The following is a 144,179-nucleotide window of genomic DNA, read 5'->3' as shown; positions in this document are numbered from 1 at the left end:
TTCTCCCATACTGAGTAATATGGAGTATATTTATATGTTTAGGCAACATTCAGATTTCTTCTGTCACCTATAGATGATTGAACCAAGATTTGCAGTCAGGAAACTTGTATGTGTTGGATCCCAACACAGGAAAGAAACAAAAAGGAGGGATGAGTCAGGTACCTGACTTGATATAGATCATGTGACAAAGACCCAAGAGTCTGCTAAGTTATACATTAAGTCTGCTAAGTTAATACATTAAGCCTGGCATGGTGGTACATGCTAAAATCCCAGTTACTGAGAAGGCTGAGGCAGGAGGATCACAAATTCAAGTCCAGCCTTGGCACTTTAGCAAGACCTTATTTCAAAATAAAAATTAAAAAGGGGTGGGGGTGGAGCTCAGTGGTAGGGCACCCCGGATTCAAGCCCCAGTACTGCAAACAAAATAAAACAAAAAGTATAATGCATTAAAAATCTAAAACAATAAACTTACAGCATCCAGATTAAGGAACTTGATAGTTCACAGTTTTTTCTTCATCATAATTTATTTGGAGTATTCTATTCAGTATTATATATTTTTTTATTCTTTTTTTTTTAAGAGAGAGGGGGGGAGAGAGAGAGAGAGAGAGAGAGAGAATTTTAATATTTATTTTTTAGTTCTCGGCGGACACAACATCTTTGTTTGTATGTGGTGCTGAGGATCGAACCCAGGCCGCACGCATGCCACGCGAGCCTGCTACCGCTTGAGCCACATCCCCAGCCCCTCAGTATTATATTTTAAAATTGCATTTTAAATAATGTGGTTATTTTTCTATTGCTGCCATAGTATTATTATAGACCTTGTGTCTTAAAAGTATACAAATTTTTTATCTTTCAGTTCTGTAGGACAGAAATCCAACATGGGTCTCACTGGGTTGAAATCAAAGTCTTATCAGGCTATGTTCCTTTCTGGAGGTTCTAGAGGAAAATCTGTTTCCTTGCCTTTTTAGCTTTCAGAGGTCACCTGTATTCCTCAGATTGTGGTTCTCCTCCTCCATCTTCAAAGCCAGCAAGAGAAAGAGCTAGTGAATCCTTTACCTCCCTGACCACAGCTGGAAAGGGTTTACTGCCTTTACAGGATTCATGTGATTAGGTTGGACCCATCTGGATAATTGCCCCCTCTCAAAGTTCTTAACCTTAACCACATCTACAAAGTCCCTTTTGCTATGTAACATAGTATATTCATAGACTCCAATGATTAGAACGTGGACATTTTTGCAGGAAAGTCATGGCAGAGGATCACCAGGATACTGAAGGAGTCCAATTGTATACAGAGTATTAGACTAAAAATTGAAGATGATCCCAGAATGTATTGCCTGTGAGAGAATAAGAATGTTTATAAAGTGATTAGTGCAGTGAGTACATTATGAATTGTTCCTACTTCAAAGGGTAATGGTACAAATTACAGACACATAGTAGCTCAGAAGAGAAAGAAGCTTAGAGAAGTGAAAGGGGAAAAAAAAAAGAAGTGAAAGGGAATGAAGCAGCATGACATTTTTATCTTGCAAAGAACAGAATTTGGGATCCAAGTTTCTCACTTTACATTAGATCAGCAGGTGGTTTGAATGTCAGAAAGTGCTTAACTTTGCCAAGAATTTTGCATTGTTTCTCTCACTAGCAAAAGAATTGGAGTATGGAGATGAAGGAGGGAAATGGAATACGAGCAATTTTCTGGCCTCTTTTTGTCAGGCTGCACAATATATAGATCCTGAGGAAGAAGAGGGGGACCTTTTGTAAAAGGAGGACAGCAAAGTAACTATAGCTTACAAGACCATCCTTTCTTTCTTTCTTTCTTTTTTTTTTTTTAAGCCCCAGGAACATATGGAAAAGAAATCCACTCTGAAAGTAAAGCTCAGTCATCAGAAATGATAAGATTTTTCAGGCTTTCCCTGTAATCTTCCTTAAGTTTGTCTCTTTAAACACATTTAACTTGACCTTTGAGAAGTTGCTGATAAGCAGTTATGGAGCAGGAGTTGACTTAACAAACCCTCCCACCTTGCTTGTTGGGTGGTAGCTTCCAAGGCCACTGTCAATGCGTATCAGTGTGAACCTGATCCAGAAACTGCCAGGAAGAGGACAAAGTTTAGTCCGTGAGGAAATAGTTGGCTGCTGGTTATTTCATGCTGTTTGTCCAGACTTCAGCTTGGTGTAAGTAGTTTTTAAAATTTATTATAACATTATAATATAAAAAGGATTGTAAGAATAATTTCTGTGAGAGTAAATCAAGTTCCTGCTTGGCTCTTAATCTTGTGTACTAGACCTGCTGAAAGTTTCAGCATTGCACAAGTAGTTTTATTTTTAAAATGAAAAGGAAAGCCATGGAGTGTTTCAGCAAGTGTTCTGCTAAGGCAGGTCCTGCTAGCAGAAAATGATTTTTAATGTCTTGTCTTATGTTGAGTGAAGGTGTTTACAGTTAGAAAATAGAAAGGAGTGAATATATGTCTGTTGTCCAGAGATTGATTTCTTTGTAAATGCCGTTTGGCTTTCTCTCCACATCCCTTCCAGTTGCTTTTCCTTTAGGTTCATGCTATGAATTCGTGTTAGCAAATGTTACTCAGGGGTAATTAAACTGGAGGGTTTATGATCAAAGAAAGTAAATGAATGGGAACAAAGTAGAACTAAAAATGTTGTGACAAAATGTTAGGATCCTAGATTTCAGAGTAGCAGAATGTATTTTCAAAGAGGAAGAACTTTGTGAAATGGATGGAAGTGGGAACAGCCTAAGAAATTTCATGCAACTTTGGAAAAAAGTTTTTGTTTTTTTTTTGGTAAGATTTTGATATTTGTATTGATTTCCCAGATGAAATTCCCAGTATTTTAGTATGTAAAATAAGTTTCATGTGATAGTAGAGTTTCTGTGTTTCAGCTGCTCTCATTCTAATTTGCGATTAGGAGTCCAGGAACTGCACATTGTTTCACAAACATATTGACTTTATTGAGTGCAAATATGAGAATGTTAAGGTCATATTTGATGTTGCAAAGATTAATGTTTTGTTTCCCTCTTACCATAAAATATTAAAAAGAAAAAAAAACTCCTGGTGCATGACAAATGACTTTGGATATGGAAATAAAGTTTGATGTAGTTAATATATAAAAGTTGTAAAAACTGGCTGTTAGCCAGTAACCTTTCAAATCAGTGGGAGAGTCCTAAAGAGAGAAACTGTTTATGTAGAAGTTCACTGAGTTTCCCCTTTCCTCTAATGTCATTTCAGATCCTAGGGACATGGAGTCTATTTCTCTAACCTGTTTCTCATTCCTGATGTATCATGTGGGTATAGAGACCATAGTATTGGGCTTCAGGAAGCCCAGGACACACTGTTCTAAGCAGGTATTAGGTCTGTAACGGAAATGAAAACCTTTGCACACTGTTTAGGTTGCTGAATCTCAAATCTTGGTGATTCCAGGTTCCTGGGCTGATTAACTTCGCCAAGTCAATAACCTCTTCTGGGCCTGGTTACTTATTTAGTTGTTGGTTCATGAGGCAAGAATAGGGAGTGGGTAGAGGTATCTTGGGAAAAGATGCATGAGCCACTTTTACCAAGGAAGCAGCTTTTTCCTGACTGGGTTTGAAATATTTTAGTCATTTACCTGGAAGACCATAGGTATATATTGGCTGAATCTTAACCATGCCCCTTTGGGAATTTTTTTAAGCGTCCAATGGCTGCCTATAACATCTAAACCATTGCCCATGCCCTACAAAGCCTATGAAAACTGGCTTCTGAGCATATGTTTTACATCATTGTTTACCATTGTTTTCTTTACTCAGTTTGCTGTTTCTTGAACACATCTTGCCTTAGGGCTTTTGCTGTCTAGAAAGCTTTCCCCCCTCAGCCACCCTATTGTTTCAGAAATTCAGATATCTATTCACATACCTCCTCCCAGACTACCCTAGACAAACTAGCACCACTACACCTCTTCCACCACATCACTCCTTTTTTCCTTTTTTAAAAAATAGCTACTGGGCATTATTTAATTTATATTATAAATATTATAAAGTTTTGGGTGTATGATATATGTATCATATATTTATATATATGTATCATTTATTTATATAAATTTGTATATCGATACATATATTTTGGGGGTCTTTCCTTCTAAAATATAAGTTCCAAAGGGGCAAGAACTTTGTCTTGTTCAGTGCTATATTACCAGTGCCTAGCATAGTGTCTAGTTAATATGGAGTAAGCACTTGATAAATAGTTGAATGAATAGATTAGTGTCAATTGTTGTAATTAAAATATATTTCTAAGTATAGGAATTTTTGAATAAATGATATAGTCCTATGGTTCCAAGACTAAAATGTAGGTATACACTTAAAAATCTTCTCACCCCAGCCAGTCTCCTGTGCATTTAATTTCCATTCAGGGCCCCTAAACTATGCTATTATTTTTCCATGTATCCTTGTAAAACTTCTTAACATATATGCAAGAATTTATAAAAGTATAAATAGATTCTTAACCCCCCCTTTTTTACACATTATATTTTACATACTGTTCCAAATTTTTTTCACTTGTAACATATGTTTACTATCTTCCCCCATCAGTACATAGTGAGTGTTCTCATTTTTAAGTAGCTATATATATTCCACTATAAGGATACACCATAATTTATATACCCCGTCACATAGCAGTGGGCATTTGGTATATACAGTGTCTTCCTATTATAAATAATGCTGAAGTTCATAGCCTTGTGTATATATCATTTCACACATATGTACAGTGTATCTGTATGATTGAATTCCCCATGTAGAATTGCTGGATCAAACAGAATCAAAGATATTGCCTAATTGCTTTCCATAGGGATTATACCAATTTGTACTTTTCTAGTAACATAAAAGGGTACTGTTTCCCATATTTTGACCAATTGAGAGTGTTATCAGACTTGGAGTTTTGTCAATCTGATAGGTTAAAGACAGTTTCAGCATAGCTCTTGGTTTTTTAGAATTTATAATGAAATTTGTGTTAAAGTTTTTTAAAAAATTATTTTTCATTAAGATTTGAAAACATGAAATTTACCATCTAAAACCATTTTTAAAAATAATTATTTTTTAGCTATATTTGGACACAATACCTTTATTTTATTTATTTACATGTGGTGCTAAGGATCAAACCCAGGGCCTTGTACATGCTAGGGAGCACTTTATCACTAAGCCACAACCTCAAGCCCTGAAAACCATTTTTTAAGTGTACAGTTCAGTAGTGTTAAGTGGATTCACACTGTTGTGCAAAAGAACTCCAGAACTTTTCCATAATGCAAAACTGAAACATATAGTTCCACTAAATAAAACTTCCTATTTCCTCTGCCTCCCAGTCCCTGATGACTACCATTACTTTAGTACCCATTGAACCTTTCTGAGCCTCATATTCTAACCGTTGTGTTAGTTGTCTTTCTGTTACTATTACAAAATACCTTTATAACCAACTTACAAAGTGAAAATGTTTTGTTTTGACTTACAATTTTGGAAGTGTTAGTTCATGCATAGGCAAATCTATTACCTGGGGGAGTAGGGATAGCACATCATGGTGGGAGCGCATGGCATAGCAGTAGTCGTCCCCTCATGGATGCTTGTGAAATACAGAGGAAGAAACCAGGGTCCCCCAGTTCCCTCTGTGGCATGCCCTCAGTGCCCAGAAGACCTTCTACTAGGCCCCACCTCTTCCCAGTTGCACCAAGATAACTTAAATCTTTAGCTCTTGGCCCCCCAGGGACATTTAAGATCCAAATTGTAGCATCTATTAATTAGAAATAACACTGGTTTGTTATAAAGATTAAATGAGGTAATGTATATTAAATGCTTAGTACAGGGCTAGTACAACAAGGCCAAAATAAATAAATAAAAGGCCTAAATTTCAGAAATGAAGTAAAATTGTCATTATTCATACATGATGTGACTGTGTACATAGGAAAACCCTGTAGAATCTATTTTTTTAAATTACTTGAATTAATTAATGAATTTAGCAAGGCCACAGGTTATAGTCAATATTATCCTTAGAAATATTTTGAACAGCTGAAGTTAGAAAATAAGTGAAAATATCACCATTAAAAATATCATATACATAGAAATTAGACCTTAAAAAAGAGCACAAAACATCTACACTGAAGACTACAAAATATTCTATGAAAAATTTGAGAAGCCCAAAATAAAAAGTGTAATATATATACCATGATTATGGATTATAGAATTCAAAATTGGCTGGGCATGTTGGCATATACCTGTAATCCCAGCAATTTAGGAGGATGAGGCAGGAGGATTGCCTTAGCAAATTTGAAGATAGTATCAGCAACTTAGTGAGGCCTTGTCTCAAAATAAAAAAGGACTGGCAATGTAACTCGGTAGTAAAGCAACCCTGAGCTCAATCCCTAGTACCAAAACAAACAAACAAAAAAGCAAAAAACAAACAAAACCTCAAAAGACCCCAGACCTCAATGTTATTAAGATGCCAGTTCTCTCTATATGTAGATACAGTGCAATCCCTATTAAAATTCTAGTAGACGTTGAAATCAACAAGCTGATTCTAAAATAATCTTGAAAAGGAACAACAAGGTGGAATACCTGATTTCAGAACTTAAATATAAAGCTTCAAAAAGCTCATGTATTGCTATATATGGTCATATGTATCAGTGGAATAGAATAGTGTAACCAGAAATAGACATATACATATAAGGGTAATTGATTTTTTTAGTGGGGGGGGGGTTCCAGGAATTGATCACAGAGGTACTTGACCACTGAGCCACATTTCCAGCCCTATTTTGTATTTTATTTAGAGACAGGTTTCACTGTGTTGCTTAGCATCTTGCTTTTGCTGAGGCTGGCTTTGAACTCGTGATCCTCCTGCCTCAGCCTCCTGAGCCACTGGGATTACAGGCATACACCACCACACCAAGCTAGGTTAATTGATTTTTGACAAGGTGGTAAGTCCATTTAATGTGAAAAGGGTAGTCTTTTTAACATGTTGCTAAAACATGAATTTTCTTATGAAGGAGAAAAGGACTCCTTACACAAAAATAAATAGACATAGATCATAGAGCCAACCATAGAACTCAGAATCAGAAAGCTAGGGGAAAGAAATAAAGAAAATATTTCTGTAATTTTGAGTTATGCAAAAATTTCTTAAACAGGACATTAAAAGCACTAACTATAAAAGTAAATAGAATTTAATGAGCTTATGCACATATTGCAAGACTTTCCAGAACCTTTAACATGTTAATGTTTCTAATGAGAAGGTCATGTCACATTTCCTAAAATATTTGGTCACAGAATCCTTAAAAAAAAAAAATCGGGAGTATTGAGCTAAACTGCAGAAGTGAACAGAATATACTTGGAGAAGTATTGCTTTGGCTCTTTCCTGAAAGCATACTATTTTGGGGAGTTGTATTAAGTAATTATCAGTTTCTTCCTTTTGGGGGCAAATTAATGTAATTGGGTTCATTTCCTTTCAACAAGTAAAGAAAACCCTTTAGCCCAAAAAACTGTGATTATTGTCCATTCCATATTCACTGGTCAGCCAGTCAACTGTTGCAGGTGTGATTATTGGTAGGATTCTTGGCCATTGTAGCATTAGACTAGAATTTTCATAATAAGAGAAGGGGAAAAGTGACTGAGAGTACAAAGCATTTGTATTTCCCCTGCTATTTCTTCCATATACTTGTTAAGCCAACTTTGCCCTGCTCTCTTTTTGCCTATTGGTCCTCAGGTTGTTAACCCTTTGCTTTTCTGATTGCTCAACTCCTATAGCTCCAGTTCCTAATTGCTCAAAGGCCTTTAGACTGACAGTCTTTATTCCTTCTTGGTTTCGGTGGCATGCCTGGTCTCTGACTCATACTTCACTGACCTAATCATTACCCTCTACTTGCTGTTGTTGCCCATGAACTAAACTTTTATGGAATCTGAGTTGTTACAAAAGAAGTAAGAAAGGAACCAAAGAAAAAGTAGAAGGACCAACTTTCTCTTCTATTAGACGCAGAGTCTCTGGTCCACCATTTGACCCAGCTATTCCTCTTCTCGGTCTATACCCAAAGGACCTAAAAACAGCATACTACAGGGACACAGCCACATCAATGTTTATAGCAGCACAATTCACAATAGCTAAACCGTGGAGCCAACCTAGATGCCCTTCAATGGATGAATGGATAAAAAAATGTGGCATTTATACACAATGGAATATTACTCAGCACTAAAAAACAACAAGATCATGACATTTGCAGGGAAATGGATGGCATTAGAGCAGATTATGCTAAGTGAAGTTATCCAATCCCCCCAAAAAACAAATACTGAATGTCTTCTCTGATATAAGGGGAGTGACTCAAAATGGGGTAGGGAGGAAGAGCATGGGAAGAAGATTACCTCTAGATAGGGAAGAGAGGTAGGAGGGAAAGGGAGGGAGAAGGGGAATTGCATGGATGGTAGAAGGAGACCCTCATCGTTATACAAAATACATGTATGAAGATGTGAAAGAATAAAAAAGAATAGCGTTACCTTAGATTAGGTAGAGAGAAGTGATGGGAGGGAAGGGGAGGGGATGGGGGATAGGAAAGATAGTAGAATGAAACAGACTTTATTATTACTAAGTGTATATATGTGACTGTATGACCAATGTGATTCTGCAACCTGTACACTCAGAAAAATGAGAAATTATATCCCATCTGATTTAAATGTATGATATGTCAAGGTCATTGTACTGTCATGTGTAACTAATTAAAACAAATAAAAAAATTTAAAAGAAAAAGAAAAAGTAGAAGGAAACCTGAAGGCTCATCCTGTTCAGAAAAAGAGATGTTTGAAAGAAATTAAAATGGAATGTAATGCAAGAAGGAATGTAAAAAGAAAAGAAGGTTTAAGGAAGTGTCCTAATAATATCTGAGTTGTATTTAAAACTTGAACTATTCTAATAGATACTAATTTCTCCTAAATGTGGAAAGCTAATAACTAATGTCATCTATGCCATTTGAATAGAGCTTACTAGAGAGTATACATGACTAGAAAATAAGACTTTAATTTTAGATCTGCCACTAATTTGCTTTTTATAGTAAAATATAGTCTTTAAAAGAAAAAATTATTGTTTTCCCCCTTACTGCAAAAAATAGGTGTGTTTATGTATATGTGTATGTGTACACACACACACCAGGCTCTGTTCTAGACACTTTCTCATATGTTGTCTTATTTAATCATCTGTGTCCCAGATTCCTCCAAAACCTCATACTGCCTTCACAGAACAACCAATGTGACTATAACCAGATAACGTACTACTTTGATCATTGCTCTATAATTTAAAGAATAAATCTTGAATGCCGTGTTATGAAATGTGTATCAGTGGTTTCCTTAGCAAAATGATGAGATCAGTCCTATTAAAATTCATTTCAAAAACATTTGCAATACAAACTGAGCAGAACAACTTACACAGGATGTTTCACAGACATCAAAGACAATTATGGAACACCTGGAAAGTATAGACCAACCTTTTTTTCTACTTCTCAGTAAATGCAACACAAAGTAAATATACCCTGCATAGTACCTTATGACATACTTCATCAAAGAAAAATGGGCAGGAAAAATACTTAGGCAAATAAGTAGAGGCAAGATGGCCACAAAGTTGATAAGAATTTCACATTAGAACTTGAAAACCAAATTTTGACCTATATTAGGATAAGAGTTAGAAGAATGAGAAAGACTATAGGAGGGCATATAGAGGTTCCCAGGGGTCAAATGGTAAGATTCTTGTATAATTCTAATACTTATTAACGTGGATCTGAGAGCTGAGAGAAAAGTTGGTCTCTTTTTTAGCAATCCAATTCTTTATTAAATCCAATTGGAAAATTTAAGAACCACTGGAACCCACCTCTAGGCCCTCTTCCCCTTGACTTCTCAGCTTTCAGAACTTAATAATATGGTGGGAATGGGGAAGCACAATAGCTTCTAGGTATGTAGGAAGCTTTCCTCACTCAAGTTCCCTAAAATAACCAAGGAATCACAACTAGGGAACAAATTCATCAAGGAAAGACCATAAACAGTTACTAATTGAAAAATTGGAAAAAGGCTGTCTGTATAATCCATTATCCAGAATATGATTAGATAATAAGGGAACAGACATGTGAAACATGTAGCTTATATGGCTCCTTTGAGAAGCTGCAAAATAATAATAATAATTTTTCTGGAACTTTTTCCAGCTGAAAGGTTCAAGAATAAAGTATCAAATAGCATGCTTAAGAAATATTAAAAATGTGGGACTGGGGGTATAGCTCAATGGTAGAATTCACACATAGCATTTGTGAAGCCTCAGGTTCAATTTCTAGTACCAAAAACACAAAAGATAAAGAAATACAAAAGAATGCATTAGAAGCCATAAGTAGCAAATTGGAAATCACCAACATGTAGTTGGGTATTAATATCATTGGACAAAGAAAAAGATCAGAAAAACATGATGAAAACCATACAACTCATTACAGATGTTACTCTCATTCAGTAACATTCCCCTTATTCCTATGAAGTGAATTTTTCACTTTTGATAGTTATCATTAATAACATTTTTTCTTAATTCTTTTTTATACTTTAAATCTCTGTAGTCAAATTTCCCACTTCTTCATGCTTCCCATTTCTACTAGACGCTTTAACAGAGGGAGTTATTATGGTGGTAATTATAAGAATCCAAAGATAATTTAAAACTCTTAGAACTGTACACCAAAAACTGTCAGTTTTATTGTGTTCATTTACAAAAAAACCTTTCAAAACATTCTGTTTCAAAAAATAACAAGGTATAAAAGGGTTATAAGCATATAATAAGTAAACTATATGTAACAACAGCACAAAAGGCAGAAATGAAATGGTATAATATATATGAGATAGATATAAATTTATACTGTTGTCTTTGGAACAGTGGTTCTCAACATGTGTTCTGCAGACCAGCAGCATCAATATTGTCTGAGATCTTGTTAGAGATGAAATTCTTAGGCTGCACCCCAGACCTGCCTGAATCAAAAACTCTGGGGTTATAGCATAGTAACCTGTTTTGTGATCTTGATGCTTGGTAAAATTTAAGAATCACTGCTTTAGAGCAGGAGTTGGAAGCTTTTTGTATAGATAGCCACTATTAGTAAATATTAGTAAATATGGTCTCTGTACCAACTGCTTATTAACTCTGCTATGGTGGTACAGAAGCAGCCATGGACAATCTGTAAATGTTAAGAGAGGCTGTATTCTAATAAAGTGTCATTTAGAAAAACAAGTAACCTGTGAGCTATATAGTTTGCCTACTTTTGCTTCAGAGCAAACACACACACACACACACACACACAACTGAAACGATAAAAAGAAAATGAAATATTAAAAAACACAGATAATTCTCACTTTGCAATTGCATGGGACAGCAGAGATGATCATGTAAGCAGAAACTGTGCAAAACACTTTTAATAATCAATCAAAACATTTTTGGTGAAGGATGTGGGAAGGTATTTTATTGACTGGAGAGATACTCTAGGGAAATTTCTAGTGGCAATAGAAATGTTCTATCATTTTAGGTGGTGGTTACATGAGTGTATAGAATTGTCAACCTTATTTTACCGAGCACTGAAGATCATTCATTTCATGTAGGTAAATTATATATCAATTCAAGATTTTTTAAGTACAGAATAAGGGTCAGGAATCAAATTTGCAGTTCACATTCAGTGACATTTTTATTACAAATAAAACTTGACATAAATTATGCTATACCCTCCAAAATTCAAGGAAGAGGTGACAAGGCACTCTAGGGAAAAATAATAGCTAGGTCATGTACCTTCGTAGGTTGGGAGAAGAAACATTTCACTTTGATTAGAGCCTAGAGTAACTATTAGGGGAATGAGTATTAGATGAGGACAGACAAGTTGGTGGGGTCACATCAGGAATGGTTTTATGTGCCAAGTTAAGGAGTTTGTAATTTATCCTGTGGATAATGTTTTAGGGCTTAAATTTATGTCCTCATTTTAAAGGATACCACTCATTGGATTTAGAACTCACCCTATGCATTATGACCTTTAATTAGCTGAACTAATAACATCTACAAAGACCCTATTGGCAAATAAGATCCTCAGCTTTTTCTCATTGTGATAAAATACCTTAGATAATCAACTTAATAAGAGAAAAAGGTTATTTGGTCTCATGATATCAGAGGTTTCAATATATGGGTTGCTGCATTGCTTTGGGCCTGTGGTAGCACAACACATCATGGCAGAAGCATATGATAGAGTTGGCCTGTTCACCTCGCAGCCAGGATGTGAACGAGAGAGAAAATGGGCCAAGGTCCCAAGACCTCCTTCAAAAGCATACCCCTTCTACCAAAGATTCCACCACCTCCCACTTTATACTATAGGCTGAGAACCATGCCTGCCACCAAGGCCCTTTGCCTTGGGGACATTTAGGATGCAAATTACAGCAGTCACATTCTGAGGTTCTAAGAAGTTCTGAGTAGGTATGATTTATTCAGCTCACAACAATATTCAATAGTGTCCCCCCTGAAACTAATGTCCATCAGAACCTCAGAATGTGACTTTATCTGGAAATAGGGTCTTTGCAGATGTAATTAGTTAATATAATGTCAGACTGAGTAGGATGGACCCTAAATCCAATAAGAAGTATACTTATCAGAAGAGGAGAGGACACAGAGATACACACAGGGAAGAAGGCCATGTGAAGACAAAGGTAGAGATTGAAGTGAAACAGCCACAAGCCAGGACCACCAGCAATTTCTAGGATCATCAGAAGCTAGAATGAGCTGGGCAAGGCCTTCAGGGAGAGCCTGGGCCTACTAGCTCCTTGATTTTGGACTTATAGCCTCAGGAACTGTGAAAGAAAAAAAAAGAGTTCTGTTGTTTTAAGCCAACTGGTTTGTAGTAATTTATTATACCATCCTTAGGGGGGAAATGTATTGTTTAATACATATTCTACTTACTGTATTAAGCCCATAGTGTGGTGATTTTAATATATATAGTCTTTTATTTCTCCCTTCAGAAGGTAGAGCCTAATTTCTCTTCTTTTGAGTATAGGCTGGACCTAATGATTAGTTTCTAATGAATACAATAATGAAGAAGTGAGTTCATACAGCTTTGCACACCAAGTCAGGATTGGCTAACTATGATCCACAGGCTGGCTACCAGTTTTATAATAGTTTTATTGGAACCTGTCATGCCTATTCATTTCAGTATTGTATGTGACTATTTATAGTACAACAACCTAGGTGAGTAGCTATGCTACAGTCTATATGGAATGTGAGCCTAAAATAATTACTATCTGTCCGTTTAAGAAAAAGTTTGTCAGCCCTGAACTATGTTATAAAAAGCATTTCTGTTTTTTGCCTGCTATTGATAACTTACTCTCAGGAAGTTCACTGCCTTGTCATGAGGACATTGTGGAAAGACTCATGTGACAAGGAACCAAGGCCTCCTGTAAACAACCAGGTGAATGGACAGTCTTGGAAGTCTTCCTCTAGCCCCAGTCAAGTCTTCACTTGGCTGCATCCCTGATCAATAAGCTTGATGTAACATCTGAGAAATCCTGAGCCAGAACCACCCACCCAGATTCCTGACCCTCAGAAACTGTGAAATAAGAAATGTCTGTTGTTTTAAGCTGCTGAGTGTTGGGGCAGTTGGTTATGCTCAACCTACAACAAATATACTCATTCTCCCCTTCTACAGTTTTCCATGCTGTCTGTGAGCTTCTGTATGTGTCTTACCCATGCCACAAACTTTTGCTATTTTAAAAACATACTGGGAAATGGAATCTTTATATAAGATATAAACTCCAGGGTGACATAGACAAGATTTTTAGGAAACGGTGTTTGGAAGGTAGGGGCAATGTCTATATTTTTTTAAGTAATTCCCCTTACTATCTAATACAACATTATGTATGTTCATTGCTACTGATTTTAAGTTTATAACCCAGGCTTATTTGAGTCATCGGGCAGGATGTTTACTCTGTTACTCACTATTATTTATATAAAAAGGAGTAGTAGAGTATGCTATTATAATCTTTATTAGGTGTGCCTCAAGAGATTTAGATGCTTTCTGTAAACGTAAACCAAGTTGTCTCTAGTTGGGATGGTATCAAATTCTGTGGGTATATCAGTTTTCTATTATTGCATAACAGTATTATCACAAAGTTAGTGGCTTAAAACAACACACATTTATTACTTTGGTTATTGGGCATGGCCTATCTGTATCTTCTGCTTAGGGTCTAACATAAAGGCGTTGACTCAACTAGGGAACTCATAGTTGGTAACAATGTTCAGTGCCAGTGGTTGTGGATTGTGGTTGTCAGACTGAGAGCTTTTGTTTTTATTTTTTCGTTCTTGTTGTTTGGAGTCTTCCCTGAGCTCAGAGTCCACCTTTACTTCCCTGGACTGGCCACGTGCTTCTTCATAGATAGCATGCGAGAAAGAAACTCCAGACAGGTGCTGCAGATGTATATAACATTGTGACATAATGATGTGAATGTAATCATGTACATCCCAGCACCATCACTGTGTTCTGTTGATTACAGGAGCAAGTCCTTCTCACACTCAAGGGGAAAGGATCACACCAGCATATGAACAGGGGGAATTAAGAATATGCCTGCCATGTGGACTTGGAAATCATATAAATCCTGCTTGCAGGATGAATTTAATACCTTACTGAAGATGGTTTCTGTACCTAAAAAGTCAGTGTGTACATTCTCTTTATTCAACCCCCTCTGTGCTACAAATGGATGACTCCCAGCAGGATGTTTTTTAATGAGTAGGAATGGGATAATAAAAAGCTAGGGGTTAAATGATATACCTAACCCCCAAACACAGCTTTAAACTGAAATGTACTATAGCTAGAAACAGCTTGGCATGCAGCTGGTTAGACTGGCCTAAGCAAAGACTTCCTGCATGTAAGGATCCCAAGGTGCTGTTGCCAGTAGCATACAGGGAACACTTTTTTTTTTTTCAAGATCAAAGATATAGTGTAAAAAGCTCTGTTTTGTTTTTTTTTTTGAGTAAATGGGATAGATCCCACATTTACCCTAATGTGTACGTTCATTCACTTGTTTCATAATTGATACTGAATGCACCCCACGTGCAAGGCCTTTGCTAGGTGCTACTGTCTTTTGTGTATTCATAGTGGGAAAGAGTGCCACCATCCACTGCTATCCCTGCTGTGGGTGTGGGAAGGGGAGAAAAGGCACATTTGTCTAGTATTTAGTGTTTTTAACATAAAGTGTTTTTCAAAAAGTTTGGTGGAAAAAGACCAGAGAGTGAGTAGACAAGTTAGAAAGAAATTTTGAAAAAGAGAGACATAGCCAGGTACCATGGTGCACACATACAATCCTGGCAACTCAGGAGAAGTTTGAGACCAGCCTGGACAACTTAGTGAAATACTTCTCAAAAGAAAAAGGGCTGGGAATGTAATGCACCCCTGAGCTCCATCCCAGAATCCACCGCCCATACAGACATGCATGTGCCTTCTAGGCAAAGGAGAAGCCTAAACAATTAGTGACTGAAAATATGACATACTGATATGTGCCAGAATAATCTGTTATGTACTAGGTGCTCAGTTACATTAGTTGTCTTTCTGCTCTCTTTGTACAATCTCTCCTCTCCCTACCCACCATTGTCTAGGCTGACCTTAAACTCATGGACTCAAGTAATCTCACTCTTTTTTCTTAAACATGTATTATACTATTCTACTATGTGCCATACATAGCAATGCCATAGTATCATAGTAACCAAACTGAATACATCCCTCACCTGTTTCTCCTATGCCCCATTCAACTTGGAAACATGGTCATCCATTCAATTTCTTCCTCCAGACTCACATTCTCCACCCCTATCAACCTCTGGCTCCTCCTCTAACTGTGCCCAACACACCTCCCTAATCCTGATTTTGGCCACCATGTTGATCACTTTGTATCCACTGTAGGGTCCTCATGCTGATTGGTGGCCTTGAATTCATATTTATTGCTTTTTCCACAGTGGTTATTCAAACCCCTGCTGCTTCCCATAATCCCAACTCTATCCTTTCCTTTTGCCAGGTAACCATGCCTCCTCTAATATTATTGAAAATGGGATTTCTCAGCTTCCTTTTAACACACATAGACCTTCTGTCAAGGCTTTTTGTCCCAAACTCTTCCCCTCTCTTCAAATCTTATCCTAACCATGACCGTTATATTCTCTACTATAACTTAGGAAATTATAGAGTAATTTCCAGGCTATCTTCCTTAAGTTTGTTTTTGTTTTACCTTATATACTTATCATTTATTTATGGGAAGAACACTCAAAATTCTATTCTTAGAAATTTTCAAGTATACATTATATTGTATTTTGACACCATGCTGTACAACAACTCTCCTGAATTTATTCCTACTAACTTAACTTTTGTGTCTTTTGACCAACATCTTTCCAGTTTTCTCATAGAAAAATTTTTAAAAAGTTATAATAGCAGTAGATATTTATTACCTTAGCAACATTCCACACTTTTCCCAAAAGTAAATACATTTGTGCATTATAGATAATTTAGAAATTTAGATTAAAAGGGTAGAAAATAAAATCACATTGTCCCTACATTTAGAGATAACCAAAAATAATATATATGTTCCTCTCTCTCTCTCTCTCTCTCTCTCTCTCTCTATATATATATATATATATATATATATATATATATGTGTGTGTGTGTGTGTGTGTGTGTGTGTGTGTTTGTGTGTGTGTATGTGTGTGTGTCAGATCACATGATACATCTCTAGTCCTTTTACTTTTTTTGAAACAGGGTCTCCCTAAGTTGCTGAGTCTGGGCTTGAACTCGCAGCTCCCAAGTTGCTGAAATTACAGGCACGCACCACCATGCCTGGTTCCCATGTAAACCTTTAAAACAGGGTGGGGAGATCAAGGCTTCTCGAAAAGGGAAGAGAGAAAATTAGATATTGGGAGACAATGTGTACCACTATGCTTTTGGTTATGATTTTAAGTCTCCACAGCAATTTTAAATTTTCTGCTTATTGTGTTTTTTATCCAGTAAATAGACTGAAATCAGGGTTTGTGATTTATTTCTATTTGTATACCCAACAACATATGTTAAGGTATCTTAAACATAGCTCTTTTTTTATTTAGGTATTATGTTTTCAGGGTATCTAAGTATGCACTATGTTCAGCCTGTTTCCCTACCACTTTGCTCTGCTCTGTCTGCTTATTACTCATCTAGAGAATGTTACATGTAAAGCTTTTAATTCTCAGCCTAGTTGAGGAGCCAGGATTGGAACCTATAGAATAGTAAAATTAAAAAATATATTATAGATTGATTAATTTGAGATGTGTACTACTGGTAGGAAATCTGTCTTTTGTTTCTGTAGACAGTAATAAAGATAGGACTACCCTATTTGGGGTACTATTATTACATGTAATGGAAAACCAACAGCTTTTCAGTATGGCTTCATTATTTGATTTTAAGTGTATCACCTGGGTATAACATATAGGAATGAGTAAATGTTAAAATGAATTTTTTTTCTTGAAAGATTTTTTATTTCTTATTTGCTCCCTCCTTTAGTGTTAATGATGAAGATATGACTGAAATCTGAATGTGAATCTACACATTATAAGCTTGTTTAATCATCGTTGTATAAGGCTCATTTTTAAAACCAAGGCTACTGTCTACAGATTCAGTTCACATCTTATCCTCCCTAACTTGCAGTTCTTTTGCTGCTGTACTTATATTATGCACTATAATCTTACATTGGAATGAAAAAGTACGAGCATGAGCCTTCCAGTTTTGTAGTTGATATGGACTACCTTGGCAGAATTGTCCCTGCTTTGTCCTAGCTAGTTTCCCTAACTCCCTCCTCAGCAAGATACAGTTCCAGTCTACCTAATTATTGTAACTGACTTTAATCACCCAGCCCCAAATGATCATTCCATCAGAAATGAAAGAAAGACTTAATTCAGACCTTGGGTTAAAGGGCAGTAGTGCAAATCAGGAGTGGTAGAGCAAACTGTAGCGTTAGGACAGGGTGTGTTTGTGTAAGTACAAGCCTTTCTTCCCTCTACAAACATACCACCTTGCCAAAGACAAGCAAATCACAAGTACTGGCTATAATATGAACTTGGAAGATCAATTCACAGGCGTTCTTCAGCTTCATCCCCATTTCCAGAGCTCTTACTGAGGCTCAGTGGGAGGCATCTTTGTCTTTGTATATTTTTCTCCTAGGGATTTACATTTTTCTCTAAGGGGTACTAGCACATTTGTTTGCAAAGAGCCTGCTCTTACTTCTCTATGTCAACAGAGGGCAGCAAAGAGCACCACTCTGTAACCTAACCTGTAAGTCTTAAATTGGCTGTCTCTTGTCTCCCTGGTGTCTAGGGGGAAAGTGCATAGGGGGCACTTGTTAAACTGTGATAAGACTGGAGCAGTTATAGAAATGCTGGGTATGTACTAAGAATTTTGCTGTGTATAGGATAGTCCCATGCAAGAAGATTTTGCTCCAAATTTCAATTAATTTCCTTCTGACATTTTCTAACCTTAAGCAAAACATTGCTGTCTGCCCCATGACCATTTTGTGTAGTTACTCATCTCACCAAAGCTACTTGATACTAGAAACTGACTTTTTCATCATTGCATTGCCACTTTTTAAAATTCAACTTTAGGGTTGGGGCATAGTTCAGTGGTAGAGTGCTTTGTCTAGGAGGCCTTGGGTTTTACCTCCAGCACTGCAAAAATAAATAAACAAAAATAGTTTTTAATTTTTACTCATTGAATGATAGAAAACAGGTCTTTATGGAGGGAGGGAAAAGGGTCATGGATAGAATTTAAAAGTTTAGTAAATCTTTAATATGTTACAGAGTTTAGATAAAGCTAGAGTAGATGAATTAATCTCCCTGGGGCCTTGGGATTAGCTACAACTCTATTTTAAAGTACTTTATGAGCTGTAAATTATAGTACAAGAGTGTTTACAAAGAATGTCTAGGGGCTGGGGTTGTGGCTCAGTGGTAGAGACTTCACTTAGCATGTGCAAGGCCCCAGGTTCGATCCTCAGCACCACATAAAAATAAATAAATAAGGTATTGTGTCCAACTAAACTAAAAAATAATTTAAAAAAACCAGAATGTCTAGGACCATATTTGTTCCTAATTATTATTTCTGGAATTTCAAAATCTACAACTCAAAAAAGAGCACAATATAAAGAAGATAGTTTAGCATAAAAGGCATGTGTTTGTGTAAGTACAAGAATAGCAAAAAATAGATATGTGTTAAATGTGTATGTCATAGAATAGTAATTTTTTAACTTTTTGTACTGCTAGTTAGCTTTTCATTGCTACGGCAAATACCTGAGAAAAATAACTTAAAGGAGAAAAGATGTATTTGGGTCATGCCTTCAGAGATTTTAGTCCATGGTCAGCAGGTTCCATTGCATTAGGCCTGAGGCAAGGCAGAACATCATGAAGAAACAGCATGGCAGAGAAAAGCTGCTCAGCTCATGGTAGACAGAAAGCAGAGAGAGGGAGAAAGGAAAGGGACTGGGGATAACATATAGATATGCATTCTCAAGGGCACATCCCCACCGACCACTCCCTTTAACCAGGTCCCACTTCGCATAGCCTCTACTTCCTCCCAGCAGTCCATTCAGCCTCGGTGAATTAACCCATTGAAAATGTCAAAGTCTTCATGATCTAATCATTTTCCCAAAGCCTTACCTTTGAACATTGCTACCCTTGGGACCAAGCCTTCAATAATTATTGTATGTTTTCTGTCATAATACATTAGTCTGAACTTCCTAGAATCTTATGTAAACTGAATCGTAGAAGATGAGTTTTGTGTGTGTGTGTGTGTGTGTGTGTGTGTGTGTGTGTGTATGGTTCTGGGGATTGAACCCATGGCCTTGTACATGCAAGGCAAGCACTCTACCAATTGAGCTATGTTCCCAGCCCAAATGTACTCTTTTATGTGACTTCTTTCACTCAGTTTAACTACTCAGATTCGTCCCCATTGCAACATATATCAATAGTACATTTCTTTTTATTGCTGAATAGTATTTCCATTGTATGGATATACCATGGTTTATTTATTCACATGATGATGGACGTTTGAGTTGTTTTCATTTGGGAACTATTACAAATGAAGCTACTATAAATGCATGCAAGTCTTCATATGAAAAAAGAGCTGGAAGAGAAGAACTGTATCATCTGGAGGGGATATGTGTAACACTTTAAGAAACTCTGGCTTTATTTTAACAGTTTCTATGAATGAGAAGATAGAATAGCAGTTCTCTGAGAGGACCCACCATGCTAGTCATCTTCCTGGGCTACGTTTCTAGCACTCAGCTTGCTCTTACACGCTGTGGATCTAGAGTACCTCCCACTTTGGACACAATAACCTTTAATAATCTCATAATAATCTGTAAGATTATTATGTTTTAAAACCCAAGGCTAGATTAAGACCTCTGTAGTCCCAAACACTGAAAAAAATATTACCTCTTGCTGGGCACCGTGGTGCATGCCTGTAATCCCAGTAGCTCAGGAGGCTAAGAGGATTGTGAGTTCAAAGCCAGCCTCAGCAAAAGCAAGGCACTAAGCAACTCAGTGAGAACCTATCTCTAAATAAAATACAAAATAGGGCTGGGGATGTGGCTCAGGGGTTGAGTGCCCCAAGTTCAATCCCTGGTACAAAAAAAAAAAATAACCTCTTGCCTAAACATTAATTCAAAATCATTATGCAATGCTAAGAATATTTTATATTTATATATGCATATATAATAAAATTCTCATTTTCTCCCACAATAACAAGTTTGATTTTTAAAAACCAATATATCAAATATCTGATTTCATCAAAAGTAAATATTTCAGGTGCCTTTTTTTTCACTGGGGTTCTAAGCACACACATTAGTCTGCCTGGGTAGTCTTGAACAGCTTACTTCATGAAATAGGTTCTAACAGATTGGTTTTTCATTTGCCTGTTACCGTTCTTACTGCTATCACAGATGGAGCTGCCAGACACCCTTTATTGCTTATTCACAGACCTGTGGATCGTACTCTTAAAATGGACTTCTTCAATAATTACTGTAGCATAACATTTTAAATGGATAATTATACGTATTTCATCATATCCAATTGTTTGGATACTTCTAGTGTGAGACTCCTATTTAAATTCTTTTTTCTTACCAACAGATGAGCATAAGAAAATAGGTTCTGGAATCCATTGTGCTCTCTTTTTTTTCTTTAAACTGGCTTTGTTATTTCAAGTTATTTAACCTTTCTATGCCTTTAACCTTTCATCTTAAAATGGGATTAAAATACTATTTAAATCTTTGTCTGAATTAAATTAAATATTTATGTGGTACACTTAGTACAATGCTTGACATATAATAAAAATTGATAGTTTATAGGTATTATTATTGTACTCAACTATTATGCTTGTCTTTATAATGGAAGAGAGTATAATTCAAATTAGTAAATGATGAAATAATTTTTCACTTGGGTCAAAATGGTTTTTGGCAGATTTTTGGCCATTCAGTTTATATTTTGCTTGATCTTAAATTTCTTCAGCATACACAGACTGAAGATCATAGCAGGAGGAAAACCTTAAAGTGGACATTCAGACAAAGATAATTGACAATTGACTTTAAAATGAAAGCCAGGAAAAGGATAGATCAGAAGAAAAAATTGTTTTTTGTAACCTTTGATTAGACAGTAAACAATTTAAGAAATCCAAAGTTGTAGTCTGTCCATCTCAGAATAAGAATAACCAATAAGAAAATGCATGTAATTTAGAGATATAAGAGATAAGTTGAGTTATGGTTTTGGTTATAGGGTTATTGAGTTTGTAGCTAACATTGGTTACTATGATGAGGTACACTGTAATTGCCTCCATTTTTCAGTGAGGCACAGAACAGTTAAGTAACCTTACCTAGGATTTCCAAGTTAATTTATTTTAAAGGCTAAATTAATTTGAGATTAACAGTAGAAATGATTTTTGTGAAAGTCACTGACTTTAAAATATTAAAGATAATAGCCTGGCATGATGGCATGCACTTCTAATCCTAGTCAGGAGACCGAGGCAGGAGGATTGTTTGTTTGAGGCCAACCTGGTCAACATGGTGACCCTGGCTCAATATAAATGAATGAATGAATGAATGAATGAATGAATGAATGAATGAACAAATTAATAAAATCAAAGACAGAGCTTGTTATTTAGAAGAAATGTTTAGTCTTAAGAATGTTATACAAGGAGGATGACAAAGACAATTGCAAAGTGTAATCCCTCACTAAGTGAGAGAAGACAGAATTTGAAAGTTAATCTAGAAAGTATTAAAATTATTAGTGTCAGGAAAAGGAAAAGGAAATCTGATTTTAATTTGGCTTTGTGGAGTATGATGGAAGATAATGAATAAATGATGTTGTGTTAATAAGGCTTCTCTGTTGGCTGCAGTTTACAGAAACTTATAATAAACTGGTTTAAGTGAAAAAATAGGTGGCGGGGGAGGAGGACAGAATTGACTGCCTTACATATTTGAGAGGTCCAACAGAGTAAGTGGCTAAGTTAGTCTCTATTATCAGGAGTCTGTCTTCTTCCCTTTACTCCTCTGGGCTACTTTCCTCTGTCCTATATATGAACCAAGATGACAATCATTTGCTTATACAGTTCTTATAGCTAGTAACCTGATAAAACAAATGTTCATTTCTTCTCCAATAACTGTTGAAAACATCCTGGAGATGAGTCAGTTGATACTCATTGGCTGGTTTGGATCATGTGTCTATCCTTTCACTAACTAAGGAGATGAGTTTCAGCCTCGTGCCACCTTCTCACTCCTCCAGCCCTAGCTTCAAGTGGGGGAAGATACAGTTCCCTCAAATGGAGAAGGTATAGGTGTAAACTTAAAAAGGCCAACATCCATACTCTGATGTTTGGATCTTCATTATCTTGCCTGTGCTGTGAGGTTGAAGTAGAAATGGTTAAGAGGTTAAGATTTATTTTTCATGTGAGTGCTCAGAAAGTAAGTAGTTTCTCAGTCCCTCCACCTCTTTTTTTTTTTTTTTGGTGCTGGGACTTCAACCCAGGGCCTTAAGCATGCCAAGCACACACTGTACTACTGAGGTACACTCCCAGCCAAGAAAGTATTATGAATTTTATGTATAAGTATAATGTATGAAGTTTCATTTTACTCTTTCAATGTGTAAAATGCCTTTATAAATGCCAGATATTATTTTTAGTCCTACAAAGGTTTGGTATATGGCATCTTGCCATAATCTGCATATTATGGAACGGTGTATTTTGAGGATGTTAAATATTTTATTAATTGAGAAATCCATTTGCTTTTGATTTGCTTCAGTGCGTTTGCAGTATCGATAAAAGAATTCTTACATACCTCATTTATAGGCATCCTTTTGACAAGGATAATACATTAAAATGTCATTAAGCTGTTAAGATTTATTCTAAATGGCATATAAAATTTCAAGCAATTGCTTTTCTTCGGTTGACTAGATGTTTTATTATCCTTTGAAAAAACATATTAAAGAGTTCAAATCCAGTTAACTCATGATATTTTTCTAAGTTTGCCATCATTGTGTGTACTTTTAGTTTTCCTTTATCAGAAAGATGATTGTAGAATTTATCACAAGACTTATTTTTTAAAAAGTTAACAGATATGCATTTAGTATAAATATTTGTAGTCTATCTTTTCAAGAAGGATTTGAGGTGCTTATGAAGGATATATATATACAACAAGGTTAACAAAAGGGAAATCAAACTCAAAACAAGGAAGACAAAGTAAAAATGATAATCACAAAAGCATATATAGAGAATATAAAGTTAGCTCTGAGTTTCCCAGCAGCAGGGACAGAAAAAAATGGGGAATTCAGCAAATTACACCATTGTTCTATAAAAGGTGGACATCAAATAATTTTGCAAGAACAGAAAGCTCCCTGGTATTAAGTTGTAATATGAATTCCTTATGTGAATTTAACATTTAACATTCTAGGATGGAAGTAGAGAATTTTGACCAGTGTTCCCACCTAGTAGACGGATCACTTTCCATATTAGTTCATATCATTTTATAAAACTATATCTTTTTTAAAATATATTTTTTATTTGTCAATGAACCTTTATTTGATTTATTGATACTTGGTGCTGAGAATCAAACCCAGTGCCTCACAAGTTGACAATGCAAAAGCAATATGGCTCTTCCTTATAATAATTCTTCAAAAAAGTAAATCTGTAAGACTCAATGATATTGATTCTGCTGAGGGATACTAGATTAATTTAGAAAGCATGTAGCTTTTTGATTATTTCCTTTATATAGTGATAGATTTTAAGGATACTTATAAGAATGTTTTTCCTTAGATGTTTCTTAAGAATCACCTTTTCAGACAGGAATTTATTGAGAGCTGAACAGAAAAAAAATAGTCTGCTGAAATCTTTGAAATTCACTTGTTGACTAAGGATCCTAATATTTTGGATAGTAAACAGTAGGTTAACATTAACATTTAGGAGCTGGGGATGTGGCTCAAGCGGTAGCACGCTAGCCTGGCATGCGTGCAGCCTGGGTTCGATCCTCAGCACCACATACAAAAAAAAACAAAGATGTTGTGTCCTCCGAAAACTAAAAAATAAATATTAAAAAAAATTAACATTTAACATTCTAGGATGGAAGTAGTGAATTTTGACCAGTATTCCCACCTAGTAGACGGATCACTTTCCATATTAGTTCATATCATTTATAAAACTATATCTTTTTTTTAAAAAAAATATTTTTTAGTTGTCAATGAACCTTTATTTTATTTATTGATACGTGGTGCTGAGAATCGAACCCAGTGCCACACACATGCTAGGCAAGCACTTTGCCACTGAGCCACAACCGCAGCCCCAAAACTATATCTTTATGTAAAAATAAATATTTAGCTGCCTAAAAAAGAAAAAGAACAGACTTCTTGATCAGCTGGCTTAACTCCCTGAAGGTTTTTCTCCTTTGATTAAGAACCTGTGAGACAATTCCCCAATCTCTTTAAGGAAAATAATTTGGATTAGTTTTTCTTTGGAAGAAGTGTCCCTAATAGATATTTTTTTAAATATCCTGAAAGGGCCTGCTCAAGTTTTATTATAAACACACATAATTTTTTTTTGTATTATTCCATATAATTTTGATTCCTGGATCTGCACAACTGTTGAAATTTCCCTTGTTGAGTGAGTAGAAGAGTCATGGTATTTGGATAATAACAACAAACAAAATAGGTACTGTGTTATTTTTTTATCTTCTATATGCTTATACTGTACTAAACTTTTTATATATGTTACCTTATTGAATGTTCCAATAGTTTAGTCTATTTTTATCCCCATATAACTAAGGCAAAAATTGAAACTCAAGTCTTTCTGGAATTATATAACTAAGAAGTGGCAGAAACAGCATGTGAACCCACATCTTTTAACCAGCTTTTATCACTACATTCTGATGCCTGTGAAGGAAATCTGAGTCTTCATGCATTAGCATTTGAGGTCACTATACTCTTTATTTTCCCTAGTATTTTTGACAAAAGTTGCCACTGAGTCATGAGACTTTCAACTTCTCTTAAATTCTAGCTTAAATGGGTCATTTTCCTTTATTAAGAATACAATTTCCTCAAAAAACAAAAACTAGAATTGTTCATATTTTTATGACAGAACAGTTGTACCTTAATTTCTTTCTATACTTAGATTTTTATCTAGAAATGAGTTTTTAATATCTCTTCGGTAAGGAGACCATCATCATCTTCCAGTCATTATTGAAATTTGAAGAGGTTCATTTGGTTCTTAAAAGAACTTATTCATCTCGATAATGGCTTTGTAGTTCTCCATGCTCAGCATGCCCACATGCTGAAATAAAAATTTACTTGTGATCAGTGCCACATACCTGTAATCCTGGCTACTTGGAAGGCTGAGCCAGAAGGTTCATTTGAACCCAGGAGTTAGGGACCAGCCCTGGCCAAATAGAACCTATCTCCAAAAAAAATTACTTATGATTTGCTATTTCTATATGTAAACTGTCCCATATGGTAGCTACCAACACATGACTATTTTAAAATTAATATTTAATAAAGTTAAAAATTCAACTCCTCAAGCACACTAAGCACATTCAAATGCTCAGTAACCATATGTGGCTGTGATATTAGTGCAAGTTATTGAACATTTCCATCACCACAGGAAGTTCTCTTGGGCAGTGCTGTTCTAGTGGTTACATTTTTCATGCCTCCTCCACCTTCCTCTGTTCCCCAAACAATAATGGCTTCCTTCAAGAATTACTTCTACAGCTTCCATAGCTTATCTTCCCAATGGTTTTGCATGATATTTTACATGGAGGAGTCTTTGTTGGTTCAGTTATTTCTGTGGTACAGTGAAGTATGCTAACCCAGACCAAGTTTATCTTACTAAAGTGGCAAGGCCATAAAGTCAGCTAGTTTTCATTTGCCAGATTATATATTGAACCAACAATTTTGGGTAACTGTTACAAGAAGCACTTATAGACCTGTTTTGTTGAATTACTGCAGAGACTACCCCCACCCTTTGTTGACTTATAAGTAGTAATGATGCTACTACTGAACCTTACAAATGTGTTAGCTTTTATAACAATTTTGGCTCTGTTTTTTAAAATCATTTTTATTTGTTCTTTTTAGTTATACATGACAGTAGAATGTATATCATGAATACATGGAGTATAACTTCCCATTCTTGTGGTTGTACAAGAAGTGAAGTTACACTGGTCACGTATTCATATATGAACATAGGAAAGTTATGTCTGATTCATTCTACTGTCTTTCCCATTCCCGTCCTTCCTCCCTCCCCCTCAATTCTCCTCTGTTTACCTGCAAATGCCATAATTTCATTCTTCTTTATGGATGAGTAATGGTCCATTGTGTATATGTACCACATTTTTTATCCTTTTGTCTATTGAAGGGCACCTAGGTTGGTTCCATAGCTTAGCTATTGTTAATTGAGCTGCTATGAACATTGATGTGACTGTGTCACTACCACATGCTGATTTTAAATCCCTTGGGTATATGCCAAGGAGTGGGATATCTGGGTCAAATGGTGGTTCCATTTCAGGTTTTCTGAGGACTCTCCATACTGCTTTCCAGAGTGGTTGTACCAATTTGCAGTCCCACCAGCAATATATGAGTGTACCTTTTCTCCCACATTCTCACCAACATTTATTGTTGCTTGTATTCTTTTTTTTTTTTTTTTTTTTTTTTGTGGTCCTGGGAATTGAACCTAGGGCCTCGTGCATGTGAGGCAAGTGTTCTACCAACTGAGTTATATCCCCAGCCCATTGCTTGTATTTTTGATAATTGCCATTCTGACTGGAGTGAAGTGAAATCTCAATGTAGTTTTAATTTCTCTACTTTCTAGTGATGTTGAACACTTTTTCATATATCTGTGGGCCATTCATGTTTCTTCTGTGAAATGTCTGTTCAGTCCTTTGCCTATTTATTGATTTTGGGGGGTATTAATTTTTTAGTTCTTCATATGTCCTGGAGATTAATGCTCTATCTGAGGTGCAGATGGCAAAGATTTTCTCCCTTTATGCAGGGTCTCTCTTCATGTTCTTGATTGTTTCCTTTGCTGTTAAGAATTTTTTTAGTTTGATATGATCTCATTTATTGATTCTTGATTTTACTTCTTACATTTTAAGAGTCTTGTTGAGGCATTTAGTTCCTAAACCAACATGATGGAGTTTTTTTTTGTTTGTTTGTTTGTTTGCATCAGGGATTGAACTCAGGGGCACTAGACCCCTGAGCCAGGTCCCCAGACCTGTTTTGTATTTTATTTAGAGATAGGGTCTCGCTGAATTGCTTAGCACCTTGCTGTTGCTGAGGCTGGTTTTGAACTCACAATCCTCCTGCCTCAGCTGCTGGGTTTACAGGCCTGCACCACTGCACTCTGCCATGATGGAGATTTGGGCCTACTTTTTCTTTTAGTAGGTAAGGGTCTCTGATCTAATGCCCATGTCCTGGATCTACTTTGTACCTTTATTTATTTTTAATGTGCTGCTGAGGATCAAACCCAGGGCCTCACACATGTCAGGCAAATGCTCTAATACTGAGCCACAACCCAGACCTCTTGATTCACTTTGAGTTGAGTTTTATGCAGGGTAAGAGATAGGGCTCTAATTTAATTTTATTACATATGGATTTCCAGTTTTCCCAGCACCATTTGTTGAAGAGGCTATCTTTTCTCCAATGTATGCTTGTGGCACCTTTGTCTAATAAGAGATAACTGTCTTTATGTGGGTTTATCTCTGGATCTTCTGTACCATTGGCCTTCATGTCTGTTTTGGTGACAATACCATGCCATTTTGGTTTCTATAGCTCTGTAGTATAATTTAAGGTCTGGTATTGTGATACCTCCTGCTTCACTTTTCTTGCTGAGAATTGCTTTGGCTATTCTGGGTCTCTTATTTCTCAAATGAGTTTCATGACTAATTTTTATATTTCTATGAAGAATGGCATTAGAATTTTAATGGGAACTGCATTAAATCTGTATAGCACTTTTGGTAGTATGGCCATTTTGACAATATTAATTCTGCCTATCCAAGAACATGAGAGATCTTTCTAACTTCTAAGGTCTTCTTCAAGTTCTTTCTTTAGTGTTCTATAGTTTTCATTGTAGAGGTCTTTCACCTCTTTTGTTAGATTGACTCCTAAGTATTTTATTTTAATTTTTGTAAGGCCATGGTGAATGGGATAGTTGTCCTATTTTCTCTTTAAGTTGATTCATCACTGATGTATAGGAACGTAATTGATTTATGGTGTTAATTTTGTATTCTGCTACTTAAGTTCTAGAAGTTTTCTGATGGTGTTTGTTGAGTCTTCTAAATATAGAATCATGTCATCAGCAAATAGGGATAGATTGAGTTCTTCTTTTTCTATTCTGAGTCCTTCAATTTCTTTCTTCTAATTGTTCTGGCTAGAGTTCCCAGGACTATATTGAATAGAAGTGGTGAAAGAGGGCATCCCTGTGTTCTAGTTCTTCAAGGGAATGCTTTCAGTTTTCTTCCTTTTAGAATGATGTTGGCCTTAGGCTTAGCATATATAGCTTTTACAATGTTGAGTTATGTTCCTACTATCCCTAGTTTTTCTAGTGTTTTGAACATGAATCGATGCTGTATTTTGTCATTGCTTTTTCTGCACCTATTGAGATGATCATGTGATTCTTGTCTTTAAGTCTATTGATGTGAAGAATTATGTTTATTGATTTATTACCAACCTTGCATCTCTGGGATGAATCCCACTTGATCATGGTGCACTATCTTTTTAATATGTTTTTGAATGCAATTTTGGCTGTATTTTTTTTAAAGTAGCTTTATTAAGGTATGATTGACATACAGAAAGCTGCAGATATTTAATGTATACAATTTGATGAGCTTGTTGACCATCAGATTGACATAGTTCACAATAGGACTATGCAGACTATTGATTCCTGTTATTAATGTACACGACTTGAGAAGAAAAAATGTTTTTTAAAGAACTCTTTTAATATATCCTGATTGGAGATATATATATATATCCTGGTGTGGTGGCACATTCTTGTAATCCCAGCTGCTTGGGAGGCTAAGGCAGGAGGATCACAAGTTCAAAACCAGCCTCAGCAACTTAGTAAAGTCCTAAGCAATTTAGTGAGACCCTGTCTCTAAAAAAAAAAAAAAAAAAAAAAAAATTTAAAAGGGCTGGGAATGTGACTGAATGGTTGAGAGCCCCTGGTTCAATCCCTTGTATATATAAAAAAACACACACACAAAAAAAAAAAAAAAAACAGAACATGCACATTCTTCATCATCTTTCCATTTATTGGTTCTAAAATAACCTTGGTACATGGATATATTAATATAAGCCCACATGTGGTACCCTCAGACCTACTGTTAATGTACCAATACTACATTGGCCTTGAGTACTCCTATTTTATATGGATAAACTTTTTTGGTACATCTTTTCTGCAGCGATGTTCCACAATAAACTCTTTTGGAGGAATTTATTGACTATGTTTTCAGTGATATTTTTGTGTTTGAGCATATAGTGCATATAGTACACACACCTTTGTTGTGTATAAAATAATCCTGGAAAGTGTCTTTTTCCAAATGAGTAAAGCAGTATGTAATACTTACTAGTGGTCAGGTTTGGACCCTCCAGAACTACATAAAGCAAGCAACTATGTTCCTTCTCTTGGCTGTGCAAATTATCTCAGAGAGAGAGAAAGCAGATGTCTGTGCAGAATGTTCTTGGTCACTAGACACCTAATAATTAAGGTCTTATATTGGCCACTATTGTTCTAGTTTTGAGGATTTGGGGACATTTCCCAAGTTCAAAAGAATCATGGTCAGTATTTGTAAAGTGTTGGTAACTGTGAAGTAAAATGATGGGGAATACAGTAATAAATTCTTTCTCTCTCTACTTTGGCATAACTTTTTAAGAATTTAAAGAGTAAAGAAATGCCATGGTACATGCCAGTAGGTCGGGAAGCTGAGGCAGGAGGATCACAAGTTCAAAGCCAGCCTCAGCAACTTAGTGAGGCCCCACGCCACTCAGTGAGACCCCGACTCAAAATATATAAAGGGCAGGGGATGTGGCTCAGTGGTTGAGTGCCCAGTACTAAAAATTTTTTTAAATTAAAAGAAATGCAAGAGCCCTTTGGGAGAATTTAATACAGTTGTTTTTTCTGATGATAATAATAAGACTTCCTACCAAAACCACAATTTGCTTGGATTTATTAAGAGTCCTTTTGGAGCCCTGTCTTAATTGAATGTCAGAAGTTGAGTAAAACAATGAAGGAATGCTGTACCTTATTGAAACATAGCAATAAATTACTCTTCCACACTCACTTTTGACACACCAAAAAAAAGTTAGTCACATGTTACTATTATACAAAGCAATTAGATTTATGTAATATTGTCTTATGTATTTATACTTCTTAGTCACTAGATTATTAATCTCATGCACTGTTTTGGTGTTACAAGTCATGTTGCCACTGTTCATCGGTTTTAAAAACTATTTCCCTGACTTTGATTTGTTTTTATCACGTCAGACATATTGCTGAACAGCAAGAAAAGGGTTAAAAAATAGCTCTAATGAATAAAAGATGTCTGCATGCATTTTTGTAGTATTGATCACACCATAATTCTATTTTGAGTCCCTCATTTAATAGCAATAATAATGTTTTCGTGACTATCACAGCTTCTCTCTCTCTCCCTCTCTCAGTCACACACACACACACACACACACACACACACACACACACACACACACACACACCTCAAGCTGCCAGTCTGTCTTAAGGCAGTGGCAGACGCCTGATTGGCAGGCTCTGTTTATTCTGTGACCAGATTCCTTCTAAAAGAAGGCTGGCCATGACTGCCTGAAGCCTATTGGCTGGGCATACTCAGGACCCTCCCCCTCCCCCCACCCCCGCCTTTTTTTTTTTTTTTTTCATGGCACACACCACAGCAAAGTCTGTGCGGAATCCTAAACCAGCCCAATTTACATCCATTCATGAATCTGTGACGTCAGCAAGCCTTTGAGCTCCTTTGCGGTGGGCTGGAGGATTGTGCGGGTGGAATCCCCCTCCCCTTTATTTTTCTAATTCTGCAAGTCTCTTTAATAACCTTCCATCTTTTAAAAGCAAGAAAATGGAACAGCATGTGTAGGAATTCTTCATTGTTGTAAGTATTGCACTCTATTTTTCTGTTTCATCACTATTTATCTCACAAGGACAGATGGAGAATGTATTTGTGATTTGGGGTGATTAGAAAATTGATATTATTGAGGGAGAGATGGTGAGAGAGACAGAGGCGGAGAGAAACCTGAAACCCGGTTACAGCTAGGAGCCGCTGAAACTGACAGCTGGTTTTCCTTTGCTTGTCTGCCTGCTAGACGTGGACATTTTTCATTTACGGATCTGCACGTTACCTCTAGATGCTGGCTTGGCTTTCCTTAAAGGGAGATTCATTTCTCTTTGAGATAATGTGGGTGGCATTAGAGGAAAAGCAGAGAACACTAGAAAGGTGCTGTGGAAAGTGGGGCTAGCAAGACAGAGCAGGTTCTATCCTGTGGAGCACTTGCCTTCCCTGCTGCGGTCCTTTCCATCCCTATTCACCCTTCACCTTGCCTTTGTTTCATAATTGTGTAACAATCAATAACTTGAGAGCCCACTTTGGGGAAGATGAATACTTCTTGCTAACCATTTTTCAGCAGCTTTCATGATGGGAGTTATAGGGTTATATTTATATGTATTTGGAGCTCTTCTTATGTCACTCCATATACTTTATTTATATCATCAAAGACCTAAAAACCTGCACCAGAAGCAAAAGAGAAATTGCCCTTAAATTCTAATTTTTTAAAATACCCCTAATGAAGTGATTTCCTGCTAAGCTCCAAAATTATATTGCATAGAAAAGAAGATGAATATTTTTCTAAGATGAACTTCCAACTTTAAATAGTTTATTACACTGTGTTTGGGAAATATGGAAAAGTTCTGTTGTGTGACGTGTATGAAGTTGATTTTATAGTTTGCTTGTAGATTTAACAAAAAGTATCTGTGATTGAATTTATTTTCCAAGCCTCTGTTTATTCTGGTGGAAGTTATGATACTAAAAAAGAGGGATGTGACATTGTGACATGTTCTGCCCCTGGGGCAACTCCTCAACCCAAATAATCTTGTAGCATTTTCCAACTATCTCACTTTGAGCATTTTATATGCTAGTCAGCAACATGCCCTTGTTTTTTCTTTCTAGTGAGAGAGACATCAAAATGCCAGTTATTATTATCTAGCCTTATGTTTACCTTGTGCAATCAATATAGTTTGAGACTTTCATATTATAATCTTTTCTCATGAGCAGTGCTTCTAAATTATGGCTCTAATGATATCTTTTGAATTGTTCTTAATGAATCTTTTAACTGTAAACTAATTTAATTTCAAAATTATCATACCTAAGGATGTAACACTTTCTTTTGTTTCTCAGATTGGCGTCTCACTTCCTGATTTTGTTTTTCTGAGTGTATTGAACTTGCTCAAGTTATGGAAGGGAAAACCTCTCCCTAATTTCATATCAAATCTTTGTCCTATACTCAGACTATTGTGGTTTATTTGCTGGGTTGAACAAACAAGATAATGTTTCAGACAAAATTCCCTATATTTGTAAACATCTTCACTTATTTCAGCATTTTCCTTTTTTGTGTGTGTACCTTTAGAGACTTTGAAAGTAGCAATTTAAAGCTTATTTTTAATTATTGATGTTTACCAGATCAAAGATCAAATTCTTGACATTTAAAAAATATTGTGTTTTTGGGCTGGAGGTATAGCTCAGTGGTAGTGCATGAGGCCCTGGGTTTAGTCCCTGGCACTGGAAAAAAAAAATATTGTGTCTATATAACTAAACTCATGTTAAAAAATGTTCACCAGGGGTTGGTGATGAAACTCCATGGTAGAATGCTTGCCTAGCATGCACAAGACCCTGAGTTCAATTCCCAGCATCCCCCACCAAAAAAAAAAAAGAAAGAAAGAAATGTTCACTAGACTCTTCTATGCACATCTTGCCAAAAGAGAGTATTACTTCCTTGAAAGAAATACAGTCTGCACTTGGATTTGTTAAAGTAAAACTGTCCCTTTAAGGCACAGGGTGGATGTAGAATCCCCTTTCTCCCTACTCCTAGTGGCTGTGTTCCAGATTATATTTATTTTCATGTATAGTGTACTTGTAGGAAAAAAAAACAATAACTCTTAAGTGTTTAATATCAAACAATAAAATCCTGTGTATCAGTGACTGTCAATAGATGGCTTTCTGTTTAAAAATTGAAACTACTCCAGAAGAAGGAATTAATTTATTTAGTAAACAAAGTCAGTCAAACCAGAACCATGTCCTGGGGAACTGTCAAAAGAATGGTTCCTAAGGGCCAGAGGCCACATACACTGGTATATGACAGAACAACCATACTTTGATGGTGGAACCGGTCAGTTTGGTTTGCTCTGTCTACCTGCCTTCTTTCTGTGTGCTACAGCTGAATTAATTGCTTGGGGAGCTCAAATGAATCAAGATAGCCAAGACAACAAATCTTCCAAGTGGCAACCTGACTCTTATAATTTTGATTAAAATGAAGATTCCCCAAGAATACTCTGCTGCTCCAAAACAAACAAAAAGTCATTCAAATATAACACGCTCCTATTCTGTGCTGGTTAGTATTCTGTAAAGATATGGAAGAGACAAAGATTTAGAAGATACAATCTTTACTCCCAAGGAATCTAGAAGGTGAGTTATCAGAAATAGGCTTTAACATTAGAATTACCTGTGGAACTTTTCCTCCCTCTCCCTCCCTCCCTCCCTCCCTTGCTCTTATTTTCACTACTCAGTAGTTTTCAGTATTCACAGAGTTGAGCAAACATCACCACAATCAACTCTAGAACATTTTCCTCATCACAAAAAGAAACCACATACCCATTAGCAGTCACTCCTCATTTCTCCTAACCCCCAGCCCTAGACAACCATGGAGCTACTTTTTCTATAAATAGATTTGCCTGTTCTGGACATTCCTATAAATGAAATCATATAATATGTGGTCTTTTGTGTTTAGTTTCTTTATCTTCTTAATGTAGTGTTTTCAAAGTTCATCCATGTTATAGCATGGATCAGTACTTTATATCTTTTTATTGCCAAATAATATTTTACTACTTACCTTTCATCTGTTGATGGACATTTGGATTGTCTGTGCTTTTTTTTGATATTAGTAATACATTCATGTACAAGTTTTGTATGAGCATGTTTTCATTTTGGGAGTGGAATTTCTGGGTCATATAATAACTATAGGCTTAACATTTTGAGGGGATACTGGTTTCCAAAGTGGCTGCAGCATTTTACATTTCCATCAGCAATGTATTAGGCTTCCAATTTCTCCACATCCTCTTGAGCATCTGTTAATGTCTATCTTTTTAAATAGAGCCATTTTAATGAATTTGAAGTGGTATTTCCTTGTGGTTTTGGTTTGTATTTCCCCAATAATTAATGATGTCGAGCATTTTTTGGGGGGGGGTACTGGATATTGAATTTAGGAGCACTTTACCACTGAGCTCCATCCCCAGCCCTATTTTGTATTTTATTTAGAGACAGGGTCTCACTGAATTGCTTAGTACCTCGAAGTGGCTGAGGCTAGCTTTTAACTCTCCATCCTCCTGCCTCAGCCTCCCGAGCTGCTGGGATTACAGGCATGCACCAAGCCCACTCAAGCATCTTTTTAATGTGCTTATTGCCTATCTGTGGATTTTTTTTTTAGAAATGTCTATTCAACCCTTTTTCTATGTTAAAAATTAAATAATTTATGTTTTTATTATTAAGAGTCCTTTCCATATGCTGGATACAAGCTCTTTATCAAATATATGATTTGCAGATATTTTCTCACTCTCTGAGGTGTCTTTTCACTTTCTTGATGATAGCATTTAAAATTTAGTTTATTATTTTTCCTTTTGTTATTTGTGATTTTTGGTGTCATATCAAAAGCAGTGTTGCCTAACTCAAGTTCATTAAGATGTTCTTTTATGTTTTCTTCTAAGCATTTATATTTTTAACTCTACATTTAGGTCTATAATCCATTTTGAGTTAATTTTTCATATGGTATAAGAAAGAGGTTTAACTTCATTCTTTTGAATGTGGCTATCCAGTTGTTCCAGTAATATTTATTTAAAAGACTGTTATTCCCCTTGTTGAAATATCTTGGCATCTTATCAGAAAATTAAAAGAAATTGATGATGCCATAATTACCCCTCTAGAGATTCATATTTAATTGGTCTGTGGTGGGGCCCAGTCATCTGTATTTCTTAAAAGCTCCTCTGATGATTCTAATGTGTATCCAGGGCTGAAAACTATTGGCATGGATACAGGGTTAGTCTTAGAAAAGAAGAGAGACACTTTCTGAATCAGGAGAGAGAATGAGCAAAAACATGGAGTTCTGACATGAAAGGGGGGAAGAAAGGAAAATTAAGAAGATTCATACCAGAAAGCATAGAATTTCTTGTTAATCGGGGAGTGAAGGTATCATTAGAGGTTTTGTGAAATATGTCAAATTAAAGGAAGATTGGGAGCTAATATTTATTAAGCACTTTCTACATGCCTTTAAAACTGCCTGGAGTTTTTACATATATAATTTTATTTAAAATATAATCCTCATGATATGAACTAGGTGCTTTTATCCCCATTTTCCCATTGAGGAAAAAGACTTAGAAAGGCTGCTGACTCAACCCGAGATACCAGGTCGTGAATGTTATACTCCATTTTCAAACGCAGCTCTAATTCTTAATCCTATTCTATTTCATCTGTATACCATGGAGTTTTGAGTATTGAATAGATTTAATATCTTCTCTAGCACTGCTAGGGGCTGGACAAAGATAAGTTGGAGGGTGGTGGTCATAAAAGGTTGAGGGTTGGTACAGCAGGTGCATCCATGGGGGAGATAAAATGATAGAAGTAAAGAGGATTATCATGTCACAGATAATTGCGGTGAGCCCCAACTGGCTTGAGGGTCTAAGGGCAACATAATGGCTGTGAAAGAATGATTGAAGAGGATGACAGGGAAACCATGAGGGGATAGACAATGAACCAAGTAGAACTGGCAACTGTAGAGGAGGTGGTATTCATTTTTTCATTCATTTAAGCAACACATTTGAGTATTTATTATGTGTTCTAGGTACATAGCAGTGAATAAGATGGACAAAAATTCTTGTTCTTTTGGGTTTATTTTATTCCAATGGAGGGACAGGAGCAGTAAATAAATAAATTATGTTTAGCAATAAATGTCAAAGAGAAAAATAAAGGTAGAAGGGGGTTAGAGATGCTGGAGGTAGGGTAAAGTGAAAAGGGACTTCTTCATTGTGTTGGCTATTTGCAGATATGGCTTCCTCAAAGAGATAAATGAACCATCAAACACAGCTGTCAGTGATTGACCAAATCAGGCATCTTGGAAGTATAAAGAGTCCTAAAACTCAAAGTGAATTTTTAGTATTAACTTATTATTCATTTATACCCAGTGCCTGGCACAGAATATACTCCATAAACATTTGTTTATTGTATAAATGCCTTTTCAGGGAGCTGGGAAACTAATGATTGTTCTACTAGGTGGAGGCCAGGGCAGGGGCACTGCTTAGAGAGCTCTTTCAAATTTTGCTTGCCACTCCATTGGGATAGATCCTAAATGTGTGTATGGATGTGGTGTACCCTTCCATCATGTCAACACTGACAATCACCACATGGTAGCCATAGTTAACAAGGGGGTATGTTCTGTTCTCAGATAAACTGCACAGAGAACCACCAGTGTAGGCAATGCTGGAGACACTTAAATTTGTTTTGCTTTTTACACTTTGCCAGGAGAATCATAAACACCACCTTGAACAAAGGGTGAGTTGAACCCTTGGTTTATAGTTAATAAAGCTTTATTATTTGACCACTCACCTGCCTTCTTCTTTATCTAGATAATTAATTGTATTAAAATAGATAAAAATCAACATTTGTTTAACCTGTTAAAAGGCACAACTATGCAATGGAAAAAGAGTTGAACTAAGCGAGTAAGGCCTCTAAGCCTCTCAGGTCATCCTTGGCAAGGCAGTTGCCCTCCGTGTTGTTACGTTTCTCCTCAGCTTTGGTTTTAACATATGAGATGAAGAAATTGTTCCTAATGATCCCAAATGTTTTTGTTTTTTTTTTTTAAACTCTGAAAATGTAGGATTCTGTTTGTTACTTGCCAACATCAAATAGGCAAGTGACAATTTCTAAGGCAGTCTGATGTAAATCTACTTTTATTCCAATTCTTTCACAGTACTTTTATAGAAGTTTAACCTCCATGGAATGTTGCTACTGCTAAGGAGGAGAAGAGTGTCAAAGGGTTTCAGATGGAGATATCTGGGCAAGACAGAAAGGTTAAATAACTTTCACATTTGCCCAGGGAGTTCTTTATGAGTAAGAAAGGGTCCTGAATGGATATGACCTTTCCATCTTTGGGTATGTCCATTATAAATGCCATTTATCTTAGTCATTGTTCTCTATAGTCAAAAGAGAGCCTTTGTTCGACTGGTGATTTGGGTGGTCTGGGCTATTAGGGATGTGCCAGAAGATAATCCAATAATCTCAGTTTGGTTGTGTGTTGTAGCCTTCCTTATGACCTTTATTAGTGTTCTTAAGTGCAATTCATCATATTGGCTGTTTCTGTCCATCCCTCATTTTTTTTTATTGTCTTTTAACTCAGGCTCAAGCTTGATAAAGGATGAAGACTGTATTAAATCAGAAAATGAAGACCACCTAAATCTATAAACAGTATAATGAGTCTTTATAAAAACAAGATTCTATTATTTTGTATAACAGTTGCTGGCTTTTGGAAACTATTTTCATAATTCCCCAAATAACAAGTTGTTGATGGATAAGTGTTTTGGATCTGGAGATTTGTCAAAGAAAAAAATTAAATTGCATTTAAAAATTAAATTTAAAAATTACAAAACAGAAAACCCCCTTTTCATTTTTATGTTCATTAGTCCAGAATTTTTCTTACATCTTTTTTCATTTGTGTAATTGTCAAGCAGAGAGATCCGATGCCTAGTCTTAACTGCTGTAATATTTTTATATAATGGTTCCATTTAGTAACAATACTTTATTTTGTGTGGCAGTGTGGTAAAAAAAAAAAAAACAAAACCAAAAAACAAAAAAAAATCTTGAAAAAAGCAATAGTGTATTGCAGGGAAACCCAAAGAGAATGTTCAGTAACTGCAATTTTAATTGTTTAAAATTTTTAAGGAAAGACAATGTAGGACTTTCTGCTGACAGATGGTGATTGTCTCCAATGTGCTAATTTGTATCGTGATTTCCTGGGCTAGGGGTAATGATAGAACTGAGCAGTTCTAAGAGAACATTTTAGTGAAATTCCGGATTCGAAAAAGGTCAGAGAAGTGAAAGAATGAGTTGATTGAGGGTGAAGGACTGAGGAAGGAGCCAAAGATGAAGGACTGAAGAAAGGTGATAGGACAAAAAAGAACAGAGCCCAGGGACAAGGTGCTGAGTGGATGAAGCAGGTGGCAGCCAGGACAGCAGTTTTCACCTTAAACTAAAGGGAGTGGATCTGGGACCCAGACTGAAAAAAGACTCTATTTTAGAGTCCTAAAGGGGGCTGTCACAGTTACTATTACTAAAGAGTGCTCAATTTGCAAAATAAGCCCACTGAGGCTTCTTATTACCCTGAGGCTCTGTGCCTGCATTTTTAGTAGCTGGCCCGCCTGCCTTTAATGGGACACATTAGGCTATCTGCAGGCGTGGATAACCATGGATAATTGAGACTAGTGAGATAAAGCTCACCAAAACACAAAGCCAGGATTGCATTTTCCTGAGAAAATAATCTCTCGGTGAAAGTGAGATTAAGCATTTTACTAATTACCAATTATTTTCTCTCACATAACAAATTTAAATACATATGCACACTAAGGAGAAACAGATGCAATGTACCTTTGGATATTTCCTGTCACTTCTTTTAGACTTAAATTATGGACTCACTTTAATCTTTGTTAGCATAGAAACTCCTGGGAAATATCCACCTGACAGTACAGCTGTTAGGGCTCAAGAGCCAATTTGAAAACAAATTTTACCACTTTGCTAGCCCCACACCCCCTTTCTGGCTATCTTTGAGCAGAATCCCTTCCATCTGTTTGTCTATAAAAAAAAATAACTGAACATTTGCTTTATACTGCTAGCATTAATTTTTGAAGCTATGCACTAATCTAATCTTAAAGTATTCTCAGGGACCTGGAGACCGGATTAGGTTTCTTGAAGAAAGAAAAACAATCACATAATCCTTTTTATTTTCTGCAATGATTTCTCCATGACACATTGAAACAGAACTTACCACTCAACATCATCTATTCTTCTTTGATCAGGCTATCTACATTACTCCCAATGTGTTACTCCAGGAAACTGAGGAACAGAAGGGTTGCTTGAGCTCAAAAGAGCTTGAAGCCAGCTTGGGTCTGAATGAATGAATAAATGAATGAATGAAGGGAGTATCTACATTGATAAGTATTTCTTTTAACTGAATCTTACACTTTTGTTACAGGCTTTTGTTAGAGTACAATCTTTTAAATTTAATTAATTCATTTATTTGTTCTAATTTGTTATACATGACAGCAGAATGCACTTCAATTCATATACACATATGAGCACAATTTTTCATTTCTCTGGTTGTATACAAAGTAAGAATCCAACTTCTTTTGCCACAAATTATTTTCTAAATAGGCTTTGCCTTCTCTCTGCCAACTGTTTAAAAAGCTGTGAAGCAGTTCATTGTAGCACACACATAATCCCAGAGATTTAAGAGGCTGAGGTAGGAGGATTGCAAGTTCAGAGCCAGCTTTAGCGACTCATCGAGGCTCTAAGCAACTCAGGGAGACCCTGTCTCAAAAAAAAAAAAAAAAAAAAAAAAAAAAAATATATATATATATATATATATATATATATATATATATATATAAAATGTTGGGGATGTGGCTCAGTGGTTAAGCATCCTGATTCAATCCCTGGTACCAATAAAAAAATAAATAAATTTTTTAAAAGGCCATGAAATGGTTTTGAAAGCAGTTACTGAAGTTCTAAAAGCCTTGGACCAACCCTTTTCTCCATGTTTCCCTTCTGCCATAATGGTACGAACGAATGCCCATGCTGACACCCTCAACGGTATCAACAAAGACGAAAAAAGAGGCAAATACCAAGTGCTTGTTAGGCCTTGCTCCAAAGTCATCATCTGATTTCTTCCTATAATGATGAAGCATGGTTACAATGGCAAATTTAAAATCACTGATGATCACAGAGCTGGGAAATTTGTTGTGAACCTTATAGGCAGGTTAAACAAGTGTGGCATGATCAGTTGAGATTTGTTGTTACTGAAAGATCTACAAAAGTGGCAGAACAGTCTGCTCCCATCCTGTCAGTTTGGCTCCATTCTACTGACTGCCTCAGCTGGCATCATGGACCAGGCTGAAGCAGGATGAAAACACACATGTGAAGGAAAGTCTTAGAATTCTTTTTCTAGGGTTGTATTACATTCATATAAATAAAAATGTTTCAGTGGGGAGGGAAAAAAATCCTTGGAACGGTCTAAAAAAATAAAGGGGAATGATAGGAGAACCTCGTTATTAGGGCAAGGCAAAGGGGATCACAGGGGAAGAAAAAGGAAGTCACTCCAGGGGAGTACCCAAACTGCTTTAATGCCTCACCAAGCTCACAAGCAGTATGAAATGGTAATTGTGATTTGCCTGATATGTGTACACCCTGTACCCAGAAGTTTCTTCATAGGTTTGACTTGTGACCAATTGTGTGATGGACTTGAGGTTTCCATGTGAAGAAACTATAGTCTTGCAATTTCTATCTTCTAAGAAATGGCCAGTTAATTCCTGAGTGGAGGCAGCCACGAATTTTCAGGAGACCAGGAAAGTAAACTCTGGGCCTTGTTTTGGACCTACACTTTCATTGCTATATATTATTTTTTATTATAAGAAATTGAAAAAGTAAGAAAAGTTTGAAACTTTACCAAGTAAATTCTTCAGATTCTCTTATTTTTGCATGCAATTCATAAAATATAACTATTCAATATGATTTTTTTAGTGACTTTAGTGATAGATTCTTTTATAGAGTATGCTTAAATAATAAATAGAAAAACACATTAAAATTTTTTTGTTGTTGTTTCTCAGTTAGACTCATCCATATTGGCCTACTCCTGCCAACCATGACTAGGGCCAACCATTTTGGTTGACTTGTCCCACCTCCACAAAGCCTGGCTCTATCCAGTGAGAAGGATTTGTTTTGATAAGCAATAAATCAGTTATTTCACCTCACCACCACAAAAGGTGAATTGGCAGTTTATAAACATTAATTCTACAAGATAATCTACCCGTGAATCAACCAAAGCAGTGCGCAGTGTGGCAGAGCATTAGCATCACCTGGGAATTTGTTAGAAATGCAAAATCTCAGGCCTCCTCCAGATTTCCTCAATCAGAAATGCTGGCAATGAGGTCTGGCCATCTGCGTTTTCACAGTCTGGCTAGTTGAAGATGATGCATTCCTAAGTTGGAGAATCCTTGATTATAGCAGAGCTTCTCAGACTTTAAAATGTGTATTAAAATTGCCTGGGGATTTTGTTAAAAACCTGATTCTGGTCACTTGGTCTGGGGTGATTTTGTCAAGTAACTCCCAGGTAATTGCTAATGCTGATGTTCTGGTTCTAGGACCACATTGTGTGAGTAGCAAGATATTTTATAGTTTGGATCTGGAATGTCCCCTGAAGGCCTGTGTGTTAAGGATTGGTTCCCAGTTTGCTGCTATTAGGAAGTGGTGGAACCTATAAGAGGTGGGACCTAGGCAACAGAGCCAACTGATCATGGACTTGAAACCTCCAAAACCAAGCCAAAATAAACCTTTTAAAAAATAAGTTGATTATTTCAAGTATTTATTTTAGTTATGGAAAGCCGATTAACCCATAAGGACTTAGAAAAACTGTCTTGAACTACACTAAGAACAACTGCAATCAGTATGCTCTATCAAAATTAAAACCCCACCTGTAGTTCCTGAGGAAATACTCCTAAAAGAAGAAGTTTTATGCATCAACATATTGATCGTAGCATTATTTTAATAGAAGGAAAAATAAATGGCTTAATTGTTCCCCATAGGAAATATATAGTCAATCCTTCTAACTCACAGATACCATATTTACACATTTACTTAATAGCTAAAATTTATTTTTTTTAACTCCAAAGGCTCCTGGTTTTATGCTCTTTTGCAGAGAAGCACAGAATAGCAAAAATTTGAGGCACCTGACATACTCCCAGCCTAGGTCAATTAAGGTGAGGCATTGCCTTCTTGTTTTGGCTCCCCTATTGTAAACAAATGTCTTTCTTGCGCTCTATTTAGTGCCCTGATTTTTGCAATTTTTGTTCTTGATGATGGTGATTTTGCTGTTTAAAATGGCCCCCAAGCATATTTCTAAAGTGCTGTCCAGTGTTCCTAAGTACAGAAGGCTGTGGTATGTTGTCTTAGACCTTTTCTGTTGCTATAACAGAATACCTGAGACTGGGAGATTTATAAAGAAAGAGGTTTCTTTTGGCTCACAGTTCTGAGAGTCTGGGAGAATAGTGCTGACATCTGCTCAGTTTCTGGTGAAGTCCACATGCATGGCAGAAAAGTGGAAGGGCAAACAGGTGCTTGCAGAAGAGGGAACAAAGGGGGCCAGATGCTTTATAACAACCCACTCTTGAGAAAACTAATGTATTTATGTCTTGGGAGAAAGACATTTATCCCTCTTAACAGTCCTACTTCCCAATACAAATACATTGACAACTAAATTTCAGCATGAGTTTTGATTGGGACAAACCACATTCAAATCAGCATGTGCCTTATAGAGAAAGTATAGGTGTTAAATACACTTCATTTAGGAAGGAGACAAATTTCCAAGTACAGTACCATTATAGTTATGTGTTATTTTTTTTCAAATAGAAAAATTGAAGGAAATATACCAAAAATTTTAGAGTGATGCAATTATTTTTCTTTCTCGATTTTTCTTATATTATTGTTATATTGATTCTAAATAATGTTACATTTTAAAATTTTGCATATTCTAGTTCTTTCAGAGATTCTGAGAGGCACTTCTTTTTCATTTCCTGAGCAGCAGAGGCAAGGTGTTCTCGTTAGGGAGTAGTCCTTCTTAGGAAAGACCTGTTTAATATGAGTATTAGAGAATATACTCTCTGTATTAAACCAGATAAGAGTTGCTCAAAGAGGCAACGGGAATATCCAAGAGTAACACCTTCTGGCAAAGGTAAAGTAGGTATTTAATAGGTACTACTGGAACCATGCTTTGTAAGTAATTAGCTTTGCTTAATCATAGCTTTCTGAATGTTTCTACATTTTCCAACTCTGTCAACATGGTTAACAGTTTAGCAGGTAAAATCAGATGTCTGAGAGTGGAATCCTATTGTTTCCATTTAGTAGCTATATGCTTTGGGTAAATTACTTAATGGTCTTTAAGTTTCTCCTATATAATATATAATAGAGATCATTATAGACCCAAGTGAGGGTTAATAAGATAACAATATGTAAAGATTAAGCACTATGCACAGTCTATACTAAGCCCTGAATTTATGGCAATTACTAATATGTGTTAACTTCCTTCCCTTTATTGATTGTTTACCATGTAAAAAGTCTGTAAGAAATTTAAAACTAGAGGAAATAAAAGAAAAAGGAAAAAAAAAGAGATTATTTCTATCCCAAGAGCTCACAGTCACTTGGAGAGATCAACACATACACTGTAATTGGACAGCAGTTCTCTTTTTGGTCTCAGGATTAAATATATATATTTTTTTTAAAAAATTATTTTAAAAAAACAATTCTTGTTTATATTGGTTGTATGTTCTACATTTACTGGGTTAGAAATTAAAACTGAAGAGACTGGGGGAAGGAGGAGGGAAGGGAAAGGGGAAATACTGAGGAATGATATTGGCTAAATTATATTGTTATATGGTGTGCATAAATCCCATGATTATGTACAACTATAATGCACCAATAAAAAAATGTGGAATAAAGAGATTAAAACTGAGGAACTTTAAAATATTAATTAATTTTAAAACTAATAAACTCATTACACAGTAATATAAAGAATATTTCCTTTAATGAAAAAGAACTGTATTTTCCAAACCTTCAAAAAATTTTTTTGCAAGGAGAGTGGCAATGTGAAAAGAGAATTTTGCAAATCTCTTTAATGGCTGACATAACAGATGATAGCTGGATTCTCATCTTTGCTTCTGCTTTTTACCTGTGGTAATATCAAATGGCACATAGTGGCCACTGGGAAATTTCACTGCTACATGTGAGAGAATGTGAATGAAAAAGGAAAAGAATATCATATTATTATTAAATCAATCTGAGCTCACAACCCCCCTAAAAGTTCACAGTGGTACACAGGAATCCCCAGAGTGTAAAGAGCAAGGACAGCAGCTAAATCTGCACTGTGTTCACTGCATGCCACATGCTGTTCACGGTGTTTTACATATTTAAACCTTATGCCAACTCAGCGAGCTAGGTGCTGTTACCATTGCTCCTAGTTTCTAGTGGAAAACAACACAATGAAGGTGAATTCATCGAGGTGGAGCCAACATTCAGTTTCAGACATTCTGGCTCCAAGGTCCCATCTCTCCATGTCACTGAAATGCTTCCCTCCTTGGGCTATGAGTAAAACTTCGCAGAGACAACATTTCTCTAAAAGACTACACAAGTACGAGGGTCTTAAACACAATCTTAAGAAAACATTTCATTGTTACTAAACACAGAGCAGCATTTTTTTTTCTTATGCTTTCAACCTTTAACTTTATCTGATGAGTTTCTTCTAAATTTACATTTAGAATCCTTTCCTGTCTTGCCCCTGCATCAATAACACTGGCCTATACATCCTAATCTGTCCAGGGTTCCTGTTAGTAACTGCCAGTTACTATAATTTCGAGGCAAAAGACAAGATTTGTCACACTTTCCTTTTTTAAAATTATGATTGAATAGATATAACAGTTACAACCTTATTGTTAAATGTACAGCTCATTGGTGTTAAGTATATTCATGTCATTGTGTAACCATCACCAGCATCCATTGCCAGAACATTTTCATACCCATTAGACACTAACTCCTCATTCCTGTCACCCCAGAGACCCCGGCAATCACCATTCTACTCTCTGTCTTTATGAGTGTGACTACTCTAAGTACTTTATATAAGGGAAGTCATACACTATTTTTCCTTTTGTGACTGGCTTATTTCACTAAGCATAATGTACTCAAACTTTACCCACATTGTACATTGTGCTAATTCAAATAATAAAGATGGATTTTGTTTGTTAAGAATAAATTATATATTTTTGGCCATTTTGTTTCTTCTTTTGAGAAATGTCTGTTTAGTTACTTTGCACATTTATTGATTGGGTTATTTGTGGATTTGTTTGTTTGTTTGTTTGTTTTGATATTAGGCTTTTGAGTTCTTCAAGACCTAAAGAAATATCAGTTATTTGTTTAATGAATGTAAAATACTATAGAATTTAAACAACATAAATGTATAATGTTCTGCTTCTGTACCTTATTTCTAAGTTACTATTTCAACAATTATCCTAAAACTCATAATATTGCTTGGGTCAATTTAAGAGGAATTCAGTAGAATATATATTTTTTTAAAAGAATAAGCAACAGACCCCCATCACATGTACTGTGGCTATTTCACTTAATTCTAGCCTTCCTTTCCCTTTCTCATGCTTTTTTCTGCTTCTCTTCTCTTTCCCCTGTTATAAAGTAAAACAAAACCCTCTTTCATCTCTCCCAGGAATGGTCATTTTATGGAACTGTTTACAATTAAAAAGCAGAGGGGTTCTATATTTAACTCTATAAAATAAAAACCTAAACAAGATGAAGCACATTCTATTTGAGTATAATTTGTACTTTTTTTATTTTTTGAAGGGGAACAATTGGGGTTCATGATATGAGTCATGGGTTCTTAAGAAATTTTTTTTTTTTTTGAGATGGGGTCTTGCTCTCTTGCCCAGGCCTGCCCCAAACTCCTCCCACTTCAGCCTCCTGGGTAGTGGGACTGTAAGCATGCACCACCACACCCAGCTGAGAAGAATTTTTATAGGAAAATTTCTCTTATCCTGGTACCCTGTGGAGAACTCAGCTTTCTGAATATGTTTTTGAATGAGTGCTGTATGCTGTGTCATGAACGGGGGATATAGTGCTTAGCAATGGCAGGTTTGGACATAAAACATAAAGTATTAAATATTATTTATTGGATTATACCTTAAGGAGTTCAAGGACTTACCCTAAATTATACAGCTGCTGAAGACCTGCCCTCATAGAGCTTACAGACTAGCAGAGAAGATCATTAAAGAGCAATTATAATATAGTGTAATATGTATTCTTTGGAAGGAGGGTAAAGTGGTGCAAGTACAGGCTGATTGAGGAGGACATAAGTAAAGAATCTAACACAGGCATGAGAGATCCAGTGGTAACAGAAATGAACCATAAAGAATAAGCAAGAATTAAGTGCTGAGAATCATAGGGTTTTTTTGCTTGCAAAGTGGCCCGCAAGTGCTCAATTCCGGAGGGAACAGAGAAGGCAGTGAATTTGGGGAACTGAAATGAATCTGACTGGTGAATTGCAGGGCAATATCAAGCAATGAGTCAAGAGAAGCCAAATATGCCTAGAGGGTTGCACTTTATCCTAGGAGCAGGAGATTTTACAAAGTTGGATGGTGTGTTCAGAATTACACACTAGAAAAAGCACTCTAACTAAGGAGAGAATGAAATAGGATAGAGAGACTAGAGACAAGGATGCAATTAGGAGACTGATAATATAATGATTTGTGCTGAAAGAGTTATTAGGATGTAAAAAGGTACATAAATTCAAGAGACATTTAGAATTTTAAAGGATAATTTTTTAAAGAGCAAAATATAGATTCATGCCCATTTAAAATGAACGTGTCTGTATTAGCCTGTTTTGTGTTGCGATAACAAAGCAGTTGAGGGTAGGTACTTTATAAAGAAAAAAGATTTATTTAACTCCCAGTTGTAGAAATTCAAGAGTATCACACTCAGCTCTGATGAGGACTTCATGGTAGATGGCATCACAATAATAGGAGTACATGCAAGAGCAATCACATGGCAAGGAAGGAAGCAAGAGATCATGAAGAGGTCAAGCTTGCTCTTTTATAACAACCCATTCTCTCAGGAACTAATCCAGTCCTACAAGACCAGCATTAATTCCTTCTAAGAATGGTACCCTCATGATCTAATTACCTTCCACTGGGTCCCAGCTTTTAAAGATTCTGTCACCTCAGTGCTGCCACACTGGAGACAAAAGCTTCCAATATATGACACTCAAACAATAGCAGTGTCAAAGAGATTACTTAACTCATATATTAATAAGGGAAATAGTAAGATGTTATAAGAAAAATTCAAACCCACACATATGTAGGCAATCCAATCAGGGATGCCAAAACGTTGAAAAAGAGTGTACAATTAGGGGTAAAACTGGTTAATATCCACAAGGCAATAATCATTTACATTTCACCCTACACAGTTCATTTGCATTTATATTGCAAAGATCAGCTGCATTTCAATCTATTTACTATAATCTTTAGAGTTGTAAATATCTTAGAAACAAGGATGAACTAGACATGGTGCCCCACATAGACTACATAATAGTCTTTTTGCTCATTTCATTATCTTTTCCCTTCAAGAAAATAACCACAAGATTTTGGTGATTAATTGAGTGTGCTGATGGTGACCAGGGTAGAAAAAAGAGAGAAAATCCAAATGTGATTATATATTCAAGGAGGTTAAGGCAACATTTAGCCAAGATTTTGAAGATGGAGCAAGAGAATGCAATGGCAAAATTTGGGGGGGAGAGGAGCTAGGGAGGTGGGGTCAGGGAAGAGGATGCACAGAGAAGTATAGGGATGAGACTGTAAACCAGAGGAGCTTACATCTTAGGCAGCAACAAAAAAAGAATAGGAATGTGATGGAAGGTGGGATTAGCTGGCCGAAACGTTTGAAGAATTATTCTAGTATTGCTCTGATTCATAGGTGTCAGGGGCCTCTCCTTTACAACAGTTTATTTATCCTGTGTCCCTCTGGGCATTTGTCTTTAGTGGTTATCTTCTTGTATACAGTATGTGTTGGTCAGCTTTCTGTTATTGGAACACATACCTGAGATAATCAATTTATACAGAGAAAAGGTTTATTTTGGCTCACAATTTTGGAGCGTTAGGTCCATAACCAATATGACCCATTGCTTTGGGCCTGTAGCAACATGGTACATCATGGCAGGAGCATGTGGTGGAGGAAGACCATTTACTTCATGACAGGGAAGCAAAAGAAAGAGAAAAGGGCTAGGGTCCCCATATCTCTCTGAAGGGCATACCCCAAGGACCTAACTTCTTCCCAAGAAGCTTCATCTTTTCAAGGTTCTATCATCTCCCAGGAGTGCCACAAATTGGGGTTCAAGCCTTTAATACATGGGCCTTTGGGAGACAGTTAAGAGCTAAACTATAGCAGAGTGCAAACCTAAAAGGATAATGTTGATTGAGAATGTAATTATTTTTAATTAATTAATTAATTTTACAGTAGGATGCATTTTGACATATAGTACACAAATGGAGCACAACTTCTCATTCCTCTGGCTGTCCATGGTGCAGAGTCACTCCAGAAGTGCAGTCAACCATGTGTATAGGGTAATAATGTCTGTCTCTTTCTACCGACCTTCCCATCCCCACAACCCCACCCCTCCCCTCACTTCCCTCTACACAAACCAAAGTTTCTTCATTCTTCCTATCCCCTCCACCTGGCCCGCTCCACTATGGATCAGCATCCGATTATCTGAGAAAACATTCGGCTTTTGTTTTTTCAGGATTGGCTTATTTCACTTAGCAAGATATTCTCTAATTTCATCCATTTACCTGCAAATGCCATAATTTCATTCTTCTTTAAGTCCGAGTTCCATTGTGTATATGTACCACATTTTCTTTATTCATTCAATTGTTGAGGGCATCTAGGTTGGTTCCATAGTTTAGCTATTGTGAATTGAGCTGCTATAAACATTGATATGGCTGCTTTACTGTAAAATGCTGATTTTAAGTCTTTGAGGTATAAACCAAAGAGTGGGATAACTGGGTCAAATGGTTGTTCCATTCCCAGTTTTCTGAAATCTCTATACTGTTTTCCATAGTGGTTGCACCAATTTACAGTCCCACCAACAATGTGTGAGTGTACCTTTTCCCCCACATTCTTGCCAACACTTATTATTGCTTTGTATTCTTAATAATTGCTGTTCTGACTGGAGTGAGATGAAATCTTAGAGTACTTTGGATTTGCATTTCTCTAATTGCTACAGATGACGAACATTTTTTCATGTTTGTTGAGCAATTGTTTCTTCTGTAAAGTGTCTGTTCAGTTCCTTAGCCCATTTGTTGATTGGGTTATTTGGTTTTTTGGTGTTAAGTTTTTTGAGTTCTTTATATATCCTGGAAGTTAGTGCTCTGTCTGAGGTGCATGTGGTAAAGATTTTTTCCCATTCTGTAGGTGCTCTTATCACATTATTGTTTCCTTTGCTGAGAAGAAGCTTTTTAGTTTGAATCCATCCCATTTATTGATTCTTAATTTTACTTCTAGTGCTTTAGGAATCTTGTACAGGAAGTCAGGTCCTAAGCCAACATGATGAAGATTTGGGCCTACCTGTAAAAAGTGATTTCCATTTAACTAAATTGATTTAATAAAAATAACCTCTGAGGGCAGAGAACTATGCCTTGCACATCTTTCCATTCCTGAGAAGCTTAGCATAACATCCAGGAGTTATATTTCATAAATATAAAAAATGGAAGACTAGTCTATTGGACATTGGCCTAAAGAGTTTGAGAACTTATCCCTTCTTACATAAGAATTTCACGATTCAAACCTAACTCTTATGACTAAGGCTCATGTCACTAGGATTAGTGAGTTAAATTACAACATCTCGTGCATTGTCAGCCATATGATTATTAGGAGTGACTTTATAAATATTTCTTTATTTATTTCTGTTTCTCATGTTGCCAAAAACTAAATATAACTGCAAAATCTACTTTTTCTAAAGAGAGTTAACTTTCTAGAAGAAACTAGTTTGAAATCAAATGAACCTAATAAACCATTTTCTAATTATGTAACCTTGGACAAGTTATTTAACCTCTCTGTACTTTGTTTCCCTCATCTATAAAATGATACTACTGAGCTCCATTAAGATTAAAAAGGTTAGCCTGGCATGGTGTCACATGCCTATAATCCCTGTGGCTTGGGAGGCTGAAGCAGGAGGATCACTAGTTCAAAGCCAGCCTCAGCAAAAGCCAGGTGCTAAGCAACTCAGTGAGACCCTGTTTCTAAATAATATATAAAATAGGGCTGGGGATGTGGTTTAGTGGTCAAGTGCCCCTGAGCTCAGTCCTCAGTATCCAACCCCCAAAAGATATAAAGATTAAATGAGGTGATGTATATAAAAAGTTTAAGCATAATAGGTACCTTAACAGGTATTGGCATTTTTCCCCTTAAGCTATAAAGCTTTATCGTGTGCACTTTATACTAAAATATGCCTCTATTTGAACGTGGGCTATATTTAGTTGTTAGTGCTTTTGCTTAATTCTGAATCAGGCTAGATTTAACTTTTCAATATAATTTCTGTAGAAAGATTCTTGTTTCTTGGTATATTTATCCCTTATTTTAAGTATTTTCTTCTTCTTTTCCTATTATATTGGCTTTTTTTTTCTTTCCAGTATTCTAAGCCTTACTATTACATGCTTCCAAAATGGCATTGTTAGATTGTAACTTAAATTGGGCTGGGTTTGTTGTAGTTTGCTTTGTCCTCCTTTTTATTTCTCAGATGCAACAACCATTACTAATTTAATGTGTATTTTAATTCAGCTTTTAAAAATATTACTTCATGATTGCTGTTGGTTTCCTTTTTTAAAAAAGCGTACTTCCTGAAATTCTATATCAATATTTTATTCCTCTGCTATTTCCTGAATACACATAAATATACCGAAATCATAAACAGATAAATATATCCTTCCAGACTTCTTGTGACAAAGGCATTTAAAGGAGTCAAAAGTGAAATATTAGGATTTAAACTGTTTATCTTTGAGGAAAGGGTACCTTACTAAACCTCACTAAGCCACAGTTTTTCTCAAAAAAGGAAAAATAATACCCATCTATCCACCTCACATGGATGTTATGTGGCTTAAATGAAATGAAAATATATGAAATTACTCTGGAAACCCAACTCAATATTACAAATATAAGATAACAGTAATTAGTATTATTTGCCATCATTTTGATATATATGTCCCAAGGACATAAACCAGTGGTGCACACCTGGTGTAGGGAGCTTCTATATACTCCAAACAAAAAGAGAGTTGATTATGATCCTCTTCCCTCTCTGCCTTAATTTTCTGACTGGTGATCAGTGGGTTTGTGTGATTAAACTCTAGGTGCTCAGTTTCGAATGACTGGAGGCATGTAGACCTTTTCATTGCTGGGTGCAGTGTTTGCAGAGTTATTTACACCTCCTAGTAACCAGGCCTAAGGCAAACAGTCCCCATTAGCCACACAGTGACTTGCTATACCTGTCATTGTTCTGTTAACATAACTTCAAACATTTACTGTACCTAGAGGAGGGCATTTCCTCCCTCACTTTTACTACTAAATTAATTTCATTCTTTAGTTGTTTTACATTCTTTAGAACTAATTAGAAAGATGAGAGAATCTTATTTGAAAGACACTGTAAAAGTCATTTGGGTAAATCCTCTTTACCAAAATAAGGGTCTTTTGTACAATTTTTCTGATGGATGTGTCCTACCATTGAATTTCCAGTGACAGGGAGCTTAGCAGTTGTGAGACAGTCTATTCCATTGTTGGATTGTTTTGATTTCTTATATTCACAGAATTTTTAAAAATTACTTTAAAAACCTTCAGGATCGTTCTAATTCAATTCCTTCAGTTTTCAGATGAGGAAATTGAAGCCTAGAGAGGTTAAGTAACTTGCCCAAGGCCTAACAATTTATTGACACAGCTGGGACTCCTGATTTGTGGAAATTTCTTTCCAAATCATTAAACTGCAAAATTGCTGAAGTCATAAATGTTGAATAGTATTAAATTCTGTTATGCAGCATATAAATGCTTTAGTATGCAGCATATTTTAGCATAGCAAGTATTTATGTTACACTGTAGATAAACTTATTTTGATTTCAATGAAGAAAAATCGAAATCTTTCCTGGTAGGGTTCAAAGAGCTCTTTAAAGCTTCCTGAGAAACTTCCTGCTTCCAACAGGACTGTTTTCTTCTTTGCTTTTCTTTAAAAGGTATAAGGGAGAAAGAAGTCATCAGTCTTGATACTTATCCTTATAAATATCTAAGAAGTCAAGTGGCCAGGGAAAAAAATGCAAATCACATTTCTCTGCCTGACATGAGGGTTGTGCCATGGCATTGGTCCCAGGCCTGTCAGTGGCAATGTGGATGAGACTGGAGTAGAGCCTGCCCATATGCCAGGGAGACTTTGTGAGGTTGCCTGGCCTCCCCTGTCACCTGGAAAGACTGCACTTAGAGGGAATCTGCGACCTTTTTGTTCTCTGAAATTACCTGCTGAAGGCTTTAAGATCACCCGAAATGGGAGTGGGGACCATCATGGGGAGAGCAGACATTGATTGGATGTGAGAGAAGACCCTGAGAGGGCTTTGAGGTATTTGGGTAGACTTGAGAGGATTAGGGGGAGGAGCAGTAGAAATGGTGTGAGGTAAAGAACTGAGAATGATGCTGTCTGTTCCGAGAAATAACCAAGAGCCTTAAAAAGTTAGTGATATAAAAATATTCATTTAAGCTTTATCAGATGCATCAGTAAGAAAGACACTCCCCACCCAGATTTCAAACTTTTGAGTTTGTATCCCTGTGGAGACAGATGGCCAGCCTCTTGCTCCCCAAAGGCAGAAAGATTAATCTTTTTCTTGCTTTATCTCACTGTACTTTGTACCTCTATTATAAGCTCTGCCTTCATTTAGAATGAACGTTTGCAGCTGTCTTCCCTTCTAGATACTGCTATCTCTCCACTAGGATAGACTTGAGTTCTGAAGAGCAGAGACCATTTCTTTTTTTGCTTGCTTGCTTGCTTTTTTAATTATGAAATATGTCAGGCATACAAAAAAATAAACAGGATGCTATCTTTATACCTTAACATCCCCATATGGCTTCTAAAAAGCACAGTACCTAGCATGTGGCAAGCACTTGGGAGAGATTTGTTGAATTGTGGTACTGACTTCCTTCTTACACTTCTACAGTCATCTTTTTTTCCCCTTTACAGATTATATGGAGTCAGAATCATTTTCTCTGGAAGCCTATGCTCTTAGGGTCAATGCACATATATTCTGATATTTGTGGAAGTAGTACTGCTCTGAAATGCCTTCAAGCAGCAATGCCCACTTTAGACAGTCCTAATTATTGATTATCATTAGAACTCAGAGGTGGTCATGCCTTCCATTCAGGAGGCTTAAAGCGTAAACAAAGCAGTAAAACAACAAGGGTATATCCAGCTGGCCTTTCGCATCTGTGGGTTCTGTACCTATGGATTCAACCAACAGCAATCAAAAATGTAGTTAGGCCTACAATGGTCTCATCTGTACCAAACATATACAGATTTTTTTCTTGGCATTCTTTCCCAAATAGTAAAGTATAGCAATTTATACTTATACTGCATTGGGTATCATAATCTAAGGGTGATTTAATATATGGGAAGGTGGCATAGGTTATATGCAAATATTATGTCATTTTCCAAATCCACATTCATGGAATTTTATATTTGTGTGGGATCCCTCAACAAATTCCCCATGGATACTGAGGGATAACTGTAAAGCTAATGGGAATATAGATTTTGCCTTTTACTATTAGAAGAGTTTGTTATCCATGTTCATTGTTTGCATGTTTTAGTCATCAGTGATTTATTAAGACCAAAGAATGGGTTATGGCTAACAGAGATTTTCCAAGAAAGGAATATTGTTGGGTTGAGGAAAGGGGAGGAGATTATTTGTGTGTGTCAATGTTAAGGAGAGGAGGAAAAAGAAACAAGAGAAATGATAAAATTACCCCAGAGAAAGAAATTACACTGATCACCAAGCTTTGGATAAATGAGCCCATAAAATTCATGTCTCCTGACCTGAGTATGTTATATGAAACTTTCCCCTTGTATTTGTCTTTCCAACAATATTTATAGTTCTTTGTCCCAGTTTCAGTTTAGCAACTTCCTGATAGTTCCAACTGCCCTTTCTGATAGAATATGTCAAAGTATAAACTCTTATTACCTGCTCACTGACATTCTGTACTGGCACCTCTTCTGGATTTTTTAGTGTTAGCATCTAGTCCTCAATGCCTGAAAACCCTCTCTCACCATCACATCCAACCAGTCCATATAATCTGCCAATTCTGTCTTCTAAATAGCCCTCATATTCTTTCCATTCCCTCTGAAGCAACTTGGTTTCCACACTCCATCCTCTCTCCCTCCATCTACTACCCTTAAGCAGAACATCTTTCAAATCTAATCATGTCTCCTCCCTTTACCTCTTCATAGTTATCTGCTCATAGGAGGAAAAAAGTCCTCTAGTCCACCTTTCCAGTCGTGTCTTCTACATCTTTCATCACCTCTCACCAGTCTTGCTGGTGTTTCTTCTCTCCCCAAATAACCATGTGATTCCTTTCACACCTCCATGCTTGCCTATCCCTCTGACTGATGTTCTCTGTTCATTCTGGATAGCAATTTCCCCTTCTTTGTACCTCAAAACCTTCGACCCATCTCTCTTAGAGAGCTTCTTGTATTAAATAGCAATTATTTATTTATTCGCTGGTTTCTCCTCTAGGAGACTCCTCTAGAGTAGGGGTCCACTGTGTGTTTATCTTTGCATCATTTTTATGGTAATGCCGGCAACATAGGTGATTCACAAACCAGTGAATGAATGAATAGAAAATCTGTGATAGTCACCACTTTCCTTACAGAAAAGGGAGTTTTATGGTGTGGTCTTATAATTCCAGTGTAAAATCTGAGGAGTAAAATCAGAGGGCTGTGGCAAGAACTGATATGGAGACATCTGTAAAAGCCCTTAAATGTTTTAGAAAACACAATGAATCTAAACTTTAAGTATTTAGGTGGCATTCCCAAAACAGCACCACACCACTTCTAATTGTATTCTTTTCCTAAAACTGATCTCAGGTGCCCCTCAAGGCTGAGTTTTCTCTCAACTTGTAATTTTCTGATGATTTGGATAAACTCAATTTTCTGTACTCTTACTATTTCCTTTTTATTGTCTTTTTTTTTTTTTTTTGTATTAAGAGATTGGGATTGAACCCAGGAACATTCTGCCTCTGAGCCATATCCTAGCCCATTTTTATTTTTATTTTTAGACAGGTTCTCACTAAGTTGGCCTTGAATTTGCTGTCCTCCTTCCTCAGTTTTCTGAGTAGCTGGGGTTATAGGCTGGATCACTGCGCTTGGCTTTTTTTTCTTTTTACCTGCCTATCCCATCTTTAGAAGTATCAGAATTGGCCAGGTGCAGTGGCGTACCTGGCCAAACTGATACCTCTAAAAGATGAGATAGGCAGGTAAAAAGAAGGATCAGAAGTTCAAAGCCAGCCTTAGCAATCTATCAAGGCCCTGAGCAATTCAACAAGACCCTATCTCTAAATAAAATATTAAAAAGGGCTGGGGGGTGCTGGGGTTGTGGCTCAGAAGTAGAGCACTAGCCTAGCCCTGGGTTCGACCCTCAGCACCACATAAAAATAAATAAACAAAATAAAGGTATTGTGTACAACTAAAAAATAAATATTTACTTTTTTTAAAAAGCGGGGGGCTGGGGTTGTGGCTCAGTGATTGAGAGTCCCTGGATTCAATCCCCAGAACCAAAAAAAAAAAAAAAAAATCATATTTGGGCACAATAGTCCAAAGCAGATAAACTCTTAGCTAAGAAAATTATCAGATACTAGAGCTCCTTGTTTGAGGCCTATACAAGTTTACACATGAACATTCATGCAAAAATTGTATAGCTTTTTGCTAGGTTAACTTTTTATTAATACTTTTCATTTTATGGTACATAATAAAGCTGTTCTTTTCAAGAGATATTTGAAGCTGATCAAAAAATAGATGAAACAGCCCTAAACCTATTTTTTGCTCTCTTTCATTTGAGAACTTTTATTTTCCCAGAGTTCTTTGAATTCTAAACTTCCCTCTAATTGGAGATGTGTGTGTCTGTGTGTGTCTGTGTATTGTGGGGATTGAATCCAGGGATGCTCTATCACTGAGCTATATCCTCAGACCTTTGTAATTTTATTTCGAGGTGGGGTCTTGCTGAGTTGCCCAGGCTGGCCTCTCCTGTCTCAGCCTCCCAAGTCTCTGGATTACAACTGTATGCTACTGTACCCATCTTAATTGACTATATTTAAAATGTGAAAATTTTCTTTATAATATCCCAAATTCAGGAATTTGTATAGGAATAGATGAGTGTCAAGAAGTGCTTTGAAAATCTGGCAGTGCTGTATCCTGCCGCTATAGCAGTTTCTTGTCTAGACTCAGAGCTGCCCTTTTTTTCAGGCCCTTCTATGGATGGTTGCACTGATAGATGGAATCTCCTAGGGGAGCTTCGTGAATCAGCCTTCCATCCATTACCATGTAGCAAGATTATAATTTATGGACCCAGATGGTGACTCCCTATCCCACTACTCCTGTTTACTTCAGTAAACTAGCAGAGGTATTAACTATTAAATTGCTCTTCTTTTTAAAATAATTGAGGCTATTTGCAAAGGACTCTGTATAAAAATATTTAAACTTGTGAAAATATTTTTAAAGGTAAATTTTCATCAGAGTAGGAATAACATTATGCCACATAATAAAAAAATAAGCAATCACATAGTCAGATTTCTTTTTCTTGGCATACATTCATGTGGAAATGAAAAATTGAGGTACAAATCCTGGTCCACTTCCTACATTTTTATAGAAGGGTTGCAGCTCTTTCTTCTTAGTTGATTGTTAAAGCTTATGGATCTATCCCCTACATGGGAACCCAGGATATTTGCATTACAGGTTCTTACCAGAGAACATAGCCTATAATTTTGAGCTGCTCAATATTTTTGAAAGCTTGAGTGTGATGAATAATGTTCAAGGAAGATTTCCTGAAGGAAAGGTAGCCTGTGCCCTTCTGGATTAAAAGAGACTTTCGAAGAACTGTTGACTCAGAATATTTTACTGTAAGTGTTGCTTTTCTAGAATTTTGGAAATATCATCTTGCATGAAGAGGTACTCTTAAAACTGTCTTAGGAAAGATGACACTACATTTGCTCTGGGGGTATAATTGAGGCTCCTTTTATCTTCTTCATTTGGGGGATATGAATGAAAGGAAGGCCTCTCAGGCCATCTTACCTGTAGAAACTGCCTCTCTTGAACAATTCATATGTTTTTATGTTACTTGATAAATTAACTGTGTCTCTTTTTACTTAGGTCCACAGAAAGCGCTGGTCCAAATTTGTGAACCATTTTTAAAAGTTGCTAGCATACAAAGTGTTTTTCTTTTTAACTACTGATTATTATATACATTATCTTGTTTTTTAAAAACAAAACAAAACATTTTCTTCATATTTTCCCTATCTCTTTACCTATTCTACTGACTGATATTTCACATTCTATAGAACTAAGTCTTCCAGCATGTATTTTTGAAAATTTAACCAAGCCTATTATAGTCAGTTTCATAATATTTTCATATTTGAATTTTTGTATTTTGGTGTATATGTCTTTGAAATCTTAAAAAATCTTTAATAATGTGAAATGGACAGCATTTATTAGACAGGATGCAGAGGCCAGATGATGCCTGGAAGTCTTACTGTGTAATTTAATCCTGAGTGCTGTGTTGTTTGGCTTCATTGGACTCTGAGTGTGCATATATAATTATGTGCGCATGTGTAAAAAGCCCAGACCTGATAGGAAAGAGAGGGAGGAACATCATTAGCTGAGATTAGATTTGTCTCTCCAGCTGGGCAGAGCGCCTCTGAATTCCAAGGGCTTTCCCCAGTGTAAATTATTAGACTGACTCAGCTGCTGTTCAATTCCCCTCTGGCTGAACTGCTTTTGCTAATGCTGTTAAGCTGTGGCTCAGGAGGCAAAATATCCTGAGGTACTAGATATATTTTATGCAAGTAAAAAGAAAAACCTCCCTCATTCTCATATTCAGAGCATAGTGATATATAGTCTTCCCAAGTAAAAAATAAAACAGCAGAATGGATATAAAGGAAAACTATGTGCCAACTTCAGCTACACATACAAGGCTTTGGAAATTGTTAGTAGACTGAAATAATTCCCATCTAGCCAAAGCAAATAGGAGTAATTTAATCAAAAGCATTTAATTTGGATCAGTTGAGACGATCTGACTTTAGATCTGCTACTATTCTAAAATTGGTGAAGTCTAAATGAATTAACCCTACTGTGAACCAAATACTGTATCCATCTCCTTGATTTTAACTTTGGGCCACAGGGCAGACTTATCTGAAGTTCTTCAATGGTGATAGTACCCTCACAATTATGAAAACTTGGCCTTGTAAATATGGCATGCATACTTATTAATTGGTTGAGTAGAATTTATAACTACAGTAAAGGTTCTCTTTTAGTATTTTCCTTTGGCAATTAAGGCTCTGTTTATATTGTACCAATTTAATTCAAAAAGGCATGGTGAGATGTTGGATATGTTAATTGGCTTGATCATGGAATCATTTCAGATGCATATGTATATCTAAACATCAAGCTATACAGTTTTTATTTGCCAATTTATTTCTGACTGTAAATGTAAATAATTTTTATTTGTTATTTATAACTCAGTAAAGCTGGAAGCAAAAACAAAAATAAGGTAGTGTCTTCCCTCTATGATTTTTTTTTTACCTAAAATGACCAACTTATAGATAAACCTAGTGGCTGATATATCCATCAAATGTCAGGAGAATAAATGGAATGCACACACAATACAGAAGCTGTAATTAACTGATTGTTTCAATTTTTTTATTTAAAAATGTTTTTCTTTTTGTGATACTAGGAATTAAACCCAGGGCCTCAAACTCATTAGACAAGCTCTCTACCATTGGGTTCTATCCCAGTCCCCAAATCTCTTTTTAAAAGTAATTAACATGAGGCTTGGGGTACATCTTAGTGGTACATACAGGCCGTGCTTAGCATACATGTGGCCCTGGGTTTAATCCCCAGCACAAAGGGAAAAAAAAAAGTCATTAACAGTTTTTTTTTAACCAACTTTATTAACAAGTAGTAAAATTATTTAACTTGAGCTCTTTTCCTCCTTCCTTTCCTTTTCCTTTGGAGAAGATGTTTTCCTTTGAGGAAAGTGCCAAGGAATAGAATTAAAATGTAAAGAACAAGGAATCAAATAAGAATGAGATCATTCACTGATCGTTTTTGGGCACTGTAAATATGAAGCTCAGTGTCTAGGCACTCAGCACAGAGAATCTGCCACTGCCCATGTCATCACCATCAGCAGCAGCAGTAGCAGCCATATTTACACTCCTTATCAATAATAAGCAGCCCTAAATAATGCATCATTTCAGATTCAATACTGGACATAGTTGACAACTTCCTACCTCACCCCCAATTAATGCAGACTTTATAAAGAGGGGAAGTATAAGACACAAAAGATTAAGGGGAGAGAGCCCGGGTCTTCAGGGTACAGAGGAACGGTGTTATAAGAATAGGTGAAGGGGTCAGCACTTTCTAGGAAGGGCTCTGGTCAGCCACCACTACCAATGAAGCCAAGGAGGAAAACAGTGGTGATGATAGGTTCCAGGCAGGGTATAAATTTGTTGCAAAGCCTTCCACTTGATTTGAGAGCTGCTTTACATTTGCCAGGCTGTGGAAATTGCATAGATAACCATTAAAAATTAGGGTTTGGGCTGGGGTTGTGACTCAGCAGTAAAGTGCTCATGTGAGGCCCTGGGTTCAATCCTCAGCACAGCATAAATAAATAAAATAAAGGTATTGTGTCCAATTACAACTAAAAAATAAACTTTTTTTTAAGTTAGGGTTTGCAGCTAGATGTGGTGAAGCACACCTATAATCCCAGTTACTCAGGAGGCTGTGGCAGGCAGATTGCAAGCCCAAGGCCAGCCTGGGCAATTTAGTGAGACCCTGTTTCAAAATAAGAATAAGAAGGGATAGGGATATAGCTCAGTGGCAGAGCACCTGCCTAGAATCTGCAAGGCCCTAGGTTCAGTCACTAGTACCACTAAATAAAATTAACAAACAGGGTTGGCAATCAGGCCAGCTTCATTGTGTGGCCTGTGCAGTGGCACAGAACCTTGCACTTGGTTTAATGCTCTGTTGTCTCCATATTGAAATTCTTAGTAGTCCTTGAATAAAGGGTCTTTCATTTTCATTTTGTACTGGCCTTACAAATTTTATAGCCAGTCCTATTGTCAATATATAAAATTATTGTCAGGTCTTAGATGTACATTAGAGTACATCTTAGGACATGGAACCCTTCCTGTGTCATAACTCTTTTTTTGTTCAATACCAGCATGCTTTTTTCTTACCTTGCTACTGTTGGATTTTGAGAAGTAGCTCTGAAGAATGTGTCAGCGCCAATGAATGACTTAAGGAAAATACTGCCTCAATTTTATGCCCCTTAAAATACTGCTTTGCTAATAAGGTGTAAACTGTGTATGCATTATTTAATATAATAGCATGGATTCAGAAACAACACATTTTACTCATCTCAGTTATTACCATCCTGAACAACAGCTTTCTGATCATTGCACACATACTGAATATGTTTTTATGAAGCCATATACTTTTGATCAGAGAAAAGAAACCTATAGTAAGTCCAGCACTCAAAACCTTTCATGATGTGACACCACCCTATAGTTATAGCAGTGCTGAACACTGCTCTCCATGAACCTTGTGTTCTAATTATTCCAAACTGTTTGCTATTTTTGGAAAATGCCATTTATTTTCTTGCCTCCATTCTTTTCTTTCTGCAGTGTTCTTTAACAAGAATGTATGCCTTCTTCCAAATAGCATCCCCATGTCTTCCCACTCTCCACCCTTTCCCTGCTGGTGTGTTACTCTTCCATCAAGACCCCACTTGATTGCTCAAAAATCTCTTCCTCTGTGAAACTTTGCTTTTTCATATTCTCAAAGTTAATTGCTGCTTCCTCTGCTGCTTCATGGCTCAGACTGCACTTGTAGGCTCTGCTCTGCCTACATGGTGGTTACTGGTTTACTTGCCCATCTGACACTCCATGGAGTAGGACTGTCTGATATGTTTCTAGTCCATTATCAATGGCATTGTAATCCAATGTCTGGCTCATGTTCAATACATGTTTACTGAAGGAGGGAATTGGAAGGATTCCTATAGTCCCTTTACGGGATTTTTTTGTGTGTGTTTAAAACTCTGGGTTATAATCCCCTAAGGTGAAATAGCCAGTTGATATCAGTTGATCTTGTTGGAAATGTTTTTGACTTAAAGAATCATTTTGTGCAAGAGGGAAATTTAAAAAGCAGACCTGACAGTAGGATTGAAGCTCCCTAGATTATACACTGTTGTTACTCTAGGAGTAAGAGCAGTGAGAGCCCAATAGCAGAAGGGTATCAATAGTAGGAGGCCCCAGAGAAGCCAGGAAGAATTACTCAAAAGGGTTTGAAGTCAGAAAAACAGGAAGCCCAGGGTACCATTTGACTCTCAATTTAGCCATTTCTAGCTAGCAATTTTGTTCTCAACTTTTCTTTTTGTAGCACCTTCCTTAATTAAATTATCCTGCCATGTCAAGAAAAGGCTTGAAATAAAGCCAGTAACATGTAAGGCGTATTTAGAAGTATGCCAAATGCATTTCTATTCTACTACTTAAACTCTCAGACTAAATCCTAGCTACTGTGACATTTGAGTCTTTTTTGAAACCCTTGTAGTTATAAGGAAAGAAAGAGAGGATAAATCAGAATCTGAATCTACTGGGATTTAAAAATAATCAGACAATTCCTTGAGCTTTTCTGTGATCGTAGCCAAACTTGCCTTCTAATTTTTTCCAGTGGGATTAGACATATGTAGGATAAAGGGAAAAGCCATTAATCTCAAAGACTGGATTTCCCAAGGTATTGGAGGTTGGTTAATTTCCAAGTTTTTGGTTCAAGACATAAACCATCCTAGTCTTTTTGTCATTTTAGTAAAGATGAGAAGAGGCCTTTTAATAGACTAGATATAAGGATTTTATGATCTCATGGGTTTTTAATAATGATTCATTTTGCTTTTATTATTTTTTTTTCTCTTCTTCTTCCTCCTCCTCCCCCCCTTCTCCTTCCTCTTCTTCTTCTTCTACTTTTTGAGGTGAGGTTCTTGCTATATCATCTAGGCTGATCTCAAACTTGGGGACTGAAGCAATCCCTGCCTTAGCCTCATAGTAGCTGAGACTTACAGGCATGTGCCATAATGCTTGGCTTATTTTCATATTTGGATGCTCAATTCCTTTTAGTCTAGTGAGGTTGCCTGGATGCCCCATTGCAATACTCATTAATGAACCTACTTGTTTTTCTGCTAAGCAAATAAAAAAAGATCTCTGAGAAAAATCCTTCAGGTAAAAGTTAGAAATCATAGGGTGGGAAAGGAGCATCCCAGAAGAGATGTGGGCTATGTTCCCACAAAACTTTCATCAAGAAAAATAAGTCTAAAAGTTGATATTAAAAGCATTCCAGGAAAGGAAAGGAAATTATCAGAAGACAGGTGAGCTCCTAAAGATATCATGGGAAGGGCACTCTCATTTGATTTGCTTTGCTAAGCCAGAGAAAGGCTTCATGAGCTGATTATGTATTTGTGAAACCTCTGGATATGAGTAATATCTGGTTGTTTTGTTTTTGTTTGCGAGCATCAGACCCTGGATCTTGGCCCTTAACCCAGCACTGATTCCATCTAGAGTGGGAATCTCTAAGGATGACTTTATGGGCTAGGGATGTGGCTCAAGCAGTAGCGAGCTCGCCTGGCATTCGTGCGGCCCGGGTTCAATCCTCAGCACCACATACAAACAAAGATGTTGTGTCCGCTGAGAACTAAAAATAAATAAATATTTTTAAAAATTCACTCTCTCTCTCTCTCTCTCTAAAAAAAAAAAGGATGACTTTATTTTTTAGTTGTAGTTGGATACAATACCTTTCTTTCTTTCTTTCTTTCTTTCTTTATTTATTTATTTATTATGTTGTGCTGAGGATTAAACCCAGGGCCTCTCACGTGCTAGGCAAATGCTCTACCACTAAGCCACAACCCCAGCCCAGACTTTCCAATTCTTAAGACATGTAACCTTGACTGTACTAAATCCTTACCTCATTTTATTCTCTAGACCCATGATTTTTAATTTGCATTTAGATATACTCAAGATAGTTCTATCTCAAAGTGTGTTAAATGATTCTAAATACCAAATTAATGATATTATACACATAAATAACAAGTTAGAACTGTAAAACAATGTGATTGCATTTCAACAAAGTTTGTTACAACAACACAACTGAATGAACTTGGACAAAGGCATCCTAGTAAAGGTGTCAGGAAAAGTACCCACATCATTGGAATCCCATTGTTTTCTGCTGATTTTGCCCTTAGTTAGGACACTTTGGGGACTTGAGCTTCAGAGAGCCTTTCACTGGTGTCAACATTGGAGTTGGGGGGAGAAAAGCTCCAGTCAGTCCCTTCTTCTCTCCTCTGTGCCGCTAACCATGAATCTGCTTTCTGACCTTGTGATTTTATCTTTTTCATAAATGGGTTTCCTGTAGATGAACTCATGCAGTAGCTTTTTGCATTTGCCATTTTTAGACTTTCTCTTAGACTCTTTTGAGATTCACCCATGTTATTGCATGATCTTTTTTTAGTTTACCTTGCTTTCATCTGCATGGAGTTTGGTGTTGGGGCAGGCAGAGATGAAATGTTTATGTTCAATCTGCCATGTTTAACTAGAAATTTTATTTCATAGTTTTAGGGAAAAATATCAGAAAGTGGGAGTGTAATATGAAAATTTCCAGCTTTGCCATTGAAATTAAACTTATTTCAGGTGAGAAATGCCAAGACAACGGAAAACATTTGAAGATTTTATGGTTTTCTTTATAGTAAGCATTCAATAAAATGCCTATCAGTTTGATTTGAATCTACAACAACCCCCAAAAGTAAGTTTATTATCTCTTGTGTATATGTGAGGCAAGTAGTTGTTAGGATTTGAATATGAGGTATCCCCCCAAAAATTCCCATGTTAAAGTAAGAATATTCAGAAGTGAGATGATTAGATCATGAAAGCTACACATAATCCATCCATCCTAATTTGAAAGGATCACTGTGCTAAGTAGTGACTCTGGGTCCATGGGGCATGACTGGAGGAGGGGAATCATTGGGGATGTGCCCCTAAGGTTTGTATCTTGTTCTCCTTGGCCTGCCCTTTCTCTCTCTGCTTCATAGACACTATGAGCTGATAGCTTTCTTCTTCTGTGCCCTTGGCCATGATGCTGTGTCTCACTTTGAGCCCAGAACAGTGGAGTCAGCCAATCATGGATTGAACCTCTGAAACTGTGAGCAAAATAAACTTTTTCTCCTCTAAATTGTTCTTATTGGGTATTTTGGTTACAGCAATAAAAAGGTGACAAGCTCACTAGTGTTCAGTATTTTTATGTAACTTGTTGGAGTCTTCACATCTGATAAGTGGCAGAGCCAGGAATCAAATATGTTCTTGCTAACTTGAAAACTTACATTCCTTCCAATTATAGTACATCATAAACACAATGTAATGGCCATGGGGAAAGCAACTATTTATAATATGCTGGATTTTTCATTACAGTCTGATTTATTACAGCCCTGGAAGGAACCTGAAGGAATGGTAGATAATACTGACAAAATTTTCTCAATATACTCTTTTGACTAACTCACTAACCATGTTGGGCAGAAAGGGTCTAGCAGTAAAATAGAAAACAGTATCCCCACCTTAATCCACAACCAGGGAGCAGTGGCATTTGGAGCATAATTCTGGTGGTCACCTTACAGAAAGATGGACTAGAGTTGGATATTGATCAGGCAAAGGGCAACTGAGAGTGCCCTGTCTTTGGATTGCAGGCCAGAAGTTTTAAGACTTATCAATGTTGAGAGGAGAATATTGGCATTTATAAAAGTCATTGTGCACAAATTCTGGAATTCTAGACTTCAAGGAGAAAACATGAAAGAATTTTGCAACAATTTTTTAAAAATATTACTTTTAAATTTTGGAAAGACATTTTGTTAAACCTTAATTCATTAATTCATAGGACCTTTATATTAATGCCTGATTCTATGGAAGATTCTGGAGAAAACAGTAGTTTTGATAAATTCATTCAATTCATATATATATACACACACACATACACATACATACATTCATATATTTTTTTTCAGTACTCTGAATGGAATTCTGAATTGTAGTTCAGTCTCTACCACTGAACTATATTCCCAGCCCTTTATATTTTTTATTTTCAGACTGGATCTCACTAAGTTACCCAGGATGGACTCTAATTTTATCCATCCCTTGCCTCAGGCACCCAAGTAGCCAGGATTACAAGCAAGACTCCTGTATCTGGGGACTATTTATAATTTTAAGTGTTAGTGATAAAATAAAGGCAGGGAGGTTTAATATAAAATAAGTTCAACATGTGAATATGATTCTTTAATGGACTACTAAGGGAAGCAAGTGATATTTGTGTTATACCCATTCCTTTTGGAAGTAGACATCACAAAAAAATATGTCCCGTTCAAAGCTGTTGTCAGAAGCAAAGTATTAGGCTAACAGGATCACTGACATTTCCTAGCTTCTTGAAGTAGAGTTTTATCTTTTCTCATTCTCAGTTTACAGGATGTTGAAATTGTAGATAATGCTGTTTTAAGAACAGCTAGGTATATACACAGGAATTTGCAATCCGTTATTTAGAATACCAGTAAAAAACAGAAAATAAAGGGAAAAAATGTTCTCACATTGCCAGAATTGATGTTACAGAGTCCAGGTGAAGTTTATGCACAAAAACTTCATAATTTAATTACTTGGGCACAGTGGCATAAGCGCACAGTCTCGGTCACTGGGGATGCTGAGGTAGGAGGATCACTTGAGCCCAGGAGTTTGATGCCTGCCAGGGCAACATGTCAAGACCCTGACTCTTAGGAAACAAAACAAACTGAAACTCACAGTTTACTTATAAGAAGAGCTTTCAAGCCTTTGTGCATACCTATTGTTTTACACACAGTTCTAACAGGTTTGGTTATCTGATTTCCCAGACCATGACAAACAGTAACTACTCAGGCAGATTTACCAAGCTCTCTGAGAGTCAGTGACCAATAAATCAACTGATAACCAGACACTAAAACAGAAGAAAATAAAATTAACCAAACAAGTGCAACAATAAAGCAATCATTAGCATTTTAGAATGACTCTCCACTTTGCAAATATATTTTCCAATGTTATTTCAAATAGTGAGTTCTATTGGTAATGTTTAAATGTTGACTTTTAAAAAAAAAGTTCATATGTGACTTTTAAGGAACACTTATATTAAAAAGTGCACTTATAATGATTTGAATTGTAATTTCAATAAAGGAAGCAGCTAGATATTTTTAAATTTTGTCCTCTAATCTTCATCTTTGTATTGAGGAACTATATACTGTTTGCTGTCACAGAGATTATTATTCTTACTATTCTTTCCACTAGTACTATTTTATATCTTTATTATTGTTTTAACACTTAGAATAAATATTTAATACTTATTGATGTTCTTCCTTGTCATACTCATTTTGGACAGATGGAACTTATCAAAGATCCTGTAGAAGTCTGCAAATTTCAGCTATATATTGGGAGTTGAAATGGAAACTACCCCAATGAATAATTAAATAATAGATATGGATTATCTCTAGCACAATGTCAAATGTACATTTCAAAACCATGACACGACACGGGATAAGTGAAAAATTATTGATTTTGCCAATTTCAAATTTCTATTTTTAGTAAAGTTCAAAATGTTCTATCATATGTTTTCTAGGATATCATCTAGATTGAATCATTACTTAAAAAAAATTAAAACTCAGAAATACTTATGTGAGCAAAGGCAATGTTAAATGGGAAGAAATGTAAAAGTCAAAAACAATAATAATTTTACAGAATTATTATTACAGAAGTAATTTTAATTACTTCTGTATTTAATTTGACATTGTATTTAGTCTAGAGTGTTTTACTCTACCTGGAGCTTTCAACCTGAATATCTGTAATATAGTCTTCTCTGAGAAGTGACATGAGCTGCTCGTGATTTGGTAAAAACCTCAGATCCTATCCGCCTTTCCCTTCACTAGCCCTCACCTAGTTTTCTGCCTTTGACCTACAGTAGTCCTGTGATGAGGAATTTCAAGGAATGATGGTACCAGTAATCCAATTTCAATTTAAAAATTTTCACAAATGACTGTTGAACCCATTCAGACATTCGAAAATTATTCCTCTGGCTCTTTTGATGACTTTAGATACCTGGCTGTGAACTCTTAGAAAATCCTAACAAACAAGCAAAAACATCTCTCTTTTAATTTGATCCAAATAAACCTTTTTTAGAATGTGCCCATACTTAAATCATTTTTAAGGACTGTATTATACTAAACTTTAGTTGAAAACCTGTTATTCTCGGGGCTGAGGATGTGGCTCAAGCGGTAGCGCACTCGCCTGGCATGCGTGCGGCCCGGGTTCGATCCTCAGCACCACATACCAACAAAGATGTTGTGTCCGCCGAGAACTAAAAAAATAAATATTAAAAATTCTTTCTCTCTCTCTCCTCTCTCACTCTCTCTTAAAAAAAAAAAACCTGTTATTCTATAGTAGTTAGTGAAGTTCTAGGCATTAGCAAATCCCTATGTACAAAGGGAAGCAAAAGTCTTGATTAATCCTCACAAAAAATATATTAGCTAATATGAATACAGTGCATTTGAGCAGTGCTGATCAATAGAATTTTCTGTGATGATGGAAATGTTCTATTTTGTATTGTCCAAAATTGTTACCACTAGCCACACTTTATTTTATTTTTTAAATTTTTTTAGGAAGTTGATGGATCTTTATTTTATTCATTTATTTATATGTGGTGCTGAGAATCAAACTCAGTGCCTCGTACATGCTAGGCAAGCGCTCTACCACTAAGCCACAACCCCAGCCCTGTTACTAAGCACTTTAAATTTAAAAATTCAGCTTCTCAGTTGCACTAGTTAATTTTATTTTATTTTAACTTTAAGTTAAATAGCCATGTGTGACTAGAAGCTACTACATTGGACAGAATAGGTATAGAGTCTTAACATCAAAACGGAATGAATCACACCTGTGATTCCAGCTATTTGGGAGTCTGAGGTAGGAGGATCACACTAGGCAACTTAGCAAGATCTTTTATCAAAATAAAAATTAAAAAAAACAAGTTGGGAATGTAGCTTAGTGTAGAGCACTTGCCAGCTTACTATGCATGAGGACCTGGGTTCAATCCATAGACTCCTTACACATTCTAGAATGAGCATATTTTAAAATTACCCACTTGCTTTCATCCTAATTAAAATCTTGTCTCAAGGTCAGATGTGAGTCAACTCCATATTTTTCTGATTAAGACCTTTCTTAGTGGAATCCTTTATCATTTTGATAGTAGAATGTGGTTAAGGGCTCGGGTTTAGGCTTGGGCTTGGGTCAGGCTCTGGAGCTTGAGTAGAACTGGGTTCAACTCCTATATTCACCACTTAGTAGCTGCCAGTGAGTTATTTAAATTTTCTCCATGCTCCAGTTTTTTCATCATTTGTTACCAGGGGTAATAACCTTTCTCAAAGGGTTAATGTCAGGGTTGAAGAAGTTAACATACGGAAAGTGTTAGGGCAGGGGTGACACGTAATCTCAGTAAATTTAGCTGTTGTCAATATATTGTTTATCACATTGCTATGTGTTTGTGTAAAGTTCTGTTAACCAAAAAGTGAATTTATGATGTTATCTCTGGTCCTTTACTAAGTGCTGGGGCTGAATAGGGAAGAAAAAAAAAGAAGCAAAAGATCCCAAGGTTGATACTTGATTCTCTAGTAAACTCACCAATTTATGAGAATTAGAAGTTTCTCCTGAAAAATAAGAAGTCATGGCCCATTCACTGCTCCTTTTCCAATCTGAACAATCTATAATTCTAGCATTCTTATGCAAAACCAGAAGCTATGAAAGGGTGGCAGAAGGACCCTGATGGCACTTTGCCTGCCAAGTACATGCAGGATAGGAACAGTGTATAGAACGTAGTTTTGAGAGAACTTCCAAATATTTCATTGAAGTCTGTTACCAACCCTGTTCAGTAGCTCTATATGTCAAACTGGCAATGATATAATAAAGTATAAAACACGTGCAGAATGAGTTTTATTCATATCCCTATTTCAGTTATATTTTACTGTTTAACTAAACAATCCAAACACTGACAAGGAAATTGATGGGAAATGAGAACTTTCATAATATAATTTCATTTTTAAAGTTTTTCCCTCCTCTGTCACTTTCTCAGAGTCATAAAATTCCGACAGCAAAGCTAGCCAGTTCTTGATAAGCAGCACATTCGCTGTCACCTCCCTAGAGCCAGCATCTATTTTAATAACAACAGCCCACATCAGAATGCCACTTAATAGCTTGAAAAGCACTTTCATGTCTATGATCTCATTTAATACACAAAGTCTTTGAGGAAAGTTGTCCCCATTTTTCAGAACCCCTGTGTAACAAGCTGTTTCCACTATAAATATTTAATCATAATATGAATATCATTTAGGTTTCATTGATAAAAATGCTTTTTCAGCATACTACATGTATTGAGACACGTAAATGACCCAAATATAATAAATTGTAATTCCTGTATTTAGAGGGGAAAAGATTCCTCAGACTTCAGCCCAGGCAGGAAGAACAAATTATTCAATGGTAGCCAGTATCTATATAGCCTTTGACTGACACCAGAGTTACAGTTTTCTCACCAAAGCAAAAAGTCCGAAAGCCAGAGGCAGGCCTCCTGTAGCAGGGACTCAGCTCTACAAGTTGCATTTCCAGCTTTGGCCAGGACGTCTCTGCCTTTAGCAGCAGGCTCTCTCCACTGATGTGATACTTAAGATAGATTCCACTTTATTCTGTCCTTCTCATGCACCCTGTTCTGTGCCTCTGGAGGCTGACACACGTGGAGTCCCTCCGTGCGCTTCTTTGCCCTCTAGTTTTCTAATGGGACCATTGTTCAACTAATGGGAAGTACCTGCAGAATCTCAGAGGACAGGAAGAACGTGAAGTTAGGCTTCAATATAAATTTATCTGGCTCCCTCCTTCTCAGGTCACCACACTTTGGTTTCAACACTCTACCAAAGGCCACAGTTCTTGTTGAATGGCCTTCTGTAACTATGCAATCATTCTTTCCCTTGCTGGTTAACAGCCTCCTGGTTGTTGTTAACTCTAGGGCGCATAGGGCACAGCACCATCCCTGTTGCTTCTCCTGCCCACTCCTTTGTAAGTGGTCTCTTATTTTATTAAATTCTCCTTTGTCCCATTTTAGTGTGCCATCTGTTTATTTCCAGGACCTGGACTCATACAGTAACTTAAGTGACAGTACCTACTTCTCATGCTCATGCATCATATAGACAGTATTCAACAAAACTTCAGAAAAATGATTATGTGAAGTTCAAAAGTTTCCTTCAGTTTAATCCCTAGGATATTTGGAATATGAATTATTCTATAATTAGATTCTGTTTATTTTTTTTCTTTAGCAACACACTTCATCTACCAAGAGAGAAATATGTGACCTAATAAGTAATTATAGTTATATATTAATGTGACATTTATTAGAAGTAATTATTAAATAGGTTCTTATTTTCATCATCAAATTACTAACGTGCCTACTTCTACTATCTCCCAGTTAGAGAGATTACCTATTCTTTCAACATCTATAGTTCTTCAAATTATTATTATTTTTTTTCAAACCAGATAAGACATAGAAACTATTAGAAAAGTCAGAATGGTCTGAAAGCCTGGGGTCAGAGAGTAGTGGAATAATGACACTGAATCCTTCATTTCTTATTTCTTAACTGCTTGGAGGTAAATGGTCTTTTCATTAAAAAAAAAAGGGAAATAACCATTCTTTGGGGCCACTGTAAGACTGCTATTTTTCCATAGTCATATCCCTAAAATGACCAAGGACAATTTTATTTTAAAATTTATGTTCTCATTTGAGCTATTCTTTTAATTATATAGATTATAGTAAAGCATATATGTTCTCATTTTAGAATCAAATGTTTATTAATTAAAATATAACTAGCAAATTTTATTGCGTGCTTGCTCTGTAGTGGTAATAGGTTAAATAATCTGCAAGTAATATCTCACTTAATGCTTATTACAACGCTCCAAGGAAACAAACCAAGCTAAGTAACTTGCCTGTGACAGAATCAGTATGAGGGCCCAGGAAGTTTGAATTTAGAATTCACACATTTTACAATGATAAATTTGTCGCCTAAGGATATTTTTAAAAAGATTTTCCTAACTTGGAAGGAGTTGCTATTATACAGAGTTCTGTAGGCCTAGAGCCACAGAAAACTTCTTAGACTTTTTCTTGAGGGTCTTCTTCAGAAAAGTAAAAGTAAGCTGCCAGAAGACAGAGTGACACTGACAGGAAGGTGGTGACACAAGCGTAGAAGAAGGCTGTGTCCAGAAGTCAGGCAGGCTTCATGTGTTGATAGCATGGTGCAGAAACCTGCAGATCTCTAGGGAAAAATTCCAAAATCGCCCCTGAGGACGCAACTCTGAAATGATTCTCTTTTGTTCACATTGCTCTTTTGTTTAAAGTATAAGTGGTGTTTTCCTAGAGATATTTTTTTAAATCGATAAAATCATCTCCTAATTTAATATAGCAATGTTAAAAACATAGGAATTAATTTTTTCTCCTCCCAAATAACAGAACTGTACAGTATAAATATTCTTTCAAATATTGCAGCTGTATTGAGTTTTCCTTCTTTTTTTGCAATTTATTAAAGCCTGGAATGTAAAAATAATTTCTATAATTAAAGACAAAGGAAATTCAATATGAAAAAGAAGTTACATATTTTTGAGGTTTCTCTCTCCTGTTCATATTATTTTTGCCTTTTGACCTTGTATCTAACTGCTTATTGATTTTTTTATGTGTTCTCATTTGTAATTTTAAATGAATGTTACAAGCTTAATCTATGTATTGATCTATTCCACTCCTTCATTCTCTCATCTTTTTACTTTAAGAAACTCTTGTCTTCCCTGGCCCTTCTTTTTATTCCCTTTGATTTTACATATATGTTGAACATGCTGACATGTATTGGTTTATTCTAGCTTTTCTGTTAAAGACTTAGATGACTAACATATTGAGAGTTCACTCTATACCAGGTGTGGTACAGTATTATCTCCTATAATCATCCAGTATTATCTCCTATTATCTCCTACTCTCTGAGGTGGATTCTATGCTTATCACTTGTTATGGATTGCAAAATTGAAGTTTAGACAAGAGAGTTAAGGTCAAGTTAATGATTAGGATTTCAATCCACGTTTATCTTCCTCCAGTGCCTTCCCTCTTATGCCCTTACAATATGGCTGTCAAGATGAGGTACATGGGTCTGAATATATTTTATTGATTGCAAAACAAAATTAAAATGTTCATTTAGCCCGAACTTTTAAAAATACTTTTAATTTTGAAAAATAATGTTTAAATAATTTCAATTGTTATTTCAATCCTTGTTGTCCTAAACTATTTATCATAGAATTCCATAAAAGAGGGAAAAGTCATAAAATAACAGGAAATGAAAAGAAAGGAACTAGAATTTATTATTTAATGTATACTTGATGCTTTTGTCAAGGCCCAACCCAAGTTCATAGTTCTATATATTTATTACTCCTTTTTTTAAAATTAGAGTATTTCTCTACCTTCTGCTTTTGCATGAATGACTATCTTGCTCACAGCTACCAAAGGTAATTCTTTATAAAAGGTTATTTGGTGGATCTTAAATGCAGGAGTTTTAGTGCCTTAACATGTAATTCATTTGGACCTTAGGACTTGGAATTAATCATATGTTCTTATTATATCATCACCCATTTTAAATTTCGGTTCTTTTAGTCATGATTGCTCTACCTTTTATATTTTGAATATGATTCTCACTAGAAAAGGTAAACACAAAGAGAAGCTGTGAACTTTTATTTCCTTATTATCATCTGTTTGAATTCATTTTTTGTTTTGAATTTATAATTATTCTTGTTGACAGCATATACTGACAATGATTTCCTGACAATGTTCTTAACTTCGTATCATTTTTCATTTCTGCAAATGTAGAAAAGTTGGCTTATTAATTTAAATGTTTAAAGCAACAAAAATTTGGATTGAAATTTCTGATTAAACAAATAATGCATGCTAATTATAGAAATTTTAGGGACATATGCGGAACCACTGTTGAGGTTTTTTGTTGTTGTTGTTTTGTTTTGCTTTGTTTTTTTTTTTTGTTGTTGTTGTTGTTGTTGTTGTTTTTTGTGTGTGTGTAGTACTGGGGATTGAACCCAGGGGATTGATAGACATTTCTGTATTTTGATGAATTTACAGACTATAGCTCTGAAAATAAAGCATCTTATTTATTTTAAACCAACTATAATACTGGCCAAATTATATTGTTATATTGTACACATGTACTAATGTGTAACAACAAATCCCATCATTATGTACAACTATAATACACCAATAAAAAAAATGTGGAGGGAAAAAACCTACCATATACAAGTTCAAGGCCAACCTCAGCAACTTAGTGATACCCTGTCTCAAAATAAAATTAAAAAACAGCTGGGAATATAGCTCAGAGGTACAGCATTTCTGGGATAAATTCCTAGTTTTAACAAAAAATCTACTGTAAATTTATTTTAACTTCAATCACAGTTTTAGATCTGATATGCAGAAGTAATCCATCACCATGGAGGATTTGTCCTTTTGTAATTTTTATTTTTTGCTGACTCCAACATACAGATGCTCCTCAATTCACTATAGGATTATATCCCTATAAACTCCTGAAGTATCAAAGTGCATTTAATATACCTAACCTGACAAACATCATAACTTGTGGTCACATGGTTGATTGGGATCTGCAGTTTACTGAGGCTGCCCAGCATCTTGAGAGAATGTCATACCACATATCACTAGTCCAGAAAAAGATCAAAATTCAAAATACAATATCTACTGAATGTGTATTGCTTTTGCACCATTATAGAAAAAAAATAAGCAAGCTAAGACATTGTAAGTTAGAGACCATTTGTACATTGATATTATTAAGCGTTCATAGTCTTTACCAAAAATATAAACACATGGTAAGCAATGAATCAATATTTTTGAATTCCTGATTATTGAATATAGCATTATTAAGAAGATGGAATGAGATAGTAGGTCAGTGGATTTGGTTGATGTGAAGTTAGTTATCATTGCCCTTTCAAAAAGAAGTCTAACATATGGTTCTGTTAAGACAGCAAGTGGGGTAAAGGCACAATTGTAGGCCATTCTATTTATCTGATTTGAAATTTCATAGTTACATTGTGTAACTCCATTTGAAAAAGCTATATAACTTTTTAAAGTTCAAACCAAGATCTGGGTGACAGACTTCTATGCTAGAAAGTTCATTTTTTTATTACTATAAATAAATAACTTCATCCCAGTTTTAAAATAGGATTGATTAGCCCTTATAGCAGAAATTCCCTTTATCCTCTCAAGTCTGGTATATGAATTTTAGAGAAGTGACCAGAAAGTTAAGATGGCAATAGTACATTTATCTAAGAAATAGGTAAGAAAAAGCAAGAGAAGATCAGCTGGGAAAAGTTCATCATCAGTCACTACATCTCATAAAAATAATGCTTAATTTAAAATTCTATTCAATTTTAGTCACACTGAAAACTGTATTTGTGGTGTTCAACTTTCCAAAATATTTGATTTACTTTTATTTATGATATAAAATTCAAATTATGACCATTATCTTCAATTAGCAACATGGGGAAAATTGTATAATAAAACCTGAGACTTTGAGGGCCATATGCCCAGATTGCCCCATCCATTCCTTTTTCTGTGCTGCGTCCTGAGATCATGGCACAAATCCAAGGTAATTTCCAGAAATTGGCAAGGCTCTGCCAAATGCACAGCTGCTGCTGTCTCCAACCCTTGCCTACTAATTTTGCATAAACCACTTCCTCCTCTTGAGGCCAAGAAAGGGCAGGGGAAGTGTGCCTCCAGGGAAGATACGGAGCTTCACTTTGTGCTCCCTGTAGACCCAGAACCTGTCACAAGGGTAGCAGCAAAAGTATCACCTTGGTTCATCTATGGGCTTCTCATAGCAAGTCCTACTGAGAAAGCTGACATTCTAACCTTGCCCTTTACCTCTCTGACAGTTCTTATTTTTTTTTTCCATGTAACTCTCAATGTTTCAAAATCTTGCCTCATTTCCTTTCCTTCTAATAACTACTAGCAATGATTTCTCATTTTGTTAGTCAGCTTTATGTCACTGGGACCAAAATACATGATAAGAACAAGTTAGTGAAAGGAAGGCTCAGAGATTTGGTTCATGATTGGCCAACTTCCTTGGCCTAAGGTGAGACAGAAGGGTAGCAGCAGAAATATCACCTTGGTTCATCTATGGGCTTCTCATAGTAAGTCCTACTGAGGCAGAGGAAAACTGCTTACCTGGTGTCAGCTGGGAAGGAGAGGGAGAGAAAAAAAACGAGAGGGGGGTGGGTCATGGGCAGATGCACTCCTCCAGGACATGCCCCCAGTGACCCACCTCCTCCAGCCACACATGCCTGCCGGCAGTCACCCCCAGTTAATCTCTTCAAACTTGGATGGACTGCTGAGGCTACACTCTCATATTCCTTCACTCACACAAGAGCTGTGGGGAGACACCTCATAGCCAAACCATAACACTCATGAATTCAAAGAAGAATGGTCAGTTGCCCTGAGGGTATCTAAACCAAACTGGGTCAGGGAGAGAGGAGCTAAGAGAGCTAAAGGCAGCCCGATTCGGGCCTCCTGCATTCCCTCCGCTTTCACTTGCCAGTTTCTTCACTGAGCAGTGGCAGCGTGTGGGTGTACATACAAACACAGGTAAAATTTAGATATTTTTATCCTCCTACACTCTTCTTAAATGTAGAGTCAGTTCTGATCATATTTGAATATAGTCATGGTGATGGTTTTTCTTTCCCTTTGTTCTTGTGCCTCTCAATTTTTCTGCCTTTCTTGGTTCACGTTGGACTTGATATTCCTGGTGAATATCATGAGGAAATGAATAACATGAGGAAAGCCTATCTGGCTGCGCATCTTTACACACACCTTGAGATGGACCTAACCTCTGCCCACCCAGAGGAGTGCTGGATCCCAATAGTAGCAATCTCTACTGCTCTGTGGAGAGGTGCAGGGATGTTCTAAGATGTTCTGGGTGCTTGTGTTTGGGAGTAGCTTTAGAACATCTAAAATAGCACTGGGTTTTTTGTTTGTTTTTGTGGTGCTGGGATTAAACCCTGGGCCTCTTGTATAGGGAAGCATCTACCACAGAGCCACACCCCAGGCCTAGAATAACACTCTGAATTACTATTGTTTCTGTCATCAGTGGTCATGGTATCTCGCTATTTGTTTCTCTTTGCTTAACAAACACCCAGGTTAGTAGAAGGGGTTAGGTTGAGGAAAGAGAATTTGTCCTAGCTCTGCCACCACTTAACTGTTAGTTTGAGCAAATCAGCAATTTGAGATTTGATTTTCATGTAAAACAAGTGGGGTGAACTATATGAATGTCCTGCTTTACCTTGCTCTCTTAAATATCAAACTGTATGTGATTATTGTGATTAGAGTCATTCCCCGTTCCCATGGGATAAGTCCACTTCACACCTACCCTTACCCTCCTAGAAATGAGAAGAGATTATGAAACAAAAGTGTATGTACTCCTTGCAATATGATGAAACTCAAAAACAGAAAGAAAAAACATGGAAATTTACCAGGAATTAATATGAAGACTTGTAGTTTGATTTAAAAAAATAAATTATACAAATAGATATTTGACTGAAATTCACATCTACATTTGGGGACTTGCATGATTCTCCAATTTAATGTAAGCCAATAGCCTAATGTATGTCCTGACCTATCTAGGATAGGCAGGAGTCCCGGTGGCAAAGCAGACTGGAAATAACTGCTGAGGCAGTGGCCAGTCAGATAGTATGAAGTCAGCAGTCTTAGAAGAGACGAGGCAGCGAAAGGTCAGAAAGGTCAAAGACAAGAGACAGCCCAAGGTTGTGACTGGTGACAGCAAGAAAACAAAACGAGGAGATCTGTAATGTCAAAGCTTAGAAATGAGCACCAAGAAACAAGTGGGGAGGAGGCTGTAGGGAGAATGGAGGTCAGTTAGCCAACTCTCCTGTGGAAAAAAGGCTTCCAACTTTTGTTTCTCTTTTCTTTTTCTTCCAACCTTATTTTCCTAGGCAGCTTCCCAACACCTAGATTTCTCCATGCCCTAGAATTTAAATTCCTCTTAACCTAACCTCATCCAGTTAAAGTGATCTCTCTAAATGTGTTTAATAGGAAGAATCACCTGCATCGGATTAAAAACTCTCCAAGCCCATATGTGGAGGCCGGGGTTCCTTTTGTTCTGCCCTGCTCCTCAACCTTAGTCACTATTTCATTATTTCTGGGTCATCTGCCCTCTCACACATGCTCTGGTCATTCCTGCTTCCCTGCCTCTGCTAATGCTTCTTCCTCCCTGATTTCCTTCCCTTTATCACATGTGGTCTCCAGAGATTCATCTCAAGTCCTACCTCTCTCATTTATCCTGTGATAGCTACTCCTGCCCTCATTATCGTCTTCCTTCCCTCCCAGTTCTGTATAACAGAATATGGTTCATTCATCATGGGGAGAGGGGAATGATTCCCTTAATGTAATTAATGACTCCTCAAGTGGTTTGTGAACTTTGAAAGGATAGAAAAGTTTCCAGAGACAGCATGGTACAGAAGAGAGTGGGGTTAGGAAAAATAATCTGATTTTTCAGGGCTGACTCTATGATCTTTATTTAGCATATACCTCTCTCCAGGCCTTAGTTTCCTTCTGTGAAAAATGAGGATTTATGATTTCATGCTCTGAGTTTCTTTCACAGGTGATCAAATGTTTATATCCAATGACTACAGGCAACCTCATTTTTTAACTTATTAAGAACTCTAATATAAAGTGAAGGATTATCATAAGAAGTTCCATCATGTTATTTAAAAAAGGCATGGGGATTTGGGAACCTGAATTTTGAGATGGATTTTAATTCATGCTCCACCACTTAATATATTGCCTTATAAAATTTTCTTACTTCTCTTGCAAAATGTGAATGTCAGTATGATAAGGATTATGGTGATAGAACTGGCTTATATGCCAGTTTGTAGGAGCCAATTGTCAAATATTTAGAAACTTTGTAAGCAAGATGTTAAACCACTATTAGCTTAAATCTGCTATGGTGGGAGTATTTATACTGGGGAAATAAGCAAACACTACAAATCAGATGCCTATTGTTTTGGAGAGTTGATTTACCAGTACATAGCTGATAGTGCAAACAGTGCTGTCAATTATAAATCACTCTGTCTTACTTATTATTAAAATTAATAATGGTATTGGGCATGATGGTGCATACCTGTAATCCCAGCATTTTGGGAGGCTGAGGCAGAAGGATTACAAATTCCATGGTAGCCTCAGTAACTTAGCAAGGCCCTATTTCAAAATTTAAAAAAATAAATAAATTAAAAGGCTGGGAATGTAGCTCAGTGGTAGAGCACACACCAGGTTCAATCTTCAGTCCCTCCCACCAAAATAGTAATGGTAACGATAATGTTCTGTGTACATAGAACCTAACCTGATGCATGGAACTGCTTCAAGTACATTTACCAAATACATCTTTAACTTTTACTATTTAGAAACTTCTGTACCTGAGCTAAATGAGCCCTCATCTTTACCTCTTTTTAAATTCTTCTCTACAAAGTCTACTTTTCAAATGAGAAAACATAAATAAAAGCCTATTTTAGTGCATGACACACAGTGGACCTTAATTAAATTCTCTACTTCCTTAACTAAGTTAATTATCTCCTTATTAAACCTTCATTTCTTTTGGTCTTTCATATCTCAGTTATCAACACTGTCCAATTATCTGTATCCCAAATAAGTTACTTGAAAAGGCTTTCTTCCCCTCTCCCCTTTTTTCCATCCTCATGTGTATGATCAATTCCTAACCTTTACCAATTCAACCTCTTAAGTCTGTCCTGTTCTCTTGATTGCCATTGTTACTGCCTTAGTTAGGGCCATCATCATTTTTTTCTTGAACTTCTAACTGAACATTTAGCCTTTCCCTTCAATCCAATTTCCACTTCTGTAGATATAATCTTAATTTATTTTATTTTCTGACCAAATCCCTCACCTACTCAAAACTTATTAATGGCTCTCTATTGCCTGAAGGATAAAATCTAAAGGTTTAGCTTATCACTCAGCTCCACCATAGTCTGACTTTTGCCTATCTTTTCTAAGAGTCGTCTCTTACTGTTCCCCAAACCTATGTGGAATAACCAGTCTTTCTTTCCTAAAGACTCCCTAATTAACCCTTCAACACCCAATTCAAAACTTCTTCCATGACATCTCTAGATGTATTCCATATATTTTTCTGAGCTCCCATGGCACCTTTAACATACGTTTATACAATGTGTAACCATGTGGCTGTTGCTATTGGTCTTTCCCTCAAGTTGTAAGCACCAAATGGTAGGAATCTAGCACCATTTGTTAATGCCTAACACCATTGTGCAGCATATAATAGGAGCTCATTAAATGTTTGAATGAATGAGAGTATAGAAGATAGGATATTTTCATTGGTTCACAAACACACGTTATTCATATATTATAGAAATGGAAAAAAAGGCTTAAAATGTGGGTCTCAATAATGAGGAGGGAAAATAATAAAATGGGAATGGTCTGTTTTTATCCATAATCCTCAATAGAGGAAACTGTGGCTCAGGCTAAAATCCAAAACTTTCAATCAAGCCCCTATCTGTCCTTTAAGTCGTTCTCTGTGTACACCAAGTAGCCTGCATTCCAGCAACTCTGGATTTCTCATCTATCCCAGAGTCTTTCATCCCTGCCCTAATTCACACTTTCCCCTGTATCAGTAATGCCTTCTCCCTCTTCTCTCACTCACACCTGAAGAATTCATACACTTCCTTCAAATGAATCAAAAGTTACCTTTTTTAAGCACTTTCCCTGAACTATCCCTCCCTCTTCTGTGTTGTCAGAGCACTGAATTCATGATAAGCACTGCAATGTTAGTCTTTGCCAGTCTTGTCTTTTGGCTTTCAATAAAGTGAAGTCATTTTTATACTCTGGCCTTTAGCATGTTCTAGGTGCCTAATACAGAGTGAAGGAGCAAATGAATATTATATAGGGAAATGCAAAAAAAAGTAAATTTTTCATAAAATATACTTTGAATGATTTTTTTTAATTAAAAACCATACGTGTGTGTGTGTGTGTGTGTGTGTGTGTGTGTGTGTGTGTTGCTGAAGATTGACCCAGGCCCTCACATGAAAATTTTAAATCTATTTTTAGTTAACATGTAAACTTTGTACATATCCATGGGGAACCATGTGATGTTTATATATATATATATATATATATATATATATATATATATATATATATACATTGTATAACACTCAAATCAGGGTAAACCTATCTGTTTGCCCAAACATTTATCAATTTTTTTATGGAAAAACATTTAAAATCCTTTCTTTTAGATTGTTCGAAATAAAGCCATTATCATTACTTATAGTCACCCTGCTGTGGAATAGAACACCAGAACTTATTTCTCCCTTCTAACTGTAACTTAATAACCTATTGACCAACCTTTCCCCATTGTTCCTCCCCTGTACTTGATCCAATCTCTGGTAACTAGTATTCTATTTTCAACTTCAATCTCTGGTAACTATTCTATTTTCAACTTCTATGAGATCAACTATATTAGATTCCACATGTGAGTGAGTTCATATGGCACTTGTTTTTCTGTACCCGACTTATCACCACTTAACATAATATTCTCTAGTTGCATCCACATTGTCACAAATGACAGGATTTAATCTTTTTTCATAGCCGAATAATATTCCATTATGCAAATGTACCATATTTTCTTTATTCATTCATCCATCAATGGACACTTTGGTTGTTTCCATTTCTTATTAATAGTGCTGCAGTGATAATGGGAGTGCAAGAGATTCCTTAAAATGGTTTTCATTTCCTCTGGATAAATAACTAGTAGTGGTATTGTTGGACCATATGGTAATTCTAATTTTAAATTTTGGAGAATCTGCTATACTGTTTTTCATAATGGCTCTTCTTATTTACATTCCACTAACAGTTTATAGGGGTTACTTTTTCTTCCACATCCTTGCCAGCACTTATCTTTTGAAGAATAGCCATTCTAACGGGAGTAAGGTGATATCTCATTGTGGTTTTAATTTGCACTTTAATTTAATTTGCACTTTCCTGATTATTAGTTATGTCAAACATTTTTCCATATACCTGTTGGCCACTTGTATGTCTTTTTTTTAAAGCGAGAGAGAGAGAGAATTTTTTTAATATTTATTTTTCAGTTTTTGGTGGACACACATCTTTATTTTATTTTTATGTGGTGCTGAGGATCGAACCCAGCACCCTGTGCATGCCAGGCGAGCACGTTACCGCTTGAGCCATATCTCCAGCCCCACTTGTATGTCTTCTTTTGAAAAATGTCTATGGGTCTGTTGCCCATATCAAATCATATTATTTCTTTTTATGCTATTAAGTTCAGTTTCTTTTATATTATGGATATTAACACCTTATCAGATGTATAATTTGCAAATATGTTCTCTCATTCTGGAGGTTGACTCTTCATTCTGTTGATTTTTTTTTCCTTTGCTGTGCAAAATATTTTAGTTTAAATCCTGATTGTGTGTTTTTTCATGTGTTTCCTGTGCTTTTGGGGTCTTATCCTGCTTTGAACAAATTTAAGAATGATGTTGCATGATCTGGCTGATCTAGAACAAATCTGTTTGAAAGGTTAGATAGCCCCATATTACTCATGTACAGATCAGAAGTAAAGAACACATTTGAAGAGCTGAGGCTTAGTTGTGTTGCTCCAGATTTGGTGCTGTATAGTAAACAACATTGATATCTCAGGAAGTTATTTTGTCATACACAGAAGACATTTGTCTACATGACTTAATGAATGTCTTAGAAAGTAAAGCAGTGCCCTAGTAAGATAAGGCTTTAAAAAAACAAGGAGAAAAAAATTAGTTGTAACGTATAGTAACATAAATTATAATAATGTAAGTATATATATACTGATTTCCCTTGTGGAAAAGGAAGTCATTTTATCTGATTAAAAAAATAACAGCGCGAGGTATGGTGGCACATGCTTATGATCTCAATGATTCTGGAGACTGAGGAAGGAAGATCATAAGTTTGAAGCCAGCCTGGGTAATTCAGCAAGACCCTACCTCAAAATAAAAAATAACAGGTGCTGGGGGTGTAGCTCAGTGATAGAGGGTCCCGGGATTCAGTCCCCAGTATGCAAAGGGGATTGGGAGAATGATAGTTATAAATACAGAATGCTTGGAATACCTTGAAAATCACAACACTCTAAACTGCTCCCAAATCTAACCAATTAACTATTGTTAGTTCTTTGGATGAATCCTTCTGGTCTTTTTCTTTTGTGTGTGTTTGTGTATCCTTTTAAATGAAAAAAAAAAAATATATATATATATATATATATATATATGTATGTATATATATATATTTTGTTCCAACCCTTTTAAATGATATGTCATGAACAATTTTTCATGTTAATAATTATTCTTTCACAACATAATTTTTCATTGTGAACAGTATTGCATCAAATAGAATAAACCACAGTTTAATCCTCCTCATCATTTTAATGTTTTTACTATATAAACAGATGTAGTAGTAAGGACACTAAAGATTTAAACAGCGATCTCAGGCCCTGCTTTTGTTTTCCCAGGTTTGGGAGCCCTCTTGTGCATCAGACCTCTATTCTAATAATCCTCTGAGTGTCATCTCAGGACCTCGGTCACACTCATGGCACGATGGCCAACCCTCAGGAGCGCCTGAGCTGCTCCTCTTCTCCGCATTTCCCCTCCAGTGAAAACAAAACCTTCAATGGACTACAGGATGAGCGTGCAGCCATGGGGAACCACCCTCCACCCAGGCTCCTTGAGGACCCCCAGGAAAAGGGGGTCGTGCGAACAGAGCCGAGCGACAGCATGAACAGCCCGGTCACCACAACAGTGTTGACCAGCGTGAGTGAGGATTCCAGGGACCAGTTCGAGAACAGTGTTCTTCAGCTAAGGGAACAAGATGAATCAGAGATGGCTGTGTCTCAGGGGAACAGCAACACCGTGGACGGGGAGAGCACGGGTGCAACTGAAGACATCAAGATTCAGTTCAGCAGGTCAGGCAGCGGCAGTGGGGGGTTTCTTGAAGGACTGTTCGGCTGCCTAAGGCCTGTGTGGAACATCATTGGGAAGGCGTACTCCACCGATTACAAATTACAGCAGCAAGGTAAGACAGTGTGGGCGGGGCAAAGACTTCTTGCATGAGTGCACCGTCAGCACCATTCCCTCCAACATTAAAACCTAGATAACCTTTGATGTGTGGGGCAGTTAAAGAACTAGGTCAGATGACTACCCCATGTCAGTTCCCTTCAGACCTTCTAAGTAGACCAGATGCACATTTGGTGTGTCTTTTTGGTTGGAACCCATCTTATATGGTCATCCTGTCTAGTGGTGTCCAAAGTAGAGAACATACAGCACAATCCATGAGTTTAAAATAAGAAAAAAATATTATAACTCCTCTTTTTCTCTCTTTTAAAATTTCTATTTTTCATGAATGCCTTCAGATATATTTGATATTATAATATAGTTGTGTAGATATACAATTTTTAAATAAATCACATAGTGGGTGCGTGTTTAAGCATTTTTTTTTTTTTTTTTTTTTTTTTTTTTTTTTTTTTTTTTTACTGTTAGCCTATACAATCAAAAGGTCTGATGGCCAGGCTGGGGTTATAGCTCAGTGGTAGAGAGGTTGCCTCACACGCATGAGGCCCTGGGTTTGATCCTCAGAACCACATAAAAAAATTAACTAATTAAAAATAAAGATATTGTGTCCATCTACAACTAAAAAAAAAAAATTAAAAAAAAAGGTCTGATGGGTAAAGTGGCATGAGTCTCTAATCTCAACTACTTGGAGACTAGCTGGAAGGATCACTTGAGTCCAGGAGTTCAAAGACAAGCTGGGCAACATAGCAAGACCTCATCTCAAAAGAAAAGACAAAAATAGTCTGATGGTCATTGGGCTAATTCATTACCAAGCAGAAGTCACATGGTAATGTCCTTGAAGATCATAGGACTACCTTAGATTACAGTAAAAAGGAATTATTATTTTATAGTAAAGGCATAGAAAGCTCACATTTTGAAGAAAGAACAAAATATCTAACCAATCTTGAGAAGAATATTATATCTAGATCCCACAGTTTTTTAAATAGTGATTTTTCAGTTGCCATTATTGTATAACATGTGTATTCATATATTAGAATTCAAGTATTATACTTTTGAAGTAGGGGGAACACGTGGTCCTCATGTTCTGTTCTTTATAACCTAACTTTATTCTCTAAAAGGACTTTTTATTGATAACAAAAGCAACATATGTATGGAATTTGAAAAATAAAAGTAACTTCCCTAAAATATGTTAAAATAATCTATGATCCTTACTCTCTTGAGAATAACTACTATTAATGTTTTAATAATATGTTACGTTGGGCTCAGCACTTGTCTAGCATGAACGAAGCCCTTCGGTTCTATCCTCAGTGCCACACACACACAAAAAAAATCAGCATGTATGTTGTTTGTGCATGTATATATACTTTTAAAAATGGAGACATACTATTTGTAGCATTTTTTTCATTCATATTGTGAACATTGTGTCTATTTCTTAAATATATTTTAAGCATCATTTTTAACGCCTACCTAATATTAAATTGTCCAAATGTGCTAACATTTATTTTAAAAATCTCCTATTGCTCACCTCTGAATTTGTTTTTATTTTTAGAGATCGTAAGTCACATTGCAATGAATATTTGTCTATCACTTTATTTTTGCATATATTTTTGTTTAGTTCTTAGTATAAATTCCTAGATGAGCAATCATTGAGTCCAACAGATTTTTTTTGTTTTTTTAAAGACTTCTTTTTAGTTGTAGATGGGCACAATACCTTTATTTTATTTATTTACGTGGTGCTGAGGATCAATGCTTGCAAGACAAGCACTCTACTACTGAGCCACAACCCCAGCCCAGATTTGTTATTTTTAAAGTTTTTGATACATTTCCTTGTGGCCTTATTTAAATGATTCTTTTCTTGAGTGCTAGCATCAAGAAATTCTGGAAAGAGCTGGGTGCGGTGGTGCATGCCTGTAATCCCAGCAGCTCAGGAGGCTGAGGCAGGAGGATTGTGTGTTCAAAGCCAGCCTCATCAAGGGTGAGACAGTAAGCAGCTCAGTGAGATCCTGTCTCTAAATAAAACATAAAACAAGGCTAGGGATGTTGTTCAATGGTCAAGTGCCCCTGAGTTCAATCCCCAATATCTCCCTGCCAAAAAAAAAAAAAAAATCTGGAAAGAAAAAAATATAGACCAAAGTTGAGATTGTTTTATTTATCTTACAAGTAAATAACTGAATTTCAAACTCTGTGACCCTCCCTTCAGTCTGTTCATCTTTCAGTCAAGAGTATGGACAGCTTTTCCACAAGAACCTATTGACATCAGTCACCATAGTCCCTTTCCTCATGCATCTGTGTTTCCTATTTCAGAAATAGGAAAATACCAAATAAATCAAATACCAACTTTCTCTCAGTACCCATCCTCCAGAAGTATATTGGGATTTACTGGTAAATCTAAAAGTTCTAAGTACTTTTCAGGATTTTTCAACCACAGCATCCATTCCTGCTGCATGCAGAAATTCTTCATCAGTTTTGTGTTAGACGTATTCTATCTGTCTGTCTCTCTTTCATGCATACACTAATACCCTACACATTCTACTCTCAGCTGCCTTCCATGATTTTTAGGTTCCAAGGAAATTAAAATTGTTTCTTGTCACACAAAGTTTGAGGAGTCCTGTGTTAAGTAGTACTAAATAGCAATATGGATTAAAAATTGTAAATAAGGGCCAGGCACAGTGGTATACGCTTGTAATCTCAGTGACTCCAGAGGCTATCCCAAGTTCAAAGCCAGCCTCAGCAATTTAGTGAGGCCCTCTCTCAAAATGAAAAATAAAAAAGACTAGGGAGATGGCTCAGTGGTTAAGCACCCCTGTTCAATGCCAGGTACCAAAAAAAAAAAAAAAAAAGAAAAAAAAGAAATAAGGGTAAGCACAAAAAAGAAAATAAAAATTACCTGTCATCCTAAAACCCTTTCTTTCTTTCTTTCTCATCCTACAATTAACTTTCTTCCTTCCTTCCTTCCTTCCTTCCTTCCTTCCTTCCTTCCTTCCTTCCTTCTTTCCTTTCTTTTTTGTGGTACTCAAAATCAGACCCTTGCATCTTACACATGCAAGACAGGTACCCTACCACTCATCTATATCTGCATCTGTCCATAACCCATTCTTAATGAACATATTTAACTTATTATTTTTTAAAAGTTCCCTTTTCTCTGCTTAGACATAAAACCTAATAAAAAACTAACACCCACTTATGTAAAAAACAATATTTGGTTTTGAGGGGTTTTACTTGTCCAGTCTTGTACTTATTTTGGTGATAATTTGGACATCTCAGTGTCCAAACACATCACTGAGGTTCAGAGTCATAAAAGGGGGCAACAAACATATACTGTACATCTGCTAAATGAAGCCTTTTAATTTTTTTTTTTTTAGTTCTATAAACTTGAATTCAATTTTGTGTTCCAATCAATTATGTGACTTTCAGGAAACCTTATTTCAGGAAAAATTAAGAAACAGACCTGGTCAGCATTAATTCTCAACATGGTACAGCAGATGCCCAGCTCCTCAGCAGATTGCAAAGAGTTAGGCACTAAGGGCTAGTGTTGCTGTAGGCTTGAAGAGGGATTTACCAGCCAGAAACTGAATATAGTGCTTCCTTCTCAGCTCTGAGATCAGGGAGCTAATCTTTAATCCTACATTGCAATCAACCACAGAATAACACATGTAACAGATGTATCCCCCTACTCTTGGTATTTAAGAGGAAATTTCACTAGATTTTTAAAAATTTTAATGATGTCCTCATCTCCCTTTTAAGTATCCTCATAGTGAAACCCAAGTAAGGTAGTATGTGTTATTGAAATATTTTATGGACAAATAGTTTCCCATCTTGAAGCAGGTATTATCATGGCCACGTCTAAATAAACAAAAGAAAACTTTTGCCTTAAAGTAGGTGTTTTAGTCAGCTTTTTTGCTGCTGTAACTAAAGGACCCAACCAACACAATTATAGAGGAGGAAGAGTTTATTTGAGTGCTGATGGTTTCTGAGGTCTTGGTCCATAGAAGGCTGGCTCCATTCCTCAGGGCTCCAGGTGAGGCAGAACATCATGGCAGGAGAGGGTAGCAGAGGAAAGAAGCTCACATCATGATCAGATAGTAGAGAGACTCCACTAACCAGATACAAATATATACCCAAAGCCACTCCCCAATTCCCACCTCCTCCAGCCACACCCTACAACTTCAGTTACCACTCAGTTAATCCTATCAGGGGATCAAATCACAGATTGGGTTAAGACTCTTCCAACCCAATCATTTCTCCTTTGACCCTTCTTGTCTCACACATGAGCTTTTGGGGAACACCTCACACCCAAATTATAACAGTGGGTGATGTGAGGGTTTTCCTCAGTCCTATGAGTCACAATGGATATTGGAAATAAGTTAGTAGTTATTGTGATCAATCAATCAGAGAGAGAGAGAAAGAGTGTGAGAGAGAAGCTGGGAAAGGGTACAAATGGGATAGATATAAGAGCAGCAAAAATTCTTGGAACTAACTCTAGAGAGAATATAGCCAGTTCTGTCTTATAATGAGGTTAATTATCTTGCCTGACAGTTACCCAGCTATCCAAATTTATATGTCCTTATTGCTTTCTCTTTCCTGCTACTTTCCCATTCTTTGGCTTTCTCCTGGATACCAACAGGGACTGAAAGATGAAGCAGACAGGACTAAATTCACATTAATTAGTTTTACTTCTGGTAATTAGTTCCAACAAAAAGATTGATGGATACATGGTTGAAATATTGCTTTCTTTATTTTATACTCTTGTTCTTGAATGGCCAGTGCTATCCCTTTTCTTTTTCCATGGGTAATTAAGGCTTGACTGAATGTAGCTGAATAGCACAGGCATGAGCTATCATTGGAAAAAGAGAATTTTATTCCTTGTTATAACACCATAAACAGTTGATATTTGAATGCCAAATATATTTGCCATTTTCATTTTAATAATTCACGTATAATTCATTTTATAAAAATACTAAATTCTAGGCATTATTTTTAAAAATATAGTGATTATAATGTAAGCATCATAACACAATATGAAGAGAAAGGATGAATTAATTAATTGAATGATTTAGGAATTACTAAATAGCAATACCCATAAAATTTATATTTGCCTTCACAACACATTCCAAAATAAACTGCAGAAGGATATAAACGCTAAATTTTTAAAAATCAGCTCTAGATAGCTTTAGAAGACAGGCTACATTTTCTACAATGGAAAAAATTACAAAGTAAATACTAAACTATAATGAAACATTTTGTTTAAAAAACAGTAAAATTAGCTGGGTATGGTAGCACTTTCCTGTAATTCCAGCTACTCAGGAAGCTGAGGCAGGAGGATCACAAGTTCAAGGCCAGCCTCAGCAACTTAGTGAGACCCTATCTTGAAATTTTTACAAATTTTTAAAAAGGGACCGGGATATAGATCAATGGTAGAACACTTGCCCCTTACTCATAAGGCCGAGATTCAATCCCCAGTACTATAAAAGATAAAAAATAAAATTAGAAGAAAAAGGCTTATGAAAAATATTATTTTCATTTTTATCAAAAAATATTTAGAGAACTTCTTCAAATTTATTAGAATGACCCTGTCTGGATCCGAATAGATAAATGGACAATTCATACAAAGCAGATATGTGTATTAAACAAATGTGAGGAAATGGTCTGTATTTGACAATTAACTAGTTCAAACTCATAAAACACTATTTTATACCTAATTAGATTAGAACAAAAAATAATTGATGATACTGCTAGCAGAGTTGTGATGAAACCAACAGGTTCAGACATTGCTACTATCAGCAAAACTAGTAAACTCCTCACTTGTGATGAAAACAGTAAGTAGATGAAGAATCTGTAATACATGAAATAGTATATATCACTACAACTTTTACATAGCTGTAAACATAAAAACTAGAAAGAATTTTAAAGAGGAATAAAATCACATCTATAATGGGCAATGAGCAAGGACCTGTGGTAGAAAAAGAGAAAAGTTGACCAAACTTATAAGCTTAGGATAAGAAGGTAGGGTTGGAGAAGTGTTAGGACATACTTTGCTTGAAAGATATCTTTAATCTGCTCAATTTTAGTGGTTTAAAATACACACACACATACAAATAAAATACCAAGATGCATAGAAAAGTTGTCTTTCAGTGGGTCAGAGGGTAGGAGTTCCAGTGATGGTGATGTTGGTACCTTCAGAATGGCCTCATAGAATGGTCCCTGAGCAAATTTCAAGATCTCTTCAAGTTTGTTTCTCACTTGTGTGCCTAGATACTTGGGAAGTGCCATTTGAGGAGATCTCAGAACTGCAGTGGCTGGGTAGTGGAGCCCAAGGAGCTGTCTTCTTGGGCAAATTCCGAGCAGAGGAAGTGGCCATCAAGAAAGTGAGAGAACAGAATGAGACGGATATCAAGCACTTGAGGAAGTTGAAGCACCCTAACATCATCGCATTCAAGTAGGTCAAGGCTTTATCTTTTTTTTTTAAGAAATAGAGATATTTTATTTCTCTCAATATATGTACTTAGATTCTTACTTTGAAAGACATTTCAAAATCACTGGATAGATTTAGCACTGTGCTAGATTGATTGGAAGGACATTAAAGAACTATTAAATCTGAGTCATGTCCTGAAACATCTTTTAATCTAAAAGTTCATTTTGCACAAACATGCACTGCATGGGAGAGACACACACGTGGGGCAGGGAGGAAGGTTGTGGATTTCTACCAAGCAGTCAGGCCTTCTGCAACAACCTCATTTATCAATGAGGTGACAGAGGTCACTTCAAAATAACCTGAATATCCCAAGACTCAGTTTAAAAAAAAAAAAAAAAGCTAATGTCTGAAGTGTTCAGAGAATATCCAATCCCTGTGTAATAGATATTTACTAGTTTCCATTAGCATTCCTTCTTAATATTGTCTTATAATATAAACAGGTACTTTCAGAGCATAATCTCAGGTTTTACTAGATCCCTTTTCTATCAATGCAAAAGTTTTCTAAATCTTGTGATAGTGGAGTTATTGATGATATTAACTTATGCTATATTCCTTTCACAAAGTCGTTGTTTTCAAGAGTGTGTGAGCATATATTTCTGGTCTAGACTATTATTTCTAAATATCAACTGGGATCTCTAACAGAAGGAAGAGAGGCAAAGGTAAATTTGTGGAAGTCACCAAACTTGGAAGTGCTAAGCTCTAAAATATTTTAACCTCTTCTACCTGTACCTTTTCCTTGAGTTCCCCCTCTCACCAGCCTTTACATGTTGCCATAGTATTGAACAAATGAATGCTAACTGGCTTTAGGTGGGATGAAAGTTTAGAAACTAGAGGTTCTGGCATATTTGATAATATTTCTCCTTCCTGGAGAGTAGTATAACCAATGAGGATGTAGCTAAAAGTGAAATAACTTACATATCTCTTCCCTAAAGTAGGAGCAACTTTCCCAACAACCTTAAGAGGATCTTTTCACTATAAAACTCACCTTACAAGCCAGGCTGGTGGTACATGCCTATAATCCCAGTGACTTAGGAGGCTAAAGCAGGAGGATACGGAGTTCAAAGCCAGCCTCAGCAACAGTGAGGCGCTAAGCAATTCAGTGAAACCCTATCTGTAAATAAAATATAAAATAGGGCTAGGGATATGACTCAGTGGTCAAGTGCTGCTGAGTTCAATCCCTGGTACCCCCCCTCAAAAAAAAAAAAAACCTCATGTTACAAAGCTAAAAATGTCATGTGACAAGTCTTAACGGAATCACAACCCCAAAGTAAGGAATAGAAGTTTTTGGTACAGGTTTTGTAGAATGGGTTTTAATGAGTACGTAGGTTAAGAAGGCTCCGTGGAAAGGGGAAAACGTGAAAAGGAGAAAAACATACTCAAAGACAAAGGAAGTGTTTGGATGTATTTCCTCATGCAGAGAACATTCATGTAGAGTACATGAGAGTGAGCTTCAATTTCTGTCATAATTCCATCATTTGTTGCCCTAGTACAACTAGGAGGATGCATGACTAAAATTAAGTGCTATAGAGACCAATTATAGTTTTTCCAAGGATGAGATACTTCAAAAGATAACAGGATAATTATTTTAAGCAGCTAATAGAGACCCCATCTTCTTTTCTTCATTTTATTTCACTGAAATGATCAGACTCCCTCTATGCTGTATCCTCCTAAATGGGAGGAAAGGGCCAAGAACTTTCTAAACTCAGATAATAGAACAGTGGGTTGAAACAAAGAGTGTTTGATAGATTAGCATGGCTTTTGGTCTCCTGAAATGACCTAGGCTGTGTGCCCCAGGTAAGAGATCTTTCCAAGGAGGATGCCCTGGGTAATGGGAGGTAGAAATGTATCCCTAAGAGGATGAAGGATCAAGAAGCTTTATCTTTCCTTCCATCCTTTTGTTTCTTCCTTCTTCCTCCCAGTCTTTTTCCCACCTCATCCTCTGACCCTTCTACCTGTATTTACAGTTTTCAGCATTGTTGGGCAAGTTCTGCTGCACTGCTGCCCAGCCATTTAAGCTGAAGATCCCCAGTTGCCTTTACCTCCACATGGCAAACAATAGTGAGACTGTGTCCCTGACCCATTACACCATGCATTTGGGGCATTGTGCAGTGTTATATTTGCAGCCATCTGTGCCATGTGTTGCTTGGCCAGTGAATCACATTCAGGACCGTCTGGAAGATATGAGGACGTTATTAGATTTTAATTCATGTCCCTGGATTCTGATTTCTGGGCTTATAGCTTCTTTTGAAGTTAGTAAGAACTATGTGTAGAAAGGGAAGTGCAAGATAAGAATGTTATATATTTTTCTTCCATTTTTTTCTAGTAATCCTTTAAGAAAATCCAACCTGACTGTTCCTAATAAATTCAGTACCAAAAGGAAGAAAAGGTAGCAATTAGAACTGATAATAAAGCTGTTATTTATAGCAACTAAGAAACCTTGTCATAGTACAAGGCTGATGGAATGATCGCTTCTCATTCGTCAGTCAAGAGAGATGAAAAATTTAAAACGTATCACTGTTAGACCCTTTCTGTGTTTGAGTGACAATAAAGCATAGTTGAATAGGATGCTGAGTACTTTCAAACAAATATTTATCTTGATATTCTTAAATATTTTACATAATCCCAGTCCTATTCATTATTTCTCTACAATGATAATTAAATTATCTATTTGTAGTTGGTGTGTGTTCTCCTCTGAGTTCTTTTTTTTTTTTTTTTTGAGATTTCTTAAAGGTCAAATAATAAAAACCTGAAAAAAAATTTAAATTTGTTCTTTTTAGTTATATATGAAACTTGAAAAAAATTGCATGAAAAGTCAAGATGAGAATTCTGAGTAGCCTAGAAAATAATAGGAGAGTAATAGAAGTAGCTTTGTGGCATTTGACAGGCACATCAAGGCACAAAAAATGAAGTCTAATTAAATTTCTTTAATTATAACAAGATGTTCCCATTATCAGCACCTCAAACCATGGCCTCTAAGTTCTTTCCTCACAGCAGCCTAAGAGATAGGACATGAATTGGTAGTTGGCTCAAGACCCTAACTGGATGTCATATAGTAGTACTCTGTGAACTTTTCTAGAAAGTTTCAAGGGAGGTGTACACACCATTAAGAGGTGGGACACAAAGAATTGCAGATGATAGTTATTCTCCTTTTGTCTTGAGAACAAAACTGTGAGGTAGACTTAATATCATTTTTCCCACTTTTGTGAGCTAATGGAATTAACATAGGAATTCCCAATATGCTTGTCTATACTGAAGTTTAAAAAGCTAAAATGAAGGTAGTACCATACAGAAAGAGGAAGGAGCCAGGCTTTGAAATTAGACTGAGTTTGAAACTGACTTCTGTCACTTATTAGGTATATGAACTAATTGTAATTAAGACAAGTCACTTTCACTTTGAGCCTTACCTGTAAAAGTGGAAGAGATAATACCTATCTTCCAGTAGTTTGTAAGACAGATCTTAAATAAGACAAACTGTGTGGGATATTAAATAAGACAAACAAACATAAACATGTCTGAAAAATATAAGATTTTTTTTCCTGATATTATTCTTCTTCCTGTTCCATGCCTCTGCACATGTTACTGTGAAGGCTTTCTTCAGCTATGAATATTGAGGTGAAGTCAAGAAACATTTATCAAGGACTTACTAAGAACTTCCAAGTCTTGTGGGAGAGAGAAAAGAATTTGAAGACCTTTCCCTTCAAGGAGTCTGTAATCTCTCTGAGCAGAGAAAAACTGCATGTAAAATATTCATGGCTGCTATATGTTATAGGAACTTAGAGAAGTGAGAGATCTTTTCAGATTGGAATAATCAGGATACGTTTCATGAAAGATGAAAATATAGTCTGCATAGATGTATATAATATGTTATATAACATTACTTTTATTCTAAATAAAAATGCTTTTCAGACTACATAAAAAATGAACTTGTTAGTTATTTTAAATTCAACTAATTTAAAATCCATTAAGTAATAATAAAAATAATTTGAATTCTCAGTCCCTTCTATATAATACCCCCTTTCTTAGTGTAAAAGGAAGATACTTTTATTCTTAACAAAGATATATTGCTATTCTAAACAATCTAAAACAACACAGTGTCTAGCCTATATAAGCCTCAGAAAAGGGTGTTCTTTGTCCCAGAGTGGAATGGTTCCACATAAAACTACCAGACAGCCCAGCCTATAGATTACTAGAGTGACCAGAACAAAACAAAAATTGTCTATATGCATAATAGACAAACCTGTAGGCTAGAGAGATTTTAATTCTAAAGAACTAGGAACTATTAACTATGTGCACCTTTTAAATCAATTGGAAAAAGAATTTGTCTTTATTAAATATTCTTAAACTATAAAAATATATATGTATATGTATATGTGTATGTATATGTATGTACATGTTTATGTTTTTCTTGGAAGGGGTGTTTGTACTCAGGCCCCATGTTATTGTATCATCATGGAATACTGTGCCCACGGACAACTTTATGAAGTCTTGAGAGCTGGCAGGAAGATCACACCTCGATTACTAGTAGACTGGTCCACAGGAATTGCAAGTGGAATGAATTATTTACACCTCCATAAAATTATTCATCGTGATCTCAAATCACCTAAGTGAGTTTTGGAGCTTATTTTTCACGTATTTTGCTTTGTTGTTTTGAAATAAGGAATTTTTATCAACTATAATTGAAGTTTTCAGACATCATACTTTGAGTTCAGATTAAAGTCAGCACAGCGGGTAATTCTATTTGCCTATCTTTTGGAATATTTGTTGAGCTGCTTACTTACCTTATATGTGGCAGATATGTTCAGGTATCTGACACCATTTTCCCCTTTTTATTGTCGCTTTTAAATCGTATAATTGTACAAAATTCATTATTATCTGAACTATTCAACTTCTATCATCTCTGATAATTAATACCAACCTTCTCTACCACAAAGCTTGGTTTGTTGTATTCCTACTGGTTTGTTGATTGCAGTACCAGGGACTGAACTCAGGGGTGTTCTATGAATTATTTACACCTCCATAAAATTATTCATCGTGGTCTCAAATTATTCATCGTGATTTTATAGTCTTAGTGTATACAATAGAGTAAAAATGGGTGATAAGAAACAGAGGCAAAAAAAATAACATAAAAACATTAGTACCAAAACTTGTTCACAAAATATATGCCATAAACTTATAGGTGTGTTAATGGCACACATCTATAAATTCAGCTACTCTGGAGGCTGAGGCAAGAGATTGCAAGTTTGAGGCCAGCCTGAGCAACTTAGCATGATCTCATCTCAAAATAAAAGATGGCTTGGGAAGTAGCTCAGTGCTAAAGCACCTACTACTAAAAAAAGAAAGAAAAAAGTATCTTATAAGATTCTGTACAGGTGTTTTTGAGAACTATAAATTTGGCATTGAGCTTCTGAGAGTCTAAACAAAGGAGAAAATAAACAGGTACAAGTTATAAAGTGGCCATAACAAACATAGTTATTTAAGAGAAGCAGAGCTATTTCTGTTAATCTCTGATTTCCAAATGATTCCTTGGTAGCCAATAATCACTTAAGTGTGTATTCAACTCCCCAAATTTCATGAAGGAAAGAAATGAATTGGTAAAATGGCATATGTCCATGTAGCTCTATTTTTTAAACATTATTTTTTATTATTTCTCATCACATTTTGGTTTACAGAAGCAGAAAAACTGTTTTTTCAAAAACATTTGCATAGTGCTTTATTGGTTTAGAACATGTTTTATAGCCATTATCACATCTTTGATTGTATCAAAAACTGTGGATGTTAGAAGTGATAATATCATTATTATTTTTGTTTATGTAAGAGAAAGTGGGCCTCAGCCCAAAGGGACTAGGACTTGAACCTAGAACTTTAGAGCCAGACTACAGCATCCTACCTCATTATGTGAAGATAAGGGATTCATAATGAATCCTGCCTCTTCTCCTCTAGGGAAGATAAAATCAGTCCTTGGTTAAAAAGTTAATGAAACTCTTATTTATCATCATCATTCTCAACAATGTTTATTACAATGGTTAGCTCATTGAACAAACTCCTTCCTGTACTTGCAAATAAACATTACTATATAGCATTCATACCTTCTGTTTCTATTCTTAACACAATTTGTTGCCTTTCTCGTCCCCTGCATACACATAAAATATGCAAAATACTTACTAAAGGCATCTTCAAATGGTCTCTTGAAACCAACATGTTCTCCTTGAGAATTAAAGGTTAGAATAGTAAGTAGGTCATCCAGTGTTAACAATGCCACCCTTAACCCTAGAGGCTGAGGAGTTTTGGGGTTTCAATCAAACTTCAAGAAGACAAAGATCAGGGCTGGGGTTGTGGCTCAGTGGTAGAGTGCTCACCTAGTATGCATGAGGCACTGGGTTTGATACTCAGCACCACATACATATAAAATAAAGATATTATATCAACCTAAAACTAAATATATATGTATATGTATGCATATGTATATGATATACATATATATATGAAGACAAAGATCAACCTAACATGTTGTAAGGAAAACTTTCACTACCAACATTAAATCTGCAGTCTGTGTGTCCCCAACATTGTCTCAGAAGATTTCAGAAAAGTTTCAGTGTTATATCATCTCCAATCTCCTCCCTTTTCTCATACCAACTGAGGCAGAAGAGGAAGTTCCTACAGTTTTTCTGTTCCTGGAGGCCTATCATGTTTTTTTAATTTCATGGCATATGACACTATCAATGCTCCAATTATGTCAGATAGCTCATAATATTTTAATCCACATGAATTTACACTAAGACTATAAAATCAAAGCTCCTAAATTATGTAAATCATATCCCATGCAAAACCAGGGGACGGATGTGGATGGAGGTATTCCAGAGCAACTGTAAGCACAAAGCTGTTGAGTAAGTAGCAAGTCATTTGGCATTGGGGGTGGAGGTGAGCAAGTGTGAAGTCCTTGGTTCAAATGACAAGGGCAGGAACAAATTCAGAAGTTTTCTGTTTTCTATTTTCCTTGAGTCTGATGCTATTTGAGTATTAAGCTTCTTATCTTTAAAAATAGGTACCTAGGGCTGGGGCTGTAGCCTAGTGGCAAAGGACTTGCCTGGCACATATGAGGCACTGGGTTTGATCCTTAGCACCACATAAAAATAAACAAAATAAAGGCATGCTGTCCATCTACAACTATGAAAAAAATTTAATAGGTCCCTATATCATTAAGGCTCTGGCACCCTAACTCATTAACATTCGGAAGTTGTGAACAGGTTTTTTGGAGTGAACTCAGCCTAGTGTATGAGGCTACCCATACTTTGGATTTATATTCACCTTTAAGGCAAGCAAAAGCATCTGCTCCATGACACATTTCAGAAAAGTCCTATGAAAAGTAAAACATGACTTCTGTGGAAGCTACTTAAGCTTAGATTTATTCCTGTTTTTTTCTTTTCAGCAATAGTGAAGTGCAGCATTCATATGTGTCTTTTAATGGATCTAGTGACATGGTCCACTGCATGACATAACTGGCCATTATTTAAATAATGTTTTTAAATGAGGTGTTTTCCTTAGTGGATTGGCCAAGACTGGCAAGGGAGTAAACCAAAACTATTGAGCACTGGTGTTTTATGTATCTAAGCTCATTTAATTCAAGTGAAAATTATATGGGACCATTATTACCGGCACATAATATCTTATCCATGACTTGTGCAGCCAGATTATTTCAAAAAGGTAATATAGTGCTAACCTCAGACCTCCAAGGAAGTCTAGAGGAACTCCCTCTAATCAGCCACATTGACATACCTGTGGCAAAATCTATGAAATTCACACAAAATGAGATATAATGATTTTGCCTTATACATATAAAAAGTATTTTTGAGACCTTTTACATTTCTGAATTGTGAATAAGATATTGTGACCTGAATTGTCTCCATTTTATAGATTAGAAAACTGGTTTAGAAGAGTTAAGTAACTTGGCAAAGTTACACAGTTTGCAAATGGTGGAGGCAGGATAAAACTAGGCATTATGAGGATAACAGAATGAATTGGACACTAATACCCTATGTACATATATGACTACCCAGCCAGTGTGATTCTACATCATTACAACCAGAAGAATGAGAAGTTATACTCTGTTTATGTAGTATGCACTCTACTGTCATGTATAACTAATTAGAACAAATAAACAATTGCATTTGAACTGTTTTTTTTAAATAGGCATTAAAAGCCTATTCTGATAAGCTGCTTCATTTTGCTACTTCCAGTGCATAGCTAATGCCTTGGTCACATTGGAAACTTCAAGTTGAACTCCACAGGAAGCAGCAAACAAAATCTTTAATTGCCATTTAGAGTCATGGTTTTCATTACTACTAATGATCTGGATGTTTTCTTTATTTCTTTTTAAAGTGTTTTAGTGACTCACACAGATGCAGTAAAAATTTCAGATTTTGGTACATCTAAGGAACTCAGTGATAAAAGTACCAAGATGTCTTTTGCTGGCACGGTTGCATGGATGGCACCAGAAGTAATACGGAATGAACCTGTCTCTGAAAAAGTCGATATATGGTGAGTGATGCCATCTGTGCCAAATAGATTCACCCTATTAACCCTTTCTTCCTGCAACAGTTTTACTACCCAGAATATTCATTACTGTTGTTCACTTCTGGTTGATTTTGGTCTTATTTACCTAAGGTAGTACCCAGTATGATGCTATATGGTAGGAAGGATCAGAAGAGGAATTAGGGTAAATATCCAGTTAGTAAATCATCAGTTCCCTAAGAAAATATGCTGACCTTTCTGGAAAACTAAAAGTCTATTTCAAATGACCATTTAGTATAGTCTTCCTGAAATGTACTGCATAATTCTCACCCTTTTGAGTAAAATACATTAAACAAAACTTACGTTTGCTAAGCCAGGCATAGAGGCATATAAGACCCTGTCTCAAAACAGAAAAAAGAATTGGAGATGTCGTAGTGGAGCACCCCTGGATTTAATTCCCAGTACCTGAAGAAAGAAAAGAAAAACCTATTTTTGATGATTCACATCATCATTACACATATTTGTAATATACTTTGTTATGATACAGTTTTGTGCTCTAGACCTATTTGAAATGTATAAGTCTATTTGCCTTTTTATTGAATAACTCCTATGAACTATGCTTTTATTTATTTATTTTTTAATTTATTTTTTAGTTGTAGTTGGACACAATACCTTTATTTTATTTATTTTTATGTGGTGCTGAGGATCAAACCCAGGGCCTCGCACCTGCTAGGTGAGCAATCTACCACTGAGCCACAACCCCAGTTATATGCTTTTATTTTTTATCTTTATCAACATTTCCTCTGAGGTCATAAGCCTTAGTTTTAGCAATATTTTCCCTGTAATCGCTTTTTCCCCCCACCCTTAAAATTGGCTACTGGAAACTTTTAGGCTTTAAGAAAATAATAGCATATGTTAAAATTGCATATAGCATCTGTGTAAGTGGGATAAGATAGAGTATTCATAGTTCTGATAGTTAACAAAGTGTCCTCAAGGATTATACCAATTTGTGTTCTAATCAGAAATGTATAAGAGTATTTTCTCAACAAATATATGCTACACTTTGTATTTTTAACTATTATGTTGATCAAAAATGGCATCTTGGAAGCAGTTTTCATTTGCATCCTCGCTATTATGAGTAAGGTTATACATTTTTGTATGCTTAAGAGTCATTCATCATTTCTTATTTGTGAACTATTCACATCCTTTTTTTTCAGATTTCTGACCTTTTTTCTTATCAATTTATGAGGTGTTGTTTTTTGTTTTTTTTTTTTGTCCTGGGGATTGAACTCAGAGGCACTCAGCCACATCTCCAGCCCTATTTTTTGTATTTTATTTAGAGACAGGGTCTCACTGAGTTGCTTAGAGCCTCACTTTTGCTGAAGCTGTCTTTGAACTCGAAATCCTCCTGCCTCACTCTCCCAAGGCACTGGGACAATTTATGAGCATTTTATATGTCAAGGAAATTTGCCTTTTGTATAGATGAATTGCAGATACTTTTTACATTTTGTTATTTTGCTTATAGCATTTTTTCTCAGGCCAAAATAGTTTTAATATAGCTCAATTTATCAACCTCTCCTTTTTTCTTCTAGGTTTCCTAGTTTAAAAAGCCTTAATCACTCTTAAGATTATAAAAAAATTCCCAATGTTTTCTTTTATTTTCCTTTTTTTTTGCATTTAATTCTTTGATTCATTTAGAATTTTTTTTTTTGGTGTGTGTGTGTGTGTGTGTGTGTGTGTGTGTGTGTGTGTGTGTGTTTGTGTGTATACAGGGGATTGAACCCAGAGGCGGTTAACCACTGAGCCACATACCCAGCCCTTTTTTGTATTTTATTTAGAGACAGGGTCTCTCTGAGTTGCTTAGGCTGGCTTTAAACTAGTGATCCTCCTGCCTCAGCCTCCTGAGCTGCTGGGATCACAGGCATACACCACTATATGGTGAGGGATAGATTTAATTTTTTCCCCAGTTTTCCCAATAGCAATTATTAACTAATCAAATTTTCCCGCTAGTTTGTGATGCCACTTGTACTGTATGTTCAGTTCTTGAAAGTATTTATTAATTTCTAGATTTTAATTCCAGTCCATTAGTCTGTTTGTCTATTCGTGTATACCAGAGTTAATTATTGAGACTTTATAATGTCTTAATATCTGGAAGTGTTGGTTACCCTTCATTGATTTTTTTCAAAAGTTTCATGAATTTTTCTGTTTTTTAATAACAGTATATTCTAATATTAAAACTGGATATATATATATGTTAATTTGACCAAAAATTAATTAAAAATTAAAATATAAATCAGTCTTTCTGAAATGTCTTCTATACATGTTCCTGGTACTACTGTAGGTCTTTTGGAGTGGTGCTTTGGGAGCTGCTGACAGGAGAGATCCCCTACAAAGATGTAGATTCATCAGCCATTATTTGGGGTGTTGGAAGCAATAGCCTACACCTTCCAGTTCCTTCTACTTGCCCTGATGGATTCAAAATCCTTATGAAACAGACATGGTAAGAAATGCATTTCTCTTCCAACATTCTCTTTTACTTTTTTCTGCAAAGGCATAATACAACTTCTCTAAAACAAGTAGGTAAGTCTCTAATGTGTGTTTGCAGTCAACCATCTGGTGGTGGAAAGATTAGAGCCTTAGAGTCTGAAACCCTTGATTTCAAATGCTGGCCCTGCCCTTTTCTGTCTTTTTTCTTTGGGGCGTGTCATCCAACTATCTGTCTTCACGTAGAGAGAGCGCTTTCTCATGGAGTTGTGTTGTGATTAATTAAAATTTATAAGTGAAGAAATTGGTATGATATCTTGAAATAGTAGGACTTAGTTAATGATAGCTATTATTATTTTACCAGGCCTAGTGGACTATTATCAAATAGCTCACTGCTCCTAGATTTCCATTTCATCAATAGAGGTATCTCTAAATTGTAGTTTTTGTTTGCCTTCAGTACATCAAAACTATTTGTGATATAGCTATTTTGGAGTTAAAATAGTGTATTTCATAAAGTAGAATAAAATTTTTATCTTCCTGGACACAAATTCTGAAATGCACAAGCTGTCTTTTTTACTTTTAGGCAAAGTAAACCTCGCAACAGACCTTCTTTTCGGCAGACACTCATGCATTTAGATATTGCATCTGCAGATGTACTTGCCACCCCACAGGAAACTTACTTCAAGTCTCAGGTAAGCTCAGAAACCTTCTAACAGATGCTACTGACCAGACAGGGAACTCTTTAGGAGAAAGGGTAACTCTTAGAAGGAGGCCATTTTCATTCTTATAACAATGAAATAAGCCTATTCATTGTTAAATAATAATGATACTTCACACATATGGCATTTGGGAGTTTGTTAAGCACTTGATGTACATTATCTCATTTGAAAAGAACATGTATTTGAATGTTGTCCTTATAGTGGGTTCTGGTAAAATTATTGAAGAAAAAAGAAGAAAAGAGGATGCTAAACCTATAATATACCTCCATTTGAATTGGAATTTATGGCTGATCTTCATGAAAGCATTGCTTTCCTTGAAGCAGAAAAGCTGAAATACAGAGGAAAGAGATTGAATACCAGAAAGATCCGATGAGGCAATTAAGCCCAGAGAAAACCTTTTCTCTAATTCTGTGTGTTACCTAGTAATAGCTCCAAATAAAATATAATTTAATGTATCTGTTTGCCTTCACTGTACTAAAACCTTCCCAAAACTCATGGTTTAAAACAGTAAGCCTTTATTTAGATTTCCTGTGGGATGGTGATTTGTGCTATGCGATTCTTCTGCTGCCTCTGACTCGGTACGCTCACATGTCTGCAGTCAGTTACCAGGTCAGCCAGGAGACTGGCTGGCTCTAGACAGACTTATTCACAAGTCTGGGGATACTCTGGCTGTTAACGTGGAGTACCTCCATTCTCCTCTGTGTGGACTCTAATCCATTAGCAGGCTAGTATGGGCTTGTTTTTGCAGTTTCTAAGGAATAATAAATCAGAGACTTATCCTATTAGTCAAAGTTCTAACACATTCTCTATGATCCTTGAACCTAACTTTCCCCATAGCTGTGTCTGTAAATAGACTTGCCCCTATATTTTTTAGTGTTTCTGAGAAATTATTATGTAAGTAAAGTGTTTGTTTACACAGAAAATAAGATGATTAAGAGGTTGACTTCATGACAGTTCATGTATTCTTTGATATGTAGTCAGAGAAATTCCCTGAGAACTATTAAAACCCATCCATTCAAATACATGTAGGTATGAGGCACTGGATAAGAAATCTTTCAAATGTCTTCTGCTAGTATTCAGAAAAGACAGTCCTTTTGTGAAATGAAAGAGAATGATAGTGAATACTCCAGGAAATCATTCAAACCTTAGCATATGGTTGTAATCAGAGCTTTGCTTCTTTTACAATAAAATTACATATCCCAATTATAAAAATACTTTAAAGTACTCTTAACTGACAAGCCATTGAGACAGTCAGTTCTATTGTATATATTTGGAAAATTTCAAATTCTAAACAGATTTTTACTGAAGTTCTCTGTAAAATAAATTTTACTGGAGTTCTCCCACTCTGAAGCTAGTTCAACTTGAGCAACTAAATATCAAGAGTCAGTATCCTTAAAGGGCCAACCTGTTTTATTATTGAGATACCCAAAGCATGGAGTATCTACACTGAGCTCAGGAAAGTTTCTTTGGGGAGAAAATATAGTACATTGGGCATCTGCCTTAGTTTGGGCTGCTACAACAAAATACCATAGATTGTATGGTTTATAAACAACAGAAATTTTTTCCCCATAGTTCTGAGGCTGGGAACTCCAAGATCAAGTTCAAAACACCAGCAGATTTGGGGTCTGGTAAGGGCCCAAGTTCTGGTTCTTTGATGATGCCCTCTCACTGTGTCCTCACATGGCAAAGGGTCAACAAACTCCCTTGTGCCTGCTTTCTGAGGATACTTATTCCATTAAAAATAGGTAAGTTCTCATGACCTAAGCACCTCCCCAAAGGACTCTACCTTCTAATACCTTTACTTTGGGAGTTAAGATTTCAACATATGAATTTGGAGTGGGGAACGTACAAACATTCAGACCATAACAGCCCTTTTTTGTTGTTATCACTTTGTTTGTTAATTTGTTTTGTTTGGTACTAGGGATTTTACTCAAGGCCACTCAACCACTGAGCCACATCCCCAGCCCTATTTTTTTGTATTTTATTTAGAGACAGGGTCTCACTGAGTTGCTTAGTGCCTTGCCATTGCTGAGGCTGGATTTGAACCCTCCAATCCTCCTGTCTCAGCCACCCAAGCTGATGTGATCACAGGCATGCACCACCTTTTCTGGCCATAACAGCACTTTTAATATTTATTAATCCATTCACATTTTTTCTTCCAACGTAAAATTTCACTTCTCCCTCAACACCAAATCTGCTATTCTTGCTAGTTTAAAGATTTTTTTCAGGTATTTATAAGCTGATCTGACTCTAGGTCTGAAACTGAGACTATCTCTGACTAATGTTAGTAAAATATTTATGAACTGTCTAGTGAGTTACTAGGAAAAGCAATGAACATTGAATATAAACCCCTGTCCTATCACTATAAACTACGTGACCTTGAATAAGTCACTAAGTTTTCTAACCCTCAGCTTACCCATCCAAACAAGAAAGATAATTGTATCTTCTTTTAGGGAGTTTCTGTGACAATCAAATGAAAAGATTAAAATGCAGATGTAGCATGAACTATTAAGAACTGTGTGATTATAAAATGTTATTCACCTCGCACAAAGCTATACAAATAAAGCGTCCTTTGAGTTGTTACCTTCTGGGTGCTTTTTCAGATGAACTCCTGAGATGAATAAGATGGTAGCTAAAAAAAACTCCTAGTAATTGTGTTTTGACTTCATCCTGCCCCAATAGGGAAGATCTGATTGTTTCACATACACAGAATTTTGCTCTTGCCAGAGCAGTATTATACCTGAGGCCTTGCCTCCTCTCGCCTGCTGACAAGATGTTCTCAGTGTCATTTTCAATCAGTAGCTGTTAGCTCCTGGTCTCCACCTTCCACCAAACTGGTTGGTCAGGAGTGCTGCCAAGTGTCCAGCTGACCCCTTCCTGAGAAAAAGGGCTTCAGCAGCAGCACGTGTGTAAAGATGCATATAGAACAGATGACAAAGCAATGGATTTCAGCACAATATTAGATTCTGCCAAGGCTGTTACTCACTCCCAGACAATCAGCCATTCTTCAAAGAGGCAATTATTGCTCCTGGTATTCAGCTGTATTTCATATTGGCCTTTAGAAAACAGCTGCTAGTTGGGTCCTATGCTCAGTTTCTAAATTCTCGCACCATCCTCTGCTTTTGCACCATTCTTGCTTCCTCTTGAAAGCCACTATTGTTAGTTTTTCATTGCTGTGACCAAAATACCTGACTAAAACAACTTAATCCATGATTAGCCAACTCCATAGCTCTGGGCCTGAGGCAAGGCAGAAGAGCATGGAAGAAGGATGTGGCAGAGGACAACTGCTCAGCTCCTGGCAGCCAGGAAGCAGAGAGAGGATTGCCAGAGAGAAGACAAACCCTTCTTGGGCACACCCTCAGTGACCTTCCTCCAATGAGGTTCCACCTCCCAGTAGTCCTTTCAGCCAGAAGGGGAGAGTCCCGTGATCTAATCACTAACCACAAGCTCCACCTCTGAACACAGGAGACTTTGGGGACATTCCAGATCCCATACCACACTGTAACCACCCAGAGAGTGGTTAAAGAGATAACTGCACTTGTCCTGGGGCTAGCCTGTGCTGCCTTACAAGTATGCTTCTCACGAGTGATTAGGTGCCAAGGCTAGGTCCTCACACTGGGAAGGCAGTAAAGAGGAACCGAGTGCCAGTTAAGAACTGGATCGGATGCTCTCTAAGGTTTTTCTGATTCAGAATCTATGATTCCTACTCCTAAGCCCCCAGCCTCTTGCTTCTCTATTCCTTGAACTAACCTGGAACTGGCTCGACATTTTTTTCCTTTATAAAAATTATGTAAAATAAATATAGTATAAAGTTTACCATTTTACTAGGTTAAGTGTCTAATTCAATGGCTTTTATCATTACATTCACACTGTTGTGAGTGGTCACTACTATTTCCAAAAATTTTCATCAACCCATTAAGCAATAACCCCCTTTCCCTCCTCTGATCTCTGATAATCTCTATTCTATTTTCAGTCTCTATGAATTTGCCTATTCTAGATATTTCACTTAACTGGAATCATAAAACGTTTGTCCTTAGTGTAGGTCTTGTTTCACTTACTTAGCATGTTTTCAAGGCTCATATATATTGTAACATTTGTCAGAACTTCATTATTTTTTGTAGTTGAATAGTAGTATTCTATTGTATAATACCACATTCTATCCATTCATCTGTTGATTCAACTTCATTTTGATATCTATATTATGGGAGATAAATAGAAACAATTTTTTTGGTACAAAAACTTCAAACATCTACTGAGTAACTTTAGAAACCTTCTAAATGTCACAGATTTCCCTAGGCCTTCTCTGGGAGGTAAAGGGGATATCATTAATGGAGTGATCCAGGTTTCACTTGATTGATCCCTTACTTCCTTACACAGGACTTGTGAAGCACCCTCCTCCTTCCACACCTACACACTACACTATGCATTCTCAGGGAATTCCCAGGGAGGAGGAGAGATCTCAAATAGTCTCATATTGTCATCTGCTGTCCTTTCTCCTGACTCTGACTAAACACAGCCCTCTCCCTCCTGGCACAGCTGGGCATTTCCATATTGGTGAGCCCTCACTGTTTTCTGCTATAAGATTGTATTCCTAGTTGCCATCCATTAGATGCTGCCATATCCTTAAGAGACTGCCCTCCCCCTCTGGGAGCTGCTCTCTGCTGCAGCAGAGCTCTAGAGTTCCCAGGATTCCAAAGCTGCATGTTGTTCTGTTTGTGTGATGAGCTCCTCCTTTCCCTGTTGATTTACACTGTGTGAAAGGTGGCCATGGCCTGATGTTTTACAAGAATGTTAGTGAAACAATGGGAAATGTCCCATCCACTCCTGTGACAGTGGCTCTGTTATAGGCCAAGCTCCTGCACACTCTTCCCTCTCTCAGTAGCTCCTCATCTCTGTGCAAAATGGGTTCTGGCCTGCCCACCCTCCATTTCTTCAGATAAGCCAGGTAGTTCTTAATGGCAGATTAAGTCAAATCAGAACTCCTATTAACATATTCTAAGTACATGTGATGAAACTCCAAATTATCTTCTTCTAGGAATATGATACCTTTGAGGAAAACACACTTTTGGTCAGTTTCTGTTGTTTTCCCATGCATCTTGTTTCCTTTTCCCAGGAAGGAATTTACTTGTAGAAACCTAGTTTCTTACAGATTTAAACTTTCAGAAGGTTATCTTTAAGTTTCCTATAATGATAAGCAAGCTTTCTGGAGGTTTACTGCCTCTAGAATTAAAACCTGACCTGTAATATCTGATTCCTTACCACCAGAGGGAGATAGTCCTTTTCTTGGTACCTTCTTTAAGTATTGCCCTGGAATCCATTAGCATGTTTTTGCACAAAAGATGTTTTCAGGCCTAAATCTGACCCTCTCCTTTGTCCTTCTTTGTTCTAAAATCTCTTGTTTATCATTCTTTAACCTCTTAAAGTTGAAATACAGTTCCATGGCTTTGATCTGATGATTCAGAGAGAAGCATTACTGGGGGCTTAACTGAACCTTCATATACTGTTGAAATGCTGTCAAAGACTCTTGCCCAACAATGGGATAGTATATTTTTTATCCTGGCATTTTGAAGACATTGAGCAGATTTGGTGCCTGCTCAGTGAAAGTCAACAAGCTGGCAGAAACCCCTCTCAAATAGTCAACATATAGAAAGAATCTAGTATATTATAAATAAGCAAGCAGGATGATCATTTTCTAAATGATTATATTATTTTCTACATAAAAATGATGAAAAACAGATAATTTGGGGAAATTATATAATGTCTCCTTGTTTTCTCCCTCAGTTCCCAATTTCTATATAATTTCCCATATGTTTATTCCCATCTTCTGCTGTGTATGCCCTGGGATCTTCTACTTCATATATTTTTTCAAGATATTTTCCTAAACAAAGCACAGAAGAAATTCTGGTGCCAGTTTTAAGGATGATCATTTTCTCACAGACACATACATGTACCCAAGTGGTTATCAGAGCTGTTCTTTCTGGCCATATTCTTGGCTACTGTATTAAATTGAGTCCTTTCGTTCCAGAGGTGATGGCCAGTGGTGACCATCACCACTTTGACAGATGATTCAGAGAGAAGCATTACTGGGGGCTTAACTGAACCTTCATATACTGCAGGGAAAGTGGAGTACTAGAGTAGATATACAGAACATGGGGAGGGGCATGCAGATACAATAGCATGAGACATTTTGCTATCAATCAACTAATATTTCTTGAACACCCATTTTGAATTAGGCATGTGCAGGAAGCACATAGAAAAAAGCAAGAAAGGCGTGTAGAAGCATTCAGACAAAATACCTTGTGCCTCATCCTATGATTATACCAGAGGTTAAAACACCTTGAGTACTAACAAAATCACGTTTTTCTCACCCAGGCTGAATGGAGAGAAGAAGTTAAAAAACACTTTGAGAAGATCAAAAGTGAAGGAACTTGTATACATCGATTAGATGAAGAACTGATTCGGAGGCGCAGAGAAGAACTCAGGTCAGCTCATCTCTCTTCCTCTACCTCTTCCTACCCCAGATCTTCAGATATGAGGAATTCTTCTTATGAATCACCATTTCATTTTCTACACACCTTTTACCTCTGCTTGTTATTGATATGCTCCTTGAAAGTTACCCTAATGGTTAGTTCTCCTATGGAATCTAACGAATCAATCTTCTAGAAGTTAAGTATAGAAATTATGGTTACCAGAGTCTGAGGAGACTGAGGGGGGAGGACAGATGATAAAAAGTTCTTCAAGGGATACTAAGTTATAATTAGATAAGAGAAAGAAGAAGTTGCATAGTAGGGTGACTACAACAAGAATGTACTGTATATATATTTTTGAATTTTAAAAAAAGCTAGAATAAAAGATTTGGAATATTATTACCATAAAGAAATTATAATTGCCAAGCATAGTGGTGCATGCCTGTAATCCCAGGAGGTTGAAGCAGGAGGATTTTACATTTGAGGCCAGCCTTGGCAACAAGAATAGACCCTATATCAAACATCAGACAGAAAGGACTGGGGATATACAGTGGTAGAGCACTTGACTAGCATGCATGAGAACCTGGTACATTCCCAGTACCCCTCATACACACACAGGAAAGAAATGGTAATTGTTTCAGGAGACACATGTTTACCCTGATTTGAACATTATACAATGTACACATGTATCAGGACATCATGAAATACCTGTAAATATGTACAATTTTTTATCAGTTAAATTTTTTTAGAATGTGTCATAGGCAGTTTTGAAATCCTAAGTGTTTTTTAACTTTTTTTGTATTTGTTCTTTTTAATTATACATGACAGCAAAATGTATTTTGATATAGCATACTTCCATTCTTGTGGTTGTGCATGATGTGAAGTTACACTGGTCATATATTCATATATAAACATAGGAAAGTTATGTCCAATTCATTCTACTGTCTTTCCCATTCCTATCCCCACGCTCTTCCCCCTACTCTTCCCTTTCCAATCCATGAACCCCTATTCCTCCCTCCTGACCTCCTATTGTGAGTCGGCATCATCAAAGAGAACGTTTGGCCTTTGGTTTTTTGGATTGGCTTATTTTACTTAGCATGATAGTCTCTAGTTCCATGCATTTACCAGCAAATGCCATAATTTCATTCTTCTTTATGGCTGAGTAATATTCAGTTGTGTATATGTACTGTTTTTCTTTATCCATTCATCTGTTAAAGGGTACCTAGGTTGGTTCCATAGCTTAGCAATTGTTAATTGAGCTGCCATGAACATTGATGTGGCTGTGTCACTATAGTATGTTGATTTTAAGTCCCTTGGATACATGCCAAGGAGTGGGATAACTGAGTCAAATGGTTGTTCCATTATTCCAAGTTTTCTGAGGAATCTCCATGCTTCTTTCCACAATGGTTGCATCAATTTGCAATCCTACCAGCAATGTGTGAATGTGCTTTTTTCCTCCACATCCTTGCTAACATTTATTGTTACTTGTATTCTTGATAATGGCTATTCTGACTGGAGTAAGGTGATATCTCAGTGTAATTTTAATTTGCATTTCTCTAATTTCTAGTGATGTTGAACATTTTTTCATATATTTGTTGACCATTTGTATTTCTTCTTCTGTGAAGTGTCTGCTCAGTCCCTATGCCCATTTTTTGATTAGATAATTTGTGGGGGGGGGTTGTTGGTGGTGGTGGTTTTGTGGGGTTTTTTTGTTTTTTTGTTTTTTGTTTTGTTTGTTTTTTTGTTTTTTGCTTTTTTGTGTTTTGTGGGGATTTTTTTGTTTGTTTGTTTGTGGGTTTTTTTGATGTTAAGTTGTTTGAGTTCTTTATTATATCCTGGAGATTAATGTTTTATATGAGACGCAGGTGACAAACATTTTCTCCAATTCCATAGGCTCTCTCTTCATGTTCTTGATTGTTTCCTTTGATGTGAAGAAGCTTTTTAGTTTGATACAACCCCATTTATTGATTCTTGATTTTACTTCTTGTGCTTTAGAAGTCTCGTTGACTTCTAAGTTGGTTCCTAAGCCAACATGATGGAGATTTGGTCCTACCTTTTCTTCCAATAGGCACAGGGTCTCTGGTCTAATACTTAATCCACTTTGAGTTGAGTTTTGTGCAGGGTGAGAGATGGGGATCTAATTTCATTTAATTACATATGGATTTTTGATTTCCCAGTACCATTTATTGAAGAGGCTATCTTTTCTCCAATGTATGTTTATGGTACCTTTATCCAGTTTGAAATAACTATTTATGTAGTTTTGCCTCTGTGTCTTCTATTCTATTTGGTCTTCAAGTCTCTTTTGGTGTCAGTACCATATTGTTTATGTTACTATAGCTCTGTAGTATAATTCAAGGTCTGGTATCATAATGCTTCCTGCTTCACTTTTCTTTCCAAGGATTGCTTTGGCTATTCTGGGCCTCTTGTTTTTCAAATGAATTTCATGACTGCTTTTTCTATCTCTGTGAAGAACATCATTGAAATCTTAATAGGAATCTCATTAAATCTGCTTTTGGTAGTATAGCTGTTTGACAATATTAATTCTGCCTATGCAAGAATATAGAAGATATTTCTAAGGTTTTGTTCAAGTTCTTTCTATGATGTTCTGTAATTTTCACTATAAAGGTCTTTCACCTCTTTGTTAGATTGATTTTCAAATATTTTTTGAGGCTATTGTGAATGGGATAGTTGTCCTAATTTCTCTTTCAGTTGATTCATCACTGATGTATGAGAATGCAATTAATTTGTGGGTGTTAATTTTATATCCTGCTACTTTGCTGAATTCACTTATTAGTTCTATAAGTTTTCTGGTGGAGTTTTTGGGTCTTCTAAATATAGAATCATGTCGTCAGCAAATAAGGATAGTTTGAGTTCTTCTTTTCTTATTTGGATCCCTTAAATTTCTTTCTTTTGTCTAATTGCTCTGGCTAGAGTTTCCAGGACTATATTGAGTAGAAGTGGTGAAAGAGGGCATCCTGGTTTTGTTCCAGTTTTTAGAGGGAATGCTTTCAATTTTTCTCCTTAGAATTATGTTGGTCTTGGGTTTAGCATATATAGTGTTTACAATGTTGAGATATATTTCTACTATCCCTAGTTTTTCTAGTGTTTTGTACAGAAATGGATGCTGTATTTTATCAAATGCTTTTTCTGCATCTTTCGAGATAATCATATGATTCTTGCCTTTAAGTCTATTGATGTAATGAATTATGTTTGTGGATTTCTGTATGCTGAACCAACCTTGCATCCCAGGGATGAATCCCACTAGATCATGGTGTACTACCTTTTTAATATGTTTTTGTATGTGACTTGCCATTATTTTATTAAGAATTTTTGCATCTATGCTCATTAGGGATATTGATCTGAAATTTTTTTTCCCTTGATGTTCTTTGTCTGGTTTTGGTATCCAGATGATACTAGCTTCATAGAATGAGTTTGGAAGGGTTTCCTCCATTTCTATTTCATGAAATAATTTGAAGATTGTTGTTCATTCTTCTTCTTGTTGTTTCAAAGTATTTTTTTAGTTGTATAGGGACACAATACTTTTATTTTATTTATTTACTGTTATGTGGTGCTAAGGATCGAACCCAGTGCCTCATATGTGCTAGGCAAGTGCTCTACCACTGAGCTACAAACCCAGGCCCCTCCTGGTTTTCTTTCCATCTGGATGGACCCTTAAGGATAAACCAAGTAGAAAGCTTGGATTTTCCATCTCTCACTCCTTATCTGAATCATTGTATCAAACAAGGGAGCTTTAAAAATAGTGTCTTTGGTTTTTGAAGTAAACTGTCCAGTTTCTTATTTCATTAGAACTGACCTTTGTTCTCCCCAAAGTTAGCCTCACTGATCCTGTGTTTTCTCTGATAGGCATGCTTTGGATATTCGTGAACATTATGAAAGAAAACTTGAGCGTGCTAATAATTTATACATGGAACTGAGTGCCATCATGCTGCAGCTAGAAATGCGGGAGAAGGAGCTCATTAAGTATGTACCCAGACCAAAGAAGGTCCTTATTGATTCGAATCTGTCAATCAACAGAAATTACTATTCTTGCATGTTGCTGCCACTCAGAACTGGAAGATATTTTATTTATTCACCCAACATTCCTTGAGGGAAGTGCTATATCCAGGTCCCTGCCCTGGTCAGGCAAGTAGATAAGTGGAGTCAGTACAGAGCTGGGAATGTGCTCTGGACTGGCTTTTTTTTTAATACTTCACCCTCCTGCGTGGTTCAGAGGAGGATGCAAGTTTATTTCAAGAAATTGGTGTGATTATGTGAGAGCTTATTGCCCCCTGGGGAAGTAAAATGGCTGCTAAAAATATTTCAAGGTATCCCTAATGGTGGCAAGAAATCCCTGAGGTCCTGACTAGAGCAGCAGCTACTAAAAATAAGAACTTTGGCTATTGTGTTGTGTTAAGGAAGAGAAAGGCCCAACTAAGTCTGTGAGCTGAAAAGCAGAATGAAGTCAGGTTAATTTGAATTTAGTATCTTCATTTTTATTATTATCACTAGCCTTTTTATTCAAATAGCCTTTACCTGTTAAATGTGGCCAGAATTTAGGGGTAGAATTCACCTGTGAAAACATTCTGCTCATCCTTTCTATCTGCTATGACTACTATGTGGCTTTTTCTTTCATCCTACAGGCGAGAACAAGCAGTAGAAAAGAAGTATCCAGGGACCTACAAACGACACCCTGTCCGTCCAATAATCCACCCCAATGCCATGGAGAAACTCATGAAAAGAAAGGGAGTGCCTCACAAAGCTGGGGTGCAGACCAAGCGGTGAGACACCACTCCCACTTGATATTCAGAGAAATGGGATGATAATCCCCCAAAACACATTCTCATAGTATGATAGATGAGGCAATTTCTGTAACTCATTGATAGCACATCAGCTTTAGATAAAATAGAGTAGGAAGGTAAAGAAAATGGCTTAGACTCTAGAAATCTAGGTTTTACTATGTGGGACATGGATATTTATTGTCCTGGAACTGAATAGAGGAGAGAAATACAGTGGGGACTAGTCAGACCTGGGTTCAAATCCCAGCCCTGCTTTGTCAGCTCTGTGACTTGAGCCATGCCATTCAGCCTCTTCCAACCCCAGTTCCCTTATGGGTAAAATGGTATAATCACAGTATATGAGATTTATTTTTATTTTTATGACCCCTAGAACACAGAATTGAGTTAATCATAATTCTTTATTTATGACACATGGTTCATACATGGCCTACTTTTATTTATACACTTAGTTCTTTTTAATAATGTAATAACTCACTACCAAAGATAAAAGCAGGAGCTTTGATAATTACCTATATCTAACCATATTATCCCCCTCATTCTAATGCTACATAGGGTTTTTGTGAATTTTAAATAATGTAGAATCACCTTTCAAATCATAGGTGTTCAAAAAATAGTGTTTTGAGGCCTAGAGTTGTAGCTCAGTGGAAGAGTGCTTACCTAGCATACATGAGTCACTGGGTTTGACCCTCAGCACCATATAAAAATAAATAAATAAAGATATTGTGCCCACCTACAATTAAAATATATATATATATATATATATATATATATATATATATATAGTGCTTTGAATAGTTTTTAAAAATCCTTTTTCATTTTTACAAATGCCTTTTATTAGTTTAATCATTTTTAAAATTATAGATGGACTGGCTGGGATTGTGGCTCAGCGGTAGAGCGCTCGCCTAGTACGGGCGGGACCCGGGTTCAATCCTCAGCACCACATGAAAATAAAGGCATTGTGTTGTGTTGTGTCCATCTACACCTAAAAAATAAATATATGTATAAAAAAAAGAAGTACGCATTGGTTTTTAAAAATTATAGATGGACACAATACCTTTATTTTCTATATTTATCTTTATGTGGTGCTGAGGATCAAACTCAGGGCTTCACACATGCTAGGCAAGTGCTCTACCACTGAGCCATAGCCCAGCCCCTCTTAGTTTAATCTTAATCTTAGAGGCTGGAGGTATAGTATAGCGGTATATGCTTAGATGCACGAAACCCTGAGTTCAATCCCCAGCACCAAAAAAAAAAAAAAAGGTAATACTTTTTTACTCCTTTTTTATTACCAAACTCTGGAGCCTTATAACTCCAAAATAACAAAGAATTGGCTCTATTCTAGATAAAGATAAATTAATATAACAGAAAGAAGTGTTCCTAAACTTGAGGTGTAGACTCAATAGTGAGATTTGAACTAAATGCAGTTAAGAATAAAGGTAATGAGAAAACACAAACCAGGATTATTTTAAGGCTGTCTGAATGATGGCTGTCCTACCACAGCAGGACTAATGTCAATCTAAACTATTAATGAGTAAAAACAAAAGAAAAAAAAAACAAAAAAAAAAAAACAAAAATAAACTATTAATGAGTAACAACATGGATGAAGTCCAGTTTTGCTTTTACTTATCGCCCTTACTATCTTCTGGTCAAATTCTAAGAAACTCTTTTCAGGTGGCACCTGGCACAATCCTCAGGGAAATCCCAGGGCCTTTATTTCTTTTCTTGTGCTAATGAGCGACAAAGTCCACCTGCAGATCTTCCTTGGTTCTGCGTACAGTTTTATAACCTAGGAGTGTGTTTGGGCGGGAGTGGGACGTTCTATTTAACTTCTTTGTTTTGTTGTGGTGCTAGGGATTGAACCCAGGGTCTCTCACAAGCAAGGGAGGCAAGTGCTATACAGTAAACTACTTCCCCATCCCTTAACTTTTTAAAAATATGAACCTATGTTTGCTGTTATGTTGACTTGGAAAAGCTTGGTAAGTATATGAGCAGAACACCGGGAAGGCAATTTGCAGAGTGTTGTACTGTCCATTGAGACTGCCCCTTGAATAATTAAAGTTTCATATTTTTTGGAGAGTCCTGCGATTGCTAAATCAGAAGTTCAGTGACCTATGAGGTAATCAGAGGAGAAACCACTCACCATCCTTACATCTAGGTTTCAGTTCATTTTTAGTTAGGGACTAAAGGAGTGCTGATTTCAATTTTAGATCCTCTGAGCCTGTCCCAAGTGAATATAATCCATGAAGATAGTCTAAATATATACTAGTCATAAGCTTGAAATGGGAACTATGCCTTGGAATTAAGCACCTTGGGTTCAAGTTATGTGTTCTGCTCTATGATGAGCACAAGCTAAGTAACCTGTGATCCTCAGTGCCCTTATTTATAAAATGGACATTGAAATAGTAGGAACCAGGCACTTTATATATTGTAAAGTCCTTTGCAAACTGTGTAACAAGGATACTCTGTGATTTTTGCACTGCCAGCTTCAGTAAGAGCAGCCTTCCCCTGACTTTAGATGCTTTCACTTCAACTTTCCTTTAAATATCACCATAGCTAGTTACCCTGTAAGTAGATGCCTCCACCCAGGCTTGGAAGGGCTCCCTTATCTCAGAAAAAGACCCAGAACCTCTTCAGTCCAAACACTTTCTGCAGTACATGTCAGCCAGCTGGACATCAATTTCTAACTCTGGGACAGAAAGCTTTTGATAGACCTCAGGACCCTACTGCCCTTATCATAAACTAGTAATACATGGAACTTCTGTACTAAGATAAGCTTTTGGTTGTACTTTTCCTGGAAAAAAAAGAAAAAGTCCATCTCCTACTGCTCAATGCCTACTAAGGCCCTATGAGCCCTGGCTGTGCTTAGTGAGGCTGTCAGCACAGCCTGGCTGACAGCCTGGTAGCAGTACAGGTTCTTAGGCCCTACCCAGACTGAACCAAAAAGTTCATTTTAACAAACTCCTCAAGTAATTTGCATGTACCATCAAGTTTGTACTCTGGCTGTCCAAGGACACTAGGACATACTGCTCATCTGGATTCTGTCACTAGCAGGCTGTGAGATCCTGAACCATTTTGGATGACTCTGGGTTCCTCATCATATGTGGCAGAGGCTTCTGCCCACCCCCTTTCAACCAGCCTATTATATCCATTTTATATAGTGATTTCTCATAATAGTTCATTTGAGAGAATTATGTTGTTAAATAAAAATGTTTGGACTCTCCAGTTCTAAAACCTCCTACTGATTTGTGTCTATCTGGTCCCAAAGACAGGTGAGGCTATTTGCTGGGAGGAAGAAGCGATGGGCAGTATTTACCTCAGGCCTCCTTCCTCTTGCGCATCACTGGTCCAGTGGGAACTTGGAAATAGGGTTGAAAGAGAACCTTCATCCTTTAAGATCAAAGTAGAATGACAGTGTCACTTCCCACCAGTCCTTTTCTTGCTGCTGCTGCTCAAAATGAGCTCTCTCCCATTTTCCCCTTCTCGGACCCTTCCTTTTCTTCCTCAAAATTTACTGAGTACTCCTATAAATAAGACTCCTGTCTCATATGAAGATAGACAGAACACAGTCCCAGCTCTTTAAGGGACCACGTCTAGGCTCCATGAACTCAGCCTCGTGTCCAGCGAACCTGAGGTTTCCTTTCTGTGGTACCAGACTTCTTTCCATGTGGTGCCCTGAGGGATCTGCCCAGCTCCATCACTGGACAGATTCCCAGGTGTAAACACCCAGGCCCTTACCTCAGCATATTGGTACCAATATACACACACGATTATGAGGAAGAGATCAAGAGCACTGTAGAGTAAAATTATGATTTTAAGAGAACTGAATACCTACATTAGGAAGACAGAATAAAATCCAGGAGGAACAAAGGAAATCCTCTGTAAATGAACATTTAGGGATTATCCAAGTTTTTGCTATTTTAAACAATACAGTAATATAATAACATACATCTTTGCACATTGTTATATCCAATGGATAAATTCCTGTACATGGGACTGCTGATTCAAAGAGCATATTTTAGAGCTTGGGGTACATTTCCCCAAACTTGAATGTGGTTTTTTTTTAAGTATTTTTTTACTTGTCAATAGACCTTTATGTTACCTTATTTATATGCAGTGCTGAGAATCAAACCCAGAGCCTCCCACAAGCTAGGCAAGTGCTACCACTGAGTCACAACCCCAGCCCTTGAATATGTTTTTGTGTCTAAAACTAAACCTGTTCTTTTCTCCTAGGCCAGATCTGTTGAGATCTGAAGGTATCCCCAGTACCGAGGTAGTTCCCACTGCATCCCCTTTGTCTGGAAGTCCCAAAATGTCCACCTCAAGCAGCAAGAGCCGATATCGGAGCAAACCACGCCACCGTCGGGGGAATAGTAGAGGCAGCCATAGTGACTTTGCAGGAATCTTGAAAAACCAACCAGCCCAGGAAAATTCACCCCAACCCTCTTACCTCCATCAGGCTCAGTCCCAGAACCCTTCTCTCCATCACCATAATACTCTGCAGCAGCAATACCAGCAACCCCCTTCTGCCATGTCTCAGAGTCACCATTCCAGACTTGGTATGCACGGACAGGACATTGCAACCTGCGCCAACAACTTGAGGTATTTTGGCCCAGCAGCAGCCCTGCGGAGCCCTCTCAGCAACCATGCTCAAAGACAGATGCCTGGCTCTAGCCCTGACCTCATCTCCACAGCCATGGCAGCAGATTGCTGGAGAAGTCCTGAGCCCGACAAAGGCCAGGCCGACCCCTGGGGCTGCTGTCAGGCTGACCCTTATGACCCCTGCCTCCAATGCAGGCCAGAACAGTGTGGGTCCTTAGATATACCCACTACTGAGCCAGTGGGGAGGAGCCCCAACCTTTCCAAGTCACCAGCACACAATCCCCTCTCAGAAAATGCCCAAGGTTCTGAGAAAATGGAAGAAAATGAATTCAACAGCTGTGGGTCTGCATCATCCCTTGGCACCCCTCATCACATCACCCCCCCAGCACTACCTCGAAAATCAAGGCCCCTTCAGAAGGTAAGGTGTGATGACAAGAGTAGTCTATGTCACTGCCTTCAAAGAATGTCAGAGCCTATCGTATTATGCACATTATAAAATGTACATAAAAAATATACATTTTGGAAAAGAACTAGACAACAAAAACACAAATAGAAATTTATTTTAAATACTTTCCACATTGTTTAAGCAGTGGACTGGGGAGTACACTTTGAGAACTACTCACCTAGGGACTGATTTGTTTATAATTCATGGAAAACCATATATCAGGGATATGTAATCAGAACGGTTTGGAAACCTCTACCCTAGAACTCTAATCTGGAGGGCTATTGGAAGGATTGAATCATAAAATTAAATTTGAGAAATAGTATTCTCAGCCTCTTCTTGGAGATTCCTAGTACACGTCACCACAGGTTTTGAGAAACCAGGTTTTGATAAACTTTTGTAATCCAGCATTTTCCTTACCTATTGTGCCACACCATGTTTTTAAAATAGCATCTATTAATCCCCCATGGAACTAGCTTTCTTTGCAGTATACTTTGGAAAATATTTTCTTAATTAATAATTGAAATGAGCTAACTAGTTATTGAAATTTGTTTCTTTCTCATCCACTGGCTGTGTGGGGTTTATTAGCTGGGAAGCAGTCTACTCTAGTGGTTAAAATCATGAGCTTGGGAGGAGATCATACTTCAAAGCCAGCCTCTTCCACTGTCTCCGTTTGTCTGTCTATAAAACAAGCCTAATAATGGACTCTGCCTCATGGGTTAATGTGAGGATTAAATGAATTAATACAAATAGGAAGCAGAGCAGAGCCTGGAATGTAGCAACCTTCCCAAAACTCCTGCCCATCTTGCTTGTGTGTGTTTTAAAGATCATGTGAAAAGTGGAGAAGTGTTTAGAACATGGTAAACACCTACCCAGTTACTAAGTACTGTTTCATCTCAGCACTGTTCATCAGGTATGTAATTAAAGGAAGAAAGAGTCTAAAATGTAAATAAGTATGTTTTGGTCACCTTAGTAGAAAACAGGTTGACCCTGGGGTCCATCATCTCAGAACTATGTTCTTCCTGCACATGTGTTGCTGCTACTGATCAAGCATTCTTGGGATAAAATTGTGTTTCAGGAGGAGCAGTTGATTTGGGCTGATTCATTCCCCACTCTCCCACACCTATAGGCAATTACATGTAATTTTTTGACAAGATTTTATTAAGACGAACTCACACATCATACAGTCCTTCCATTTTAAGTGTATGATTTAATGGGTTTTTGTTTTGTCTTTGTTTGTTTTTGTTTTTTTATTTATATATAACAGCGGAATGCATTGCAATTCTTATTACACATATAGAGCATAATTTTTCATATCTGTGTTTGGTTTAATGGTTTTTATCTACAGATTTCTTCAACCATCACCACAACCAATTTTAACATTTTCATCACCCCCAAAAAAGAAATGCCATACCCTTTGACAGTCAACCCATTTCCCAGTCTCCCACAAATAACATGTAACCTCTGAACCATCCTGATGCCATTTTGATGCCCTCTATGGGAGTGCAGGCCCCACTACACACACCTCGCGCATTTGTCCTCATTCACCCACACTCCCTCAGAGTGGCTCATCTCCTGTAACTGAGATCCCCTCCCGTGTGGATTCCAAGGGTAAACTGCTCATCTCAGCAGTCAGGATAACTCCATCCCTGCCTTTCGAATTCAAAAAAGCAAATCAGAATACAAATGAATAAGAGTAATTGGATTTTAGAACTGACTTTTTAAAAGGTAAATTATCCTCAATATTTGGTATGACTTGAACCCAGTCACCCAGCTCACAAAATTACATAATCCAGGGTGTCACATCAATGAACGTGGTTGTTCCTAAGTGTGGCTGCTTTTCTGCCTTGATGCCAAATGAGATTTTCCCTGGAAGGGAAAATTTACCTTTTCAGCTGAAACACTTACACAGCCTTCCATCTAGACCACAGAGCCCAGCTGTTGTGGGGTCTTCAGTGTCCCAGACATAGCCGCCTTATCCCTGCCAACATGCTCACTCAATAAAAATGCACGAAACACTTTGTTCTATTTATTTATTTATTTAGGTGTCAGGAGTCAAATCCAGAGCATCTCATATGCTAAGCAGGCATTCTATCACTGATCTACTTCCTAGGCCCCCACCTTTTTAAAAAAAATTGATAAATAAAGTATATATTTAGGGTAATAAACACCTATTTTGCAGCATTGCATTGGAGTAAGGAATAAAATACAATCAAGCTGTGGTCTGATCCTCAAATAATGTATGTCCTAGTGTATCTATAATATTAGTTAAAAGTGATTATGTGTGAGGGGAAAAAGTATTGTTGGACTTTGAAGAACTGAGAGATCACTTCTTGGGGAATCGCAGTGATAATGCTTGGAACTGCTAATGACAAAATCAGAGTCTGCCCACAAGTCCATGGCCTCCTCTCCTGGTTCCCCTCCATCATCACCTCTGAATGCACTCTTGGAGGCTTCTCCTCCCTGAGGGCAAAGATAAATTTCTACTCAGTTCTGTATGTTCTCTACATCTAGGATAGGGCCTGTCACCTTGGACACCCAGGACAAGTTACTAAATGAATGAATAAAAATACATATGTTTAAAAATCCAGCCAACCACTACCAAATGTTTTTGATGATAATGAAATTTTTTTACAGATGGTACAGGGTGTGGGGAAGAGAGAGAGATGCCAAAATAAATAAAAGCCTTTTCTTCTTATTCTCCTCAGAGTGGAGATGATTCCTCGGAAGAAGAAGGGGAAGTAGATAGTGAAGTTGAATTTCCACGAAGACAGAGGTAAAACCAAATTGTCCATGATTGCTTTCAATGTAATGGAGTAAATCTTGAGTTTGTTGCATTTGGCTGTTCAACCCACAGGTCATTTTCTTTTTCTTTCTTTTTTTTTTTTTTTTTTTTTGTACCAGAAATAGAACCCAGGGGCACTTAACCACCAAGCCACATCCCCAGTACTTTTTAATATTTTATTTAGAGACAGGGCCCTACTGAGTTGCTTAGGCCTTGCTAAGTTTTGAAGTCCTTCTGCCTCAGACTCCTAAACGGCTGAGATTACAAACATGTGCCACCCTGCACGGCAACCTCACTCTTAACAGACACTTTATAGGGAAACTTGATCTCACTGTGTTCATGTTCTTATGTTCTTCCATTGCCAGATTTTGAAATTTCCCTGTACACAGTAGATCTTAGTTCATCAGAATTTATTTCATAGGAACTTCAAAATAAGGAATGTAAATGCAGATCCACCATTACAATAGAGAAGACAGTGTGAGGGATGGCCATACTCTTTGTGGGTACATTTACTGGTTCCTAGCGGACCTCCCTAAGTTAGTCTGCTCAGGCTGCTGGAATAAAACCACAGACTGGGTGGCTTAAACAACAGAAATTTATTTCTCACAATTCTGAGCGCTGGAAGTCTGGGATCAAGGTAACAGCTGATTGAGTTGCCAGTGAGGGCACTCTTCCAAGCTTGCAGACAGCCACATTCTTGCTGTGTCCTCACAGGGCAAAGAGGGAAAGATGAGGAACCAGAATCTTGGGGAGACATAATTCAGTCCTTAGCACCTCTCTATTACTTTAAAATTAAATGGTACCCATCTTGATTGTTTAGTCTTCCTCAGGGATGGCAAAAATAAACTAGATTACCTCTCACCAAGACTGGCTGACAGATAAAGAAAGTAGCTGCCCCTGTGACAAAGTTTTTGTGCTTCTCCCTACTTCTAGGCCCCATCGCTGCATCAGCAGCTGCCAGTCCTATTCCACCTTTAGCTCTGAGAATTTCTCTGTGTCTGATGGAGAGGAGGGAAATACTAGCGACCACTCAAACAGTCCTGATGAGTTAGCTGATAAACTTGAAGACAGCCTGGCAGAGAAGCTGGACGACATGCTGTCCCAGACTCCGGAGATCCCCATTGAGATATCCTCCCACTCGGATGGGCTCTCTGACAAGGAGTGTGCTGTGCGCCGCGTGAAGACGCAGATGTCTCTGGGCAAGCTGTGTGTGGACGAGCGTGGCTATGAGGTAGGCGCCACTCCTTCCTCTCTCTTTCCCTCTTGGTTCCTTTGGGCCAGGATGTGCTCCAACCCTTAGGGTCTTTACAGTTTCCATTTATCATATAAAATATGACAGCTGTCTCTATGACGTGGAAGCACAAGATAACTGAGCTCCCAGAAGTAAGGCCAGTTTCCCCAAATGAGGCATAAACACTGAAATGCTCAGGAACCCTTCATTTCAAGATATAACTAGAACCTCACCTCCTCTCCACGCTGTCTCCCAATCTGGTTAAGGAGCGGAGCCTTCTCCCTCTGTGTTCCTAGTCTCCCCTGGAAGATGCTGTTGCAGCACATAAAATACTTTATGCATGTCGTGTATTATGCAGCTGGAGAGACAGACTAGCATCATGGTTAAAAGGAGTAATAAAAATGGAGCAGAGGCTGGGGTTGTAGATCAGTGGTAGAGTGCTTGCCTCACATGTGGAAAACACTGGGTTTGATCCTCAGCACCACATAAAAAATATAAAAAGTATTATGTCCATCTACAACTAAAAAAATATATGTTTTAAAAAAAATGGAATAGTTCTCTTTGCAGACAAAAAGCAGGACAAGAGAGGGAGGCATCATACTGTCTAAAGGCAAATTCCAGACCTCCCACTTACTGTGTTACCATGGGCAAGTCACTGAATCTCTCCGAAGATCAATTTTTTTATCTGTAAAGTGGGGATAATAATATCTATCTACCCCAATTACCTGTCATATCTATGAGGTATGATCTCTCTCAGAGATGTGGTGAGCATTACATGAATTAACAGATGTAAAGCACTTAATAATAGTGCCTGATAACACTATAGTAAATACCACTAAGTGGGAGGTGTGGAGGTCTGTACCAATGGGCCTAGCCACCATCATTATCAACTTCATGTCTCTTTTCCCCATAAGCCCCAAGGACAGGACCTGGTCTCATTTATCTTTATATACCCTACCCTACACAGTACCTGTCATGGGGGAGATGTTAAATCTGGGCTCACTGAGGAATTGTAGAAATGAACTGAGTTTTCTCTTGTCTTGGCTTTACAGAACCCTCTGCAGTTTGAAGAATCAGACTGTGACTCTTCAGATGGGGAGTGTTCTGACGCAACAGTTAGGACCAATAAACACTACAGCTCTGCTACCTGGTAATGAAGGAACACCCCTCCAGAAGAGCTCATGGCGTGCTGGTGTTTCAAATCCTCCACCCCCTAGACTCCTTCCTTTCTCTTCCTGCTTTTTGTCAGGGAAGAGAACTGCCCCATCTTTACCACCCCTAGAAATGAGCTGCAATAACAGGAACATGAGACTTCGCAAATCTCTGGAAAAAAATATCCAAATGAAATTAAGTCTCACTGAACATTTCAATCAAGAATGGCAGGGATCTATTTTATTGAATATTCTAGCTACTGTAACATTGATATTTATTTTTGTTGGACATTTTAACACTTTGTACTGTAAAGAGTGAACTATATATGATATAGAGAGAGACACAATAATTTCTTGCAAAAAAAGAAAAAGAAGAGGACTTTAAGAGCAACATACTTGGGAATACTTGGGGCCAGGAGGTATTATTGCTGCTTCCACAGGGGACCAGGTCTTTTGGCCATAAGTGACGGAAGAGCCAGAGCAAGACATATTGAGCATTTTAGAACACAAAGAACAGCAAAAGAAAACGCAATTCCAGGTAACTTGTGAACAGATCACATTAAGTTCAACCAGCTTGTCCAGGTGGGTGATGGAAATGACCTAGAGAAGTTCGGTGACCAGAGGTATTAAAGGCATGTGCTTCCTCTAGGAGAAGATAAACAAACAAAACTGAACATGGAAACTGACTTCATTTTTCAAACTTTAAGCAGCATTTGGTAGTGAGGCTTACAGATTGCATCACACCTTGTCCCTGGCAAATACTTCCCTTTTTAATGCTGTCATTGTCGTTACCTTGGCAAATGTATTACCTTGACCAATGTGTTGATCTTTCAGATTCAAGTGCCATTTTCCTATAGCTTTTTTCCTTTCTACTGTTGACCACTTCCTTTAGGAAAAAGGGAGGAGTTGCTGAGGAGACAAGGATGCGAGAGAAAGACCACCCACAGCAATGTTAGAAAAGCAAGTGTGGAATTTGTGAAAGCATGTTCTCAGGATGGTCAGTTCAGCTATATGGAGAAGATGGAACCACCCCTCTCTAGAACAGGTGGTTTGTCTGCTAGAATCATATTGATTCAAATAGGAGAATAGAATTTGAAGGCAGCTAGGATGTGTGTGTGTATGTATGTGTGTGTGTGTGTATGTGTGAGTGTGTGTCTGTCTGTCTGTCCAGCATCCAATCCCAAACCATCCCCTTGTTTTGATTCATTAACCCAATCTGTCCTGGAAGCTTTAGTGACTGGCTGTCATTGTTAGAATAAAGGCAAAATAATCAACTTGCAAAAAGCAACCCTTTTTGAACCACAGTAGCATTTTTGTTAAATGCTACTTGTAAAATATGTTTTAGTTCACTCTAAATCAGTGCAGTTTTGATTAATTGGATTTGGAAATTCATGGAAAGAATTTCACAACTGATTCTGAGCAGGGAATTGGAAAGATTTTACTTTGTCAAAAGCTTGAGGTTTTTCCTATCTCCAGGGACATGGGTTCTAAAAAGCATCAAAAGGTACTTCATGGTGCCTGGCTTCAAGGAAATTTTTATCTAGAATTTTATATACAAATAGATGTTGACCTAATTCTTGTCTCTGTCTCTAAGAAAACATACACTTGCTGTAGACCCTCTGATATGTGTCCTGTTGGATGTTAGGAAAGACTTGCAAATACTAAACCATTTCCAATGCAAAAGAAAATGGTACCCTCCTCTGGGTGCCAGTGATTGCATCAGCCAAAAAGGAAAGGCAGGAGGGAATTTAGAGCAGTTCCTTTTGTTTGTTTGATCCCTCCATTTGTTTACACTTTATGTTGATAAATTGATTTAAAATTTAGTGTCTGTAATTTGTAGTTCATCAGTAGGATGAAAGAAAATGTTTAACTTATACAGAGAACAGTATTGTTTGCATTAAATTATTCCATTTTGTATAATTCTGTAGCTGGACTACATGAAAGATCTTAAGTTATGGCATTATTATCATTGTTATTTTATTTTATAATATTATCATTCTCATTTTCTGTCGATCAGAAGGTGCAGTTTATGATGTAGCACAATGATTGTGTTTATTGCTAACCATGAATCATTATGGATTTTATGATTTTAATGAAGGTGTGAACATGAGACTGCCACTTAGGAGCTCCCTGGTAGTCACTGTAGTTGTGTCCCTAATTTTCTGTGTACAATGATCATCTAAAGATGCATGTTCTGCCCCAAAGTCCAATGGGCGCAGTGTGGTTTTGACTCCATCATGAAAGCTCTCAGTGGGCAGATGACTAAGAGAGTGGACAAATTGTTCAAAACTGTAAACTTTCTCAAATTTCTTAAGAAATAAAATCATGGGACTGCATTAGAAGCAAAAAGAATTATTTAACCCCCCCAAGAAGAACAAACCTAGAGAGTTCATGGAACTCATGGATTAATTTCAAGAATTGACAATATGGCTTGTAATCTCCTTCCTGCCAAAGCCCACAAAACCATCCTTCTCTCCTAAATGAGAGTAGCAGGAAGACTAAAAGAAGAATATATACATATATATTTCCTGGCCATGATGTCATCCCATCATGAATAAAGAAATTCAAGGAGGCCAAGTCACATAGAGGATCATGGGGCTTAGAAGAGTACCTTGAAAGATGCTATTTTCCATTCTCTGACTTCAGATTTCCCTGCACTTTGCATCTTTGTGGTTCATTGCTCCTTGGAAGGCAGAATGCTACAACTGTGTCTTCTGTTCAATACAAAATACCCACACTTGTTCATTTAGGTTTATACCCACTTTTAGTGTCAACAGAGAAATATGAGGGTCAATTTTAGTCTTTAGACCTTTCAGTGATGGTCTTCCTAGAATGTCCACCCCTGATGCCTCATAATTTTGATCAATTTTTTGAATTCTCATCTTGGCTATCTGTCATACTAATGCCACCTTATCTTGGTTTACTATTTTGAGAAATAGATAGTCTTGAAACTTCAGCCATTTGTTAGTCAAGATTTTAATAAAGTCCACATTGAATAACTTTTGAGTAGAATTGACTAGAGTTTTCAGAAAAGAATGGTATCCTCAGTCAAAGTTAAAAGGGAGGGCTGGAGATGTAGTTCAGTAGTACAGGGCTTGCCTAGTGTGTGTGATGTACTGAATTCAATCCAGAAGAGTTGAATCAAGAGCTCAGGGAATCTAAGAGCTTATTCTTTGGGTCCTATCAGCCTGAGTAGTGCTTCAAGGAACCTCACAGGACTATGACTTCAGGCTTCCTCACAATTGAAAGTATAAACCTCTTGGGTTCAACGTCTACATTCATTTATTTGGCTCACTTCAAGATGAGTTTCAATTTATATTGCAGATGAGAATTTGATTTTGATCTCCATTCTTTTTCTAGATCATGTCCTCAAATACAAATTTCTCTTAAAATTGGTTAGTATAAGGACTTTGAAATTATAATGGATCTCTTACCACCACTCAAGTTTAGACCTGTTTGCAAGACTGTGGGGAGCTCCCACCCAGAAACATGAAGATGCTAGCTAGCTGTCATAAGTTGATTTGGTTTGGCCTACTTGAAGTTCAAATATTTTAAAACTTTAGTATCAACAAATTCATCCTTCTAGGATGAAGATCATATATAGTAGGATTTAATAAGTACTGGACATTTATTCCAGGTCTCCTTGTGCTAAATTTTCTTCTAGCCTACTCTACGTAATAGATGTGACGGTTTTGGATTTCCCTGGTACTATCCTACCAGATTTAAATGCCCCACTCCATTGTGGAGCACTGGCATCCTGTATGTGAATGCTTCCTCATTGATGAGATGCTTTACTTTTTTTTTTTTAATGCCTTTATGTCTCAGTTTTTTCCTTAAAACATTCCTACTTGAACTTCCTAGAACTTAGTTCTCCAGAACAGAACAGAATATTTGGAATCCAAGGCATTCCTGTCCTACTGCTCAGTATATGTGATATATCTTGTTCCCCACTAAGCCAGAAACCAGAACCACCATATACAACCCTCTTCCATCTCTGTCCTAAACACTGAAGACCAGCATTACTTAAAGAGCACCATATTCTTTCCTACTGCATCTACTACTCACAACACAGCACTTGGAGCAACAATTACCACTTGATTGGAATTGGTGAACAAAGGGAAATCTGTTGACTATCCCAGCTTTAAACTCATAATTACTTTCTGAAAGTGAGCTCTTGAGCTTTTTGAGCTCTTGAGTTTGCCCTGATGGAAGAACAGGATCACACCAGTGTTTTCCTTCTGCATCCCACACAAGGCTGGCAGGGGCAGTACCAAGACAGGGAAAAGGCCACTTACCTCTACTCACTGCCCTTTTGGACCACACTTCCACTTGAACACTCACCAATCGCTGATGGATCAACCTCCAAATGTCTCCTCATCCAATCATCTAATTGTGTTGAATGAACATGTTCTTCCTTCACCATCTATAAACAGGAAGTTAATGTTCTAAGTCCTGGTTACTTGCTTCCTCCCAAGATGCTGTGAGACTAACATGACATTCTTTTCAAGACTTGTCTTATACTGTCAGTATGAATTTAGTGCCTTTCCAGGCAGCAAGGTTTTTCTTTGCTGATTTCATAGAACAAATGTCACACCACCAATGTTACCCACTTTAGAGATTGTCCCATTAGAATTGTTAGTTTGCTTATTTGCATGTTACAACTGATACTGCAAATTGGAATGGATGAAGCTGCTAAGTGGAGGACCCTTGTGGAACCTGGAGTATTTCTCAGGGACAGGTGGCAGAAGAGGGGAGCTCTGAAATTGCAGCTCTGAGAAACAGGAAAAGGAACTGGATTAAGGCTTTGGTTAACTGTTATGTGGCCAAGGCATGATAGCAGGATTTTACACAAGCCAAGCGTCAAGCAGATGGCAAGGCCACTATCAGGAAGCTTCCAGCAGAATCACAGGCCTGCCCAGAGCCACTTCACAGCACTCAGGGGATCACTGGCTCCTGGCCTCAGGCTGCTGTCCAGTGACCATGGTCCTCCAATGGTTGCAAGCCAGAGGGAACCCCAGCCAGGACTTGCAAGCTGTTAGGAAATGTCCCATCTTGACCATATCACCCCAGTGGCTCTCCATCTCCAGAGTGACCACATCCCAGACTCTGGAAGTAGGAAGATTCTCTTACAATAATTTGAGTTACTCTAATTTGAAGCAAATGAATCTTTTGTGGTAGATCTCAAAATGAACTCCCTCATCTGTCTCTCCTGCAGTCACCTGCACTGTCCATTCCCCTGCTCCTTGTGTTGTTTTCCGATGCTGGCCCCTCTTTGTATTGAACAGCAATGGAACGAGAATGACTATCAAAGCAAACAAATGCATGAAATTAAACAAAAAGTGTACTTCACTGTTTTCTGGTTCTTCCTTTTTAGAACGGTACTGTCTGTATCCTGTGAGCTGCCTTAACAAATGTGTCAGTATTTGTCAGAACTTCAGACAATAAAAGACTTTACGTGAGTAGGTTTTCTGCAGCCAAGAAAAACGAATGATGGGGAAAGTTGGTTTCTGTGACCCTGGGGTTTCAGTCACAAGCACAAAAGGAGCCATCATGCTTGTTAGACTCTCTTTTTGAGTTTTCTGTAAAAGCCTAGATGGGCACTCTGCTTCTTCCCTGTGCTACTCTGCTGCCCATCCTGCAGGTGCTTCTGTTACTAGTGACCCTACTATGACACGAGCAGAGAAAGGAAAACGGGAATCTGGAATCATTTTGGTGAGAGGCCTGGTGATAGTGGAACACTAAAACACCATTTGGGGTTTTACAATTTTCAGTCAATCGTGATTCCCACTGGTAAAGGCAGTTAAAAACCACATGTACAAACAAAGATTTATGTCCATTTATTTATTACATAACATTTATATCCATTTATTTGGTAAACCACTTTACTTGTAAACCGATAAGGCACATTGTTGCAAAATCATGCAGGAAAGAGACAGATCTAAGGATCTGTAAAAGGGCAAAGAGCACACGTTTGCAACAGTGTGGAGAATTCCCTGGCTCTTCCCTCCCTCTACTCCCAAACACAAACAAAAGCCACTGATTTCAAAGTCCAGATAGGCCTCCTCCTCACCCAAACTCTTGTTATCAAGGCTTTAAAAAAAAAAACACAAGGGTTGGGGATTTAGCTCAGTGGCAGAGTACTTGCCTAGCAGGCGCAAGGCCCTGGGTTCAGTCCTCAGCCCTAGGGGAAAAAGTGCTAAAAAAAAAAAAAGCAGACATGTTTTTAAAAATGAAATCTTTGCTGTGAAAAGACCATATACCATGTCCCAAAACACTATTTTGGAACCCATTCTTCCTATGGAATGTAAGTATTCCAAAGAATTCATGTACAACAAGAGGCTCAGATTAAAGCCTTGGCGAGATTCTTGGCCAATCCAAACAAACAAACAAACAAACAAAAACCCAATGGAAAAAAAAAAAAAAAACCCAATGGATGACGCTCAAGAGTAGCAGATCTGATAAATTATGAGAATACAGGATTGCAGAGCTGGTCAGTTTAGGTGCCAAGCGCCATCTGTCCATAGAGACAGTAATGTAGGTCCCTGCCAATCCAATTCTGCAGCTGTAGGAAGCAATAACAACCTTAGGTAATTAAAATACAACACAACCAAGTAATAATTTCTTTTGAATTGAAAATACAATTACTTATCAGTTTTTCTCAACAAATAACAAAAACATTCATAAGTATACTAGTGTACTGAATCCATTCTCCAGAAGGAGGTAGAAGGGATTCCCAACTGAAAGGACATATTAGATAATGTACAGATTGTCATTTCATTCAGGTGACTCAAGGGCCCTGCCCTGTCCAGAAGAGTAAAGATTTCCCTACTATAGATCCATAACATAAAGGTTTGTTCCATTCATATTTAATAATCTGTTTATAGTTAGCTTAATTGTCAGGACATATAACCATGAAGAGATTTGACATACATGGTTAACATCACTGTGTCTGAACACAGAGCATCACAGAAATCACTGTGCACTTAAGCTATATGTGGAAGTCTTAGGCGGTTTCCCTTGGCTTATGGAAGAGGTAGATCAGCAGCAAAAAGAAAAAAATAAATAAACAAAAAAAACAGTACATAAGAAACATTTCAAGAGACTAACAGCAGGTGGAGAGTCATGTCAGCAATGTGGGTTCACAAGTCAGCAGTGATCCTAATAACATCCATGGAGACTTAACAGAAGAACACGTGTCACACATAGCCTATCATTTTGCAAGAGGTACTCTGGACAAGGACAACCAACTTCTCCCAAGGCAGCCCAGGAGTAAGCAAGAGGCAAACCCAACAGACCACCCTGAGTTCCTTTTTAATTAATAAACAAGAGATGGGATTTTCTAGGAGGCCACCCATTCCCAGTCCTGCCAACGCAAGGCCAGACCAAACTAGATACGATTCACCTTTTAAAGCTGAGTGCCCTTTGTGACAAGACACTGCACACAGATGAACAGTGTCCAGATTACCTGGTGAGGGTAATTAAAAATCAATGCGGACCTTCAAAGGACCACACCCAGTAACAAATCATCAAGAGTCCAAGGATGTGGCAAACAAAAAATCCAGATCACGTGTCTTTTCTATTTATATGATTAGTGTTGCTTGGCTCATTCAATTGCAGGTGTTTCTGGCTAAATTTTTTAATGAGAGTTCCAGGAACTAAGGCCACCAGAGCAATGGCCAACAGCTTAAAGACTGTTCCCCAGGAGAAGAGAGCATCCAGAGAGGTTAGGGTTGACAGGATGGAGCCTGTCTGCACACAGATGAAATTGTATGGGATCAAACCTGGAAAAAGAAAAGGGGAAAGAACCTGTTAACAGGAGAGTGAAAAATGAAGAAAATAACATAGAATTTAAAACAGTGATACCAGCTTTTGCCCAACCCCTGACCCCTAAACATATTCTCTCCTCTCCATCTTTCCATTATTTTCCTTTCTTTCCTCACTTCCCTTATACATGTCTTGTTCAGCAAAAGAACTTTTGATGGTCTACACAAATATACATAAATATGTGTGTATATAATTTACATATATAAAATCCATTTTATTTAATTTTTCCAAATTAAAATTTTATTAAATTTTTCCAAATTTTATATACATGAATTATACACACACATATTATACATAAACCATTTAGATAAAAATTAAAAATTGGAAAGATAAAATGAATGAACAGTAAAATAAGGGAGCAAGTTAGCAAAAACAAGAAAATGCATGAGGTTCACACATTTGCTAAAGGTAGGCCCTGAATTTGGTCCTGAGCACCCTATAATCACAGAGAAGAGAGAAACACCATCATTATAAGATTTACAGTATGCATAAGATTAAAAATACAAACAGGGCTGAGGAGTGTAGCTCAGCGGCAGAGTGCTTGCCTAGCATGCACAGGTCCCCAGGTTCTAACCCCACCACTATAAAAACACACACATAACAGTTTCTTAAAAGGAGTACTATTTTTCATATTCTCCATCAAAGCCACTAGATCCCAAAAGTCTGGCTGGTAGCTGGAAAGGCTAGTCACTTAAGCATCTCCTGGTCAAGTTAAAAACATTCTCAGGGCTGGGGATGTGGCTTAGTGGCTCAGTGGAAGAGTACATGCCTGGCATGCATGAAGCCCTGGGTTTTATCCCCAGCACTGAAAAAAACAAAACAAAAACACATCCTGAGCACCCCCCCCACAGATATTCTAATTACTTGGTTCTGGAGTAATGCCCAGGAACCTGTGTTTTAAGTCTCTCCTACCCCCACCCCTAAGCTTCTATTGGTCTGGGACCCCTATAATCCATTCCCTCTCTATAGCAGAGGAAGTACATGGGAGATGATAGAACACTCTAGGTCATACAGTTGGGCAGGCAGGAACCCTGTCTCCAGAATCTTTCTAAGCCTCATTCTACCTAGGTAATTTCAAGCTGTTAACTGCCATTAGCTGAGGTACGGAGGCACTCTGTCTGAAAGCTGATATGACCAGACTTGGCTGTGGTCGATCTTGCTTCGATTTAAGATCTCAGGCATTGCCTATTAATAGCAGCTACTCCACTACAGATTTGTTATGTTTGACTGAAAAGCCCTGAATGTCATTCCCTCCACACTGAATTTGGTTCCGAGATTTAAGAGAAGGTAATACTTGCTTTAGGCTTAAATAGGGTGCTTTACTTCTAGCCTGGAGAAAGTAACAGTCACTGATCTTACAGGATGTTTGTGTTTTACCATTCTAATAAAGGTGATTCAAGGCCTACACTCTGAAAACACTACTCTAGTCCCAGCCCTTTATCTGGCAGCCTGTTGAGGATGAGTAGCTCTAATGGAGGTCGTACGATTGTCAAACCAAGGGGAGACATCAGATGTCCTCTAATTCAGTAGATTGCCCCCATCTTCTTGGAGGTAAGCACGTGCCCATGTGGCAGGGGACTCAGGGAAGTTCCCCAACACAACATCTCTGAAGACTCCAACTTAATCCTCTAGCATCTTACCAATAAGAACTGAGAAGAAGAACTGCACAATGGGGATGTTCAGAATCGGGGCCGAGAGATTCAAGAACCAGTTTGGTGTCATAGGGAAAAGTCTCAAAAACAGTAAAAAGAAGAACAAGCTGTTTCTGTTCTCCTCCACCTGCAGCAAAGAGGACAAGACATTAGGAAGCAGAAAGGCATCTGGGCACTATTCTGGACACTTTACATATACTACTCCCAACTCTTTCCATAACCCTCTAGGGTAGAGACTGTTTTCCCCATTTTAAAATCAGAGGTGCCTAAAGATCAGAAAGCCTGGGAACTTGCCCAAAGCCACAGAAATTTGATCCCAGGTCTGTTATCCTGAAGACAACAGAATCCCTAAGTCCTCGGGAGGCAGGGCAAAGGAGGACTATGGGAGATCTCTGCTCCTCACTCCCTGTAGGCCATGAGGTAACTCTCAAGGAACCAATACTTGGATGTGCCCTACTCCTTACCTTTCTCTGCATCAGGGCCACTTTATCAGGGAAGTAAGAGACCACCAGCTGTTTGCCAAAAATACTGGAGAGCAGGTAGCAGCATGTGGCACCCACCGAGGTTAGTATACAGCATAGCACGAGTCCTAGCCATGGCCCAAACAAGGCACCGGCTAATACGTTCTGCAAAGAAAGCAAACCCTCAGCCATGAAAACAAACATCTGGCAGCTATCATCCACCTTATCATGGAGCCCTAGAGTCACAGGTTCCCTCCTCCTAGGAATCATACACCAACCTCAGTCTCTTTACCTTTAAAACAAGGATAAGGAGTAAAGCCTCAGAGGACAGAAGCCAATTAAAAGAGATAATGTGCATATACAGCATCCAGTCTACTGCATAGACCTGAAATCAACTATAAGAGCTATAAGAAGGCAGAAATCATGAAATTCACAAAATATTTTTACTATTTCAAAGGATGAAACAAATCATGAGTGTTTCTTTGGTAAGATCCCACATGCTATAATGTTGTTTCTTGGGGTTTTGCTGGATTATATCTAAGTAGTATGCTAGCACTGGGATTCCAGGTTGACCAAAGCTCTCACTGACACTTAAAGAAGCCTTAGTTCCACAAAAATGGAAAAGTAAACCAATACTTCCTAATGCAGTTTGGTTGGTAAACATCATCTTGCTAAAGCATGGGATCCAAGAAAGAAACCAAAAGGGGGCCTTAGCAGTGGGAAGGTGGGAACCTGCCGGGCACCTACCATGTTGAAGTGCTTGACTACATGTCTTATGGAATCCTCACTCCACCCCAGTGTCATACACTGTCCTGACCACATTCTACAACTGTGGTCAAGATCATACCTAGTAGAGTGAGAACACATCCCTAGATCTGGGTATGGAGCCTTCACTGGCTCTCTACCTTAAACAGGGCTCAGCTCAACAGGGAAGACAGTACAGGGGCAGCTCCAAAGAGTGAGCCCCTGACCTCAAGCACCAAATGCTTCCCTGCCTTTCTTTGAAATGTTTGCTTGCTTTTTTCCAGTTTTCAACCTCCAAAAAAGAAAAAAACTGCTTAGGTAGAGCCGAGTTGAGCCTAGAGTAGAGAAAAGGTGCTGGGGGAAGAAAGGGAGGCAGGACAAAAAGAAGCTACAGGGTTTCCTGTTTGTCACTCAATCATTCAATAAGTGCTAAGAGCCACTGTGTGCCAGCCTCTCTAAACCCACTGTTTCATTTCATCCTCCAATAATTGTAGGGGATGCCAGAGAAATAGCAGCATTTTCCAGATAAGGAAAACAGAGCTGGAAGGAGGGCAGGACACTGACCAGGAAGCTGGAGCCAGGTATGGCAAAGCCCTGTTTGTAGAGGTAGGCGCTGCAGAAGAGCAGGAATACGTAGGCCTGGTGCTCCTTCCTGTACTCTCGAAGGACCTCAGAGAGCTCCCGCAGCTCTGCTAGGTCTGAGGGGAACCAGAGTGACCTGGGATTTGGAAAAGCAAATGAAAACATGAGTCCAAATCACCCTAATGCCTAAGAAAGTTACCTGTTGTGTCTTCTTTCCAAAGTAGGATTATAGCTGGGCATTGTGGCACATGCCTGTAATCCAAGCTAATTGGGAGGCTGAGGCTGAGAGATCTCAAACTCAAGCCTAGTATGGGCAACACAGCAAGATCCCTACTCAAAAACAAAACAAACAAAAAGTTTATAAACATCATCTGGTTTGTTGGGGACTCATATATAACTTGGCCCAAGGTAAGAAGTGACCTGACAGAAATCAGCAGAGACAGACAGAAGAGCTCTGGTTGGGAAGCAAGAGACCTAGGTTGGTATACCTACCCTGCCTGGTCATGGGTCTGTTTCCTTAACAAAAAATGAAAAGTTGGTATTATTTAATCAGTAAATTTCCCTTAGCTCTCAGATTTTATAATGGATGAACTGACTAATTTTTGATGCTGAGAATTAAAAACAGGGCTTCCTACATACTTACCACTGACCTACACCCACAACCCCTTTATGATCTTAAGCAGCAAGTGGATTCATTTCTAGGCAAGCACTAAACTTCTTAAATTGCCTTCCTTTCAAGGACATCCCTTCCCCAGCAAGACAAAAATAATTCAGACTTCACACTGCTCCTGAGGTACTAGGTAAACTGACTTAAATCATTCACTAAAAAGCCAATTCAAGATTTTAAGAGAAGTAGACCTATCCCACACCATAAACATAACTTTGTTGATATATGTCAGGCTTAAAGCCAACTCCCAAAGAGACTTCTTTTTCACCCTGGTTAAAACTGGTGTCCAGTGCACTCTGAATACTGTCCAAGGGTCACAGTATAAAGGCTACCTTGTCTCTGCCATCTGAACAATCCTTGAATCCATCAGTGATCAATTATGAGTAACCCCTCCTAGTTCTCATGAGAATACTTTTCTTAGTATGTCTGACACCCACAAAAAAGCCTTCTCAGCTACAGCAAAAGAATACAGACAACAATTCTCTTAATATTCAAATATCAGTTAATTCCTTGATAATGTAATGCTGTGCCAGGCATCTTTCCATGCACTTTATAAATAGTATGAGCAGTGGCACACACAATGCCAGCTACTCAGGAGGTTGAGACAGGAGATGGCAAACTAGAGGCTGGTGTGGGCGATTTAGGGAGACCTTGTCTCAAAACAAAAACAAAAAAATTAAAAGGGGCTAGAGATGTAGCTCAGTGGCAGAGCACTTTCCCAGCATCCCCAGTACAAAAAAAAAAAAAAAAAAAAGGAAAAGTATGTAGCAATCCTGAAAACCGGCCGGGTAGGTATTGTTCTGCCTCCTCCTGACAAGTTGTCCATGAGAGAAGGAGAAAAGTGGGGACAACCAGGACCAGGACAGGCAGACCAGACATTATTTCGTGAACTTGTTCACGCAACGTATCTTCCGAAGACCCAAGGGCTGATCCGCCCGAAGTGGAGTGGGGGTCGCAGGGGGGACCTGAAGGCGGACGAGGAGGGGCTGGGGGTCCACACATGAGCGATGGTTGGCTGGAAACGGGCTCCTCGCTGAACAGGAGGCGGTGATACACGCGAGCAGAGGCTCCGCCCGGGGTAGGCGCCCGGTTTCCCTCAAAACCCAGCCCGCGCAGCCCTCAACACACAAGTCCCAAGCCGGCTCCGTCCACCAGCCTGTCCGAGGCCGAAGTCCCGCTCCCCGGTCCCGAAAATGAACTTCAAATCCCGGTCCCCAACGCGCCCAGCCCCGGACCCGGCTCCCTTCCTCTGATGGGAATCCCGTCCCGCCGGCGCCGCCACGCACCTGCCTTCAGGCTCCTCGGGGGAGCCTGTTCTCGGCCCACCGGGCAGTCGCGTCGACAGCAAGTACAGGGCAAAGGTGCAGCCGGCGAAGACCAGGAGCAGGCCGAGCAGAGGGCGCATGTCGGCGCCGCACCCCGGCCAGCCGGGCCTCGCGACTGCTCGCTATACTGGTTACGGCGGAAACCTGGCAGCGCGCGGACTGAGCCCGCGGAGCGCCTTCGCGGACGGACCGGGGCGGGGTCCACTCCAAGCCCCGCCCCCCGTGCAGACCCCGCCTTCTCCGGGAAAACCCTCGCTCAGTGTGTGTGTGTGTGTGTGTGTGTGTGTGTGTGTGTGTGTGTGTGTGTGTGTGTGTGTGTGTGTGTGTCTCCTCTCATCTGTGGGTGTTCTATTTTTTTTTTTTTTTGGTACTGGAAATTTAACCCAAGGGCGCGTTACCACTGAGCTGCACCCCCAGTTCTTTTAATTTTTTATTTTGAGAGGGCCTCGTTGATTTTCTGAAACTGGCCTCGAATATGTGATCCTACTGTCTAAGCCTCCCGAGTCTCTGGGATTACAGGCATGCGCCACCGCGCCTGGATCTTCTATGGTTATCCCTGTCCATTTCTCCACTTGTTCCGCAGACATTGAGCACCCACAGCACAAATGTAGAACCGAAGCTCCAATCAAGTTCAGTGGGACAATAAGGGTGACCACAAAAGGCAAATCACAATATTGCCTTTTACTCAGCACTACTATATTCCCATTAACCCTAATCCTCACAACCATGCTGCAAAATAGTTATTTTTGTTTGTATTTAACAAATGAAAAATCTGAATCGTGGGGGTGGGGATGTAATTCAGTGGTGCAGTGCTTGTCTTGTCTTGCATGTGCAAGGCCCTGAGGTGGATATCCTGGCACAAAAATAAAATAAAATAAAAATAATTTTTCTTTAAAAGCTGGAGGTGTTGGCACTTGCCTGTAATCCCAGCGGCTCAGGATGCTGAGGCAGGAGGTTCACAAATTCAAAGCCAGCCTCCACAACTTAGCAAGGCCATAAGCAATTTATGAGCCCCTGTTTCAAAATTAAAAAAAAAAATAAAGTAAAAAGAGCTGGGGATGTGGCTTATGGTTAAGCGCCCTGGGTTCAATCCCTGGTTAAAAAAAAAAAAAAAATACTAAATCTCAGAAACATTGAATGACATCCCTCAAAAGAGAACCGAGATAAGAATCCAGGTCAACCTGGCTCCACAGCTAGTGGTCCTTCCACTGCATGGATTCTGGTTTAAGTTTACCCTCAAGGATGAGCTAGAGCTCCACAAGCAGAAAAAGGAAAGACAGGGTGAGTCCAGCTTCAGTGAAGGCCAAAGTGTATGACAAATTGGGGACAAATTAAAGAGCACTGGAAGGTAGGATGGGGAGTTGGTTTTTTAGTATTGCAGATGGTAAAACACCAAGGGGGTGTTTGATGAGTCAGAATGAGTTAGGTCTGGTTTGGGGGTCACTTTGGCAGGTGAGTAGAATATGTAGGGTTAACAGCTGCAATTGTCCTGATGAGACAGGATATGGCATGAGCCAGGACACAGGGTTAAAAGTGTATTATGACTCATTTTTTAAAATATTTATTTTTTAATTGTAGTTGGAAACAATACTTTTATTTCACTTATTTATCTATATGTGGTGCTGAGGATCAAACCCAGGGTCTTGTATGTGGGAGGTGAGTGCTCTACCACTGAGCCACAATCCAAGCCCCATGACTCATTTTTAAGAAGGAAAAAGAGATTATATTTTATCTTCTCACAATATTAAAATATTTACAAATGAAATCATTCAATGTCAGGTATTTGCATCAAAAAAATGAGGTGGGTTTGGTGGGTAGAGATACAGATAGAACAAGATTGGCTGTGAGTTGACTGTTGCTGAAGCTGAGTAATGGACACACAGAGGCAGATTCTGTACTGGTTTCTCTGTTTCTGTATGTGTTTGAAGTTCTCCATTTAAGAAAATGGGAGAAACAGTCTCATCCCTCCATTTCAGCTGAACATGCACATGCATACCTCTGATAACATTCTTCTCCCTATCTGACAATTTCTGCCTAGCAAATTCTTACTCCTTTGTCCATACTCAAGACAGTTGTCACTTACCTTTCCGATTTCCTCCATCATTCCTTCTCTGTGGCTAGGGATCCCTAAGAAATGCCTGCGCTCCTTTTGCAAACCCATGCTCCAGGTTCATCATCTTTCCCCCCAGGACACAGTGAACATTGTTGTAACTGAGAGAATGTCTCATATATTTGGGGATCATATTAGCTTTCTCTTACTATAGGAAAGCAACAGATATAAGTAACTTAAGAAGAACAGTCTAATTTGGGCTCACAGTTCTAGAGGGTTTAGTCCACTGTTGGTTGGTCTTGTTCCTTTTAGGCCAATGGTGAGGCAGCTCATCATGGCTGGGAGCTCATGGCTTAGCAAAACAATTCACCTCGCAGCTGGGAGGTGATAAAGAGGAAGAGGAAGGATCCCACTATCCTCTTTAAAGGTACATCCCCCCAAATCTGAAGACCTCCCACAAGGCCCTGACTCAAAGTTTCCACCACCTCCCAGTATTGCCTAGCCAAGGACTAACAGTTTAACACATGGGCTGTTGGGGGACACTTATCCAAACCATCTGTCTAGAGGAGATCATTGACATGAGGGGAAGAGGGAAGGTCTCCTAGGGATTCCATGAGAAAAAAATGACTACAGGTGACATTCATTGAATATCTAGTACAGTCTAGAAACCAAATACAGCATTTTATATGCATGAATTTACTTATTTCATATAACATGAAGCAGGGACTCTTAACTACCCCTCTTCATAGTCCAGAAAAACTGAAGCTTAGGAAGAGGGAAGCCAGCAAGTCAAAGAAGCAGTGGAGGTCACACACCTTTGCAAACACACTCCTCCCCAACACACTCTTCCCCACCATGCATGCCCTTTTGAAAGAGAAGACTGAAACTAGAAACCTGGGAAGGAAACAGTGAAATTCACCAAACAGAACAGATGACTCATTCAGGGATGTTGGAGAAACAGGAAACAAACAAACAAAAAAAAAGTGGGGGCTGGGAATGTGGCTCAAGTGGTATGGTGCTCGCCTAGCATGCATGAGGCACTGGGTTCGATTCTCAGCACCACATAAAAATAAAAATAAAGATATTATGTCCACCTAAAACTAAAAAAAATAAATAATTTTTTTTTTTAAAGTGTCCTGAGATCCCAGGAGAGATTTTCAGAAAAGGAACCATAGCTGTTAGGTGCAGGACAGACTGAATAAGTTGTCTGCAAGGCATGCCAAACAAAGTTAGCTGCAGGATGACCTGGCTTCTCAAACCCTCTGTCTGGTTCTTTATCACCTGTTTGCTTCAAGCCCAGATGCCCAAGTCCCCGCTCAAGGCTGAACGCTTGGCCCCCCTGCTCAAGGCTGAACACTCAGCCCGCCGCTTAAGGCCAGGCACTTAACCCCCTTGTGTGCCAATAAGGCAGCTTGCAAACCCAGAGACCCTATTAGATTTAGGCTATAAAAAATCCCTCCTTCCGGGACCCTCTCTCTTGCTCCCTCTCTTGCTCTCTCTCTTGCTCTCTCTCTTGCTCTCTCTCTCTCTCTCTCTCTCTCTCTCTCTCCTTCTCTTTCTTTTCTCCTCTGTTGCACTGCTACAATAAAGATCTCTTGGTCGCTCCAAGTGTTGTGGTCACTTTCCTTTCAATAGCCAGTGTCAAAGTCCTTGGATAAATCCAGTGAGAAAACCTGAATGTCATAGGACTTGGCCAACACAAGATAGGAAGGACCTTTGGCCAACTCTTCCAAGAGGTTCAGATCTACTTTCTATAGGCTCACTACCCAAGCATCTCCTTGCTACCCCTGACCTGCCCCACTGGAGTCCTAGGCTGATTCCTGGTTGGTGAAGAAGACCTGGCCTGGGCTCTCCAACACCAGCCACTTCCACCCTGGTCTCAGTCTCCTCCACACTCCTGGCACCCGAACCAGCACCTGCAGCAGCCTCCTCTGAGCCACTCATCCACAGCACATGCCCAAGCAGCTCAACCAGGTCAACCACAACCCCCCACCAGGGCACACTTGGCCTGAGAAACTGGAGGAAAGCGGGAGGTTCAAGGGAGAGTGAAGAGCCAGGCACCCATCAGGGCTCTTAGCCAGTAGCACGCAGCCTTTCCTGGATTCATTGCCCACAGCAGTTGAAAGGAGTAGCTCTGAACACCATGCAACTGTGCTCCTTACCCACCCTACACATAACTGAATGGAACAGGATGGACATCTTCCCCACCCCAAGGACCCTAGGGCAGTGTCCACTTCTTGGATTTTGGGATCACCTAGACAGGGAGTGGTTGTTTGAGTCAGCTTTTCTGTTGCTGTAACCAAAAGACCTGACAAGAATGATGTAGAGAAAGAAAAATTTATTTTGGTTCATGGTTTCAGAGGTCTCAGTCCATGGGTGGCCAACGTCATAGCTCTGGACCTGAAGTGGGGCAACATCACAGGAAAGCAGCTCAGAACATGGCAACAGGAAGGCGGGGGAAGAGAGAGATCCACTCACTAGGGACAAAATATAAATCCCAAACGCAGGCCCGCAGTGACCTACCTCCTCCAGCCATTCCCCTCCTGCCTACAGCTTTCCCTCAAGTGGATTAACACACTGATTAGGTTAAAACTCTCACAACACAATCTTTTTACCTCTAAATTTTCTTGTGTTGTCTTATCTAAACAATAACAGTAGCCAACCACCCAATGAAGCTGTCCTGTTGAAGAAGCTGAGCTGAATCGGAGAACTGGTGGCAGAACATTAGGGTTAACATGGGCCTACAACCTCTTGTTGCTGCAGGCTCCAGGGCCACCCCTCTCCTCCCTTTCCTGAGGTCTGATAGTCACCTCTTTCTAGGCATGTCAGCTTTCCATCACTATAATAAGATATCTGAGGCAATTAACTTATAAAGAAAAATGGGTTATTTTGACTCCTGCTTCTGGAGAAGCATCAACATCAGATGGCCCCATTGCTTTGGGCCCCTGGCAGGGATAGCTCATCGTGGCAGGAGCATGTGGTAAAGCAAAACCACGTATATCATGAACCAGGAAGCGAAGAGAGGACGAGGAAGACTGGGATCCCACAATCCCCATCAAGCACCCACCCTCAACGACCTCAGGAGCTCCCTATAAGGGGTTCCCCCACCTCCCAGAGCACCACCCTGAGGACCAATCCTTTAAGGTCTTCAGAGGACATTTAACCTCCAAACCACAGCACTGGGATTCCTTGAGTGTCCCCCGCTGCCCTCTCTCTCAATAATCTATAAAGTTTGGGTCAATGTGAGTGGATTCTGGCCCCTGGCCCCAAAGCCTCTTTAGCTAAGATGGGGTTCTGCAGGAACGAGAGCCTGGAGTAGGGATCCAAGGTCACGCGTTCCTATGTTCAGGTCTTTGGAACTTGCAGAGTGAAATAAATTAATGTTTAAATCAGGTGGTTCTCTCCAGTTCCTAAGCATGGAATCCATTCCATTATGTTCAATAGGTGTTCATGGAGCGCCTACTCTGTGCCTGGCACTGTGCTTTGTGCCAGGGAGGTAAAGACAGGCAGCAGGGGCTGTTGTGGGCTCACAGTATCCAGGGAGTTACAGTCACAGAGAAGTCACTGCATGGTATCATAAAAGCAGTGATGGAAGCATGTATGAAGTCAGTGGTAACCAAGGTGGCCAAGGGAGAGTCACGGTAAAGCCAAGGGAAGCCTAGGGACCATGGCGTGGAGTCACCCAGTAGCACCGTGTCCTGGAGGGTGTTAGCAGTAGTGCTGAAATGGGGGGTGGGGATCCCAGACTTTAGGACGGATGGGCTTGCTGAGAAATGGTGGTGGGGTCCCCTGGAAGAGGTGATTAGAAGTGAAAAATGAGCCCACTTCTATTTTTTTTTCTGGGCAGACTGGGAAATGGCCTCTAAAGACAATGGACAAAGATAATAGCATCATAGAAAAGTCTAAAGCTAAACCATTTGACCCAGCTATCCCTCTCCTCTGACTATACCCAAAGGACTTAAAAACAGCATACTGCAGAGACACAGCCACATCAGTGTTTACAGCAGCACAATTCACAATAGCTAAAATGTGGAACAAACCTAGATGCCCTTCAATAGATGAATGGATAAATAAAATGTGGTATATATACCCAATGGAATATTACTCAGCAATAAAAGAGATTAAAGTCATGGCATTTGCAGGTAAATGGATGGAGTTAGAGAAGATAATGCTAAGTGAAGTAAGCCAATCCCAAAAAACCAAATGCCAAATGTTTTCTCTGATATAAGAAGGCTGATTCATAGTGGGATAGGGAGCAGGAGCATGGGAGGAATAGACAAACTCTAGATAGGGCAGAGGGGTTGGAGGGGAAGGGAGGGGGATGGAGTTTAAAATGATGGTGGAATGTGATGGACATTATTATCCAAAAAACAGGTATGAAGACACAAATTGGTGTAATATATTGTGTATACAACCAGAGATATGAAAAATTGTGCTCTATATGTGTAATATGAATTGTACTGCATTCTGTTATCATATATAATTAAAAAAAAAAAAAACAAAGATCCTATGGGGGGAAAAAATCTAAGGCTGAGAAGTTTAGGTGCCCTTGTGGCAATGGGCTATGGTTAGAGTGAGAGGTAGTCTTTTCTCAATCGAGCCACGTTCCAGAACAAACCATAGGACTCAGAAGATGATAGAGAGTGTTTATTTAATAGATATTTCTTGAAGGCAGACTATATCATAGGTACATGGTTCGTGCCTCACAGACGAGTGAATATGGACATTAATCACATAATTACAAAAATAAATGTAAAAATAAACAGTTCATGAAGGAAAAAGTATGGTGAGCTCTGAGTGGAAATGAGACCTGAGAAGACTCCACAGAGCAGGGGCCCCTGAGCCAAGATTCAAATGACCAGTAGGAGAGAACTGGTGAAAAGAAGAGGAAAGGGGTAAACTGTAATTTAATTGTGTTATGGATTTGACATTCAGATAGATATACAGACAAAGAAAAAGGAGGAGAGGCACAGAAAACAAGAGTC

The 144,179-nt window shown here is 37.6% G+C and overlaps 2 protein-coding genes and 1 pseudogene across 2 annotated transcripts; 2 read left to right on the top strand and 1 right to left on the bottom strand.

Annotated features, from left to right (window-relative positions):
* The first annotated feature begins 40,650 nt into the window (after window positions 1–40,650).
* On the top strand, window positions 40,651–41,028 carry LOC113183117 (small ribosomal subunit protein uS8 pseudogene; annotated as a pseudogene).
* Window positions 41,029–65,080: 24,052 nt separating this feature from the next.
* Map3k13 (mitogen-activated protein kinase kinase kinase 13) lies at window positions 65,081–125,159 on the top strand. The gene is made up of 14 exons (XM_026389334.2): window positions 65,081–65,159; window positions 83,680–84,239; window positions 90,488–90,671; window positions 95,120–95,311; window positions 99,084–99,242; window positions 101,557–101,715; window positions 102,283–102,391; window positions 108,791–108,900; window positions 112,750–112,866; window positions 113,526–113,663; window positions 117,912–118,698; window positions 121,431–121,498; window positions 122,441–122,738; window positions 123,791–125,159. Exons 2-14 carry the CDS (start codon window positions 83,765–83,767, stop codon window positions 123,890–123,892), a joined length of 2,898 nt encoding a protein of 965 aa, XP_026245119.2. The 5' UTR covers window positions 65,081–65,159; window positions 83,680–83,764; the 3' UTR covers window positions 123,893–125,159.
* Window positions 125,160–130,527: 5,368 nt separating this feature from the next.
* Window positions 130,528–137,269, bottom strand: Tmem41a (transmembrane protein 41A). The gene is made up of 5 exons (XM_026389380.2): window positions 137,106–137,269; window positions 135,135–135,288; window positions 133,830–133,991; window positions 133,354–133,492; window positions 130,528–131,670 (listed from the first exon to the last, which is right to left on the bottom strand). Exons 1-5 carry the CDS (start codon window positions 137,222–137,224, stop codon window positions 131,453–131,455), a joined length of 792 nt encoding a protein of 263 aa, XP_026245165.1. The 5' UTR covers window positions 137,225–137,269; the 3' UTR covers window positions 130,528–131,452.
* Window positions 137,270–144,179: the final 6,910 nt, after the last annotated feature.

The sequence above is a fragment of the Urocitellus parryii genome, chromosome 2, assembly GCF_045843805.1.
Source record: "Urocitellus parryii isolate mUroPar1 chromosome 2, mUroPar1.hap1, whole genome shotgun sequence".
NCBI classification, from domain to species: domain Eukaryota; kingdom Metazoa; phylum Chordata; class Mammalia; order Rodentia; family Sciuridae; genus Urocitellus; species Urocitellus parryii.
The sequence above is the reverse complement of the archived record's forward strand: the minus strand, read 5'-3'. Positions and strand labels throughout refer to the sequence as shown.

Excerpts from the sequence above, each read along its gene's own strand:
- Map3k13 (XM_026389334.2), top strand. The coding sequence starts at position 83,765 with ATGGCCAACCCTCAGGAGCGCCTGAGCTGCTCCTCTTCTCCGCATTTC. Across the intron at positions 99,243-101,556 it reads TCTGAAAAAGTCGATATATG|GTCTTTTGGAGTGGTGCTTT; the intron begins GTGAGTGATGCC and ends GTACTACTGTAG. Across the intron at positions 112,867-113,525 it reads CGGGAGAAGGAGCTCATTAA|GCGAGAACAAGCAGTAGAAA; the intron begins GTATGTACCCAG and ends TTCATCCTACAG.
- Tmem41a (XM_026389380.2), bottom strand. The coding sequence starts at position 137,224 with ATGCGCCCTCTGCTCGGCCTGCTCCTGGTCTTCGCCGGCTGCACCTTT. Across the intron at positions 135,289-137,105 it reads CCCGAGGAGCCTGAAGGCAG|GTCACTCTGGTTCCCCTCAG; the intron begins GTGCGTGGCGGC and ends TCCAAATCCCAG. Across the intron at positions 133,493-133,829 it reads TGGCCCTGATGCAGAGAAAG|GTGGAGGAGAACAGAAACAG; the intron begins GTAAGGAGTAGG and ends TCTTTGCTGCAG.